Here is a 143,959-nt window from a genome sequence, read left to right as displayed (position 1 = left end):
ACCGGAAAAAATACTTTAAAGGGTAACTGCAAAGAAAAAAAAGTGTTTTTTTTAAACAGCCTTAGTCACAAAACAAACCTTCCGCGAAAAAACAAATTTTTTTTAGCAATATTTACGCCACAGGACGCAATTTAGTCGGAGTCACAACCTCTCCACATTTGAAACTCCCGCTCTTTCGACGCGCGCGGGTGGCTGGAATACGTCACTCCGTGACGTAGAGCACCCACTACGTGACGTATAATACCAACTTTGTGGCGCGCGATCTAAAACGGACGAAATAGCCGCAAACTAAAATCAGTCCCGCGCAATAAATATTGCTCTAAAAAATTTTGTTTTTGTTAGAAAAATTGTTTTGTGACATGCTTGTCCCAATTAGGCTGTTTAAAAATACACTTTTTTTCTTTGCAGTTACCCTTTAAGTAAAGTACAAGTACATATACTCAGAGAATGTACTTCAAGTAAAGTACAAGTTACCTAAACCTACTTGAAGTAGTACTTTAAGTACAATGTACTTAAAGTACTTCCCAACACTGGTGGGATTGAGCACCTAAAATAACAATTCACAGCACTTCGTGCTGTCCTTCATCGCTCACCTTATCACCCTCTCTGGTGCTTCTCCACGCACCTAAACGCTAGTTTTGCCTTTGAGGGACTCGGTTTGCGCGTAAGTTTTAAAATCCGTGTTTGCTTCGGAGTTATAATTTCTCTTAAAATTTGGAGGGAGTTTTTCGAAATTTATTTTTCGCTGGGGATTCGGGGTTTTTCGGAGTTTATTTTGGTTAGATTCCCAATTCTTTGAAATTCAAAGTTAATTTTGTTTCATAAACTAAAAAAAAAAAAAATTAAAACAAAATAAATAAGGTCTGGGTACCATGACCCGTTGTCCCGAAGAAACCTCGAAGTGCTAAAAAGCAAACCCCCTTTGGTCAGTAGTTCTAAATGTCAAAGGAATTTGAAGTGGAATCTCATCAGGACCGCTGACCTTGTGCTCTTATAAAGTTTAGTTGTATAACTCCGTCTTTTCTGCTGTTCATTTTGTTGCTGTGACCTCAAAATTCGGAGTTTTTTTTTGTTTTTTTTTGGGGATAAATCCGAATTGACAAAAAATTTCCCGGCGAGTGTTTTTCGGATTTTTTCGGCTTTATCCTAAAACACGGAAACTAGCTGCAACACCCAATTAATTGAACTTTTTCATGATTTGGTCAGTACATCTGAAAATCGGCAGCAAACTGATGCAATTTTTATAGATGTCCGTAAATGATTTGATTCTGTTTCACACCAATTGTTATTGCACAAAACAAGTGCTCTAAATATAGACAGTAAATGTACTTCGATGGATGGAAAACTATCTGAGTGAGAGGAAACAGTGCGTTGTCCTGGGGGGTAGGAAATCCAAATTTGTAGATGTAACTTCGGGGGTACCCCAAGGTTCGGTTTTGGAACCACTTTTATTTTTAATCTACATCAATAATTTAGCGTCTTTTATATCTTCTAACATCAGATTATTCACGGGCGATTGCGTAATTTACAGGGCAATAAAGAATGTTAATGACGTGTCGTTTTTGCAGGAGGATCTCAAACAGGTGAGTTCCTGGCGCAAAACCTGGGAACTTGGGTTAAACACAACATAATTTAGCAAAAAGAAACGGAATATTGACTCTGTGTATGCTACTGGGAGAGACTCGTTGCGAAAAGTATCTGAAACTAAATATCTCGGTGATTCTTTCAGAAGACCTATCAATTCATAGATACGACATTGAAAACGGCTGGCAGGCATTTTAGCCTAGTGATCCGCAACCTGCGTAATGCTTCTAAAATCTTTAAAAAATCTGCGTATCGTTCACTAGTTGGACCAGGGCCGTACCCAGAAAAAAATTTCGGGGGGGGGGGGGGGGGGGGGTTTCGAGGACAACGGCGGCCATTTTGTCTTATTTTCGCCTATGAATCATGTGCATCGGTGGCATATAATGGAGAGTTATAGCAAACCGAAGAACCGGTCCCGGTTTGGTACCCGGTAGCCGACCGGTGCCACTGCGCGTGCGCAGAGGTGGAGATTAAAATCGGCTGGCTGCAAGTTCACCGACCAGGGCCGTACCCAGAAAAAAATTTCGGGGGGGGGGGGGGGGGGGGGTCAGAACCCCCTAAAGCGATCATGTCACAGAATTTTTAAAAACACGGCCATACGTTAAAAGAGAGGTACTGACACTAGAAAGGGCACAAACAACGGGCGGCGGAGAAAAGCTCACCGGAGAAAAGCTCACCGGAGAAAAGCTCACCGGAGAAAAGCTCACCGCAAAACCGGCAGATGCGGAGAAAAGCTCACCGATATATATTTTTTTTACTTAGCGTTTTCTGCGTCAAACGTGGTAATTTAACACCAATTCGCATTCGCCACCTCATTAAAAAAAATGTCCTCTTTCTAGTAATATTCTTGAAGGTCATTGGGCATATTTACTAATTCCTCAGAAATTAGTAATCCCCCATTCTGTATATTAATAAAGCCGCAAAAATTATATCAGAACATCGTGCACCGGTAAAAAAGACAACAATTTATTGACAACTGAGGGTGCGCCGTCGGTAGCTCTGTCAAATAAGAAGGTTTGTTCTTTGTGAGCTAATATGAATAGCGGTGTGTGAACCGTTTCAGCTCTAAATATTCTGTAGTGCCTAATAGTTAAGTAGGTATTTGTTGATGCAATCAGTGTCGGCTACGCTGCTTTCTTTCTGTTAATTTCACTAAGAAAACTTTAGTTGCGAGATTAGCTTCGTCCTGTCGTGTTTGTTGTCTTCACCCCGTCCTCGTCGTTTGAGCGGTTTTCATCATGTATAAAGTTTACCAACTCGCCCTATTCAATACCTTACAGAAGACTATTTCTTATATAGGTCACGAGTAACAACGGTGCCAGTGTGCAGCTCTGAAAGTCATGAGTGGCTCACCTTAGAAGGGCATTATCACGCAAATCAACGTGCGGAAACACCAGCACGAACGGCTAGAAAACGTGCAATGTCCGCGGAAGAAAGAAGCCTCGATATACACCTTTTCCGTCTAACCTCGACCCAGCGCGTAACGTGCGTAGCCTCGACTCGGCGACTCGGCGCACAGCGGGAATAGTTCTTCCGGTTCTAACACTTCCGGTATGCGGGAGCAGGCCTAGCCGGCTGGCAAGATGCTGAAGTGGTGCGCGTTAAATGGGTTTTGAAGCCCTTGACAGCAAAGTGAGTTGTAATAACGTGGGTTATACGTCGATGTATCATGTCCGCGCATATTTGGTCATCGGGCTGCCACTGCGCAGTCGTTGGCTGCAGCAGCAATTTCCGAAAACGGAAGATAGCGCGCGACGAATTGTGCACCGAACACAAGAAGCCGCAAAGCGAATGCGGCTGTAACGTATACATTTTGCATCGCTTCCCCGCTGATATCAGCGGGGAAGCTCTGCAATATCAGCACATAAAAAAAAAGCAAATAGGCAGTATAGAAACGGACATCTACAAGTGCAGTAACAGGCCTCGATAAGACAAATGCAGAACGAATTTTGCAGCTTGTGGTGCAAATGTAAGACCCTGGGTGTAATGATTGTTATTGTCTACTCATGTTTTGCTTTTCATTCCGTTCATTCCTACGAGGATGTGCACTATAATTTTGTGTGTTGCTCGGTAGCGACGCCCGTTAAAGTACGTTAATGGAAACAATACAAAAAGAGGGCGCAAAATCGTCGTCGTCCTCCCCCCCCCCCCCCCCCCCTTTCACCCCCCCATCTCCTGAATAGTTCCGAAGCATCTGGGCGTCATACGAAGTAGAGATGTCCCGGTACTAGCGATCGTACCTCGACGGTGCACCATAACAATAAACCGTTCGGCCCCCGTCGCCAACTCCCATTGTGAGTATTTCTACGATTAAACGATGATACTTCTGCCCAGGGTCGCCCTCGCTCGCGCATAGAAACCCTCCGTTAGTCATTCGCAGAAGGCAGTCATTCTTCACAAACAACAACACGCGAAGAGTAAACACTGGTAAACGTCCTCAGGAAAAGTGAACATGCCTCCGATTTCGATTACCGGCGACGCTGGCGACGAACCTCTCGGTGCTGCTGGCGCAACAACGGGCGCCATGAGGGCGAATAAACACGCCAGAACACAAGAGTAATTCACACTTTCAATAACAAACAAATTAAGAACTCACTAAAAGGAAAACAATGAAGATACGATGCACGGGGGTCAATGGGGACAACGCGGGAGCTAGGAACAACGCTGCTCTCCGCATACCAAAATGGGCGCACAACAACCGTACGCCAGACGCCAGACGGCGCGGCTGTCGCTGCAACACGCAAGATGGCGACGACTACGCGGAAAAGGTGTATACTACTGACTGTTTTATCCTGTTTTCATAGGTTAAAAAAAGCTTCAAAGCGGATTTCAGGCGCCGCGTTGTTGCGCATGCACTTTCGGATTTTCGGTGTTTACAGTTTTGATTTTTAGGTTTTAGGGAGACATAAGTTTTCGAACTTTTTCATGTTATTCAAGTTCATAAAATTTTCGGTTAGGCTTTAGTTGCCTAGAGAGTAAGCCGCAGAAAACAGTGGCCCGCCGTTATTAATTTGGGAGCAATACTTAATAGGCTTGGCAAATAATACAAAAAAGGACAAATTCTTTTTGACAAAGCTGACGAACTTTAATGATAATAAATTGATATATGTTACGCATGATCCAACAGCCTCCATATGAAAAGAAAAAAAGTGGGTGAGCTTTTCTCCGCATCCGCCGGTTTTACAGTGAGCTTTTCTCCGGTGAGCTTATCTCCGGTGAGCTTTTCTCCGGTGAGCTTTTCTCCGGGATTCCAAACAACAGTCGAGAAAAAAGAAAAGAAATACGCGTCTGTATAGTAATAGCACCAGCCTGTCGGTCCACCCTGGGCCACCCCGTCGGTCTTTCAAGGTCTTTCCTTCATTTGCTTACACTCACCTTTTTTCTAGCATCACCTTGCGTTGGACCGCAGCGGATTCTACACGTCCTTCAAGCCAATCCAGGGCCTTTCTTCTAGGGCGCCGCCATCTTGAATTGACGTCACTTCCAGTATGGGCGAAAACATTGTTTTGCCTTCGCCACGCCAGTAGAAGAAACTTAGGATATAAGCGTAACCGTCACACATTAGACAGTTTTAGTGGACCGTACGCTATAGCTTTGCGTACGCAAGGAGATTGCGGGTCGTGAGTGCGCATGCGCAGAACGCAATAGAAGGATAGCGTATTGCGTACGCACACAACGCTGGGGATTTTGCGTTGCTGGCTAGCGGGCCTTGCGGGACGCTCTCGAGAGACCTCGGACCCAACAAGAGCGCAAGTGTTAAGATGGCGGTTGCCTCGACTGGCGCAGCAAGGACGATGTGGTGTTTTCGAAGTCCGGTGTTACGTGAAATTGCGTGGTGTTCAGCTCGGCGATTCTTTCTGGGACTTACCGCGGTCGAATCAGATCGCCCTGCAGCTGAAGGAGTGCACAGTGGAAATGTTCGCTGCTCGCAGTATGCGTCAACGCTGCCATCTGCTCAACGCTAAGCCTATTCCCACAGTTCATCACCGACGGACGAACGACTCTAAAAGAAATCGCCGAAGTTCTCGCTATGCACTGGAGATCAGGGTCATGAATTTCATTCTGCGATAGCATTGATAAAAGGTGCCGTTTCCACGGGACGACTGACGGAGGCTCCGTGATCGAATTTGGCTACGCACTCGTACTCGTAGCCCCTGTACCCCGCAGAAAAGCGCGCTTGACGAGGCAGCTGTGGCTTGGTTTAATCTAAAATAAAATGATTGGACACCTTTTCTTTTTCAATATTTCTTTCCAGGAGCATGGTTGCGCTATAAGCACGCGGAGTTCTACGGCTCTAGCAAATTTAACCAAGATCAGGCGCGGTGTTCACTCGAAAACGTAACGCACAACTAAATTCGGTCCGAGCAGGTCATTTTTAGCGTACGCTATACTATTGCGTATTGCGTACGTAAGATCCAGCAACGCTATACTAAAACTGTCTATTATCGTTTTGCCTCCCCCTTTTTTCTTTACTAGTTACAGGTTGAAACGTTTTATTATTTTTTCGTCGCCCATACCGGATACGCCTATTAGGTGGCTGGGGACGAGAGTACACAGAAAAGGACTTCGTTCTCCGCGCGTCACTGCTGCGCCTCTCCGGAAGGTCACGTTACGTTGAATGGCTCGATGACGTCCGCTGCAGTCCTCAGAGGAGCTTTCGCCCTCCGTGGGCGCTGCCATCTTTTGCCCACTGGGCTGTGGACCCCGTTTTGGGCGTGCGCAGTAGCTCTGTTCGCAGGAAATACGAGACGCCGCGCGTGCGTTCGGGCCCCACCGTGATTCGGCAATTTTTTTTTTTCTTGCCTGGGTGATAACCGCCGGTAAGGTCTGTAGAGATTGTTGGAGATTGCTCGTCAACCGCGCTGGCACAAAAACCGTCTGGAAAACGAGCCCGAAGCCCTTTTCACCCCAAAAGGAGCGCGACGCCAAGACGCAGGCATCTGTCGCTTTGCGGCGTCTCGCGTCGATCTTTAGCGTGTTTACCGCTTGGGGTGGGTCGGGGATCTATGAACGATGACGTCACGCTCAGGCCTTATCGTCATGTCGGCAATGTCGGCAGCTAGAAGTCGCGAGAACAAAATTGCGAAATAGTGGAATTTGGCGGCTACTGCGATAAGACACAATTGTAGTTCGTTTCAACTTGAAAGTCCAGACGCAGCCGACGGTACCGGGTAACGGGACCGATGAAACAGCGTCAAAAGCGCAGGTCACGGGACAGTTTTCACAGCAAAGCTGTTTATGGCTAGGGTTCCGTGGATTTTTTCGTGCGTCAACAAAAGCTCGTGTCCCGAATTCGATACAAAATCGCTTCATCCTCTGCAAAAGCTTATACGTCTCATCAGTTGGATATGCATTTTCAGTAGATTAGTTATCAATCGGCATCATTTTCAAGGTCAGTAGACTCTCAGGTAGATAATAAAGGTTTCTCAAAGATTTGCCTCTGCGCGATCCGCGTCGGCCCCGTCTCGACGCCCGCACCGCCCTCTCTTTGTCGCCGTTCCAACCGCTTGCGTGTTTAGTTTTCTTCCGCTCTCCCGGGGAGGCGGTCCCGTCGAGCGTGTCTAGTTTCCTCCGGCTCCTCGGGGCGGGTCTGTCCCGTGTGCTAGACAGCTTCGCTGGTCATCCACTTTCACAGAGTGGAATGGCTGATGATTGTATTGTTTATGATTGGTTCTTGGATGATTGAACAAGTACAGAAACACGGCGAACACCATGATGGTGCCCTTTTGACGCCGTCAGATATATGGACCCCACCTGCTCGTAGCGTCGCCTGCGTCAGGACTTGAGGTGAAACGAAGTGTAGGGTCTGTTGCTCCTGCCGAGATCACTTGATTATCACGTCGTCTGCATGCCTCCGTGCCGTCTCTACAGTTATACCTTGGCGTTTGTGCCGCTAGCGTCAGCCTCCACCGCCCCCTCACCAGCGCGCGCGTTCGTCGAGCTTCACCGCGTTGCACCGGAGTGTTAGGAGCAGCGGCTGACACGGGGAAGCGCCTTGGTTAGGGTGCCTTCATGTGCGCTTCGCATAGGGTGATGCCAACTGCCTGTTTCCTTTTCCCACACCCTCGTCCACCGCCATTTTGTTCCTCATTGTTTCCCCGTGCGCCGGAAAGTGGCCTTTGTGTCCATCGGTCCTCCCATCCGAGGGGGGAAATGCTAATCCTTCCCTCCGTGGGTTCCACAACGCTGCTCCGAACTTGTGAGATAAGGTGCCTGTTTCCGGGAGGGTTATAACTTATAAGCCCACGGATTATCGTCGAGGACGAAAATGGCTGCTGGTTTGTCGGCGAGTGGCATTACAAAGAATGGCATCACCCTAGCAAAGCGCATATAAAGGCTCCCTAGCCTTGGTTAGCGTGAATAAACCAACACACGTCGCCGAAATAGTATCCCAAATATCAGGCCAAAATCAAACTCTTATTGTTTTTTACGAAGTTTTGGAATTTACAATTTTGGTCCTTAGTGAGTTTTTCAAACTTAAAGTCTCCACTCTACTTAACTCTAGATGTCTCCACTTGACTCTAGGTGGGTAATTAAGTAGACTTAATAAGGGCTCCAGATGGCGGAAGCATATTCTAAGTTGTGTCTTGCGTAGGTTTCGTAAGCCCTCTGTACTATTACTGGTCGAACTTCTTTAATATTAATTGTAAATTACCCACTATTTAAAAAAAAGTTTAAAACCTGTCCTGAGAAAGGAAACAAAAACCAACAGAAAATGCGGGTTTATATTTGGGGAAATACGGTAGTCAATTTATTTTTCCGGCAGCAGTCGATCGGGAGAGCAGCGAACGTTGGCTTGACTCTGGTTCGAAAGCCTGTACTTCTGGTTTGAAAGGCAAATGCAGGTTTCCACAATATTTGTGAATGGTTGTTTGTACAGCTTATGACATCAATATGTTCATAAAATTTGGGGGACACATTTTTTTTTATTGATGGATGTGTTTGCGGATATGCTGACATTTGCTGGAATTTTACAATATTCTACGGGCTAAATAAACTACCAAGTATAAAAGGGGGAGTGATGTGATGATCTGAAGTGATGTGTGGCGCTGATTCATTTTTCCATCGTTGTTTTAATGTAAATAAAACTTACTTTTACTCAAGCCTTATTTCGAAAACAGGAGCTCTGTGTTCCTTTTCCACACTATATATTCTAATACAAAAGGTAATAAGTAATATGCTTCAGTATCAGAAAGAAGCCTCCAACCATTATCCAAGATGAACTCATTTAGCGATGTAATCACCTTTTCGTGCTCTAGAGATGTGTTAAACCATGTTGGCATCTGCTCCAAAATCAACAGTGGCTGCTCCAAACCAATATATTGCCGGTTACAAAAGGCCAAAATGCCTCTTCCATCGCTGACATTGCGTCTGTCGTATCTCTAAATAACGTCGGCTCATCTCAGCGTCACGCTATGCAAAAGGTTTGAGGCCACAGTCGGCGCTGGTGAAATAGCCGCGAACATCTTATTCCCAGTAGGCCTACTCTATCCGCCAGCCAGAGAAGAGCAATTTGATAAAATAAGGAGCGAAGAACACCTAATATAGTATACCTTCGCACGAAACGGCGACTTTCTTCTCATGGCTTCGTTCTTACATCGGCGATTGAGTAAGGGTTCGCATTTTTGTTGGCGACGCTGTCCACATCGGCGACGGAGTCGCTTTTCGCGTCTTTCGCCCGTTCACACTCTTGCGACCGAGTAAGACCGAGAGAGACCAGACCGGTTTTTAAGCCTCTTGCGACTTCTTAGGACCAGCTCCGCTGCATCGCATCCGGTCCTAAGAAGTCGCAAAAGGCTTAAAAACCGGTCTGGTCTCTCTCGGTCGAAGTCGGTCGCAAGAGTGTGAACGGGCCTTTACATCGACGATTGAGTTGCTTTTCAGTATTGATGCAAAACTATCGATAGTACTATCGATAGTCAACTATCGGAAAATTATCGTTAATCGACTATCGAAAAACTCTCACTAGCCGACTATTGTAAACCTATCGATAGTACTGTCGACAGTTTACTATCGATAGTTTTGCGACACTAGTAGCTTGCGTCGCTCCCTCTTTACTTTTTTCAAATGGGACACCAACTAGCCCATGCACTTACCATCCCAACTTTGGTTCAGCTTTCAGTGATGACGAAGACGGAAGTTTGGGCGAAGAGGAGGCGGAAGGGAGGCGAGCGGCGGTGCGGAAACTGTGTTTGCTCTAGTAATGCAAAACCATCAATAGCAAAAAAAAAAAAAAAAAGAAAAAAAAAAAATCGATAGTGGAGAAGTTTAGAAAACCGTTTTTGCCTATTCGATACGGTACGATGGGCCGTCCGGTATGAACTGCGCATGCGTGAGTCTGTTGTGCTAGTGCATGCGCAGTTCGTACCGGTAGGCCCGTCGTACCGTATCGGATGTGCAAACACAATTCTCTAAAACTCTCTAGTATTATCGATAGCCGACTATCGTAAAGCAATCGATTTTACTATCGATAGTACTATCGATAGTCTACTATTGGTAGTCCTGCTACACTATCGATAGTTTTAGGAAAACTATCGATAGTATCGATAGTTTTCTTTGTGTCTTTTTTTTTGTGAAAACTGCGTGACGCCCGAACAGGCCGACCAGAGCAGCAGAACCTATAAGCAGACTGTCCTTTCAGCCGTCCCCACTCCTCTGGTCCTTCGTTCGACCGCGAGAGGCCGAGCGCCGAGATGGAGTTGTGAATAGTCACCAGAAAGCTACAAGGGAATTCGAAAGTCGGCCTTTAGAAAAGCCGGGTGCACACTAGCGCTCGAAGGCAAAGGCACAGGGAGGAGATCTGGACACCACCATGGACCCTTTAAAATTACGGTCGATCTAAAATACTGCGAAGTGGCGCGTGCAAAAGACGCCATAAAGGAAGTGAGCGTTATAACAGTTATAGACTTGCCAGCTTGCTGGTGTCTTCTTGCACACGCCACTTTGCAGTATTTTCCAATCGGCTTAAGCTGAGACTGCAGCCAAAGCTACAAGCACGAGATATATAGCTCGCGCTCCTGGCTTTGAGACATGCATTTCTAGCGCGAGTGCTCCTTCTGCGGAAGAAGGCTTCAAAGCAGCGACCTCGAGCTCTCGTGCTTGCCCAAGCATCCAAGGAGAATGCAGGGAATTGTGTTCCACGCGCCGCACGTGCTGGCGTCTGCGGCAGTAACCATTCTAAAGCAAAAGCCTAAAACAAATGGCACCTTGCACGCGCGTTTGTCAGCACTTTATTTTGGTTATTTACTTCGAATCTTTTATACGGGCAAGGTGTGCGCGTGCGGCACGTGGAACACCATTCCCTGCGTTCTCTTTAATGCCTGGGTAATTTAGAAATAGGTTTATTAATGCTTCTCTCTGGCGTAGTTATTCCTGGAGACCCTAAATTTCACCATTACTTGTCTTCAAAACAACATTCAATGTAAAAAAAAAAAAAAATAGAAAAACACGTTGTTCGCCGCTGCCGAACCGTCATTGGTTGGTCGAGTAGTGACGTCATAAAATGCCCAGGCACGATTCTCGACCTTTCCGGAAAATCTCAAAATACCTTGCAACGAGGGGAATGGTGGTATTGTAGTGAGTGCGCAGGCGAGCTGGTGGAAATTAACCATTCTGATGTTAGCCTGAGACTGAGGCAGGAAAAGAGGAAGTTTCTCATTTCTTGGCTGAATCAGTGAAAAGGCAGTGGAGAAGGCTAAACAGTGCTGGTTATCAGGATGAATTCGTAGGGAAACAGTTATCCGTAAAATTCGCAGACAAATGTAGAGCAGAACCAAAGCAGAGGCCAAAACATAGAACTACTGTAATTCCGTACTATCACAAAATTTCTCACAACTTGAAGGCTTGTGCAAAAAAGTTCGATGTTGATCTGGTTTTTAGTTCCGACTATAAATTGAGTAAGCTCACGCCCTTCCACAAGAGTGTAAGGGAATGCACAAAAATGCATCGAGAAAAGTCTATTCCGTGTGATAATGGAGTGGTATACGAAATTCCCCTAGAATGTGGTTTTAAGTATGTGGGTCAAACGTCGAGGTGTATAAATGATAGATTGACTGAACACAAAAGAAATGTAAAAAACAACGCGACTGATTCGGAAATAGCGAAACATGTTCAAGAATGTAATAATTGTATACCACGCTGGTCCGAAACAGAAATAATACACAGGGAAGTAAACGACATCAAAAGGGTTGTAAAGGAAACAATAAGAATGAAATCAATGGGCAACTGCATTAGTCAAGTGTCGTTACAGCTTAGCAGCAGTGCAAAAACCTTCTTGCGGATTTGAGAGTTTTGTTAAGTGGTTGTTGATTGTGAAAGGGTGTAAGTGGTTTCCTCCTTTGTGTCTTTGGTTTGGATCAGTATCTTTTGTTGCCGGGTTGTTTCGGGATTGTGGGCCGGGGAGGAGAGGAGGAGGGTGTGCTATGTACGCGAAGGTCGATCGTCTTCCGGGAGAGAGGAGTTAGGTTGTGTTGGTGAGGGGGCTTTGTAAGATTGTCAAGGTCGTTTGATTATTGTGGTGGAAAGAGATGAGTTCTTTGTTATCTTTTGGCTTTGGAGGTCGCGAAGGTTCTGTGGTGAAGATTGTGGAGTGTATATAAGAGGGTGACCGAATAAACTTGTCTTTAGCTGTGTTAGAGACGTATCCTCGACTGTTCCTTTTTCTTCTACTTTGAAACTTCCTCTTTTCCTGCCTCAGTCTCAGGCTAACATCAGAATGGGAATGGTGGGGCGGTTCCTATGTACAGTACGCTCGTGCCGGCTCGAACGCTTCGTATATCCTGGTAGCGGCACGATTCATTTTTTCTTATCCTCAGGAGCTCAGAACACACGAGAAAATTGTTTCCCTGTTTTACAATCCAAAATCCACTTTAATTCAAGATCCAAAGCCAAAGCTTTCCTATTTTGGCACTCGGAATATTTTTCTTCGAGATGTTCGCGCGCATCACGAGTTCAAGGAGCGAAAAAAGAAGCATGGACCCGCCAAACTCGCCTGTGATTCCCTCGACTTCGCCCACAAGCAAAGCCCAGCTAGGCGCGCCTTGCTGACTCAGAACAGGATGCCCCCGACCTTTTCTTCGAAGTGGACCCTTCCCGCATGAATAGCTGACCTTGTTTTCGGAATAGAGGGCCAGTTTTTCCCCCTCGTTGTTGTTCGCTCTTATTATTTTTAAAGTAGTGAGCGGTGGGGCGGACCGTGGTGCGGGGGAATGTGTTCGGTGCTAGTCGGTCGTGGCTTCGTTGATGGCGGACTCTCCTCTCGTCACTCGCTCGTCGATCGAGTCTACTGTTTGTTTGACATTAAGCTCAAATAAACGCCGTATGGATTACCTCTGCATTGTCTGGTACGTACACTTTATTCCTTGAGTGGCTTCCCTTTATTTATTTTATTAGTAGTAAACGTTACAGGTCGAGCTAGCGGTACCCTGCCTCTTCCGCGGTAGTGCGTTGGCTACGCAATCAAGCTCACGACGTCTCTGTCGGCCTTCGTGGTGGTCATGCACGGCGGCGAAAGCTTTCTATAGTTCACGCGACTATACTAGTGGGTAGAAAAGCTGACATTTCGGTCGATCAGGGGCGGGTTCCGACGTTCTACAGGCAGAGGTTAACAAGGCAGCGAGCTTGGGCTGTGGCACCCGGAATAATCAACAAACTCTTACCCGAACCAATCACCGGTGCGAAGCCTGTTAAAATTACCCAGTCCATTCTTATCGCGGCGGATTCAAGTGACGGACGTGAACATCAAGTTTCTCCGTTGATTTGTCGAAAGCTAAGACTACAGCGCTAGGACTACAGCGCCTTCGACGCCTCACCAGCGACAGGTGCCATCTTGTTTGAAAAGTCACTGACGTCACGTCAGCGTCGCGTTGTGATTGGTTGCCGCTTTGCGGTTAATCAAAGCGGTTGGGAGAAATCGGTCCCGAAGCGGTTGGCAAAAACGCGCTCCAACCGCTCGATCCTAGCCGCTTTGCGGTTGAGAACGCGCGGATCCGCTTCGCGAACGCGGATCCGCTTCCAGTGTGAACGCGCCATTAAACCAACGTGAACTTCGTCTTCTTGAATAATTTCACGTGCCGTACATCTGCAACGTCACAATTCGTAAAAAAAAAAAAAAAAAAGTAATAATAACAACGCTGGTGGCATTAGGTAAATTCGGAAAAGGTCTTGCATCTTTCGCACAACGATCAACAATCCTACCAACTTGCTCAGTATCAATGGACGCGCGACGCTGGCTCTGTGAGCCGAGGAGCACGCGCGAGGAAATTTTCGTGACGTCACGTTTTCCCTTCTCCTTTTACTCTCCTGCTGCTGCGAAGGGGCGTGGTTTCAACGCAACGTTAGAGGCGTCTTTTAAGGCAAAACGATGATACTTTTTGTGATAGTCGTGATGCTTCAAGTGCGATTAAAGATAATCCAGTGTTTTTAATCAAATTCCAAACCGCTTCAGCTTTTCTTGTGAACGTATTATTCGCGACTCCAACTAACTATAGACCTTTTCATTTTAGTAGTTGCCTCACCGGCGGATAGAGGGCGCTGACGCACTCGGCGCCATTAGGTTGCTTCAATTTGATTGGTTTCGGTTTCAACGTGAACGCGGCTAGGTTGCTGTTTTACGCTGTTTTTGATTAATTTTGTGATACGAATATTTTCCTTGTAGCACACAACCAATGAAACAGCGGTATTGAACCACTTTGAGGACTACGAGGTGTATTTTAGCCTTAAATTCGGGCTTTTTTTTTTACCAACTCCTTTGATGTATCTGATTATGGTCGGTTGCAAAACGCCTGACTGATGTACAGGAGAGATTAGCATCATCTACGGGCGTACCCGATGACACCAATTTCCAGAAAAACAAACTAATAAAGAGACTAACACGTGAACGTAAAGAAGCATATCGACAGCTTGATTAGCAATGTGCTGAATCGGCCAGAACAGATGAACTCGCGAGTTTACTACACACTGTTTGGTTTTCGTGGGCACACAACCTTTAAGGAAATTCGCAGACTAAAAACGTATTGTGTAATGAGGCAGATAATTGATATAAACAAGTGGTATCGTCTAGACCTGTTTTTTTTATTATTATTGAGTACTCGAGCATGTTTTGACAGGCCGAGTAGGAACGTTCGTAAATTATCAACCCTGCTAAAGTATTCATAGGCAGCATTTCGCGATATTGGCCCTAGAAAATAAATTATTTTTATATGAACATTTGCTTACTCAAGATATGATATAAGTAACAGGCCCGTCAAATTGAACCTAGCATTTGTCTTCCGTAAAATTTGCCTTATAAAATTAAAGGGCGCAGGAGAAGAAATACCTCGGAAAGTTTGGCTGAATCCTAGCGCTAGGCACCACTTCACGAACCTGCGGGAACAAACATTTATTTGTTTGTACATATTCGCTTCGTAAATTTCGGTGTCGCCAGCCACCAAAAGTAAATCTTTATTCGCCATCGACAATCCTGGACTCAAGTGATTGTTATGCAGACAACTATTTTTTTTTCAGCGTTACATATTGCGGATTTAAGATACTGGCAAAAGTTAAAACAGCATACATAAAAAAAAAAAAACAAAAACGTCGTCATTATAGCGCATGCGCTGAACCCAAACCGCGTTTAAGATTTGCAAATATAAACGACGTTATTTCTTTGTGCACGCTATTCTAAAACTCGCTACTGTTAAGTTGTGTGTGGCAGTTTCTTACGCGGAAAGTCCCAACCTTTGCGTTAAAATAAACAAAGTGGATGGCACTGGTTATCTGAATATAATCAATAAATCGCTTAAATGACTGTCGAAATGGGAGCCAGCATGGTATACAATTTCTTAAACTTCATAAGTAGCCGGCCAATCGAATGTTTACGTAGCAAAAAAGATTGTGAACCTCATACGCATGTAGGTGTGATGTTATGAACAAACAAATCGCCTGATGTTGACGTACCATTACTTCTAGCCTCAGATAAGATGCAAGCTAAACGTTCGTAGTCTATCTCCTCCGCGAGTTTCCTTACATAATCAAAAGAAACTGTTTTCGATATATTATGAATACAAAGAACGATACTTTCAGGAGGAAATACAGATAGTCTCCTTGCGCTGACTATTCTTGACGCCTTCCGATCCTAGATGCGCGATATAAATATACGCGCTTCTTACTGAGAATGCTCCGCCACTATTAGTAAACAAACCTCAGGAGTCGTCGAGTAGACGTATCGGACTACAGTTTCCGAAGTAAGGCGAGCAAGCGCGGTGAAACACGGCGAAAAACAAGAATGCAACGCATCCGCCAAGGCGCGGAGGGGAGAGCGGAGCAGCAAGTTGAAGCAACCTAATGGCTGCCGCGTCACGTGATTCCAAGAGTGCAGCGCCCATGCGGAGGAGGATTAAAAGGTCTATAGGTGGCGCCACACGTTTTCTAAAATGGCGGTTATAGTAAGGGTCGGAGATGCGTGCCGGGGGCTGCTGAGCCTGTCTATTGTGCTGGCTTCACTGAGCGACAGAGATTGTTTCTGGTAATACAAAGAAGCTAGGGGGTTATGACCGCAGGTCACCTCTTTACCCTGAAAACAAGAACGGTGTTTAGCGTAATACTTACTCCAAAAGGCATGTTTTAATTCTGGAGCGAAACCGAAACGAATCTCTATTTTTGATTTAATTTCTCGATATCGGCATTACTATCGAATTCTTTCATAACTCAAGATGTGTCTCACGTCGTAATTATTTAGTTGAAGAAGTTGTTCGCGCAAACTTTATTTTGTGACATACATACTCGATTCAGACACTTCAAAAGATTTTGGAGATTTTAGCTTCCCTTTAAAGACAGTGTTTTTCATACACCTTAGAGGTAACATAGAATATTGTAGTCGATGAAAAAATCCGTGCTGATATTTGTGCGTTCTCGCCACCTTTTCTCGCTCGGATAATTGTCATGTGACTTAATGAACTACGGGCCTTTTAGTGGCCGGTTTCGGGCATTTAGATTATTAATTGCTTTAACATTATTCCCAGCACAAGACTAACAGAATAAATCTAGTTTTTACAATCTGTCCAGAAAACGTATAAATTAATATACGCTATTCTTGCTACAACAACGCAAAGATGGAATCTGAGTCAGGCAGCTGAAGTGTGTGCTTTTAAAGCAACGCGTGACGCATAAAACTTTATATTGCATCCAGTGTTTGACTATTAGCCTATATTGATAACGATGCCAGAGTTTTTCATATGCTTAAAAGAAAACAAAATGACACCCACTGTAAAAACTGTCATGGTTAGTTCGACGTGAGCGCGTTGGTGAAGTTAAATAAAGACAGAAAGAATAAACATAGGGACGGCGTATTTTTGTGATCGTGGCGTTAGTTGGGGGCATAAATTGCAGTGATATGTATTAATAATAATAATATTAAAATTCAGATATGTTAATGCGCAATTTTGCAAGTTCTAATATAATTTGTTGCTTATGGTATAATTTCAAACGCACGAACAGCTATGACAATCAAAATAGTGCTAATTATCATCACTGGGGCTAAATGCAGCACTTTTAATTGCCAAGTTATGAAATAAAGATAGTCTAAAATCAATCAAAACATTCTCGCTAATGTGATAAATCCATGTGAAATTACATTAATTGTGGGTAAAGCATATTTTGCTATCAAAGTGGCGACTTTTGACAATCGGCAAGAGTTACAAAGTCGCCGCCAAAATCCTTCTAAGCCAAATACCCCAAAATAAAAATAATAAAAAAAATAAAAGATATTTTTTTAATTACCAATCTTTAGCCAATTTCACTTTTACGCACCGTCGTTTTGCCAATCTCAGCCTTTCCAGTTCGAAGGAACACCCACCTGGGCTTGCTCGTCATGTCACTGCAGCACGTTGCGTTGACGTTAAAAGCCGGTGAAACAGTTGTGAGTTTTAGTATTGCGTACGAGCGAACGCAAGCGCTGTGTGTTTGCGTTAGTGCGTGCGCGTGCGCGGAGCCCGAAATAGCGGTCTTGTATTGGCGGATGGCGATGAGGCGCCCACACAAAGTGGGGCACGCAACTTTAACGCAAACGCACAGCGCTTTCGTTTGCTTCTATACGCAATACTAAACCTTTCCAGTAAGGTACAGTCCCATACCGGTTGCAGCACTACGTTGGGACAGTGAAGAGCTTGGTTTGTGTTCGGAAATGACATTTCGCGAGCCATGATCGCGAGAAGTTCCGCCGTGTCCGCTGAGCAGGAGAATCGGGGGACACTCGCTAGAGCGCTTCCCGTTTCCGCCGCGGGAGGGCGAGCAACGAGCTGGAGACGCGAATAGACGCTTCACAGCGGCTGTGCATGGGCACCGCCATAACTGACCTTCAGTTTTTGTTTCCTCTTATTACGTTTACCTCACTTCATCATTACCTCAGCAGGGCAGGTTATTGCCATTTTAGATTCTACTGTGTCCTGCTCCCCAGCATTGACTTTGGGGAGGCTCGTCCACGCCCGCTTCAGTGACTCGCCATCTGGTTAAGACAAGACAAGGTCAGCAATGCCGGCTGTTTTTTGGCGCGTGCGCAAAGCGTCGCGGCGAGAAGTTTGTGTATCGCCTCCTGGTGGAATTTTTTCACAACCCAAAGTGAGGATATTTTAACTTGCTCTGCTTGCGCAAGCAAGGTGCAATGCCAAGCTTTTATGCACTATGAAAATTAAAGCATAACCGCGTGGGTAGCACGTGCACTGCCCATATCGAGGAGAACAGAAGCGCCCCTAGCGAGCTTCTCACCGCGAATAGGGGACTTTTCTTGGCATTTCCGAAGAGGTGGACCGCTTGAGCACAGCATGATCCGCGCTCAATGTGTGCGAGCTCACATTGAGTTTTGGCTTTATTTCCAAGAAAAGTCGTCCCCTATAGTATTGACTATATATATATACATAGTGGCACTAAATAAGCTACGCTTCAGAGTAATGACACTTGGCCACATTGTGGTTTAAAATCATGGTTGCGAGTTATCTGAAGCTTTATCTGAAATCACAGGAAACGCTCTTCCGTCGTTCGCAAATGTGTAAACAGTTCGCGGGCAGAGCAAGGCGATATTACACGAGCTTCTTCACCGAATCTAATGCTGAGAAAGTGGCACTTTTGAATCATGCATCGGCAGTTGCGTCTGCTCTGCACAAGCATCATGATGGCGGCGCCCACAACGATATAGGGAAACAGTGTGCGGATACTCTAAGTGTAGCTAGTTGCTCTCTGGTTGCTTTATACTGTATCTACTCCGTTCATCAAGCACGAGAGCACGAACTCTCTGCTTTGAGACGTTCTCCCGCAGACCACGGTGCCGCAGACAGAGCACTCGCGCTAGAAATGCACTTCTCAAAACCGGGAACGCGGGCTAGCTCGCGCTTGTGGCTTTGGCTGCAGGCGAACAGTGTATAGTTCAGACGTTTGCAAGCGGGGAATGTGACCACCGCCATATTCCTGCTCGTGTGAGGAAGCACGTGAAATTGCAAGCCTGCCAAATCCACCTTTGCTGCACGTGCTTTAACGCATGGGGCATTATACTTCGTCTCACCTTAGCATGGACTATTGTTAGCCGCGGAAGCTAAAAGCGCGAGCTATTCGCTTTGAATGAAGCCTCGGTGGCTGCACGAGCGCTTGTGCAGGGAGTGCTCCAGTCAAGGTAGTCAAGGCAACCCGCTCGGGCTTGCACAGCCTTCGCAGTTAGTCCATGCTAAGGTAAGACTACAGTGTACTAGAATACTTGGGTAGTGTTGGGACCGGAGCGGCTCGGCAACGGGAGCTCGTGAGGACGCGTGTATTGACAGTTCGTGGCGGCGCTGTAGTCAAGTTATCCGGCTCGCGCAGCCCGCCTTTTTTTTTCTTTTTTCTCTTTGAGCGGTGCATGTAGCGAAAGCTAGGAGCGCGAGCTCATAGCGTTGGCAGCTGCCCTTGGTGCACGGGAGCTCGTGCCGCCGAGATGTGCCCTAGAGCAAGGAGCTCGCGCTTGTAGCCTTTCCTGCGGTACAACACAAGGTTGTTTCACCTTGTGTGAAAATCGGTATTTCCAAATCTTTTTTTCTTTTTTTTTTTTAATTTTTGCGGTAGGCAAAGGGTTAATGAAATGTTTGATGGGCCATGTTGCAATTGCAGCTTTAAAGGGAGCCATCATTAAAGGCCAACTTAATTTAAAAAGTTCGCGAACAAACAACGAGCTTTGAGCGAAAGTAACAAGGCGTTCGTTTTTGTTATGTTTGTCCGTCCATTTTCGTTTCTTCCTCAAGCTTAATTATCTCTACCAACCCGCTCGTTCTGTCCTGAGATATTCATCGCTAAACTTTTGCCTTTCTTCACTTAATTAAAAAAGCTGCGCGCTGAAAGCGCGAATGAGGTTGTGCTGATATTGATGCGTAGAAGAATGACGCAGGTTGTTTCTGTCCCCTCGTCACTAACTCGACAGCGTTTCTTCGGTGGACTCGCCGGCGCCACAGATCAAGACGACTAAGTTACTATTCTACCTATTATTTTCATAACGCGGTTTCAGAATCAAGCGAAGAAAGGCAAACTTTTACGATTAATTTTGCGAACCTCGTTGCCTTTTCGCGAATTGTCGAAATTGTATTTGCCTTTAATAATGACTTCTTTTAAAACTGCAATTGCACCATGGCCAAATAAGCCGTTCATAAACAAGTTAACTAACAGATCTTGGTTCATTATTAAACATTGCAACGGTTATTATTCACCCATTCATTGTCCACCGAACCCTACAGATATAACGAAAGACGGCATGCACATATCTGCCACATTCTTTTTTTTTTGTAAAATATGTAAAGTTCTGTAAAGAATAAAACAAAAACACCCTGAATGTCTGCGTGAACCAGATACGCCCCCTGTGGAACCATGGGTGTTTCCCTTCGAATACCCAGCTCAGGCGAGACTTACCTGGTTGTCAGAAAGCAGCTGTCGGTTAAATGTATTGTTGTGAGCGTGTAGGTTTTAGATGGTTTACCCTCAAGAGGATAATGCGCTGCATATTGTAACCATGTATGCGCTGCACATTGTAGCCATTATTTCAATGCCGTGCTGTAAACTATTACAACTTTTTCCTTGCCTGATCTACGTGTGCTCATGTTTTCTGCTCGAAATGATGTGAAATAGTTTCTTGTTTTCTTTGAATCTTATAAAGCATTACTTGTTCAGCCCACATTGTCTCAGTTTTTGGACTTAAGTTAAATGTTAAAACGCGTGATAAAAATTGTCACGGTTTTACAATTGTACAAGTTTTCACTTATACAATTGTCAATTGTACAAGCGAACGTCGGGTGATTCTCGGATGGTCGTTGCAGCCACGAAGAAATAGAAGATTCTCACCCCTTTGCGATCGTCGCTTGGGTGGTTCGTCGCATAAATGGACACAAGAATGAGTGACAAGTGAAGCGAGCTGATTAAGGTCAAGAAAAAGAAGACGGACAGAAAAAAAGACAGAGAAGTTAATTTGGGGTATTAAAATTATACTAAAACAATCTCGAACTTTAGTATGTGCTGTTTCGTTCCGTTATAAAATAAGATAGGAAAAAAAAAAAAAAAAACTGCTTCCGAGTTTTAGATATCCCTTTCAAATATCTAATGTTCGGCATTTGCGACCAAGGAAATGGGCATTTCATTTAAAATGCTCACCATCCGACAAACCGAAACCGCTTCTTTAAAGTCGCAATTGTTTTTATGTAAAGGAAGGGTAATGTAGCTTGTACCGTCCAATACATTGAAGCATCATGTTGCTAACGATCGTGCCGCAGCGTAATTGATGCCGCGGTACGACCGCTGGCAGGTCGTAGCTGTATCAGAAATCCTACATGCACTCCACCAAAGCGGCACCAAAGATTCATATTTTCGCGCGTGCAGCCGCGCATGCGCACACCTTCCGGGTAAGGCGCCGGACGCGACACCTGTCGCGATCAATACCACGCGCTTCAGGCGAGCCCCTTCGGTCCCAACACTACCCAAGTATTCTAGTACACTGTAGTAAGACGAAGTACAGCCGGGACGCCATGCTTGCAAACGTGTATAGTTCGCAGTGGCAATCGGGTTTCTTTTTCTCCTTGTCTGCGAGCGTTGCCATGTATCCTGAAACGTTGCCTAAAACTCAGCAGTCCAACAATCAGCACTATTTAGAAACCAGCCCTCTTTTTGGGTCTGGTTTCTGGAGGGAGCGACTCAAACCACGGAGAGACTCAATGGCGGTCACCTCTTGTGCGAACTGGTCGCAAGTGCGCACGCGTTGCGTCGTTGCGTGGCGAGGAAGAAGGCTGGAGGAGACGCTTGCGGTGCTTGCAGACGATCGAAGTTTTTGACTCCGCAGCTTGTACTGCAAATGCGGCCTATAAACCAGATGACTCCGATCGAACAGTTGAAAACACTCTGAAGTCTAGCCACACTGGGCCGCAATAAAGAATTCAGTTTTCTGCGAAGTTACCACGGCCTTTAATACAGGGGGAGAGGCGCGCAGCTACTCTACGGTCGAAGCCACAAGAAATCACAAGTGACGCGCATGCGCGATGAAGCACGCTCGGTTTGTTCTCGGTGTTACCGAATAGCAAACAAAATCTTTGGTTTCATAATGAGCCTCGCGGAACTCCTCGCAAGGCGTAACACCATTCAATGTTCTCGCTGGCTGCAAAGATAAAGTGAAAAGGTAAAAAAAAAAAAAAAAAAAAAAAAAAACGGTCGGAGAGCGGTTTCAAGAAACGACAGAACACGTTCCTTGTAGCCCAAGCGCAGGGAGTACTTGAGCGTGGAAAGAACACGAGATCACGTGAGAGCTGTCCGCGACACATCCGGGAACCCTTTACGTTGGGACACGTCATCATCCGTGAGTTGTTGGAAGAGGTACGCCGCGTGTGAACAAGAGAGAGCTTTAACTGTCGGAACTTAAGGCACTGAGCTTCCCCGTACAGTCCAACACGATGCACTTCATCAAGAGTCCGGGGCAAGTGTCCTATCAACACTTCCTAGGACATATACAAGACGCCGATGGTGAATTTTATGACGTCACAAGGCCATGTGTAGAACCTGATTGGTTAAGCGGCGCAATGTTTCTGACGTCACGAGGTCGAACGTAAAACCTTATAGGCCAAAACATCCCAATTACGCGGCGAATCCAAGCTTCTTCTGGACCTGAATCGTTCACTCTGTCCTGACTCGCATTCGGTCTACCACACGATGTCACGCAATTTTGCGATGGTACCATCTACCCTACAAGACTGTGGTTCAGTAGGCTTGATAAATGGCCACGATGTCTTCGATGCCCCGAAGAAGCGTAATGGTGGATGAAGAATCACGCTTGTCTTGTCCGGCCCGTTCGTTGCTGGGCCGCGTCGCAGTCACTAGCACCGATAGTGAACACCAGACATCCTGACGGAGGACACGCCACACCACTTGAAGTTGAGGTCGTCGGTCGAGGAGGCTCAGAAGACGAAAGGAAGCGACGGTGCTACCTCGGCGACAAGAAGTGACCCGCCAAGGCTTGCGCAGTCCCGTAAGCGCAGGACCCCGGCGTCGCATCAACCATCTGAGACCCCTGACCGAACGGATCCTGACCCGCCTGGACCACGTGAGAGAACACGGGACCCAGCAGGGTCGCGGGGGCCCGTGCGGAACAGTAACCGTCGGCGTCCACGAAGCCTCCCGGAGCGGGGGAACGAAACCGGAAGTCCGCCCCGTAGTTGTGGTTCCGGTACAGGTGATCCACCGCCGTTCCTTGCCGTTCTACGGGGCTGCCCATGAGGCCGCTGGCCGCGTCCAGTTCGTCGCGGCCACCGAAACAGCCCCGGAACCGGTCCTGGTTGAACTGGTCCGCGAACCGGTGCGCGTTCCAGGAACCGGGGGCCGTCGGGTACTGGCCCAAGTGAACGTACGAGTCGACCGTGGTCATGGCGACGGCGTGCGCCGACGTCTGGCCACTTGAGGGGCCTTCCATGCCGCCGCTGTACTTGCACGTGGCTCGACTCGAGGCCGGGTCGTGACCTGCGCCGGTGACCATTGCTGCGTTAGACATTGTTCTGGGACGTCCAAGGTGCACGGCTAATACGCTAGTTGACGAGATATATGCTTAAAGTACCGTTCCCCGATTATTTTCTGGGATTCGCCATTTTGGCGCTTAGTGCAGAACGGGTGTAATAGACTATTTTCGAAAGCGCATCGCACTGATCTCAATGACAATTACTGGATCGCGCTTCCCCACTTGTTCGCTGCAGCGCGAGTGAAGCAACCGGACGGCCATCTTGCTCGTAGGCGATTTGCGATTTTGCTAGCATTTCGCGGCGGTTTTCCAACGCGCTATAAACACGTTTTCTACTCGTTCGTCGTCATTCGCCGAAGAAGTTTTTTAAGACTCTGTGTATCCATTGAGACTTGCCGTTGTAAACACGTGGAAAATTTTACGAAAGCGCAGTGCCGCAGGAAAGAGGCACAACTCGTCGAAAGCAAGTTTCGCGGGTCCCGCGGCGGGGTCAAAGCTTCCTTGGCACGCCGAAGTGCTGTGTCTCAGTGCCGTCGCACCTTTGGATACCGATCCAGAATCGACGCCGTGTGGATGTGTTTTGCGAGTGCAATGTGCGTGAAGCCGTATGTAAAGGCATGCACAATTCGTTGAAAGCAAGTGTCACCGGTCTCGCTGCCTGATCAAAGCTTCCTTGGCACGCTGAAGTGCTGCGCCTCTGTGCCTTCGCACGCTTGGATTCCGATGAAGATTCATTTCGACGCCGTGTGGATGTGTTTTGCGAGTGCAATGGGCGTGAAGCCGTATGTACCTCTAAGCAGCGTTTAACTTTTACTCTGACTGTGTTTGTAACTTGCGGCACTCGCGGTCTAGAAATGAGCTTGATCCAGTGCCCAGCGGCGACGAAAGAGGGGGGGAAGGGGGCGGCATCAGCGGCGCGTTTTTTTGTTTTGTTTACTAGACGCTTCTGGCAAACCAATCAGTAGTACAAAATCTTCATTTATTTTTTGTGGCTTTCTCCTGCTGCACTGCTCTTTCGTAAAAATGTCCACGTGTTCTCAACGGCAAGTCTCAACCCTTACACGGCGTCTGAAAAATCTTCTTCGACGAATGACGACGAACGAGTAGAAAACGTGTTTTCAGCACGCTGCCGCCAGCTTCTGTAACGCTAGCAAAACCGCAATTCCTCTATGAGCAAGATGGCCGTCAGGTGGCTTCACTCACGGGAGCGGGAAGCGCGATCCAGAAATTGTAATTGAGATCAGTGGTCTATCGCCTGTCCGCCATTGCTTGATCACCTACTCTGAGCGTGTACTGGACACGAGGGCAGCGTCAGCCTTTGGCGAGTACTCGGATCCAGTCACGTGCTTTATGCCCAATGGATGGATGTTAATGTCTATACTACACCCTTTGAAGCGGGCGGTTTAGCTTGCGCCAGCTGGCCTAAGTCTAAAAAATGATCGGCAAAAAATGGCCATCATCAATGTTGCTTGATGGACTTTTGAAAATGGTTTATCGGGCGATAGCTACCATTTGAAAATGCGACTTAGTGGCAAGATACCTTCGCACGTAAGCTGCAAGTGCGTGAGGTTGGTCGCTGTCTGTTGTTCCTCTTTATCGATCAAGTGGGACTATCGGTGATTTTTATCGCGCGTTTTTGAACCTACTCTCACGGCGTCTTCTTCACACCGCCAGGCGCCGTGAATATTCAATTCGTTCTAGAGTGCCTTCATACACACGCGCTTTTGCTTGAGTGGTGACATCTCAGCCATTTTGCCGCCCAATCGTTTTTTCTATGCATTTTGAAGTGCGCGCAATGCGGTGTCACTCAGCTCGAGCGCGTAGCTCTGGCTAATGCATAAACGCCATTTTACCGCCCAAGTCACGCACCGAGTGCGCGAGAGCGTCACGCGCTGGCACACTCGGGGCGACAATGGATGTCTTCACCCTGAGACAAACAGACATGTAGGCACCCTAATTCGTTCGAGAAAACTGGCGAGTGAACCTGCCGCCAGAGCTTTCTGTTCTAGCCGCGACGCCTCCAGCACGTGCTCGTTGCGTCTTCGGCCGGGATCTGGCATGCGCGTGCGACAAAGTGTTATTAAAGTGCACAACATTCACTCGAGCTCAAGCTCAAGGGAATGTTGTACAGTTTACACGAAACTAGAAGCTCTTCCTTCAGCGCGAGCTCACTGGCTTCCGCGGTGCTTCGGTTGCGCGTGCCTGCGCGTTCACAATTGTGTTAGCAAGGGCCATAGTTTCCTATATACTGACAACGCTTGGCAGATACCCATGAGAAGCGGCCGCCGAAATGGAAAAGGTGGAAAGGGAGACAACGAATGAGGGGAGAGCCACGTGACTGGTGCCCCGCTGCGGCGATATGCCGAAACACACCTCTTTCGAGCGAACAAGTGTCTTTCAAATCCTCGCCGCTGCAAAAAAAAAAAAAAAAAAAAAAAAATTTTTGAGGAATGACTTTTTGATGCTCTGGTGCTACCAGAACCTCGCGCTCCAAATCTGCGACCGGGCACTCTATGGCTCCGTCGTCGAACTGCAACGCTTTGTGAGTATGGAGGAGGTAATGCAAGGGCAGAAAGCTCGCGCTAAAAGCGGAGCTTCTAGTCTGTGAACGGAGTATACTGCACGTAACACTTTCGACCAAGCAACCTCTTTGTTGCGGTGTAATTTCAAGAATAAAAGCGAGCGTCTTTTTTTTTTTTTTTTCGAACTCTGTTTTGCAAAATATAATGACGTAGTTTGGAGGTCCCAGCGTCCTCCAGTGATGACAATCATTCGGGTAGTGGCTTGTGCCCGAGTGCTTCAAATGGCGACAATAGCTGAACCCCTTACAACGTCTGAAATCCAGCGCGTGTTGTGTGCTTTGCAAACCCCAGCGCGTGGCAATGATAAACATTAACTGGCGGCATATAATCGGCTCCAGATCACGTAGCCGCTTTTCTGGCTGCGATTTGAGGAAAGGATGCTGTAGCCAAGCCTGGCAGTTCGACGACGGAGCCATAGAGTGCCCGGTCGCAGATTTGGAGCGCGAGGATCTGGTAGCATAGAGCGTCAAAGAGCCATTTCTCGGAGAACCCGGACGTCAGCGCACAGCTTTTGCAGCGGCCAGGACCCGAAACACACTTGCTCGCTCGGGAGGAGTGTGTTTCGGCGTCTCGCCACAGCGGGGCGCCAGTCACGTGGCTCTCCTCTCATCCGTTGTCTGCCGCTCTACCTTTTCCATTTCGGCGGCCGCTTCTCGTGGCGATCCGCCAGGCTTTGTCAGTATAGGAGGCTATGACACGACTGTGGCCGCCAGTGAATAGGGGCATACGATTATGGGAGCTGAGTGGGCCGTTGAGGACGGCTCTGGGATACTGACCCCTGTGCTGAGGTGCGCAGTCGACTTGGAGAGCCGAGCCCAGGGCCAGGGGATCGTGCACCACCGAGGACGAGGTGACGAAGCGAGCCTGCTGCGGTGTCGTGGGAGGCGTCGGAGGACTCTGCAGTGACGGCACGCCCTGCACGACACGCCATTGGGCCCTCGTTATGCACTCTGGCATGCGGGGTTAGTCAGCCAACGAGTAACATAAATGTCCAAATGTATTCGTGTGAAAACTGACAGGCTTTGAAAAGCTAGCCTGTGGACAATGTATAGATGGAGAGCGCTTTGTTCGGGCACCAGACTATTGACCACGCAAGCTCAACTCAACCTGCAAAGCAGGGTTGTAAAAGTTACTTCAAAAATGTACCTAAGATACAGTTACAGTTACTCATACGAAAATGTACCTAGGTGCGTATCTAGCTACTCGCTTAAAAATGTACCTAGATACAGGTACAGTTACTTCAAAGGTACTTTTTACTTTCACGTCAAGTATTTTTGTCAAATTTGTCACATTATTATTGGAAGTAAATCCTTTGTATATTGGGATGTACACAAAAACAAGTTTGATAAACGTGCTTTATTGGTGTCAATGTTCTTAGGAAGGCAGAGAATATTTTAACGGCGAGCGCGTTTAGGAGCTCGTGTCACAGAAAATCCGTTGGATGTCGGTGGCGTCGGTGGCGTGACGGAAAATTCCTGAATGGTCGATAGGGTCGTGACGTCACAGCCACATGACTTCGCGCGGGAATTTCAAACAACCCACAACGCTCATGTGAAACGTGACGTACGCGTGGAATGAAGGTGGTTAAAGACATACGAATTAATGGTCGCCGCATGTTTCAAATGATCCCACTTGATAAACTAATTCATTTGCCTTAAATAAAAATTAGAAGAATTTACGCAGGATCGCACCCACGACCCTTCGGTTGCGAGCCAGACAAGCTACCGGCGAGGCAACGGAGGGCTTGGGAATGGCACTGCGATCCTGCCGTCATTAAAGTGCCTCGATGTCTGTTTGTGTCAGGGTAAAGGCATTATCGCATTGAGTGTTGTTAGCGCGTGCTGAGCAACCCATAAATAAACCTTGCGGGGCAAAAAATGGCATCAAACCACTGGCAAAAGCTCCTCGATTGCGCCGGGAGTGTTGTATCATAAGGACTAGGTCGTTGTGTGACTCAAGAGCATGAGAAGCAATTGAGAAGGCCATGCGAACGGGGCCCGATAACCCTATCGCGTTCAACTCATAAAGGCGAAGGTTAATCGTCCTCCCAGATTTTTTTGTTTTTTTTTTCTGCACAAACATTTTCAGTTTTGTAAAGAGCAAAATTTGAGTTCGATTTATTGCGTGGAAACACTACGTGATGTTATATTGCTTTACGACTGTAATTATAATTTATTTTCAGTTATATGTTATATTGTATTTTCTACGATTTTGAAGAAGTGAATATAAAAGTACCTGTAAAAAGTAACTTCACTTAGTTACAAGTTACTGGAAAATGTACCTAAGATACAGATACTGAGAAATGAAAGTACCTAGGTTTGTACCTCAGGTACAAAAAAGTACCTAGATACCGATTTACAGTTATTTGTACCTAGGTACTTTACAACCCTGCTGCAAAGACTACAAGAGCCGTGACGAGGCATCTTTGGAGCCGCTTACTAGACCCTTTTCGAAATGATTATGTGCGGCCGCCATTAGTTGGTCCTGCAATGTTAGCACCCGTTGGACACGAGCGCTCCGTTATATTAGCCCCATAGAGATCATACATACTAACTCTAGAGGAAAAGGTCCGCCATTTTCCCATGCATTCTGGCTGCCGCAAGCGGCGGAGTATGCAGGCAGACCCTCGGGGTCCCACATGGTTACCAACTGCCTTCGATTTCACAAATATATCATCAGAGCAGTGTCATGAACTTCAACAATCCACGAACTTACCGGTGGAAAGATATTCGCGTTCCTTTCGAAGCTTTCTTTTTGCATAGCGCGCAGATGTACGGCCTCGCGTTAAGGCTAAACTAAACCATATACCCGGCTTCGAATATCTGGTTTAGTTTCGTATTTCCGGTCGTGACCGCGCCCGGAAATACGAAACTAAACCAGATACGAAACCGCGCAACTACCAGATTTTCGAGATTTCGACAGAAGGGAAGTTAATGCAGCGTAATGAGTATGCTGCTTTTTATAAACCTTAGAATAGCTCAGAATTTAGTTTGCAACGTTAAATTATCACTGTTTATATTGCTGAGAGTTTTCAGTCTTCGCGATTTCCATTGGGACTGTCGTCCTTCAGCTGGCAACATTGGTTTCTTTCTCTCGTGTTCTGTCGCTCTCTTTCGCGATCTTTCACTCGGGACCCAGGATGTCGGCGCGCGGGATTCGCCACTCCTCCTCACCCACCTTTACCCCCCTGATTAGTCCCGAGAAGTTCGCGTGGCGCCCCCTTACGGCGAACCGGGGTGACGTCACGGCCGAGGAGACAATTTTTCCCCGACTCGGCTCACTGTGGAGGCTGTGACGACGCTATAGCTGACGGCGAGCTCGTTTCTATTTAATTTTTTTGTCATGTTTTTCGTAGGAAGTGTAAATTTTTATTTGAGCCTTTATTGAGGGATGGCCTGTAGCTACAGGCGAAACTTCAACCAACATTTTAAGCATGGTTGACAGGGCAGGCAACGTATGAATCACAGGTGGTATATGAAAATAAAGAAATATGGCCACAATTGCAGGAGCATCACTATAGATTTACATTTTGTACAATAAATGCTGCTGATGGTCTGAATGAATTGGCAGGTTATGTATATTATTTTTTGTATCTCTGTTTTTAAACAAGATCGCCGAAGCAGAAAAGCTGCATGCTGCTCGAGCAACATGTTAAATACAGTCTGGGCCATGAAGAGAGAATTACAAGTAAGACAGCCCAAGTGCAGGGGCAAAGTAAAAAAAAAAAAAAAAAAAAGAAAAAAAGAAACAAGGAACATTTATTATATACATTACTCGCATTTGACCTTTGCTGGATTCGGATAGTATTTCAATGGACTACACGGGTGGTATCTGTGGACTTGTATATATCAACCCTCAAGTAATGTATTGGCGAGGAGATCGAACTATAGGGGCGCTGCGTTCACCAAAACAAGTACCGCCTGCATGGAAAACAACTCCGGCGTTCCAGTGTGCTGCCGTTGGCTGCCGTGTTGTTGCCGCCTTCCCTGCAGGTTTGTTAGAATATAGTACGCTCTTGTTGGCGTACCGCAGTGCTCAGAGCATGGTTTAGAGCCTGGAATCAGTTTTGATCGTTTTCATGCCCCAAAAAAAAAATCAAATCGCAGTGGATAAGTTAGAGTAGGGAAGAAGTTGACTGCGCACGACGTGGTGTGTGGTCGTCTCTTTTCAAGCGATGCCTTCCAAGCAAACGACGCTGATGGACGAGGCATGTACGCGCCTAAATCATGTTTGCATCGACATCCGTTCAAACCGTACATTGTATTTTAAAGGTAGTAGATATTCTGCCGGCAACCGGCACAACAAACCGAGCAACAAAAAAAAATAAATTTATTGCCGGGAGTTGTTTCCATTAGGTAAAAGGAATAGTCAAAACGGGAATTTCTAGCTGTGCGAGTAGCTGAGTAAAAAAGTGTCAGTTTCACGTGCTGTGCGTCCCAGGTTTAAACCAGAGCAGGCGACCTCTTTTTTTTTTTTTTTTTGTGAAACATTTGGCGATTTATATTTATTTCTTTTTTAGAATAATCATTGCCGTCCGAAACTCCTGGCAGTCTTTATTTCCCCGAGTGGTTGTGCCGGCTGCCGGCAAAATATCCTTACCTTATTCCATAACAGTGTACAAGAGGAGGTTCGTGACACGCAACGCCGTTCCGTCGAAGAATCTTCCGAAGGGATCACACGAGCGGGTCGTGAGGCTTCGGAAGCCACCGAGAAGTACTGCTATCATTTGATCACTATTTTATTCCAGGCTATCTTTTACACTGGAACGTAATATGTAGCAGTATCAGTTCGGTATTGTGTTATTTACGCAATTGAGGGAATCATTTTGCGATTCCTATAATTTCGATTGAGCAACGCAAATGTGTGTGTGACTAAGTCCTCGTCGTGCAGAACTCATTGATATTTCCTCGTGAACCGTGCACCTTTGAATAACCGATACATTAAACTGAAAACGACAACTTTTAACGTTTAATGCCTATATGCAGTCTAATTAGCCACGTTTTACATTATAATGTTCACCAGTGTGTTCTGTATTTTGGCATTTCAAGAAAAACAATGTAATGGCTATTTTGGCTGATGTTTTGGGGAAAATTTCTCCGGGGCGACGCTGCGCTCGATTACATGATCACATTTCAGCACGCCCTCGCTTTCAACGAGGCCCTCCTTGCTCTCGCCGGTGTGGCTGATGACCGTTGCAAGGGACGGGGAGACTGAAAAGCAATGGCGTGTTTCGTGAATATGGTTTCTCCAACGTAGGAAGCGCACAAACATCGCCACACCGCGTCAGTCACGCACGACCTGGCGCGCGCAGCCGGAGCGACGTGGCCAATCGCGAGTGCCTACACGTGGGTTAGTTTTTGCTTCCAACGAGAATGCGGCGACATTTAAAGCAAGGTGAGACAAGCAGGGACTATGCTACCCCTACGCAGATGCTTTTGGAGCAGATAAATATTATCCACATACCTTTTACGAACCTCAAGTCCTCGTCCTCCATAGCTGAACGAATACTAGCAGCGGGATTGTTATTCCCGCGGAATAGTTCCGACGGCGGCCGCTAGGCAGCGCCACCGTTCGATCTCCTCCCTAATAACAAACGTAAGCGAAGGTGTCTAGCTCGTTGTTAGCCCCTTAAGCCCTAAAATTTAGATTTTACTTAAATCAAATTGTCCTGAAGCTAAAATACCAAAAGCTTTTCTCACGCAGACTGTCGCCCCTCACAGGTTCCACATTATCTGCGACTAGTGCTGCATCTACCACTGGACAGACGTTCGAATGCTTGCTTTTACTCCTGTTTTCCTCTGATGTTTGAGGGTCCAGCTCTAGGGAGTTTGGAGGCTGAGGAAGCTTTTGGGGACCTGCACCAGTGTCTCTTTTAATTGGAAATGACAACTCCGACTAAACGGTGTATTTTCGGAATACCCAAGGCTGGAATAAAGAATGTCAGGAAAAAGTATAAACATTCCATATTACGGCACTATTGCCGTGCATAGTTTGGCAGTTCAATACATATCATACAGACAACTGGGGGCAATTCGGCCGTTTTTGCTGCTAGCATACAAACTAATTTCCAGTAATTGTGCAGCTTCTAAGAAATATGCCTCCATGCGTGTATAAACTATATAATTAATTCACGAAGAAGCTAAATTTATGTAAAACAACCCTGTTCCACGAGCACTTTCAAGATAATCAGACGCAGGGCCTTTAAAACATCTGCGAACCAGCGTATGCAGAGTGGTAGCGCAGAGTCAGGGTCGCGAGCTAATTTGCCGCCCACCCAAAGGCCCATGATATAAATGCCACTTCAAATGCCTTGAAAGCGGGATGTAATATCGTCTTAAATCATGAACGTGCAAGGAACAGAATTCCAGCGTCTGAAACACTCGCGCCACCGCTTCACCGACCCCTCGCAAGATTGCCTTGTGTCGTGTGGACGGACGGGGAGGTTCATCGGCGGAATTGCCTCCGCCGACAGGTTTCGGGATTTGTAACCCATTTTTAAAGGTAAAAGGGAAAAGCAGGCTTATAAAATGTCCGAAGCACGTCAATATCGGCCTAACTCAACGTCTTGCACACCAGGTAAAGGAAGTCCAGCTCCTCGAAGAGCTTGCGGCTGACAGCGCCAAACCAGGAAACCGGTGCTGGGAAGTGAGCCGATGCGAGATCGCGGAACGGAGTACTCCCCCTGACGTCACGGTACACCTCATGCGGGCGCGGCGACCTCAGCGACGCTTGTGTTCGCTCTCGGGGCTAATAGCATGCGGTGTGTACTGGCATAGAAGCGCGCGTTCCACACGAGTGCTGCGTCAGTGCTCGGCGCCAACTCGGAACCAATCACGGGCTTCACGCCGGAAGCGATGAGACCAACTAATGGCGGCTGTGCATAATCTCTATCCGATCGTCGGCTGCGGTCGGTTGAAGCGCGGCTACTATACAAACGTGTACACCGCGAGCAAGTCGTGCATGAACGCGCCCGCTGGCCGCTAATGGCACGTTTACACTTGCGGATTCGCGGACGGAGGCGCGCCGGCGGAAAGTGGATTTTGGAGCCGGGTGGCGAAGTTGGCTCGCCGCTGCCGGAAAATCTGGATACGAGTCCCGGCTGATCCAGGTTTTCCGCCAGCGACGAGTTGATTTCGCTGCCGGGCTCCAAAATCCACTTTCCACCTACGCGGATCCGTCCGCGAATCTGCAGAGTGGAGGCGCGGCGAACTATGGTAAATACATCTGCGACAAATCCCCCAGCTGTTTGTTCTTCGGTGGCTGGGAAGCAGACAACATCTATAAGCCGCGGGAACTGGAATTTTCGTTCGTTGCTCCGCGTCTGCTTTAATACCTCTGTCAGACGGACACCAAAAAGGATCTTTACGCCAAAGGCCTTTAGGATTTTCAAAGGATCTTTACGTCGTACCGTGCCACACAGCGCAAGTAAATATCGTTTTGACGATGTTTACAGCGATTGAAGTCTCGTAGCTCATTAAAACGTATAATTCACGTTTATGCCAGAAAAAATAATATTTTGGCCATATAAATAATTTTTACGTTTTTTTTTTTTGAGCAAACAAAATAGTAAAAAGGCCAAAATGACGAGTTCAGTCGAGTGATTACAACAAAGTACGCTTTAAACCCAAGCTAAGTTTTACAGCGGAGCTGTCAAGGGCTAGGTTCCCCAGGATCGTGTCCGTGTATGTCGACACAAACCTACCTGGGCAGCTACCGCCATATATAAGCGACGGCGGCAAGCACACAACCAGTCTGCTTGCCACCGTCACTCGTAGATGGCGGCAACCTTTCCAGCTATCACAGAAGAATGGATAGTTGGGCGCGTTGGTGGGTAGGAAACAGCGCGAAAAACAGACGACGACGAAGAAGAAGCACACAATGTATCGAGTTCAGCCCCGCTGGTCTTCCTTCTTCACAAAAGTGGAAAGGCTGAACGATTTTTTTTTTTTGTAATCAGCGGCAACCCTAAGCGTCTCCTGCCAATTGCTCCCGCTCACTCAGTCCCGTTGCTCAGTGCTCCCGCTCACTCAGTCCCGTTGCTCAGTGCTCCCGCTCTTTTCCGTGTTTCTGCTACGCTTTTGCCGTGTTCGGTTCGGCGTCGTGCTCGCGTTTGAGTTTCATCGCATGCGTCGGAGGTCCTCCAGCCGATCCTCCCAAAGTCGTATCAGCACCCAGGTCGCCTCAACGCTCCAATGGAAGCGCGGCGACAAGGGCGCCGCCATCTTGAATTGTCGTCACTTCCAGTATGGGCGACGAAAAAAAAGTAAAACGTTTCAACCTGTAACCAGTCAAAAAATAGAGTGGAGCCAAAACGAGAATGTGTGACGGTTAGGCTTATATCCTAAATGTCTTCTATTGGCGTGGCAACGGCAAAGTTACGTTTTCGCCCATACTGGAAGTGACGACAATTCAAGATGGCGGCGCCCTTGTGGAAAAGGTCTATAGTCGCGGACGCTCCTCCCTCGTTCGACATATCGCACGACGCGAGAGTGAGATACAGAAATATATATGTATAAAAATATATATATATATACACACAGTACAGTTAGCAATACACTATTAAGAGATGATAAAATATAAAGTAGAGAAATAACAGCTAGATAACAATGGTTGTAAGGAAAATCTAGAGGAGGAAAACCGAAGTGCCGAAGCGGACGATGCGAGCAGGCGAGCTGCGGGACGACACGGCCTTTTAAAAAGCTGGGGCCGTGAGTACAGAAAACTACAAATAGAGCGAGGTCTGTACAGAATATACGCAGAACTCTCTTTTTCAATAATAAACATTAAAAAAAAACATTGATTTTAGATATCAGAACGATCTTTTATTTCAATTCTCTTCTCTATTGTAGCCGCTGCTGACGAGAAAACGCTTTTAGCAGCCGTAAAGGAGTTGCGGGAACTGAGGTTCACGAAGCACTGCTTAAATGACATTTACACTAAAGGTCCTTTGGCGTAAAGGTCTTTTTAGGTGCCCGTATGACAGGGGTATTAGTCGACAGACGCAACGTATACCCTTCGAGGTATTCCCTCTCTCTTTCTCAAAGGCTAAAAGGACCGGTGTATTTTCGAAAGCCACCGAAAAGAAAATACAGTCATTGTTAGGACTAGCAAACGACACGCCGGTGTTCGGCGCCCGAGCGCGTGACCCTGAAGCCGCTGCCTTGGTCGCTCTGATTGGACGAATAGAGTGGACAGAGACGAAGGCCGCCAGCCTTTATGGCTACCCACTATCCTTCCCACCAGAGCTCGGCGGTGTGACGTCGCGGCACCGGCTATGCAAGAAATAGACGAACGTACTCGCTGTATAGGATATTTGAGAGTCGCTACACTCCTGGGGTCGCTTATCGGATATCTATAAACTGTTATAGGCGGCGTTCGCGATTCGAATAAACGAATGCTCGCTCTTGCCACCTGTCTGCAAGACAGAATCTCGCGTGACTCGATTCGGTTTAAAACCGGCTAGACCAGTGTCCGCGCCGTTAGCACCGAATACAGCCGGCTTGTTGTCGTCTGACTGCTAAAGTTAGACTAATCTATGGGTAAAAAAAAAAAAAAAAGAATCCTCACCGCGGCGGAAGGGCAGCAGAGGTCTCGCGTACCGTGACTTGCAAACGGCAAGGGTTACCGTCCCAGTGAGACAAACAGCGTGTTAAAGGGAGACACGTAACTGAGATGCATGCAGCACTAGTGACACGTACTTCGTAAGGTATGCAAAATAATTGTCTTTGTTTATTTTTCCCGCCAACCGACAACGCGACTGAACCGCTGTCAAAGAAACGGGCGGGAAAGAAAGCGAAACCGCCTTTCTACGAATTTTCACTGACAGACTTCCGGGGGAGAAAAGGGATGTCTGCGACCGACAAAAAATGGTCCGAGGAAGAGGAGAGTTTTTCCTTCTCCTCTTCTCTGACTGATTGGATTTCCTTCTCACCCCTCTACCACCGGTAGGAACTGTCACGTGCAATTACCTCCTCGGCTTTGATTGGCTCCGAGGGGCCGTAACGTTCATTCATTGCCAAGTCACGGCAAAACGAAGTGCAGCTGGGGTAATCTTGTAGACGTTACTAAATAAGACAGTAATCAATAACAATTACATTTACTCTCGCTTAAAAAAGTATTCAATCGAATTGCTCAATTATTGAAGACGAAAGGTTATTGGCGATTATTTCTGGGATTACTTCAGATGTTCAAAAGGACAGTTTCCTGCTGGTTTGAAAACGGATTTTTTTTTTTACTGCCGATTATTGCATTAGAATCACCGAATTATGAACAACAGGGTGTCTCAAATGGCGGCCAGGTTTTTAAATCGACAGCAAAAATCGGTTTCTCAGCCTATCGCGCTGCGATTTTATGCAGCGTTGCCTACAGGTGGTGCATTGTTTCTATAAAATTTGCAAAGAGCGAACTTACCTGGGGAAAAAGTAAAAAAAGAAAAAAAACAAAAAAAAAAAACGTTCAGCCTTTCCACTTTTGTGAAGAAGGAAGACCAGCGGAGCTGTACTCGATACACTGTGTGCTTCTTCTTCGTCGTCGTCTGTTTTTCGCGCTGTTTCCTACGATGAATTCCCACCAACGCGCCCAACTATCCATTCTATTATAGCTGGAAAGGCTGGCGCCATCTACGAGCGACGGCGTAAACCATACTGTTTGTGTGCTTGCCGCGGTCGCTTATAGATGGCGGTAGCTGTCCAGGTATGTTTTTGTTGACATACACGGACACGATCCTGGGGAACCTAGCCCTTAACAGTTCCGCTGTAAAAAAGGCTTAACTCCTATGGAAACGCAGTGAAGCCTCCAGCCGTCAAACAATAGGGCGTTCTATTGTTTGAAGACCGGTGACTTCGCTGCGTTTCCATAAGAGTTAAGACTTTTTCTTTTTTTTTTTTATCTTTTTCCTCAGGCAAGCTTTCTCTCTGCAAATTGTTTTAGAAAAAAATGCACCTCCTGTGGGCAAAGCTGCACAAAATCGTAGCGCGATAGGCTAAGAAACCGAGTTTTGCGGTCTTTTTAAAGAGCCTGGCCGCCATTTGAGACACCCTGTAGTTATCGTCTTAATCCTCCAATGTTGGTAAACCGTCCGCCTGTCGGAGATTTGGTTTGAGAATTCTTTGGTGGGAAACTTCTTCGAACAGTGGACGCCATTAGAAATGGTAATAATCATATTGCTGTTGTTATTACTTCTTAATAAATGTTTGAAATGATTACAAATATCACTAAAAATTAATCGATTACAAGCAATTTGATCACTTGCAATGGGTGCCGTGCAAGTCTGAGCTAGGGTGAGCAAGCTCTTATCGCGTGAAGTTAGTTTCGCAATTTTGAGTTCCATCTTGGATCGTTTTTCAGCTGCTTCCATCTTTTCTTTAGTAAGTTTTTTTATTTTCTTAAAGGATATACTTATTAGCGAGGCGGTTAACCTCTGCATATCTGATTTCTAACATAAAGACAAGCTGCTCTTTTTAACACGTTAATAAGATGTTCGATATGGGCTGTTCTACGAATTGTTTCTGCGAAAATCTACGCATCACACAAACAAAAAACAGATACGGTACTGGTCACTACTAAGGGGTTCATTTAAAGGCCCGTTCACACTCTTGCAACCGAGTACGACCGAGAGAGACGAGACCTGCTGAAACCTCTTAAAATTTCTTAGGACGGGGGAACACACTGACACTCTGGCGCCATCTACGCGGTGACCCTGGAACTGCATTTCATAAGAGCAAAGGTTTTGCGGGATTTCCGATGTCAAATGTGCGTAATACCTATAAGAAAGGCTCGTTTATAACGTTGAAAAAAGTTTTTCGAGCCAAAAAAGAAAGGATAATGTGCGAGAGAAATAGAAAAAATACCGCACCGCCAAGTTTACACTGCTACCCAATAGATGGCGCCAGTGTGCCCTTTCGTTGTAAGAGGTTCCAAGGCACGCAGTTCTAAAGGCCAATTCACACTCTCAACCGAGTACGACAGAGAGAGACCGCGACTTGTTAAAACCCCTTAACGTTTCTTAGGACGAGAGAACACACTGGCACGATGGCGCCATCTATGCGGTGACCCTGGAACTGCATTTCACTAGAGCGAAAGCTTTGCGGGATTTCCGAGGTCAAATGTTCGTAATACCTATAAGAAAGGCTCGCTTATAACGTGGACAAAAAGTTTTCGAGCCAAGAAAGAAAGGATAATGCGCGAGAGAAATAGAAAATATGCCGGACCGCCAAGTTTACACTGCCACCCAATAGATGGTCGCAAGAGTGTGAACGGGCCTTCAGAGTGTGCATTTAGCGTTCGGAGTAATGATACGTTTAGTTTTATTCACTTCATTTTTTAATAATTAAAAATGAAGAGTTCCGTAGTAGTCTTGCTGGGTATAATCGGTAACAACGAAATAACTTAAGTGACTTCTATTGTGGGACAGTTTGTTTACGTTTTGAATATCGTGTACTTTTCGCTCTCTTTTTCACAGTTGTCTTCCTGTCAAAACTAAGGGAATGAGCTTAGTTTCGAAAACTGCTCTCATCGTTTTACTCCGGTAGGAGTTAAAGACCGACGAGCAGCCAGAAAGGAGGAAACATCTCCCTCAATTTCTACTTTCCATTTGAGAAAGAGAGAAACGTCTCTTCTGTGGAGAGTAGCCCAGAGCTCCAGAAAAGGAGATAAGAGTGCGAGAGAAAAATGGAGAGAAGGAGATTAGGAACTGGTTTTCGTCCTGGCAGAAGGCGATTGATTCTATATGTCAGCCTTTAAGGCAAACGCATGGTCTCCAGGATTCTTGGTGCGCAAAGCTGCACACGGAGCGTAGTTCGTTTTCTCATCGCCGTGTGCGCGAGGATCGAATCTCGCGACCAATAAGCCATATGCAAAAAAAAAGAAAAAAAGAAAAAAAAAAGTCCTGTCAGTTATTATTATCACAACACTGGGAGCCGCTATGTTGGATTGTTTTTGCCATCTTCCACTGTGGACGAGACATATCTCCATTAAACTCAATTTGCATTATACTATAGTCGGTGACAGCTTAAGAGTGAAGTGAAAGCTTTTCCCACCCTTTCCCTTTTAGCAGAGCGGACGCTTGAGAGGAGTAATGCGGATTCTTGGGCGAGTTGGTACTGAAACTTTGAGAACATGATAGCGCTTCAAGAAAGGGACGAGAGTAGGAACGAGACAGAACTGTACAGAAGCTTACTGTGTACTGTTTTTCGAGACCCCAGCAAGCACCTGCAGGACAACAGATGTATCAGGGAATTTTGGGGCATCGTGGACAGGACCACAGAGCTCCTCAGGCAGCAATCATTGCATCGTCTACGTGCCACCTTGCCCAAGCGACGTCCAGTGGCCAAGTGTGACATCAAATCAGTGAGTGGCGTGTGGCTTCCAGAAAATGTAAGACGAGTTCTTGTTCTAGGGCCAAAGTTTGCGGTTGAGCCGAACGTGAACGCTCCGGAACTCTTGGGCCTGGTCCGCCAAGTCTCCAGGTGCGCACCAGACGGCGAAGTTGAACGTTGTATCTCGGAGGGAGTGGACGTGCTATCTAGGAACAACACCAAACCCGCGAGGCCCAGGATTTAAGCGTGTGGTGTCGCTATTGAAAGAGCGCCGATTGTCTATCATTCCCGCCGACAAGGAAGGAGGGTTTGTGGTGTTAACGGAAGCAGAATTCGGGAGTAAGGCCCTTCGGCTATTTCGACAGTTTTCAATCACCGTCAGAAGGTGTCTTTATCTAAGCTAAAGACAGAGGGAAAAAAATTGTGCAAGAGGTTAAAATTATAAATATGTTGTCACAGAGTATTCACAAAACCAAAAGGGAGTGCCTACAGATGATGGTGAGCGCTAAGACGCATAAAGTTGATTGCCCGTTAAGAGTGATAGTTTCGGAGAGAGACACATGGCAGAAATTGAAAGCACTCTTTCTGCAAGATAAGCTGAAAGGCATTTGTAATGACGACCCGTTTCAGGTCAAAAGCTCGGATGAAGTCATATATTTTTTAAAGGCTAACGCGGACAAAGGCTTCCTAGCCTGCTCACTAGACACAAATAATTATACTATTCCCTACCGCACGACAAACTACAGACCTGCGTAGAAGAAAGCATCGATAAACACGGGGTGGTGGCGTTGCAGAATGCGGCAGGAATGGCTGTAGATGACTTTCTCGAATTGCAGTACATTTTATCTAAACTTGACCTTTGTTGACCGGGAACAACGGAGTGTATATTCAGAAGCGAGGAGTAGTTGCCTCGTGTTTAGCTCCAATTTTGAGCGGGATATTTTTAGCCCATCATGACAGAGTTCTCTCGGAACGCCTGAATGACTTTCATGGTAGCAAGGTTTTTAGATTTGTCGCCAATTATTTAGTTTTTCTTAACCACGATGTTTCTCACTTCCCCTCGGCGGTGAACATCCTTTTCACGGTTTTTAGTAACGTCCTAGATCCTCTCAAGCTTACGCACGAAGTACGTGTGGACAACGTCAAACAGTTTTTAGATATCAGGCTCACACTTTCGGAGCAACATGTGTGTTTGGAATACCAACCGAGAGCTAATAAGCCCTTGTTGCCGTTCAATTCACCCCGTTCGAAACTCGTTACGAGAGGAGTTGTAAATTTGCGCTCTGTAAATGCCATCAGAAGGTCGTGTCATCATGCGATGTCTTCTGGTCTAAAGGAACAGTCGGAAAGCTTGGTGACAGCCGATTTTCCGAGGACGCTCCTGGTGTCGGTTGCAGAAAGGGTTTTATAGAGGCTACGAGTAGTAGCGAGTCAATATCAACATATGGCCCAAAAGAAACAAAGAGTGGCGGTGATGCCTTACATGCACAAAACCGCGCACAATCTCAAAAGAGATAGCAAACCGCGTAAATGCTCGCGTGTTTTTTTTCTGCACCGGAAAAACTTGCCAAGTTGTGCAAACGGACGGACCTTTACCGCAAACCACCGGTTGGCTGCGTGAAAAAGCATCGCAGCCCGTTTGTACAATGCGCAGAAGGAGTTGTCTATCAGATCCCGCTGACGTGCGGCAAAAAGTACGTGGGACAGACGGGGAGATGTCTAAATGATGGATTACGCAAACACAACCAAAAAGTGAGCGGACAGCGTTACGGTCATTTCTCAATGCACGGCCATGACTGTGGGTACAAACCTGAATTTAATTTCTGCCCTGTTATTAAAAAACATAGAGATAAGACGGTAAGGGAAATTATAGAGGCAAATCTGATAAAAAAAAAAAAAAAAAAAACTACGGGAATTGATGTATCAGCGTGGCGTCGATCGATTTGGGCGACAAAGAGACCTTGCCAGCATTGGCGTGGCATGGGATTGGTTGAATGGCGCGATGATGCAGAATATTTATACCCCTGATTTTCTGACGATTAAACCAGTTGAGATTAGCGCATTGTGCTGTCTCGTTCCTACCCTAGTCCCTGTCTTGAAGCGCTATCATGTTCTCAAAGCTTGAGAGGAGGCGACTTCTTATCCAGCGTTCACTCTGCTAAAGCGGAAAGATGTAGGAGGATCTTCCACCTCACTCTTAATCTATTTGGTGTTTAGTTTCTGTACAACAAAATAAGAAAGATGACCGCGAGATTGCGGAGAATGGATTGCCAGCAACGCGATAGCAAGACTAGTCACCGAAGGAATGGAATGGGCCATCCAGGTAAATGAACGGCCTTTATTGGATACGCTGTGTAAAGGGTTGGGACTGGATTGGCAGTACGGGATCATATTTTAGGTTTATGACTCCCACTTGACCGCGACCAGTGTTTTTCGGATGAAACTATAGGAGCCTTTCAATATGACGGAAGCTTGATAATTGGTCATAAGTACAGAGGATCGTAATTCTTTTTGCACATGGTCTACATGGACCAGGATGAGTGTAGTAAGTGCCGGAGGGCTGCATGTGCCTTACCTGAGCCGTCCTGGCGTACGGAGGCGTGGATGCCGACGAGCAGGGTCCAGAGCCGCAGTCCTGAAGGACGTGCCGCTGCTCTGAAGATGGACACGGTTCGACAGAAGACGCCGCGCACTCCGGTCGCTGAAGAGGCGGCTGCTGGTGCGGTGGCTGCTGGTGCAGCAGGTGCTGCTCCTGTTGCTGCTGCTGTTGCTGTTGCTGGTGTGACTGGTGTGGCGACAGGTGCGATGGCTGACCCCTGTTCCGGGAAATTCATTCAGTACAAACATGCTTGCATTGACGTCCCATCAGCGGCCATTGTGGTGGCCATGCCGTTGAGCACGTGCAGTGCTCAACGAAATGAAACGGACCAGCGGAGCGCGTGAACTCACGCATATACGCTGTCTAGCGATGCAGAGAAACTAAAATGCGGAGAATTATGGTTACTCTACGCTAGAGTAACTGTATATATTAGCTGTATACTCTAGAGCAACTGTATATGCTCCTCAAGCCATGCAAGCGCGGCTTCTACTGACGTCATATCAGCGGTCATTGTGGTGGCTATACGCGGCGTAGTGCGTACCTTCTCTGCATGGCACATTTCGCTTCACCAAGTTCGCTTTTTTTTTTTTTTCTGAATCAACGAGCACGAATGATTACCACCAGGGGTGCGATGAATTTACGTACTAGTCATGTATTTGCGCTGACAAGAAAGGATGGAGGGAAAGACAAGCAGACGGGAAAGAAATTGCAAGTACGCAAGCGAGCTGTTGGGGAAGTGACACTTTGGAGGCAGGAAAGTAGGGTTAGCTTGAGCCTTTTCTAAAAAAAAAAAAAAAATCCACTCCCAAACTGCGAGTGTAGTGAGAGGATCAAAATGTTTCTCGCGACGTAATATACTGCGCTAATTTTTTTTTTCTCGGTGCACTTTTGTGATGTACCTGCTGCCGGCAGTTACAACTCCTGCCGTTTTTTTCATGGTTCCCGATTTGCCTCAAAATTGGCTCAACTCTCCAATGAACACAGCTAAACTAAAAACCCAAATATTAGGCCCATTAATTGTCTTTTGGAGAATTTATTGGATTTATAATTTTGGTCCTCATTCACTTTTTGTTTTTTCAAAAAGAAAGTCTCTACTGCTGACAGTGACCAGCGGCAGGTAGGGGTTCACTCTTTGGACGTTAGAGTTTTGTTTCCAAGTTGCTACAAAGAGTTTGAATATGTTAAAGGAATGCTTGGGCAGGTGGCTCGAGCACTCGCGCAGCAGAACGAAACAAGTACGCGGTATATTCTGTTTCTGAAACTTCCTGCGCGACCAGCTTGACCCGCAAGCCTGCCTGCCAGTGACGTCATGATACTGAAAAGTGTGTGCATATTTGAATGTAAGTTTTGGCATCGCCCTCTTTTGCCGATTTCGCAATAACATTTGAAAATTCGGAGGATAGAATGACAGAAAGGAAAAAGGATAGGTATTAAGAAAATATAGTTAATATGGGCAGCTAAAAATATCGCCGCAGTACCCCTTTTAAAATACTTTTGGAAGTTTGGTATCCTTTAAAAAAAAAAAAACACTGACACCCCCAATTTTTTTTTTGCCAGGCGATTTTTGTGATGTTAGAAGAAGACCCCACAAATATTTTGCTACAGCGTAACGTGTATCTTAATAAAGTCAATAAACACACCTGCTCAAAACCGAAACCGAAACTGGACTGGGAAGGAAGAAATATAGACGAGAGAGTTGCCGGAAGTCACGTGGCTGTGCAACTACTACCGTTTTTTTTTTCTTTTTGAATCAAAGTATCTGCAGCTTTTTAAGAGTAACAAAAATGAGTAGAATATTTTTTTTTACATTTTTAAAATTGGGCGTGTGTCTTTAATGGCCCACGACTTTGATTATATTCGGTGATTGTGTCTAAATCATAAAAAACTACGTAGCCACGGAGAAGAGTGTGAGCGCGACTCAAACCGGCCAGTTCTCGGTCGGCGGTTTTCGGGCGGAAAGGAAAGAAATTCCGAACCGGAAATTGTGTTCTGGGTGGTTGGGCTCTCTCATACGTCGTGTACAAATAAACTCCTCGGCGAGCATAAGTGCCCTGCCAGTGTCCCTTTAAGGACTTCGTCGAACCACCAACCTGGAGCCTGCGGATACTGCGTGTCCGTGCTGGGTGCCGGTGGCGGTGGCCGACGCTCTGCCGGCCGTCCGGCCCTTGCCGGCGGCCGGGGCTGGCGCCGCGGAAGGCTCGAAGCCCTTGCCGCCTTTCCTCCTCCGGGGCTGGTACTTGTAGTCTGGGTGGTCCTTCTTGTGCTTGCATCGTAGTCGCTCGGCCTCCTCCATGAACGGACGCTTCTCGTCGTCGCCCAGCACCCTGCACACACGTAAACCCAAGCAGAGGTGCATCATCAGTTAGTTCAGTTTCGTTCAGTTTATTGTATCGGAGTGGACTGTAATCTTCATTTCAGACAAGACAGTCTGAGAGGCTAGAGCGAAAGAAGACAAGACTGTCTCCTGGCTTCTACTCCTGGTTACATCAGCCAGCAGAAAAATGGAACGAATGCTGGAGGCTGGAAGACATTTCAGCGAAGTGCATTATGAGCGGAGATTTAGTACCAAGACGAAAATTATGCCTTCAGAGCAAAGAGGTGCAGCGTCAATTGCGTTTATAATATATTTATTTTTCTTTATATACAAAGGTGGGAGTTGGGGCATGTAATGCTCAAACGTCAAGCTGCATGGCTTGCAGCTGGACGAGGCGCTCAACCCCGTGTGGCAGAAAAGCAGCAGAAACGTTTCAGACAACACAAACGGGGGATCGGTGGCCGTGGAGAAAGAAGAAGACGCCGTTTCGAACGGCTGCGTTTTCATGTTCTCCGCCCAAGAAAACACATCGGCCTCTGGCCGAGGTAATCCGTCTACTGCTGCAACTGCTACCGTTACTCCGATGAATGACTACCGAGTGCTGATGCCACGCCTGCCTACAGGTAACCTCGTTCTGAATTCAGTGTTCCTGCATGGAGATCTCGCCGCTCGACCCTACCGAGCTTCGGACTTTCACGACGCTCTGAGTGGCGTCATTGACCGAAAGGACATCATCGCCATGGGACAATACCAAATGTCGCATGTCTGGATGGTTGTGTGTGCGACTTCACTCGCGAAATCCAAGCTCGTCTCCTGCGAAGAGCTGAAAGTGAAAGGCAAAAAATGCCTCGTTGTTGACCCAGAGTCAAAAGAAGTGAAGCTCAGGCTTTTGTGGCTACCCCCCCACATGGAAAACCGCAGAGTCGTTGAAGCACTGGAACCTTTCGGTACCGTGCGCTCTATCGTACGAGAAAAATGGAAATGCGAAGGAATGGAAGGAATGGACACTCTCAACAGAGAGGTGCAGCTGACGCTCCGAGACGACATAAGCGTGAGCAAGATCCCTCACCTACTGACTATCTACGGGTGCCAGAGCTTGCTACTGATCCCCGGTCGGCCTCCCCTGTGCCTGCGATGGAACCGCGTGGGCCACATCCGCCGTCAATGTCAGACTCCGAGGTGCACGAAGTGCCAAAGGTACGGACACAGCCTCGCTGACTGCGTCCTCACCTACGACGACAGGCTGAAGATCGGGACAGTGAACGAGTCAGCCACAGAACACCTGATGGATGCAAGCGAGGTGGTTGAACCAAGTGGGGATATCCCCATGATGACTGAGCCTCCAGACCCTACACTTCAGCCACTCCCGCCAGAACAGCCAGAAGGAAGCCTCCCCTCTCCCGATGCGTGTACAGAACATCCCGCCAGCCCCCCGACCAACCCAAAAAGTACACTGAACATTTCTCAGACACCGGAGCACAGAGAGACTCTCACGGACGACCAACGGAAAACAACCACCACCGAGGTTGAGGATGAAGGTAACTCAACACAAGAAACTGACGATGCAGCCGATCCCATACTCACAATTGAAGCCCTTACAAACGCGAAATTGAATGACGGCCCTTTAACTAGATCAAAACTGTCCGACAGACGACAAGCTGGAACGCGGCACAAGCCGTATTCGAAGCCACTTTCTGGCCCTAAGCTTGTCGAAGACACCCCAGTGAGCGATAACGCTCAACCATAAGCGATTGCATGTCCAGCGCCCCTCAGCTCCGTGTAGCTACCTTAAATGTGAGAGGTCTTAACTCTAAGCGAAAGCAGTGTCAGCTTCTTCAGCTCATGTCCCTACAACAGGTAGACGTGTTAGCAGTACAAGAAACAAAATTATCCGGCGAGGAAGAAACCGAGATCGCTTTGAAACCTTTTCTGAATGATTTCGAAGTATGTGTCACCCACGCAACGGGCACCTCGGCTGGGTGTTTTTTGTTTCTAAAACAAGGAACGGGTCTGACTGCTAAAGCTCTCACCACCGATCGGGAGGGGCGCTTCATCGCGTGCGATCTTACTTATGGCAATGGCGAATGGCGCATAATGTGTGTTTACGCTCCCAACGCTGTGAATGCACGTAATGACTTCTTTTTACTTATAGAACCATACTTTAGCACCGATAGAAAATTACTGCTACTTGGAGATTTCAACTGTGTGTTAAATTTTAATGATCGTTCCCAATTCACGGCCAGATTTGACCCTAGTGCAGCGTTACTACAGTCCCTTGTTAACGAAAACAACTTAGCTGACATTGGAGAACACAAAGGCAGCAGATTTCATTACACACATTTTCAACGCTCCTCTCACGCACGACTGGATCGAATATACATTTCTGGAGAACTCTATGAGGCTATATCAGATTACACAGTGAAACCTGTATTTTTCTCAGACCACTGTCTCGTCTCAGCTATCCTTGGTGAAAAGAAACGGCATTCAGTACGTCCTGAATGGCGCCTATGGAAACTAAACACAACTCTTCTAGATGACGAAATATTTACTGACCGTATCCCAGAAATCCTTTTACGAGTGCAACAGATACCCTCACTACACATATTTTGCAAATGGGACATGTTCAAACAAGACGTTAAAAATTGGGCAATCGAACGCGCCAGCACTATCACATTTGAAAAAAGGCGAGAACTAAAGACTCTCTTTAATATGCTGTCAACGCTTTATGAGCTTGAAAGTAAGAAACCCGGTGAATACACAGAAGAAATAAACATGACTAAAACACAGCTCCAGCGATACGATGCTGAGAAGCATCGAGGCGCAGTGATTCGATCGCGCTCACAAAAATTTCTACTCGGAGAGACGCCCGGACGGAGGTCCTTAGAGGATGAGCGAAAGTATGCTTTAACAAAAGAAATAGTTGAAATTGAACATAAAGATAGTACAAGAATAGATACACCAAATATTTCAGAAGCCTTTGTCGACTATTACACTAGTCTTTTTGGGAAGAGTATTCCAATCGAAGAAAGTACAGATATAGAAGAGCTAGTTCGCCTCGTGCCCTCCTTATCAGACGAGGAAAAACAAATAGTCGATGGTTCTCTGACCTTGCAGGAAATTCAAAGTGTCATAAAAGCTCTTCCTTCAAACAAGACACCTGGACCTGATGGCTTAAGTGCTGAATTCTACAGGAAATTTTCTGATCTGTTGAGTCCATTACTACTTGATGTCCTTAAAGCTTCATATGAGCACCAAACACTACCACCAACCTTTTATCATGGCCACACTGTACTAATTCTCAAAACAGAAGACACATTAGCTTTAAGAAAGGTCGAAGCTTATAGACCCATATCACTTTGTAATGTGGATTATAAAATCTTCGCAAAAGTTTTAAACGAGCGCTTACACATCGTAATACATAATCAAATTGGAGAACATCAAACTTGTGGTATACGAGAACGAAACATTCAAACAAATATTCACGTAGCGAGATCTGTGATTGACTCTGTATCCGATGAGCAAGATCAAGTAGCTATAGTTCAACTTGACTTGTCCAAAGCTTTTGATAGAGTAAGCCATTCATTTTTATTCAAACTACTTTCTCACGCAAACGTAGGGACCATGCTTCTAGAGGGCATTCGGCTCTGTTATAAAAATAGCAGCACGAGGCTAATTGTAAACAACTCTCTTTCCGATTCCATCCATATTAAATCTTCAGTTAGGCAAGGTTGCCCATTATCCCCGCTTCTTTTTGCTTTATACCTTGAGCCTCTATGCATGAGCATTATTACGAATCATAATATCCGTGGCTATACACTTTGCTTCACTGAGGTAAAGTTACTGGCGTATGCTGATGACGTGGCCTTGTTCTGTTCGAATAAGGAAAGTGTGGAAAAAGCCCTTCATGTAACAGAAAAGTATTGCGAACTAACTGGAGCGAGGTTGAATGCCGAAAAATCTAATGGCTTCTGGATAGGGGAGTGGGCAACTATGCCAGGACGTTTTGCTGGGTTGTCGTGGAATTGTTGTCCATTCAAATATCTTGGCGTTCCACTAGATCAAACAAGATCCAATAATCTATACTGGAATTCTGTTGTAACTGAGATCAAACGAAAATCATTTCATGGAGGGCGCGAGATCTTTCCATTTTCGCAAAAGCAGCAGCGTGTAACATTTTTTTAATGTCCAAACTAATGTATGCCTTACAAGTATTACATTGTAGCCGTTCAAAAGTACAAGCTTTCCACAGAATTTTTGTGACCTTCATCTGGAGCTCATCTTGGGAACGGATGAAGCGTGACAACTTATTCCTTTCGTTGGAAACTGGCGGCTTAGGTCTGGCACATTTATTCATTCGACAGCTCGTTTCGCGACTATTTTTCTTTAGGCATTTATCCCATCCTTTTCTGCTTACCGTAGTTCAAAGAAAACTAGCACATCACTTGCCCTTCATGATCATTTCAACAACAAATTCTACCCCAGGCAAACTCGGGGGGTTTTGGAAAGAGATAGTCGATACCTTCATGTTTCTAAAAGTCCGCTTCTCGCTAGAATTCCTTTTTGAGGTATCAAGAAGAAGACTATCACAAGCCCTAATTGAAAGTGTCTTTCCTATTCCCCTATACAGAACACGGTTTAGCGATTGTGAAGGACGCGATGTTTTAAAACGAGTGAAACGAATGTGCGTATCTCCGAGTGCTAAAACATTTTTCTTTAAGTTGCACACATCAACGCTTCCAGTAAAATGGTGGCTCCAAGAGCGTGGTTTTTTCGTACCGTGGTCGGTTGATTGTCGTTTATGCCACCGACCAGAAACCATAGAACATTGCTTTATCTACTGTACAGATGCAGTTTTCTTCTGGGATGTCCTTCAACGAACTTTTAAGAAGGACATAGACTTTACAGACCATAGTATTCGCTTTCTATACGTCCCCACCGAAATAAACATTCCTTATGATTTATTCATGCTGATAGGCCTACACAGCCTCTGGAGATGCCGGATGATTGACAGGAATGCAGACACACCACGAACCACTAAATCCATTTTTCTAGAAGAAATATCTAAAGTAAGAAGTGTTTATGAAGCTCACCAACCGGTGCCTGACTGGTTTCCTCTTTTTGATGCGTGCTTAAGACTTCCAGATTTTTAATATCTGGAAATGTTTGAGACTATTGCGTACCTGAAACGTTGTTTGTTAGTGTTTGTGAAGTGCCATGAGTGAAAATGTGCTCCAGGACTGTGGTTCAGAAAGACAATCACCTTAACTTTTCATCTCATTTCTATCACTGTGTGCATAGTCATCTTTTCACCTTATGCCCTTGTAACCTGAATTTTTAGCGCAATCTTCCATGTATTAAAGAAAAAAAAAAAAGAAAGGATCGGTGGCCGAGTGGGCTAGCGCACACCAGCTCGGAGCACGTGGAGCGAAAGCTCGCGCTGCAGAATCCAGGATACTGGGTTCAATCCCCGCCCCTGCCCGTTTCGATCTGGATGAGCATCGTACCGGCGTGCGGTCGTGTATCACTACTGCGTGGTGCACGTTAAAGATCCCAGGCTAGCGGTTGTACTGCACTGGCTAAATTGCTCATCTACAGCTGGGAGACTCGTCGCCCTTGGAGGCACCAAGTTCTAGGCTGTATAAACATACACACAACCCAATTTTTTTTACAACACAAACAAAAAATGAAAGCCGTTAACAGCTCCCTGTAACGCCGAATTAGAGCACAGCTCTTGAGGAGGAGGAGGGGAAGGTACGGAGGGGAGGCTATGCCCCTCCTCCTCTCCTGCTCGCCTCCCATTTAGGGGAAACTTTTCCGCTCATTTAGCGGGAAAATTTTTCCACTAAATCTCGCGGGGAACCTTTTCCGCTAGATTTAGCGGGGAAATTTTTTCCGCTAGTCATAGCGGGGAAAATTTTCCGCTAAAGTTAGCGGGAAAATTTTTCCGATAAATTTAGCGGGGAAAATTTCCGCTAAATTTAGCGGGGAAATTTTTCCCGCTAGATTTAGCAGGGAAATGTTTTCCGCTACATTTAGCGGGGAATTTTTTTCCGCTAGATTTAGCAGGGAATTTTTTTCCGCTAGATTTATTTGGGAAAATTTTTCGCTAAATTTAGCGGGGGAATTTTTTCCGCTAGATTTAGCGGGGAAATTTTTTTGCTAAATTTAGCAGGTAAATTTTTCAGCTAAATTTAGCGGGTAAATTTTTTCCGCTTAGAATATACTGGGCCAATGAAGCGCGCTTGCAATGAAGCGCGTGAAGACGGTCGACGTAGATACCGCGGGTGGCGCTGGAGTTCTGTGCCCTAGGAGAATTAATGGCACGTGTGCGATGAACGAAGAAGACGACGAGGGTGACGCGGTACGCTTCTCAGAAATGTAGCACCGTAGAACTTCTTTCGCAGCTGTTAAGCCTGCAGCCCAAGTGATAGCGTTGCTGAACGATGTGTCAGTACTAGTACTGGGGGGGAGTCGATATTAATTAAATAATCTCCCTCAAAACACGCGAATATTTCAAGTAAAGGATGGCACACACTCTAGAGGCATTAGTTCAAAGGCAGAACTACAATTTACTATACTTCGTTTCACCTTATGTGGTACTAGAAGCGCGAGCTCATAGCGTTGGCAGCTGCTCTTAATTCAAGAGAGCTTGTGCCGCCGATATGTGCCCCAGAGCAAGGAGCTCGCGCTTGTAGCCTTTCCTGCGGTACATCATAAGGTGAAACAGAGTTTACAGAACAACATTAGCAGTTGTTTCGCACCGCGAAAAGCTCCAGTCAAACCACAGTAGTAAGCGCCGAACAGCGCTGATGATAGGGCTGACAGGGCACAGAACAGCAGCACCATGGTGTCGTCTACGCGCAAAATCTTCACAAAGCGGCCGCCGCTCTTGCCACTACAACCCCCTCTAGAACACCGTAGTATCACTATTGGGGAGGAGATCGAACAGACACGCCTCTAGCGGCATGCTTCAACTGTGTGGCGAACAAACTGAATTTTGTTGTTTGTTTTTGATCCAAAAAATCGAAGAAATCGATTCCAAGGTCGCTCCTCGTGCGTCAAAGGCACTGGTCAAAGCGAAGCGCTCGTGCCAAGACCGCACTAGGCGAGGTTCAAGTTCTCTGTTTTGCTGTGTTAGTAAACACCGGGCTGTGTGGACAACAAGCTCGACAAAGCGCCCCCTTTAGTTCGATCTCCTGCCCAATACTGCGTGGTGCACGTTAAAGACCTCAGGTTAGCGATAGTACAGCACTAGCGAAATTGCTCTACCACAGCTGAGACACCAGACACCCACTGAGGCAGACCAACTCTTGGCAGTATAAACATACAACAATTTGTTGATTTGGCCTTAAGAGCCTAGAAGCTCCGCCTTCAGCGCGAGCTGTCTGCCCCTGCTAACAGAAATGTGAACGCGCAGGAACGTGCAACCATAGCACTGCGGAAGCCAGCAAGCTCGCGCTGAAGGCGGAGCTTCTAGTCACAGCGTAAAGCCTAGTTCGCATGCAGCGGTTTTGGCCCTAGAGCGACGCGATCTCTGCCGTCGCGGCGCTCTGGCCAGCACCAGCAATTCTGCGGCACGAGCGCCGCGACGGCAGAAATCGCGCCGCTTTAGGGCCAAAATTGCTGCATGTGAAACACGCATAAGTCTTATTCGACGTGTTATCCTTGTCCTTTACGCTTTTGGATATTCATTATCTGTAGTAAACTATACTCCGTTTCACCTTATGTTGCACCGCAGAGAAGGCTAGAAGCGCGAGCTCATAAAAAAAATTGGCTTGCTCTTTATGTTTATACAGCCTTGATGGAGATGCGCCTCAACGGGTAATCGGTCTCTTAGCTGTAGATGAGAAATTTAGCCAGTGCGGTACAACCGCTAACCTGGGATTTTTAACGTGCATCACGCAGTAGTGATCACACGAACGCGTGCCGGTACGAAACTCATCAAGATCGAAACGGGCGGGGGCGGCGGGGATCGAACCCAGGAGGTTCCCAGCGCAAGCTTTCGCTCCACGCTCCGAGCTGAGACGCGTTAGCCCACTCGGCCACTTCCTCCCTTGCGAGCTCATAGCGTTGGGAGTTGCTTTTAACGCGCGAGATCTTGTGCCGGTGAGATGTGCCCTAGAGCAGGGAGCTCGCGCTTCTAGCCTTTCCTGCGATACATCATAAGGTGAAATAGAGTATAGCCCAACAGTTAATTTAAAGGGATACTACAACGAAATCTCGGCGCTCATTTTTTGGTCTATGTGTGTTCAAAGGAGCAGCATCACATCGAACATACCAATACACCAACTCATGTTTACAAACAAACCGGAGCGCCCGGAGCGCCCCTAGGACGCCACCGGCGCCGCGCATGCGCGATGGGGGTGTGGGTAAGAAGTTCGCCGTCGCCCATAAACAAACCATTGAAATGCGATGTTGTCAGCGTCGGTGTGAGTCCCCCTGCCCTTTTTCGCGTTCGAATTGGTGGTTCTACGTCTTCCTGGCGATGTCTGACTACTTGAGCGGCGTCAGCGAAATTACCGAGGCTCGTTACACCGCAAAACTTCACGTGAATAATGTGACATGTGGCGATTCATTCCGCATGGACGCCGCAGATTGTACGCTAAAGCCTGATTCGCATGATGAGATTTCGCTCGGAATTTTCAGTCGCGACGCCGCTCGGGCTGCAAAAGCGTGAACCGTAGCTGAGACGGTCGACGACGATACCGAAAATCGCAAGCAGAATCGGACCAACTGAATTAGGCATAACAAGAAGTCGGTGTTGGTCACTGGTAACAATGACCAACATCTCCTTGTATCTACTGTTTACATCGAGCCTGCTTACCAACCTTCAAATTTAAGTCTTTTGAGGCCTGCACTCACTTCTTATCGCAAGTACCGGGCCAACATTTGGTCTACGGACCGGCGTCGTCTAAGAGACCAGACGACAAGCAGAAACGTATGAAAGAGCAGAATTCGAACAATCAGGCGGTCGTTTGAACTTGCAGACGCACTGAACGTAGTCCACAGGTGGTCCGCACAACTTGACAGTTTTCTGGCGTTCATGTTGAAACAAAACAAATAAATCTGATGACCACAAGTATCCGTGAATTCAACCCAAAGTGCTTCCCGGCCAAGCAATCGTTGTCCGACGGCGTCTGCTTTTCCCTTTTCACAGCACATATCCAGATTCTCGGACGAACCGAGCACGTGAAAACTGACCTTCAAACCTTTCTCGACACTTTTGGTACGGCCCCAGTAGCGGCGTTTTGACGAGAAGGCAGGTTTTCGTCTGGTTCCTTTCAAAACAACGCAGGAGTACACGTCTGGCATGGGGACTTCTGCCCACAGCCCCAGACCGGAAGTGCGACCGACGCGCCACCACCGCGCCGTGACGTCACAGAGATGAGTTCGTGTATATCTTGTTAAAAAAGTCACGAAAAGGAATTTTAAAACAAATTAAACGATTAGCAAAGAGCACCTGGTGGATGTCGCTAACGCCTCGCTTGTAATGCCCGTCTAGGAACCTTCACAGCTAGTGACGGAGGTTGTCTCGCCTCCGGCCACGACGAGAGGAGGGGCAGGAGGAAGTCCCCTCTTCCCGAGAATGCCTTTTGTGTGTCGCAGAAGTCGCTATTGTCCCCCTACAAGATTACAGAAGGTTATCCCGTCACTCAAAATTCGTACAAAAGCAGCCGCTTCGGTGGCTGGAACGACTAGGCCATCCTCTCGACGTCAGCCTCGCCGTAGCTTTGCTCGTCCTGAGACGACCTACGTCACGATTGCGTTGGATGTCACGTGGTCTCCGCTGGGCCTTCTCCAAGCGCTTGCCAGAGTGGGCGGCCGTTTATAACGAAAAATACAGCCACCAGGCTCAAAATACAAACGTGCGATTGTCATTTACGGATATTGTGGATCATATTTAACCTATTTTGGAACACGACGGGAATATTTCAAATTTCGTTGAAGTATCCCTTTAATACCATTCTCATTCATTTTCTGCCCTGTGCTAATATGCCAACGTTCATATTCGCTTTCAAAATGCCTGGTGAATTTTTCAGGGCTACAATTGTTGTATATTACCATTATTAGCTAAATATTGAATTATACTATACATATACGGTATATTCATCTGCATTACTCAGGTTATTGGCAACAGTGTTTTCCACGAATAAACCTCGAATTCCTTTTCTTATTTCCACCGTATTTTTGCATCTAAGTGCCTATATAGGCATTTTTCTAATATATATATATATATATATATATATATATATATATATATATATATGTATGTATATATATACGATACTTGTTCATTTTCTCGCCTTGAGCCCCTTAGCCATAAAGTTTGAGATTGAATACCCATACTCTACAGCAAAGGGGTCACCTGTGTCACTCATATAACTCAGCATCATGAGGAACGGTGGATACATTAGTGTATAATTAAGGTTTTAGACCTGGTCGAACACGTTCCTAGGAACGCGGAGTCACCATTGTCAACTGAAGTTTGCGAGGCCTTATGGAGGGAGCTGGCCAATGTGCGCGACCCTTATTGTTTTCTCGATTCGTTCGTTGGTTTGCACCCCAAAATTTTTCTATACAAGAGCTAGAGCCAGGGACGGCGCCAGGATCTTCATAATGGGGGGGCGGTGGGGAGGCGAACCAAATTTGGGGGGGGGGGGGGGGAGGGGGAGGGGCGGTTGCTTTAAGGTGCTGTCGCCCACGGGCTTATGGAAGATAGCTTATGCGGTGTGCTCATTGAAAAGGGAAATGCGGAGACACGAGGAGGAAGACGGGGGGGGGGGGGGGGGGGGGGGGGGAGGGTATTACAGCAGGGACCTCTGCCCCCTGTGCTCAGACTCACAACCAGGTTTTGCTTCCCTTTCTGAGACAGTCCGGAATTCCCCATGACCTCGACTTTAACTAATGGTGAATTCCACTCGTAGATCTGGAGCGCTTTCCAAAATCCGCGAGGGAGGCAAAATTCCGCCCCGTGGGACCCGCTCCGAATCGACGAGGGGAAGATATACTTGCATTTTTGGAGCGACCTCCCCCACACCCCTTCCCACCCCTTTTCCCTCCGCCGTACAAAATGGCCGCTGCTCGAACTTGACCAGCCCACCGACGCCTCAGCCGGCTGATCTTTCCGACGACCAGTGACGACTGTCACTGCTTAGCTGCAGAAGTAACACGCGACACAGACCGGGCGAAATTCTACGTACGTACCACGGCGCCCATGTCACAAATAACGAAGACGTCCGCGTTCGGCACCGTCACATACCTTTCGGCCGCCTCGAAGCGGCGGGGCACGGACAGCGATTGCCAGCGGTGGAGTTCAGATTTGTAGTACGACTTTAATAAACACAGAGGTAACAAACCATCACTTGCGCGGTCGTTGCCTAACCACTTCTTGCTTTATTTCACGGGAAAACGTCGACGGAATGCAGTGCAAAAATGTAAGCAATCACTGGCTGCAGAATGAATAGGCCTAACCTTGCGTCCGCCTCCGGCTTTTCTGTCGTTCCTTTTCTCGTTCTTCCTCTTGCGATCACAGAGTCAGCGCTTACGATTTGCCACGCTCCACATTCCCGGCTTTTTATCCCTGATCTACGCGAAGTAGAAGCGTTGGAGCCGTCACATTCCAGAGTAAACAACTGACGCACACGAACAGATCCAACTCCACGACCCGACCGGCCCGCCGATCTCTCCAACCTCGCCGCGCATGCGCACCGCCGATTTAGACGGAAATCACGTGGGCCGCTCTGTCAACTTCCGGAGAGATCTGTGAAACCCTGCAGAGCAAGTTCGGCGGAGTTTGGGGCGCTCCGTGGAGCGGGCGCTGCCAGAGATCTACGAGCGGAAGATGACCAACTTGAGCCAGATCTGCGAGCGGAATATGCGCGCTCCAAATGGAGCGCTTTTGGAGCGCTCGAGATCTGCGCGCGGAATTCACCATAAGCTCCCCTTCGTTCACGTCTCCGGTCTCCGCTAAGATAAGCACCACAGAGCAGAATACGGAGAGAAAAGCCAGCAGGCGTCACAAAGGGGAGCTTCTTTTTCTAAAGCGCTTGATAGCTTACTCTAGAGTGCCTTCATGTGCTCCCTAGCTTACTCGCCTGCGGTTAGGGAGACATGAAGGCACCCTACCCGCGGTACGACTTCCAGTAACTGGAAGTTAATAGAAAAAAAAAAAAGAAAAAAAACGCATGAACGGCTCTAAAGTCTAGACACTCGTTACACCGGGTCTTCAAGCCGACGTCGTAGGCAATTATTTGTGTACAAAGCGGCTTCATCTTGGGGTGGCAGAAGAAATTTTAGGGGAGGCGCCCGCCACCCCTCGCATCCCCTTGGCGCCGTCCCTGGCTAGAGCGATCGACTATTTTCGAAGTAGCCTCTAACCACCAATTTCCCCCACTTTATTTGCATGTCGTGAAACATATAATTTGATAATAAGGGAATCCACCGGTATCGAAACTGCCCAAGACGTATCCTAAAATGTACCATATCTGTATTTCATAAGGGGGTTGGGATTCAGACATTGACCATCATCATAGTTCATATTATTATCATAATCATTATGGGCTTTATAAACAACCCTTGCCCAGGACCCGAAATTCCTTGGCCCGGAGTATTTGGAATATTACCGTAGGAAGAAACCGACGTACTGACGTCCGGCACTACATCGACGGCCCCCCCGACGTAACGCTGGTCAAAGTTGCTGGCGCTAGCATGGGGCTTGATCTCGTTGATCATTTGCACGCGTTCTCGCGCAAACAAAACCATATATGAAGCCACACGCTCGCGCCGGTAGTTTTGACAGCGTTCCACGTTAGTACGAAATCGAGTATAGTAACGCTTTCCCCATTCAAGATAGCATTCGAGAGCCATGCATGGCACATACACCACATGAACCATGATCTGATTTTGTAATTTATTATTTTCCCCTAAAGGGGACGGGTCACTCCCGGAAGTAGTGCAATACCGGGCTAACCCTGGCGTCCTAGAAGCAAGCTTCGCAGGAACACCGCTTACAAAAATAAGTTTAATATCTTTGGACCAATTAGGCCCATATCAGATATTAAGCTGATAAGAACAGATACTATCATTGATCTTAGCCAAAAGGCCGAGAAGCGATACTCTTGCATGTAGCAAATTTTACCCCACCTAAGACCAGCTTCCCGCGATAGCGAAGTACCTCATAGCATAATATCCTATTTACCGATTTCTGCACACAAACCAATAACGATATTCTAGACAGAACGTTTGGTACAACCGAGTTAGTACTATCCCTAAGTTACAGTCAATCACAAAACAAAGCCTTAGGCTGTATTCTCCATATTTGTGCGCACCAAAACGTGCAAGATCTTGTGCACGCTGATCCCCTCCCCCCCCTCCCTCCCCTTTCCCCTAAAAAAAAACAAACGAAAAACAAGTTTTTGTAAGCAGTGAGAGAGTGCAGGCGAGCTGGTAATCAATCGACATCTTGTAAACCCTGAGATGGGGAACAATAAAAAAAAAAAAAAAAAAAAAAGAAAAACGGAGGAACACAAGTTTGTCCGTTTTTTTTATCGTTCCCCATCTCAGGGTTTACAAGATGTTGAAGTTTTTGTTCGTGTTTTTTGTAGGGGAGAACTGGGAGGACAAGTGGGAACGGACCGTGCCGGAGCTTAGCCGGAGCACAGCCGATACATCATTGGCTACGTTTACCTGGAAGCGACCGTAGCGGATCGAATTGAGTTAGCACATTTAATTAATTTAACTACTTCGTTTACATGAATTCGAATCGACCGGTGGCGACACCTCACGTCGAGTGATTATTACAGCGCACCCCACGTGACCTGTCCGTTCTTTTCTTGGGGCGGGGGAGATTAGTGGAGCCTATCGGCGACGATGCGGTCTGGACGATAACACAAGGCGGAGGGGAGTGAAAAAGGGGAAGAAGAAGGGAGGGGCCTTCCGCCCCTCCCTTCTTCCCCCCCTTTCACCGATCCTTCAGACACTCGATTCGATTCGCTAGAGTTTCCATGGAGGTCTCGATTCGGTTTGAGAATCTCGAACCAACCCCTTCAAACGGATCGGATCGGACTGCATTCGGTGCGTTTGGCAAGCGAATCGAAGCGTGGAACGATTCGATACGCTGACTGGACTCTATCCGCGACTGTCGTATCCATGGAAGCCACTCACCCGTAAGCTGATCACGCGGTGGGAGCTACTCGCACTCGGCGGACCAATCAACCGCATCGCTTTCGTCACATGACCCCACTCATTCTCGCCGTGGGTATGGACGGGAGCGATATCACTTGGTGATAGATAGACACATGACTGGTCCAACGAGCGCCTGGCTTCCACCGCACCGTCAGCTTAGGGGTGAAGCGACTCTGTTCGCCCCTATGCTGAGAATGCGGCTACGTGGTTCATGGACCTGTCATATTTCGCCACGTGACCACGCTCCCGTTCGTACACAGATAGCGAGGTCAGGTGATAAAAGACACGTAGTACAGTGGCGCCGTGCCGCGACGCAGTCACTCTAATGGACTAGTGCGAGCTGCAAGCTGTACGTTGCGATATTATTGTTGCTTTGTCCCTTATTCATTAATGTCTTTCATTTCTTCATTTTGGGGGGGGGGGGGGGGGGGATGCGTAGCTTTGCAAAGAAATGCTGCTCGTCCGGTGTTTTTGGGGTGGAGGAGATAATTAAGAGAGGCTAACGAGGCCTCCGTGGCCTCGGCCATGAAGTGCTGTTTCGCTTCTACGCTCTTATTGGGTCTCATGGGCCGCAGCCCCCGCATTTCGCAAAAGCGGTGTTGGAGCGCACAAACACTTTGCGTACCAGTTCGTGGTTGCGCAGTGTTTCGACGGACGCCTCAGGCGAAGTCGAAGTTGGACACTGTTTAGACAGTGTTCAATGTTGCTGCAGCACACACGAGTGATGCACGGACCGACAGAGCGATTTTGTACGTAGAAAGCACTCGACTGAATAAGTTTAGCTCTTTCAGAAACATATAATTGATTACTTGTAATTGATTGCAGAAAAAATGGTAATTGAATTACAGCGAATGTTGCCGCAGAAAATAAAAGTAATTGAAGCCTTAAAAAAGTTACCTAGATTGCAAGTGATTACAAGGAATCAGCTACGTGTAACTCGTTACGTATACAGGTATTCTCCTGACGAATCCCAAAGCATATTCGCGACACCAGACACGATTCCACCGGTTTCGGAAGATGAAGACAGCGAGAGCTGGACGACTCCCTCCCGTCACCGCCGCTCGCGGCCACGCCGTATAGGCCCCTTGCACTGACGTCACATCGCATACTTTTGAACACCAAGTAAAAGGAGGAGAGGTAAGCTGCTTTTGTAAGAATTTTGAGTGACAGGTTATCTTCTATAATCTTCTGGGAGGAGAACAGCGACGTCTGTGCTTATCCGGGAGGCTCCTGATAAGCGGGGAGCTCCTTCTTCCCCTTTTCTCTGGAGGGCATCGAAAATGATGTCATGTGCAAGCCACGTATACGGAAGCGGAAGTCTCTCGCATGTCAAAACAGAAATTTACGGTGTTGATCCGCCCCGAGAACGACACAGCATCTCGAGCACCCCGCGACGCCGCCTGGCAGCAGTCATTGCCCAAGCCGCCCCACAGTGCCCGCACCACTCACCAAACACCCTAACATTGGCCCACATCGATCAACGCAGTAATTCCGCGACTATTGCGTTATGTATCGAAACCGGCCGCGCCCCACGACTGTGCAGTATGTGTCGCATGACCATCGACGGGCACACATTTGAACTCGAGGCACAGCTCCGACCACGGCGCACCTCCCGGGGGGCAGTTCGGGTGGACTCGAGCGACACTGTCGACGACCTGCGGATCACCGCTACTCGTGAATCTGTCCAAATTCTGGACATCAGAGTCTGACGGCTGGGCAAGACCAACTATGCCCTAATTGCATTTGACACCACCTTTCCACCGAAGACAGTGCGGAATCACTTCGAGCCGTGCGCCTTAATTAAGGCCTTACGTGCCTCGCGCGCTGGTCTGCTACCGATATCACAAACACGTGCATTGGGAAAGGCACTGCCTCAACATGGCAGTGTGTGCTTCCTGAGGCAAGGAACACAAGACTGAAGCCTGCCTGAACGAGACGGCGTACTGCAATTTGTGCCGCTCGGAGGACCGCACAACGTAGGATCCGACTCCCGAAAAGGTCAAGCCGGCGCTCGTCGAACTCAAGGCCCCGGCGCACAAGCCACTGTATCCAACGTCACGAGTAAAGCGGAGTTTTTGTCACTACCGCCCACACAAAAGACTGAAGGTGCAGCGCGGCCCCGTTGGACAACCAACCCGAGAATTTCGGAAAGGCCAAGACGTATGGCGATCAGTGACCAAACCGCGAGGTTTACGGTGGCCATCCGAACCGACTCCGTCTCAGCGGAGCAGCCACAATTGAAACGCCCTGCTGCGGCCCCAAAACAGTCACACCTACCAGAGCACATAAGAAAACTGCAAGATGAAATCGATTCGTACCGACCCATATTCTGGTAGCCCTTCAGAAGCGACTTCCCCAAGTCCTTACTGATCATAACTGACACTTCGAGGAAGCACACCAACGACGGTACCGTGAGTTACAAGAACGTCTACGCTCTCGTTCACCGACCTCACACCGACGAGGCCCCTTCCGACCTTTCTATATGGATGACATCCTTACATCACATGACCCCTAAGGCATCGCCGCCGCTGAGCCGACGCCCGGCCTCAAGTCGACTGAGACTGCCACCCCGATCACCAACCATGGCCAGAGGCAGTAAACCCTATGCTCCTGCACACTCTCGCAAGAAAAAAAAAAAAGGATATATTCTTACGCCCCTTCAGTTCGACGTACAGCGTGCTTACGTCGAACCGACGGTATACAAACTTTCACGAGCGACTTGATAGCTCGAGGTACAACTTATTAAAATAGCTAGTGTACGTGTTACTGACCAGAACAAAAGTAATCGGGGTTTTCTTGGCCCTACTGTAAAAACTCAGTGTCTTTGATACGTACTTTAGCCGTTTACTCATATATCACCGTTCTCAAGCCCTTCTTAAAAGTTGGGGCTGTCTGTTCGGCGACAGTCCGCTGTATACGTCGAACTAAAGTTTTGGGGTGTCGTAAATGGGACAAGACGTGTAAGTATATGCCCTTTTTTTTCGAGAGTGCAGTGGAACTGTCGCGGCTTGCGGGGGGCCGCAGCCGGGCTCAACGAGCGCCTCCGGGGACCGCAGTCCGCTGGCGGTCCTGCTGCAGAAGACTAAAGGCGCGTTCCCACCGGCGATGCGATCTAGTCGCGCGATAACTTTCATCGCAAAAGCGACCATCGCGGGCAAAAAGCGACGCGATTTGAGCAGTCGCCTCTCGACCCGACTTTTTTGCGATGCGATCTAGTCGCGGAGTGGCTGAGCCAATCAACGGCGTTCGGAGCGAGAGTTTTCGAGAAACGACTCGCCAACGAAGGCGTTGGACTCGCTCATCGCGCACGCCGGTGTGACCATCTAATTTTTTTGCGATGCGATCTAGTCGCGTCGCACGACTGCTTACATCGCCGGTGGGAATGCGCCTTAAAGGGATACTGAACCGAAATTTTGAACTCACAAAACAAGGCTGGACAGATAGGCGGGACGATGCAAAACCCAAAAACATCACTCATACAGCGATATCTTTAACGGATCGCCATATTTTTAGAAAAGAAGTGCCCGACTGAACCCGGCCGACGAGGCCGACAAGGCAAGGGACGTCACGATTCTTATTCCCTCTCCTCCTCACTACGTCCCGTGTCGAGCTGGTGAACCGAAGCGAGGAGGAGAGAAGCGAGGCCGCTCCCCCTCATTCTCAAATTCTCCCGGAGGACAGTGATGTCAGAGGCCTCGCTTGATCGCGCCCTTCTTTTCGAAAAGTGCAGCCATCCGTTTGAGATATCGATGTACGAGCAATGTTTCGGAGTTCGTAGAGTCCCGTTCAACGCTTCTAGAGCCTTATTTTGCGAAATTCAAATTTCGGTTCAGTATCCCTTGGGCACCGCTGGCGGTCCCTGCAAGGATACCGCGCACACACGACGCACAGCAGTGCACGAACATCTCATTTCGACTTGGCACAGACCGTCGTTGAATGTCAAACGGTCCTGTACGTTCTCAGGACCTTACCGCACTGCCAAATCCCCACCACTGCCCTCGGGACCGAAGTGCAAGAGGTAGTAGCCGGCTGACTGCGCCTCGGACGCCGCAACCTTATCGTAGCGTCCTCGTATACGTACGCACCGGCACTACCAGACAGACAGTCGCCAACGCATGACGCCACTGTGTTCGCTAGAGTCATCAACACCGAACACGTGGCTTCCGGGTATCCGTGGTCGCGAGGCCGCGGAAGATATCTACTCGAGGAGGCCGATGAGATGGAACTCCAGCTGGCCAACTACCTCGGCATACCAACTCGTCAAGCCGAGAACCAAGGACAGCGCGACACCATGGGCGACGGCCGACGACGTGGCTCGGTAGTCTAGCGAACGTACAGCGTGGAGTAAGGAGTACCATCCAATCTGGATTCATCTCCACCGTGGCCAGCAGGAGCGGAAGAAACGAGCGCACTATACCGACTGAAAACGCTTCAGGGTCCTCCTGGGTTAGCCTGCAGGCACCGACGGGGCGCCCACCCCGCTGGTCGACCGCGTTTGGTGGCGGCGGACGGCTAAACGAGAGGTTTTGTGGTGGAAGGCGACTCCCCAACGCCGGACCGTCACATGGTCAACCTGTCCGAGAAACTCCAGGGGCGGTTTGCTCATCTTGCGGCCGCGGCTGCGGCTGCGGCTAAGAGGGATTTTTATGTCACGTGACCAGCTCCATGGAGACAAGGAAGTACCTAGCGTCCCTGCCGAATGGCGGAGAAATCCGTGTCACTTCAAGCAGAAAAGCCTAATTTCGCTCGCAGAAATTGACTGCATGGACTTTCAGCTGGAGTCCAATTGACTGTCCCTTTATACTGTAGGAGCGGCAGGTAAATTTACGGCCAGGGAGGGTAAATATAATCCAAAATAAAGAAAAAATCACGCGAGATAAAAGCGGTGGCAGTATATTTATATACCTCCGCCAGCGCCGGTGGCTCGCGCCCTTTACTGTGGTCGAGGGGTTAGAGCGCCGGTACTTGTCGCGGCGTGAAAGTCCCGGGTTGAAATCGCGCTAAGAACTTCTCTTTTACTTTTTTAATTTTTTTTATTTTGCGCATGTCTAACTTTTTATCTGTGATCTTTTTTACGTATCATCCACTTGCGCGCTAATACAATCGTTTCATTATGTTCACTAAAAGGAAACCAAGATAACAACATCGGTATGACTTTCACACGAACGGAGCCGAAACAAGCCTCCTTTCCCCAGCAACTACAGTTTTATGTGTTTTTAAATATACAACGCTCTTGCTATGACTCTTTTGAATAACAGGAGGCGCCTATTTAGTACTAATAAAGACTGCAGCTGTGACAACTTAAGAAAAAAAAAACTTCCGCAAAATAAGCAAACAGAAAAAAAAAGAAGGCTAGCAGCTGTAGATGCATTGATTGAGCGAAATCCTACAGGCAAGGCAGCAAGTCAAACATCTGGGAAAGGAGAAAGTCATGAAACCGAAATAAAAAAAGATCATACCTTTACTTGCATAAAATGTGATAAAAGGTGTATGTTTACTATTTACATTTTGCCGTGGCAATCGTTTTGTAAAATTAACACATTACTCGATGATTTTTAGTTAGAATAGCAGACGATCACAAACGAATGCAAAAATGAATCAGGCGTCGACATCGCTAACTATCTCTCTAACACAAACACCTAAAATGGCTTTGGATCAACAAATGGAATTAATTAGACCAGTTGGAAAATGGAACCAACAAATTCTAGAGAAATCCAGCAGCACAGTTACCTGGCGAACGAAGAGACGGGCAAGGGACGATATTGTCAACTTTCCGCGGAGTGCACGGCAGATGCAGGAGGCGTAGCGGAAGTTGGTAAAGAAAGCCAGAGACATGTATGCGCGCTTCCGAGGTCATGAACAACGAACTGGTGAGTCAGAAGACTCAGAACTACCCATCCAATGATATTATAGGGCTCATAAGGCCTTGTCTGCATTCTTAGTGGGAGGGCAGTCAAATACAAGGGGAAAAAATGACTGAGTGTCTGGCGCGATTTGAACCCGAGACTTTCACGCCGCGACGACAAGTACCGGCGCTCTAACCCCTCGCGCGAGCTACCGGCGGTGGCGGAGGTATATAAATATGCTGCCATCGCTTTTATCTCGCGTGGTTTTCGCTTTATTTTGGCTCATGTTTACCCTCCCTGGCCGTAACTTTACCTGCCGCTCCTACAGTATAAAGGGGCGGTCAATTGGACTCCAGTTGAAAGTCCCTGCAGTCAGTTTCTGCGAGCGAAATTAGGCTTTTGTACTTGAAGCGATAGGGATTTCACCGCCATTCGGCAGGGACGCTAGGTACTTCCTTGTCCCCATGGAGCTAGTCACGTGACATAAAAATCCCTCTTGGCCGCAGCCGCAGCCGCGGCCGCAAGATGAGCAAACCGGCCCAGGACAAACTTGGAAACAGCGCGAAAAAGACAAGGGACAAGAACGAGGAGGGAACGAACACAGCGCTGACTGGCAACTGAAGTTTATTCTTGCGAGGAACAGAAAGGAAAACATAAAAGATGCAAGATATATCAAACATAATCCACCCCCTTGAGGCACGCCCGAGCACTTGAACAAATCTGCCGAATTTCTTAATGAAAGGCACTTCGTCATCCGCCAAAGCCGCAGACGGGGCACTAAGACACGTGTCCGCTCCGTAGGTAGAAATAAAAAACGCCTAATCAATTTCTCTAGTCACTTTGTTGAGGTGACGAGCCACAATCTTAATCTCCGTGAAAACCGGAGAACACGAACACCTATCGCGGTGAACTGCAAGGTGTCCCGACGTTGATGACCGAAGGGAAAGGGAGTACTCCCTGGCCCTAACATTGACACACCTCCCCGTCTGACCTATGTAACAATCAGCACGAAATGAAACCCGAACGCCGGAACGCGTGGCCGCTGATACAGCCTGCTCCACCTGGAGGGCCCCTGAGAACTAATGGAAATGCCCCGGGGTTCGAGAGTGCGGGGCCTACTAAGATGAGCTCGACCATCGCGCGGCGCGTCTGGGAGTTCCGCGCTTCGCCGGTGGCGCGCTGTAAGCGCCGTCACATTCGATACAAAAAGCACTGTCACTCGCTTTGTGTATCGGATCCCCAGCGATATCTCTTCAGCGCTGTCGTTCATTAGACAGTTTTAGTGGACCGTACGCTATAGCTTTGCGTACGCAAAGAGATTGCGGGTCGTGAGTGCGCATGCGCAGAACGCAATAGAAGGACTAGCGTATTGCGTACGCACGCAACGCTGGGGATTTTGCGTTGCTGGCTAGCGAGTCTTGCGGGATGCTCTCGAGAGATGTCGGACCCAACGAGAGCGCCAGTTTCAAGATGGGAGTTGCCTCGAATGGCGCAGCAAGGGCGACGTGGTGTTTTCGAAGTTCTGTGTTACGTGAAATCGCGTGGTGTTCAGTTCGGCGATTCTTTCTGGGACCTACCGCGGTCGAATCAGATCGCCCTGCAGCTGGAGGAGTGCACAGTGGAAATGTTCACCGCTCGCAGTGTGTGTCGACGCTGCGATCTGCTCAACGCTAGCCTATTCCCACAGTTCATCGCCGACGGACGAACGACTCTAAAAGAAATGGCCGAAGTTCTCGCTATGCGCTGGACATCAGGGTCATGAATTTCATTCCGCGTTAGCATTGATCAAATGTGCCGTTTCCACGGGACGAGTGACGGAGGCTCCGTGATCGAAATTGGCTACGCACTCGTAGCCTCTGTACCCCGCAGAAAAGCGCGCTTGACGAGGCAGCTGTGGCTTGGTTTAATCTGAAATAAAATGATTGGACACTTTTTCTTTTTCAGCATTTCTTTCCAGGAGCATGGTTGCGCTATAAGCACGCGGAATTCTACGGCTCTAGCAAATTTAACCGATCACGCGCGGTGCTCACTCGAAAACGTAACGCACAACTAAATTCGGTCCGAGCAGATCATTTTTAGCGTACGCTATACTATTGCGTATTGCGTACGCAAGAGCCAGCAACGCTAGACTAAAACTGTCTATTATCACTTTGCGTATCGCAAGGGCGAAATTAAAGTTAAAACATTTCGTGCACAGAAGACCCGTAGTGCTCGATGACGTGTCACCGAAAATAACGTGCCACGCGCGGTTTCTGAGAAATAGTGAAACTTCATGAACGCGAAATAAATTTTGTTTATTCGCACACCCATATTCTTTATGAAAAAAAAAAAAAAATGCTGCAACAGACCGACGCGGATGCCTCGGTTTTATGAGCAATGCGCATTTTTTCGTGCGAGGTTATCAGTCGATTCTTAAAAAAAATCGAGAAATTGCTCGCTGTGGCTCTCTTCGGTAACCACCGATATGCCAGGCGTATCAATTCCGGAGCAGAATAAATTCATTACCCTGTCTTAGCAGGGCCTATCGCAAACAGTTATAGCCAGCTTAAGCGGCCGCCCGGTGTGGACCGGGCGACAGTGCGGCGACACAAAAGCACCCCGAGTGACGGCGGTTACAGCGCGCCACCGGCGAAACGCGAAAGTCCCAGACGCCCAGCGCGAGGGTTGACGATATCTTAGTAGGTCCCGCACCCTTGCACCCAGGTGCATTTTCATTAGTTCTCAGGGGCCCTCCAGGTGGAGCAGCCTGTATCGATGGCCACGCGTTCCGGCGCTCGGGTTTCATTCCGTGCTGACTGTACATCCTGCAGCCACACGACAAAGGGATCAGATACACGACACCCGTCGCGCACGTAACATACCGGGTTCGGTGGCTAACCACACACCGAGGCCCAGATGACCCAACGCGATTAACTGCGGCGCGACGCAGTTAATCGCGTTGGGTCATTAAGACTTTCTTCTCTGGAGGGCGTGGAAGATTTAAATGAACTATGGAACCAATTTAAAAGTGAAGTTTTCTACTGTCTGGATATATTTGTTCCGAAGGGGGTTAAGCGCGTGACAATACAAAACCCGTGGGCGACCCGAGAAACCATTCAACTCAAACGTAAGATAGCCTGCAACCGCAAGAAAAAAAAGAAAAAAAGAAAAAAGAAACTCGTGATACTACACTTATCCAAGAACTATCGCGTACCTTAAAATATAAACTAAAAGATGCGAAGGAGAAGTATTTTTCATAATCCATGCTTGAATTTATGAGGACATCAGCACAAACATTCTCGCGCCGTCATGGGTGGGTGTGGAATATGTCACCGATAATGACCGTATCACAACTGATCCCGCCAGAATGGCAAACGTGTTTAATACTTTTTTTTTCAATCTGTTTTTCTAGATAGTGACAACAGAGATGAAAATGTTGACGACATAAGAGGCGCACGGCTCCCGGCTATGCCAGATCTGATTATATCCGAGCAGGCTATTCTTGCTTTACTACTAGAGATCGCCACAAAAAAATCGCCGGGACCAGACAAAATTCTTACTGCATTCTTAAAGCGTTACGCAGAGTGGGAGTACAAGTATCTACTCGTTATTTTCAGTGCAAGTTCAGAGCGGCATCAAGTACCTTCGGACTGGCTGACAGCGAGAGTCGTACCAGTGCACAAATCTGGAGATAAGCATTCGGTTGAAAATTACAGACCAATATCGCTGACGTGTGCTTGTTGTAAGATACTTGAGCATATTGTATCTATAGAGCTTGTAGGTTTCTTGAGGATTCAAACATATTTTTTTTTTAACCAATATGGGTTTTGAAAGTCGCTGTCGACTCTAACGCAGCTTGCTGAAGCTGTACATGACTTTGCCAAAGCTGTTAATAATAAAGGGCAAATTGATGCGATATGTTTAGACCTATCGAAAGCCTTTGATCGGGTACCTCATTTTGAACTTGTTCACAAATTACAAAACCTGGGGGTAAATGAAAGCATTGTTTTGTGGATTAAAGCCTGCCTCACAAATCGAATACAGTTTGTGCAAGTAAACAAAAAGTATTCAGCTATTGTAAGTGTACCCTCCGGTGTTCCCCAGGCGTCTGTATTGGGGCCCTATTATTTTTGTGTTATAGAAACGACATTACGGAAAAGGTAGCGCCTAATATTCGGTTGTTCACAGATGACTGCTTGTTGTATGCGAATGTCTCATGTCACCATGATCAGGTACAGTTAAACTACTCTTTACAGCAAGTACAAAAATGGTGTAAGCAATGTAAAATGAAAATTAATTGTGACAAGACAGTCTTTTCTGTGACAACTACCAAAAAGAAAAACGTTCTTCCATTTGTGTACGAATTTGAGAACCGTCCTCTGACTCAAGTCCCTCAATTTAAGTATCCGGGCGTTACAATATCTTCTGATCTAAACTGGAACGCACACATGGACATCTGCTCCGCAGCCAAAAAAAGAAGCTCTGGTTTCTTAAGCGCAACCCTGAGTACGTTCCACCTGAAACAAAATTAACTGCATACAAAACGTTAATACGACCAACTTTAGAATACGCTTCTGTTATCTGGGATCCTTTTAGAAGTTACCAAATGAGCAAACTAGAAAGGGTGCAAAGAATGTCTGCTAGGCTTGTACTGTCGAAGTATCGAAGAACAGAATCAGTAAATGAAATGCTTAAACAGCTAAGTTTTCCACTCTTTTCTGATCGCCGGAAAATAGCTCGTTTAAAATTCCTACTCTTTGACAAATCAAATGTTTAACCTTAATACAAGTAACAATATAACACCCCGTGTATCTAGGCCTCTAAAAAGTACTCATTTATGTCAAATTAATTTAAAGAAGCCAAATAATGATACGTATAAGTATTCTCTCCTTCCAAGAACTATACCAGAGTGGAACAACCTCCCCGAAGAAATAGTATTAAAACCCTAGATTCTTTAGAAACATGCATATCTAAATTGTATAGCCAGTATTAACGAACCTTTCCCTCTGGCAGTGCATAATTTCGATTATGTGTTTTTGATAATTGAATGGATTGGGGCTTCCGGGACTCAGTTTATTATCTGCTCATGTGTTCTTGTCCTTTTTTTTATTTGCCTTTGTTCGATGTTGTTTTGCGCGCTCAGCAGCATACGCTCTTGTAAATTTTAGCAGTGAGAAGATATTATACTTCAAAATGTTGGTTTTGTTGTGTATTCAGCGTGACTTACCAAAATAGTGTACTCTTGTCTTTCGTGAGTTGTAGTCTTCAAAAATGTGCCTTCATATGTATTGCGTATTGGTCTAATTTGTGTACTGTTGCACTCCTGTAACAGCCCCAACGGGCTAACAGTATGAATAAATAAAAAAAAAATAAAAAAAATAAATAAAAAGACCCCGAGGAGGAACGTCAGAGCCGCCTTCAGCAAAGACTGCAGGCTCCCTCTCCACGGTACCCAACTGCGACGACTTGCACCCCCGGGCCTACCACAAGGCGGACAAGCGTTCCTCAACCTGGGAGCGTAGGGGCATACGCGTGCACGGACGTCGTTGTCGCTCGATGGCGCAGCCGTGACCGCCAACCGACCCAAGATATCAGCCCGCATGGCGAAGGCACCACAGAGGACGCCCTACCAGCTCGGTACTTCGCCAGGCGTGAAGCGGTCCCAACACCCCTCCTCCTCGTCTGGGAGTGCTTATAGGACTCGAAGAGATCCGCCGCTAACACCGTGATGGATCCGGCCGCGCGGGCGACAGAGAGAAACGCTGGGCGCAGTGTGGAGCTTCGTAGCCGAGGCAGCGCCATAGCGGGCCATTATTGATGAATCCATTTTCCCTGACCTATCTCCCACTAGCTCCTGCGGCCTCGAGCTTTCCTTTCAATAAATATTTTTGAAGTGAACTGAAATACAAGTGCTGTGACAGCGTTCGGCTCCAACTCCTGTTCAATTGGCGCTTCGCTGATCAAAAACATGTACCAGCGGAACGCGGACACAGCGCTCGATTGGTCAAGCGTCGCGCCAGCGCGAGTTCTCAACTTATTCGCTGGGGGCGCGACGATCGGACATAATTTTCAATAAAAATGCTATCACAAAATGGAAACCCTTACAAAAAAATTGAGCGAGGGAGTATCCAATTTGTATACAGAATTTAGGATTCAGTGAATCGATAACTTCTTGAACCTGTATCCAACTTTTTATCGCGTTTCTTGAGCTAATTGGCCGACCACTGGGTTTCGAAAAGCTGTACACTAAAGTGTCTAAAATTCAGATGGAATGCCTGTAGACTTTCTATCCAATGTTAAGACGTTTTAGTGTGTACCTTTTGTATTGAAACTGACGTGCCAATTAACTAAAGAAAGTCGTTAAAAATGGAGATACATTGTGGATAGCAAATATTGCTAGAATGTCTGTAGATCTTCTATTCAAAGTTCAGACACCTCAGTCTACAGCTTTTTGATCCCGAGTGGTCGGCCAATTAGCTCAAGAAACGCGATAAAAAGGTGGATACATTGTGAATAGAAAAGGTTTGCTAGAACTCCTGTAGACTTTTATTCTGGAAATTTCAGACATTTAATCCTATATAGTTTGTATCCAAAGCGGCTGGCCCAGGCTGATGTCGTCCTCCGTGTCCATTGCAGCCATCTTTAGGTTGTACTCCAGAAGCATGTCATCTGGGAGAGCACAACGCAAAACCGGGTAGAGCAGTGCACAGAAAGAGTCCTCGCTCACCACCAACTCCTTGAGTCCTCGCGAGCATGTAGGTTGTCATACTAACGTCTGAGGCCTTTAGGGTTCCGTGACGACGACACATGAGGAATATCCGTTAGGCCCTCTATGTCGACTTGGATGAGTGCTTCCTGGCTTCCGAACGTCTTCCGCAGGAGGTCCACGGCGTCGGAGTACCGCTGTGTGGTGGGCTGTTAAGCCGGCAATGGCTGCTCCACTCAGCGCTGATCGCAGGTACTTGAACCTTTCCGCCGGCGATAGGTCCGAGTTCAGATGGGTGGCGTTCTCGAAGCGTTCCCCCAAAGGCCTGCCATTTCTTCCGTTCACCGATGAATTTCAGAAGTTCAAATTTTGGGAGTTTGATTCTCGACTTCGCTGCAGCGTTGCCGATCTGTTAGCGATCTGTTAGTGCTTCCAATCAGGTTACTCTCGTTGGCTGGATTGTCGCGTTCCGCACTGCATCTTAGCTGGCTTTTCATCTTCGTCATGTAGTGTCACGACCTTGTCCGCATATTCGAGGACGTGGGTGAATTCGAGGTCTCCGTCTTACTCCGAAATGAGTGGTTCGATGGTGGCGTCGGCGATGCTACGTTCACCCTGCTCCAGGATCAGTCGTTCGATGAGTAGCTTTAGGTCCTCGCTGTTGGGTTGCGCAGACTGCAGCAACGCCTCAAAGTCGTTTTCTAGCCGTGTCACGTACTTGTGACCGAACCGCCTTGCGCTTTTTCTTGTGAACTTCCATGCTGTCGTTCTAGTAGAAGAAAGAATCACTCACTTTTCTTTCGGCGTTCCAAGTGTTCACAGCGCTGTAATCTCGGGTTTCCAGCATCAGTTTTTCTGTTACAGCTGTTTTCTCTTGCTGGCAAATGAGGCGCTACTTGAGTACAACAACAACAACACTTTTTTTTAACTCCGCTGCGAACAGCTTTCGTTCAATAGTCGAAATGTCGTGCGCAGAGACTCGCTTGCGTTTGCGTTCTGGCCGTCGTCTCATTAGGGAGTTTTCGTAGATCGTTTTCGCCGTCCCGCAAGGCCCTCCGCAATCCGCTACGATAGCGGGAACTCCACAGTCAAGGCTATCGGCGCGCAGGCGCAGTAGCAACTTCTTCGTTGCGGAACGTTTAGCGGAGGGGGCAACGCGGTCTACGAAAACTTCCTATTGTCCTTCTTTTCGTCGCTTCCCTCTTCGAAAGAGATGAGGACCCCAACCGCCAGAGGCAACGGGGAAAGATGCGCCCATTTGTTCCTCCAAACCGGTTCCAACCCGGGACGGTCACGCACGGCGCCGTAGAAGTCACCGTATGAAAGGACGCTCTTGTCTCCACGAGGAAGTTCGTCCCGAATCTGAGATTCTTCTAGTAAACGTTACAACACAGTGTTTTTTGTTGTTGATTTTTTTTAGCTGCGCGAAGTTTTTAAATAACCCCCTTTATTTAAAAACTTCGCGCAGCTAAAAAAATCAACAACAAGAAAAGTAATATGAATGCGGTTTTCGATGCGTGTTTATATGGCTTGACGGACACCAGGTGGGAATATAACCATTTCTATTATCGGACGAATCAACTAAACTTCGGTAAAAACTTCGGTTTTTAATTACTATAATTAGGATATATGCTTTTATTACAAACTTTGAGGCGGTCGTATGCCAAGACTTTCATTTTGTGTAATTCGAATAACCAGCGTGTGTTCCGCGATATTGCTCTCCGAATTTTGCACTTTTAGCCTACTAATGTAGCGAAGGTTTACAGGAGGTGAGTAGAAAAAAAAAAAGTCAGATTAAGTAGAAAATTCGGGGGCAGATATTTCGGAACACGGAAACGACAACAATTTTAAAATATATATATAAAAAAAGAAAATAATCTATAGTGGCCAAAAGAATAGAATGATTGCACTTCCATAACAGCGTCCACCCTGGTCTTGTCCAAAGCAGGCTTTCCGGCCCCATCGTTTGGACGTTGCTCTTTACACAGTAGAGTGGTTCTATATGGTCTCAATGTAAGCTTCGATCTTGTTCATTTGGCTAAAAAGAACATAGTTCCGCCAATTGTGTATTTATAATTTCTTTGTTCGTAGAAAGTGAAAAGAAGCTCACTTGTTTATACATTAAAGATATGTCAAGTTATTTAGCTTTATAGACCACTGATGTCAAAAAAAAAGTTTATAAGAATGAGGAATAAAACATTAATCTAAATTTGACACATAAGGGAACAACTGCAGTGTATAGGCTTTTGTCTCAACAAAGGCTATACAAAGTCTCAACACTACCATTAATAGAAAGTATATAAAAAGTGGGTTATAAAAATTAATCCAATCTCAATACATATTTTAACAACTGGAGTGTATAGGCTTTTGTATCAACAATGGCTATACAAACTCTGAAGACTGCCATTGATAAAAAGTATATAAATAGCGGGCGATAAAAATCAATTCAATTTTGATACACATTGTAACAACTGCAGTGTACAGACTTTTACCTCAACAAAGTCTGAACAATACCATTGATAAAAAGTATATGCAAAGCGGGCGGTAATAATGAATCCAATTTCGATAAAAAGTTTAACCACTGCAGTGTATAGACCCGTGTCTGAAAAAGGTGTACACACAATGTATACAAATACGTTGTTAGAAAGTGCGTAGGGAAGAAAGTCGCAAGGATCGTTAAGAAGTCGCAAAGATTTCAATGCGGAGGGCAAGTTCGTCTGCTTCTTGCGCAGGGGGTAGCGGTGACGTCAGAACGCCGAGCCCTGATTGGCTGATCGCGACCCCCTATCTGAGCGTCGTCTGCTCCTTTGCAACGTCGTCTGCTCGCAACGTCGTCTGCGTCTGTCTTACCTTTCCTGCGACTTTCGGAAGTGCAGAGGCCAGATTCACGAAACGATCTTACGCCAAAAATGGGCGTAAGACGAAACTTAAGAACAAATTCGTATTCACGAAACGAAATTTTCGTAAGTTTTGCGCAGGTTACGACGAAATCCTACGACAGCTCCGAGACTGTCTTACGCACTTCTTACGATCAAATCAGCATGGCCGACAGCGTCGGGGTCGCGACGACCCACGGACGTTTATTTTTCTACGTGCGCTTCTCATGCGTACCGACTGGAAGCAGCAAGAAAAAAGTAAAAAAGTACTTGAAACAGACCACGACGAACAAGAACTCTGGATCCAGAAACACCCGGGAAAAGCTTTAACGGCCACGATTCCACCGAACACGATCAAGCTAGGGAGCCTTCATGTGCGCTTTGCTAGGGTGATGCCACCCTTTGTAATACCACTCGCCGACAAACCAGCAGCCATTTTGTTCCTCGGCGATAATCCGTGGGGCTTATAACCCTTCCGGAAACAAGCACCTTATCTCAGAAGTTCGGAGCAGCGTTGTGGAACCCACGGAGGGAGGATTAGCATTTTCCCCCTCGGATGGGATTACCGATGGACACAAAGGCCACTTTCCGGCGCACGGGGAAACAATGAGAGAAACAAAATGGTGGTGGAAGAGGGTGTGGGAAAGGGAAACAGGCAGTTGGCATCACTCTATGCGAAGCGCACATGAAGGCACTCTAGACCAAGCGAGTACGGCAGTTAGGCCTATCAGGCACTCCGCGACTCGGCGACCGTCTGCCCACGACCGGCTGGCGTGCTGAATGGAATATGCCCGCGCGACCCTTGCGAACCCTTCCCGTATTATACTGTGATCGCTAACCTCAATTTTAGATTAAGAGGTCAATTTCTTCCTTTTGTTATCTCCTTGTTTCCCGAGGCAACGGTGACTCTCGCCGGTGAAAAAGTGGTGAATCTCCGACACACGCAGGAAAGGTAAAGCAGCCATCGCTTTGACTAGCAGACGTAAAGCAGACGACGTTAACTGCGCCAACCCGCCGACGCCGTTAAAGAATGAGGGGTGTCGCCAAACACAAAAGGAGGGAAAAAGTATTTACTTGCGGGCACTAACACGCTTACTCTCGGTTCTTAGCAAACAAACGTCGGCGCCTCGGGACACCTCGCCAGTGAGTCCTTTGACTTCTCTCCTTGATGCGCGTCTGCTATTTGTTAGACAAAAACAACGTACCGCTCGAGTTATTTCGTCTGCCCTCTCTGAAAGGCGAAGTCGAGCTCGCTCGTAAAGACCTGCACTTCCGAAAGTCGCAGGAAAGGTAAGACAGACGCAGACGACGTTGCGAGCAGACGACGTTGCAAAGGAGCAGACGACGCTCAGATAGGGGGTCGCGATCAGCCAATCAGGGCTCGGCGTTCTGATGTCACCGCTACTTTCTTCCTCATGCGCAGAAGACGAAAATGAGCCCACTTGCGAAGCGGATAGACTGGGCAACTTTTTTGTTGTAAGGGAAAGCAAAGAAACCCGCATATATAAGCTGCTGCAATAGACCATTTCAAAAGCCCATCAAGCAACACTGGCGGTCGCCATTGCCGGGGTAGGAACCGTGTGATTGGATTGGATCTGGGTCCTGGCCGATGGATGACGCAGCTCTTATATGCCCAATACATGCCGTGAGTGCGTTCCCAAACAATGGCCAACTCGCTCACTTGGCACAACACCTACAAAATAGCGCACCCCTTTGAAAAGAGTCTATTTAGCTCCTGCAGTCTGTCTAAAAGATTCAGCGATTCTCAGAGCTTAAGATAAGACACTTCGAAAGGCCACTCTATCTGGTTAATAAACTCTAAGCGATTTGCTCTTTCTGTACAGACAGTATACTACACGTCGAGAGGCGTCGCGTCGACGTGGCCGCCCCAGCCAAACACGCTTGCACAGAGGGCCTGGTGTAATCTCCGCGGGCGGCTATTTTGCGCCAGCAGCGCGAACGCCTCTCGGAGTCGGCAGTTCTCTCAGGCCCGGAACAAAGGGCCCCCTTGTCCTCGGCGACGAGGGATATCCATCCCCTCGAACGTCTCGGCCGACGCAGCGCTTGCCTCCTCCCTGCGCTCGCTTCGGTACACAACGTGCAGCGGCCGAAAATCTCCCGCGGGTCAACGAATCGGCGTCGAATATCGCTATAGTTTCGGCACCGCCGTTCTACACCCTTTTCACCAACTCAGGGGACCCGGGTGGTGACCCCCAGGGCCTGCCAGCACCAGCTAAATTTCTCGCTAACAGCGGATGAATGGATGGATGGTAACGGGCGGCACCGGACGCCCATTGTTGCCTGACTAACTTCTCAACATCGCCACAGAAACGCCTAACCTAGGTGGAATTCGGCAATTCTGTATAGGGGCCTTACTTGGGCCTAATAATCTTCTGCTCCACGGGGTTAGCTAGTGTCAAAGCAATTTTTCCTGGCTTTCCTATGCGGAGAGCAAGTCGTCTGCTTCTTGAGCAGGATTTGCGGTGACGTCAGAACGACGCCGAGCTCTGATTGGCTCCGATTGAGGGGACAGTGGGTACACCTCAATGCAAGATGACTTAAGGTCTACCCACTATTTATTGTCAATCAGCCAATAAGAGTTTGGTGTTCTGATATCATAGCAACCCCTGCGCAAAAAAGCAGACGAACTTGCGCTCCGTATGAGTTTTGCTCTGGTTCGCCACATAACTGCCAAAGAGTCTGAAGCAGACGTGTACGGAACACATCCCAAACAGTCAAATTACTTGAAAATCTAAATGTTTTTGGAGTAATTTTTGTAATCATTTCGATACATTTTTAAGGAAGTAATGAGCAATCTTATTGCTTTTGGAAGTACGAAAATTACTTGTAACAATTGGTTTTCTTAATTCCCCTCCCCTTTTAAATGGCACCTCTTGTTCCTACAAGTTTCAAAAATCGTCGAATCGAGTCTCCGACAGAGGATGGTGTATAAAAAATAGTTAGAGTAGGAGGATACGAGGTTTATCGTAAATCCTAATCCTATAACGGACAGTTTGAAAAACCTCCGCCTAAAAACGGTAAAAAAAAAAAAAAAAAATCTGTCGCATTGAAAATTTGAAGCAGTCGGAAAAGTAACGCTTACTTTCTTGAAGTAACGACCAATTAATTTACCTTCCTTCTCAAGTAATCAGGTAATCTAAATATAGAGTTTTTAAGCGAGAGTAATTGTAATTTAATCGATTACATTTTTTTTCGAGTAACTTGTACAAAACTGATTGACACTCCATTCCTCAATTCTCTTTCTGCTTTTGCGGGCGCTTTCTTGTGTTTGGTGCAGGGCGGGCGCAATTGGCGATCGTCAAGACTCGGAAATGCGACTTCCCGAGTTTTAGACACAACGTCAGGTATAGCTCAGACGATGTCGTCTTGCTCTATATCGTAGACTGTTCTTACATTTATGGACGACGCAAAGCCGTTTCTTGCCGTTTCAGACAAAGCTAAGGACAACTGGCAACAATGATTTTAAGCATCAAGGTGGTGAAGTGTCGTAACTTTTATGCGTAGGTTATTTAGTGGCTCCAGTTCGAGCATAAGTCGATCTTCCGCTACGTGATTGCGATCCCAACCCTATACCCCGACCCAGGTTCACTCACGTGCTCAGGGCCGGAATAAAAAAAAAATTTGGGGGCCTGTGCTGAGGCTGTTTACGAGGCCCCTAACGATGATGATAATACTGATACGATGGTGGAGGTAGTGGTAACGACAATGACGGCAATATGTATATTTCACCACCTCATGAAACACAAATATCGCTCAGTCAATGACTCCATCTTGGAAGGTTTTCGCGTCGGTGAATTCGATGATTAAGAAATTCGGGTTTCATTGGGTGGAAATGAAGCGGATGCTATCGTGGATTGGAGGCTGTGTTTTTTACGTAGTCAATCACTCCCTAAGAGGTACAGAACGAAAAGCAGTGAACGATTGGGGAAAACGTTCCTTGTAGCGCACTTTGAGCGGCTCCATGTCGGGTGTCGTAGACTTCCGTTTAAAAGATGGAATGATGACTCCGCTTACCTATGAACTAGCTTCCTCCTCAAGTGATTCCATCGAGTAGTTGGAAACTCTGTAATGCGGGCTCTCTAGAGAAGGCAGGCTGGCGCCATTTATGAGGTGGCCATGGAGCTGCATTTCATTAGAGTGAATGTTTTGCAGTATTTGCAAGGTAAAAAGTACGTGTCCCTCTATGAGGTCGTTTATAACGCTGTCAATAGTTATTTGAGTCTATGGTTAAAGAACGATGCGCGAAAAGAAAAATTAAATATAGGCAAATCGCAAGTGATCCACGGCAACCCGAAAAACACGAGTCCCGGTAACCTGCAGACACTTCATCTGGGACTGCATGGCCACAATAAAACAGCGACAAGACGCTATCTCCAAACTCACACCAGGTTCGCGGCCCTCCCTATACGGTAAGAAGGCTGGGTTACCCCCGCGCATAACTATAACAGAGAAAGCAAATTATGGACTCACTTCTTGACTACGTCAGGTCAGCAAACTTGACGCAAAACAACTAAGCTCAGCCCTCCGGCCCATCCAACCTCTTAGTCAAGCTATTTTGGTATTTCTTTCCTCTGAATATACGAATTTTACTATTACTCACAGACCACAAGACTCTGCAACCTACTGGGTTGCAACCAAACGCAGGTGTGTGCAGGAGCGGATTTAGGGGAGGGGAGCCCAAAATCAACTTTTTTTAATAAAAAAATGTATAGACACCACACAAAACTCTAGTTTTTGGTGACAGCAAATATTGGGTAAAAAAAATAGACCTGGTCAACGTTTCGGTTGGAACGTCCAATCTAAGTATCCCCCCCCTGCTAACCGAATGCTTACCGCCCCCAAGCCTGACCAGTAAATCCGCCCCTGTGTGAATCAACCAGCCTTCAGCCTTCACCGGTGAGGAAGGAATTTCGATGCCGCTGTGGCTTCGGCATCGATTTGTATTAAAATGAATGTCGATGGGGCAGTAAACAGTTCTATTAGATCGTATAGATAAGTGTTTCCGCTTAGATCTTCCCCTCGTAGTCTAAAAAAAGACCGTTCACACGAAAGCGTTGCTGCGCGCAATTTGTGTTTTTGATTTTTGGTTAGAACCACGTTAGGAGGCACAGCGCTTGCCTAGGAACTAGGTCACGTTGTTTTGCTGCCTAAATGCTAGTAAAGGTAGACTTTTCCGGGATTAGCCTCTGGCGTATGCAAAAGAATAGCACCGTAACTGCGTGGCCCACTGCTCTTCTTTTTTTGGTTCGAATACGTTTGGTGATTTTCTTTTATCGGCGTGCAAATCGGAGGAATCGTTCCATTCGTTGACGAGGGGTGAACATTAAATATGCCATGAAGCCATATTGAGCTCGAGTTTTCGCAAAAACGTATCAAAAAAAAAAAAAAAAATTGGGTTGTGTGTGTGTTTATACAGCCTAGAACTTGGTCTGCCTCACAGGGGCGACGAGTCTTATTCCTACGGTCTGTATAACTCGAGAGCGCGCGATAGGAGAGCGTGCAACCAGTTGAGATTGCGTCACGGGAGCGCATGTCCGCGCCTTGGAAAGTTTCGAGGACTGTATACTCGCGACTATACAGCTACCGGATGGGCCCCTATTCAATACAGAAGGTAGCATTCAAGAGGTCGCGTTCTGCCTGCTCAATGCTATCGTTGGGACAATTTTGTACGTGTTTTTTTTTAGAAACTTCTATGAAAAATTTTATGAATATAATGATATCTTTCATATTCAAAATAAAATCTCGTCTTATGTTTCTACGAGCCAAAATTTGTTCTAGGGTGTTTGCTGCTGATTTCAAAGCCGTCAACGACTTAAAAATGCATCGAAAGTGTAACTCAAGGTAGGGCGTCACAGGATTTTGATCCCTATTGCAAACAAATAGACCAGTTTGGCTATTAATAGCCCAATCGACTAAGCCTGTCACCACACGGGCAAAGGGAAACATGGCACCGCCATGTTTCCCCATTTCCCTAACAAACAAGTCACGAGATTTAAAGATCCCTCTCCTAGGTACTGCGGCTAACTTTAGCCGCGGTTAGCGCTTCGAGCAAACGGGCCCTGGCTTGTAACGCAGTTTCGTGGATGCCACCCCAGCATCAAGTGCACTAGCCGAGAGAGACCTCTCATTAGCAGGCCTAGTAATGCAAGAGAGGCGACCCAGATATGAATCAGTCCATCACTGACGATATTGCTTCTACGCAGCTCCCTCGACGGGAAAAACGTAATTTGTGTGCATGTTTTCTTTTTTTCTTTTTTTTTTCTCGACAGTTGGCAAGTTGTATAATGGTCCGGAGCGCGTAGTTTCGGATTAACGTTTAGAACTTACATCGAAAGTTGTTGTCATTATTGAATATTTCGACATTTTGCAAATGGTGTATACTCGCGTCATACCACGCACAATATGCGAGCACTTCGCTACCGTGAGTGACCTATTTTCCCCTTCCACTTTTTTATTGTTTGATTTAAATTAAATGACATAATGTAATCAGTCTGTTTCTGTTAACTCTTATGCTTAGGAAATACGCCTTTATTTTAAATAAACGCTGCGAGGCAAAAAAAAAAATACACAGAGAAATAACATTGTATTTTTTGTGAACGCATCTTGATGGTAGAGTGTCGAGGACTCGCAACACAAACTCATAATTGCGATAATTTTCCCGGCAACGCGAAGTGTCTCTGGAAGAATGACCGCTTATGATATAAATACGATAAAACACAATACAATAAAAGTGCTTTCAATATATTGTGACCAAAGAGTTCTTTGTATTTTTTGTTTTGTACAAAGATAACTCAGATAACCATTCAGATGCTTTTTTTTTTAATTTACGCTTGATCATGACGCAAAATGAATCCGCGGATTGCGAGTCGGATGCGGTTCCGAAATTTGTGGATGCGGTTCGGATTGCTGATAGAAAGTCCGCGGGTGCGGATTTTATGCGAATGCTGAAACTGTTATCCGCGCGGGGCCCTATAGTCATAACTCATTCTACGGGCTCTAAGCATTCTAAAAAAGCAAGCATTACATTCATGCGTGGGCGATCTTTCTACTTCAATCGATATCAAAGACCGTTTACTTCGGCGCCCTCTGGTGTCGGCGATAGTACCAAGGTAATCGAACTTTGATACCAATTGTGGTAGAAAAATCGGCCACGCATGAATGTAATGCGTGTTTTTTTAGGATGCGTATAGTCCATAACTTGAGTTATGACCATAAATAAACTGTGGCAGCAAGTGGTTCAGCGCCCTTTTGAGACTATACACCCTCTCCGCAAGAACGCAGATATCTTGAATGGCGTCACTTCTTGGATGCGTTATAACACCGTTTTGATCTCCCCACGCCGCTGAAAGGAGTTCACCAAAAATTCGGTACTGCCACGCGTTCTATATTTTCTCGCATATTCCAGGTTGACATGTTTTATTATTTTTTCGTCCCGCATACCATGTGACTTAGAACAAAAGGAAACAAAGACCGTCTATAGTGGTGGGCGTTCTGCTGATAAACATATATTCCTCAAGCTTAAGCTTGTACTGGGTGAAGAAGAGACCTGAAGCCCTGACTGAAGAACGAAGATGACCATGAATTTGTTTGTCTGTTAATGAGCGCCTATCCCACTCTCTCCCGCTCTTACCGCAACGCCGGCTGTCACTCCGAGGCTTCTGCAGTTGATCCCTTCTTCGAAGTGTACGAATGTTCAAACGAATTAAATAGCAAAGCGATCATTTCACTTCTATTCGCGAGTGCGGGTCGGTTGTTTTAGAACTCTTTCGGCTACACGTATGGTGATGTACGTTAAGGAGTTGAGGCGATTGCAGATTAAGTGGCGAGAGACCCTACAATGTAACAGTATATAGACCTAGTGCCCTAAGAGAAACCGGTTTGCCGTTGTACGCAACACACGTTTGGGTAATTTGATTAGACCGGGACGAAGGGGGAGGGGAAGTAGCACGTTTGACAAGATGGAAGTTGACGTCTTAGAAGGTGCAGAAAACACATTGCAGTAAGAACCGGCTAAGTGGTGATGCCTGATTGTGGTCATTCAATTGACGGCGACATTTTTTCTTCACGAGCGCATCTCTTACTTGTATTCGGATATCTAATGGCGCTTCCAGTCTCCAATGCCCGTTTCGATCTGGATGAGGATTGCACCGCCGTGCGGTCGTGTACACCATTGCGTGATGCACGTGAAGAACCCAGTGGCACAGCACTGGCTAAATGTCTCATCTACAACGGAGACAGCAGACACCTGTTAGGCCTAAGTCGGGGTCACACTGCTCACACAAAAGACAGTCTGTATAGTCACCGCAATATTCGTGGTTTGAATGCCACATGCCAAGTTTTCTCCTTTAAGTCATTACCACGCGGCATTCGAAGCACGGATCTGGTGGTGACTCGCGTTCAATTGTGCTTGCAAACTACCTTTTGTATGATGTATAGACGCTTTACACACGCGCCAGATTTAGCCGCCATTGCCGACCTTCTTTTGCCTTACCGAGATGCCGAGACACTGAAGCGGGTGTTGACGGTCCTCCACAAAGGCCTATGCTTGAGAGAAGGACACAGCAGCACTTAAAAAGGCAACAACCTGTCTTGCTGTGGCAATGGTGAAGTGAAGCGAACGGAATAAGAGAAAACAAAAATTGAAGGTCGGTTATGGCGGCGCCCATGCACAGCTGCCTGAATGCGTCTTTAAGTAGTGTGACCCTGGCTTTAGGCTTACACTTTCACTGTTCATTCATAACCTCCGAGATTCCCTCCGAGATTCTTCATCTGGGAGGAGATGCACTGTTTAAACATCATACACAACATAATTTCTTTACGCCACCAGTCGAAAGGACAGGCTATGGTATGGCGGGTGGCGTCCTCAAACGCCCGAAGCAGACCTACGTATATACTGGTTAAGGCTGTCAATGCTGTTGTCCAAATTCCGCCATTGCCCACCCTTACAAAAATATTTACCCAATTTTTACATAATTTCTATAGAAAATTGTGTATGGAGGTTATAGATATTCTAAGGAAATTGTATCCACGTTTACATGCAGCGTTTATAGCTTTTTAGCCGCTTTTTTTCTGTCGACTTTCTATAGACCTTAGTGTTTAAAGATTGAATATAAATTACAACGTTTCTATTCCATTTCTAACAACAATAAATCAGTTTATGGCAAAAAAATATTCTGAATACTAATTTTAGGATTGCCACGACACATTTATGAAAAGATTGCACTCGCCACTTGCCGCGTGCACGTACGCAGATATCACAAACACACACGCCGCGGAGCACTCAGAACACTAGTAATTCAGTAGTGTTGAATGCTCCACCACTATATATGTACCCTACCCTTGAAAGGCAATCACTTGAACGAAAAACATCCCAGAAGATAAAAGTACAATATACTGCCCTTTTAAGTTGGGTGATTTAATTTTTTCCATACTTGAAATAAACTACATTTTTTTTAAAGGGGCCTTTTTGAAATTAACCTTTTACTGAATACATCGTTTTCCCTGGTGTTGTATTCGTCTAGGAAGTTATGACAAACAAATTTTATATTTAGAGCTACGCCATTCTTTCTAAGTACTTGATTATTAGTACACAGAAAGTCTACTGCTAATTTGGGCATGCTTTTTTTACCTGGGTTAAATTTAAGTCTAGGATATAAATCTTTAAAAGACAAATATAACTTGAAAAAAGAAATATTTGAAGATGATCATATACGCTCCTAGTATTTGTATCTTGTATTTATATACTTTTCTCCAAAGTGTAATTATATTTGTAATAAATACATTTTTGCCAAGGTATTTTACATTTGTACGCCCATCCCTTGAGTACGCTTTACTAAAGAAGTACTAAATTCCGTTACTCGTTGCTTGTCCAAGTACGCCAACCACGGGTTACGAAATCTCGATAGAAAAGGCAGTCTGCAGGGACTGTCTGATTCGTGTTTCTTCCTTGTATCATGGTCATGTCAGATTGGGCATACAAATACCGACTGAAGACATGATCGAAGCATTCTCATGTACCAAGCCAGGATGCTTCCAACAGGATTTGACGTGTGTCCGCACATATTTGTGTCACCGCGTCTCCAGTGAACATCTTGTCTTTTGTATATGATGCGCGAGCACTCGCGACGTCTATCCCCGGCGCACGCCATGGATGGACTCACCTCCACAGCTTGCCGAGCGTCTTGCTGAGCTCCGCGTTGTGCAGGTGAGGATACTGATCGGCCAACTTGCGGCGCGCCGCCTGCGCCCAGACCATGAAGGCATTCATTGGTCTCTTGACGTGCAGACGTTTCTTCTCGGAGCCACCCTGGCGCGTGGTCTTGGCAACCAGCGACCAGTCGTAACTCTGGAGCACCTTGCTCACGGCTGCCTGGATGCCCGGATTGTTCTCCAGAGGGTCCGTGCCGGAGTCCGAACCGTCCCCGGAGCAACTGTCGTCGTCGAAGACCGGGCCTGGTTCCACCGCGGACTGCTGTCGGTTGCGGCGACTCCCGCTCGGTTCCATGGTGACCAGTTCGATCACCTTCTTCGGGAAGAAGCTGTCGTCGGGGAATCCTCCCCGTCGCGGTGTCGACGGCATGCTGGCCAACTAACCCTAACTTTCGTTCGCCTATCCTTGTAAGAACATTACAGTGCGGGCAACGTTGCAGTGGACACGTTATCGAGGCTCGCTTAGTCCGCGGCGAGCGGACTAGACGGCCACCATTTTCTGGTGCGTCGCTGCCAGAAGCGATCACGACGGGATGACGTGTCACTCGTGTTTCTCCGGTCCCGGTGGTAGGCGTAATCCAGGAGGGCGCGTTGCGGAGGTCCTATTCAATAGCACTCGCGCGCCACAGATGAAGGAACCACCACAAGCGATGACTTGTCGCTAATCCGGGTACACGTGTCGGAGCCCCCACTTTGCACACACTAACATCCCGTAATCCAGCCGTTCACACTCGTTTCTTCCGGTAATTCACCAAACGTCCAGGTGATGCCACCACTTGTCTCTTCCAGCCACTCACCAAATTTCCAGTGAACGTCACCACTTGTATGCACCAGCTGTCCACGAAACGTCCAGTGGACGTCACCAAGTGGATTTCACAATTTGTCGCTACCGGCCGTTCACTAAACGTCCAGGGGACGTCACCGCTTGCCTTTTCCAAGAGGAACGCACAGTCCAGGGGACGTCACTCACCATTCGTCTCTGCCAAGACATTCACTGAATGTCCAGTGGACGTCACCACTTGTGTCTTCTAGCCGTCCACCAAATGCCAAGGGGACGCCGCCACTTGTCTCTTCCAGGAGAAAGGCGCAGTTCAGGGGATGTCACACACTACAAGTCTCTTCCAGCATTTCATCAAATGTCCAGCGAACGTCACCACTTCTCCGTTCGAGGAAGAGGACGCTTCCAGAAGGCGGCGCCGTCCAGGACAGGCCCCTGACGGTTTTCTCCGAAGACGGGCGCCAAGCCTCGTGGGAGCACTCAGCAGCGCGGCGAGTCCTTGAGGAACCTGAACGTCGGTCGCGTGCCGGCGGCGGCTTGCCGCTGCTGTCTGGTCGGATTAGCTGGCCGATCGGGAAGCGCGGCAAACGAGAGAGTGCGGGGCTCTGTCTCGTCCTCCCTCCACCGCCGGTTATTCTCGTCGTGGAGGCGGGACCCGCTCGAGGAGGGCCGCTCCATTCGCTCCGTGTGGGAGGGAGGCAGGGGAGGAGTCTTGGCATCTGGTGTCGCACCACTTGGACACACGAGACATGCGCGTGAACAGACTCCTCCTGCCAGACATCCACCCTTTTTTTTTGGATGGTGGGAAGAAACGTTTCAGCAGCTGACAACCTTTTTTTTATTAGTTGATGTTTTGTTTTTTTATTGCAGTAAACCTCAGCATCACTTCGAAGAAAAGCAGGAGTGATGTGCGTAAAGTCATTTGTTTTTAGAACGGCTAAAGCGTATTTATTCTCGAGATAAGATTAGCTGCAATGCTCGGTCTGACCTTTCGCTAGGCCTGCAGTCTCGTCAAGCTTGATTATTTCTCGCTTCGCCCCCCAGGATAGGAAAACTGGGACCCAAACTTCTCGTCCTAACTTAAGCCGAACCCAAAACTTCTTAAAAAAAAAAAAAAAAAGAGAGGGCACATCATGGAAGCTTGGCTGACTGTCCACACTCGCATTTTTTCGCGATAGTACTTTCTTTTTGGTCAACACACAGCTGGACAGGACTTATGTTTTACATCGTGCTGTGAACTTTCCATACCGGTGACCTCTTGGTGCGTTCTAGCCTCATATGATGATTCGCCCTTAACCCCCAAACAATTAATGATTCCAGGCCGGCGCCTGGTTGAGAGATGAAGGTAGACCGGCCCTTCTCTGCAGCCATTATTTTTACGGGGAACAGGAGTGGAGGGAGTAATAAGTATTCATCTTCATTTTACGCTTTGATCTGAACCAACAGGTCGTGATACACCCTTCCACCTTTCCGTATTTTGTATTATCTCTCTGTCACTCACTTATCTTCATATTGCTCATATGAAACCACGAGAGCCAAATTGGAAGGCTTAATGTAAGAAATGGCTCGTTCAATTGAGTAGCCTGCTGCAGGTTATATGAATCTGTTGTAAAACAAATTTTTCTAGCTGTACTTCCGAACTGACATCAGGGACGTTCATTTGTGTGCAACGGTATGACGCCTCTAAATGCCGTGTAAGTCAACATACGTATAGCACCTAAAAAAATCTTAACATAAAAAAAAAAAAAATCTCGAAGAGTGACTTATCGCTCGGGCATAACTCACATTTGATTTAAATAACGGGTGGGGAGACTTTTTCCTGAAGCAATAGGTAAGATGTGTGCCCCTTTTTCACGATGCAGACTGCATGTGCGGCTATGTTGTACCCGTTACGCAAAACAAGTAACGAAGTAGCGTTGAGCGCCATTCACACACTTGCAACCCAATAGGACCGAAAGAGACAAGATCGGGTTTAAGCCTCTTGCAATGACGTAGGACTTGCTTCGCAGCAGCGCGCATCCAGTCCTACGTCGTCGCAAGAGGTTCAAAAACTAGTCTCCTCTTTCTCGGTTCTTGCCAGTCGCAAATGTGTGAACGGGGCTTTACTCGTCTGTGAAGGACTAAAGCGTTGCCTAATTTTGTTATCTTCCGGCAAACGTAAAGAAATAGCCCTGCATTTTTTCCTTTCAGAACTAAGGAACGTTCTTCTTGCACTAATCTCTATTTTGGTAAAGTAATACATTTTATTCGAAAGAAGCATATTAAGAGCACGGGCACACCAGAGCCAAAGATAGGCTTGTGCGGCGTCGCCCGGCATGCATCGCCCGGCGGCAGTGTTCACAGGGACGTAAACTTCATTCGAACAAATGAAGTGACGCAGATTAGAGTTCTTCGAGAGTAAGAATGGCAGCTCGTTATTGGCTTCGCGGATTCAGCCAAACGTAACATTAGGCAGTTGATTAAAATTATGAGAATGTAATTAAATCTTGATGATTTACCGTAATGCGTGCGCACTCCTTGCACGACATAACGAGGAATGTGCAGGCACATTGTTACCGTTTTTATTTTATAGTCGTCCTGCAAAGAGCATTTCACTAAAAAAAGTTTATCAACTGTATTAATGAACAAGTCTTCAGCAAGAAAGTCGTAAACGTAGCAAAATGTTTGAACAGCACTTGAAGAAGGGAAGTCTCTTCCCGAAACGGCGTGTATTAAAGCCTCTACTGCTGTTCAAACATTTTTCTACGTTTAAAAAAAGTTTGCTCGAATAAAATGGTAAAAGAAGGTAAACCGGCAAATCTTCATAAACTATTTGACTTTCTCCAGCTCAGCCCGTAAGGGACACCTCGACATATGTGTTAAGAATACTATTAAAGTAGTGTTTTTTCATGTAGTAGAAGTACAGTTTACAACACGTTCCATATCTATAAAACATTGTAACCCAAGGCATGAGCACGTAACTTAAAAAAATAAAATATATACGTTTGGAGCTTTACAAAATGCGTTAAACATTTCGAAGTTTTTTTTTTCTTTTTTTTTTTACAAACATACGTTACTTGCGAGTGTCATGATAAATTGCTATCAATGTACATTCCAAGAATGGGCGTTGTACGCGTAGCAGTATTATTTACCCGAGAAAACACGCCGGTGCCATTTCCATCTGATTGTTTTAAACAGCAGAGACTCGGCAGTCCATCTTGTTCGCCCTGGCGTATCCATACTCGCTAGTGGCGACGTGCGCGGCCAAAAGGCGTAACTGCGGTCGGCATTTCACGGTTGTTCAAACGCTCGTCATGGCGTATTTCGTGAGGTTAATAGTGCTCTCATCGGGGGAATCAAGAGTATACAGTCAGACCCAATACGGACGGTATTAGATTAAGAACGCAATGGCTCTATGGACTTCCACTGTGAAGTTTCTTTACAGAACGAACTTTAAACAACATCCGTTTGGATGATGTTTTTCCTCCCTCTGAACGACATGGGAACATGTTTTTCCCACTTCTGCACACAAACTCCATCTGAATAATACGTTGTTTTTCTTACTTCTGAACAAAGGCAAACAACACTGCTTGTCCTTTAATCCGTGTCCTGTCGTCACGGGAAGGAACATTAAAATTGCGCCACCTAAATATATCGTCGCTATTGCGCCTAGACTTAGGAGTATCTCCGACTGCTGTTCATGGGCTCCGTTCGCAACACGAAGTGTGTGGAGGCGAACGCGTCGGCCATCTGCTATGCGGGCGCAATTTCGTCTGCTTCTTTTGCGGCGGTTGTCGTGACGTCATAACGACGCCGTGCTCTGATTGGTTCCCATGGAAGGATAGCGGGTAGACCTCAAAGCAAGCTGCCTTGAGGTCTACCTACTGTCCTTCAATCAGAGCCAATTAGAGCTCGGCGTTCTGACGTCACCGAAGAAGCAGACGAACTTACGTTCCGCATACAGCAGTCAGCCGATGTAAGCATTGTTGAGGTCGGGAGGTTACTTCGCAGCTGTTATTCGAAAGAAAAAAAAAAGTTTAAACCACGTGTAAGCGGTCGTGGTTGCCCTCAAACACGCGAGCGAAATTCTACGAAAGAAGCAGGACCGCAAAAATGCAGCACAGTTCGCATGCACATAAAATCTGATCGGCGGGACGACTCGACATCACGTCACGTGGCGTCACGTGAGATCGGGACGTGGCACTGCGACGTCATGTGCTGCGGCAAGGCCTGACGTACGTTATATGGGCACGTGACTACTTAACCACGTGACCCGCAGTGCTCTTAGCGATACCCACTGCGGGACCACGTGACCTATAGAATGGCATATCGCGCTACATTTAGCGGAGCTTCAGCCCGCGAAAATTTCGATGATGACTTCACGTTACGGCGGCGGCGACGAATCACAAATCCCCCCAAAAATAGATTGCGACTGAAAAATACAACGGGTCCCTGCATTTTTTTTTTTTTTTTTGCCACAAAATAACTACGGTGTACTGAACGCTGATTCTCCGGCAAAAGGCACTAGCGGTCCGAGCTGCATGCCAAAGGTTCACAAGTAACCGTTATTTTGTTGAATTGTTTTTTTTTTTTTTGGAACTTAAGGTTTGTTTCTGGTAACAGGTGCTATTCGTCTTCGTATTCGAGGGCTCAGGCGACCGCCACGTCTCCATCTAAAATTAAAAAAAAAAAAAAAAAGTCATTCGTGATTTCTGAATAAGATAGCGGTTAGTTCTGATATTTTGGCATCTGGTTCGGGCTACTAGAGCAATGTTTGAGCGAAGAACGAGCGGTGGACGATACGTAGCGTATATTTGCGGAGAAAAAAAATGAATCCCGTAGTTTGAGATGTTAAGCCTGATTGAGGCAGTCGCGCGGGTCGCGCTTAGGGCGGCTGACACCACACCGGTGACAAATATAGACCTTTCACAAAAGTCCCTGTAAGCAGCGCGCCAAGTCCTCGTCTTCGCCCCTTCTTTCCCTCGTGTTAGTTGATTATAGGTGCTTATCTTCGGTAACGAGGTAACGACTTTCATCCAAGGAAGAGCGTTCCTTGGAAGGACCTCACTGCGCTAAAACGTAGATATATCCCTGCGTCGACAACCAGCTAGCAGATCAAACTTAATACACACCTTTTTTTTTTTGTCATTTTTATTAAGTTTTTTCTATGCTCACAAAGCCTGGCAGTTCGACGATGGAGCCATAGAGTGCCCGGTCGTAGATTTGGAGCGCGAGGATCTGGTAGTACAGAGCTTCAAAGAGCGATTTCTCGAGGAACTTGGACGTCAGCGCGCAGCTTTTGCGGCGGCGAGGACCGGAAATACACTTCTTCGCTCGGGAGAAGTGTGTTTCGGCGTCTCTTCGCAGCAGGGCACCACTCACGTGGGTGTCCTCTCATCCGTTGTTTGCCGCTCCACCTTTCCCGTTTCGGCGACTGCTTCTCGTGGCCATCTGCCAGGCTTTGTCACTATAAAGGAGGTTTTGTCTCTATGTTTGAAGGCACGCGCATAACAGAGACTTATACCCGCCGTACGACGTTAATCGCCGGCTGATTCCTCTAATCCCCGTTTTGCATGACGTAGGAATTCAGTGCGTTCCCGTCTAAACACGGGAAGGCTGCTTCTGCAAAACGACACGTTCACACCAACGAGAAGGTGACGTTTTTCTTTTTGAGCCTGAGTAAACGAGCATAACGTATACTTGGTCGCTTCTTTCAGTAATCGAGCTTCAGCGTGCCTTTTCTTTTAGGCGGTACAGGTATATGATCCGCGTGCGGATAGCGACGGCTCGCCCGCAACGTCTCCCTCACGAGAGGAAGGGAGTCACTTTGAGCAACGAGCCTGGAAAGTGCGGGCGCGGGTACTCCGAGTGAAGCGAGCTTCTTGGCCCCGGGGCTCCTCCGTTGTTGTGACAGCGGTGCTCGGACAAAAGGGGCCGCGCCTCGCAGTTTGTTTGGAAGTCTCGGGGGGCGGCGGGGACGTTTTACGGCCGCCGGCGTTGCGGACACGTGCGCGCGCGCGCGCTCCAGGGCACGAGCCGCACGTGCAAGCGCTTGGCGGGGCACCGACGGCGACCCGCCGCCGCCGCGCCGAGCGTAGCTCATCCTCGCCGGTTTATGGAAGTTTACGAGACAAACCCCGCCGGATTCAAAACAATCACGCCGAGTGAGCGACGTTTTTTTGGTCCGTTTTTTTTTTCTTTTTGCTTTTCCGGCGATAGTTATTATTGGCGATGTTTCGTGGTGTGTGCGTATTTCGAATATACGCGTCGATCGTTGCCCGCTATATTTGGCGGGAGAATTTCTACTCTAAATTTAGCGGGGGAATCACGGTGTCGTTATGTTGTGACGCGATAAGGTCGCGTGACGTCAAAATTGCCTCGCTACATATAGTGGCTCTGCTGAGAGTACGCGGGAGAATCACGGCGTCATTTCGCTGCGACGCATGCAACCACGAACACATGCATTGGAGGTGCAAGTCACCGGGAAAATTTCTTTTACGTGATTGGTTTAGCGATAATAGGACACGTACAGGAACATGACGAACACCGTGGCTTTCCACTTTGAAACTGTTTGATTGGGGCGGAGAAAAGCTCACCGGAGAAAAGCTCACCGGAGAAAAGCTCACCGGAGATAAGCTCACCGGAGAAAAGCTCACCGCAAAACCGGCAGGTGCGGAGAAAAGCTCACCGGCTTTTGAGCTGATGCGGAAAAAAGCTCACAGATTTTTTTTTTTTTTAACTTTAGCGGATTTTGCGTCAAACGTGGCAATTTAACACAATTAGCGTTCGTCACTTCATTAAACATATATCCTCTTTTTTGTAAAATTCTTGAAGTTCGTTGGGTATATTCACTTATTCCTAAAACAAATCGTAATCACCCATTCTCTATTTAAATGAAGCCACAAGTATAAAATCAGAACATCGTACACCGGTAAAAAAGACAGCAATTTATTGACAGCTTACAGTGCGCCGTTGGTAGCTTTGTCAGATAAAGAGGTTTGTTCTTTGCGAGCTAATATGAAGAGCTGTGTGGTGAACCGTTTCAGCTCCGAATATTGTGTACCGCCCAATAGATAGGTAGCTGTTTGTTGATGTAATCAGTGTCCGCTAGGCTGTTTTCTTTCTGTTAATTACACTAGCAAAACTTCAGTTGCGAGAACAGCTTCGTCCTGACGTGTTTGTTGTCTCCACTCCGTCGTCGTCGTTTGAGCGGTTTTTATCATGTATAACGTTTACCAATTCGCCCTATTCGCTATCCTACAGAAGGACTACTTCTTATATAGCTCAAGGGTAACAACGGTGCCAGTGTGCGGTCCTGAAGGTCATGGGTGGCTCACCGTAGAAGGGGTGCTATCACACAAGGGCAACATGTGGATCGCCAGCACGAGGGGCTAGAAAACGTGCATGTCCGTGGAAGAAAGAAGCCTCGATATCCTACTGACTGTTTTATCCTGTTTTCAAAAGTTAACAAAAGCTTCAATGAGAATTTCAGGCACCGCGTTGTTGCGCATGCACTTTCGGATGTTCGGCATGTACAGTATTGATTTTTAGTTTTTAGGCAGATATTATTAAGTTTTCAACTTTTTCCTGCTCTTCAAGTTCATAAACTTTTCAGTTCGTCCGTTGGCGATAAACTGCGCGAAGAGGCTTGGCGCGTTCAGCAGATCACAGCGTTCACGCACATTGCGAGCGGTGAACATTGTCACTACCGCACTCGTTCTGCTGCACGGCGATCTGGCTCGACTGTTGTATAGGTCCCGGAAAGAATTGTCGAGCTGAACACCACGTAATTTCACATACCAGTGAACTTCGTGAGCACCACGACGCCAATGTTTCACCAATCGAAGTACCCGCCATCTTGAAACGGGTGCTCTCGCTGGGCCCGAGATCAGCCGAGATCTCACAAGAGCTTCCCGCAAAGCCCACTAGCCCGCAGCGCAAAATCCCCAGGGTTGCATGCGTACGTAATACGCTAGTCCTTCTATTCCGTTCTGCGCATGCGCACTCCCGGCCCGCAATTTCTTTGCGCACGTAAAACTAGCGTACGGTTCAATAAAACTAGTGAGTTTTAGTGATGCGTATACGAGCGAACGCAAGCCCTGTGCGTTTGCCTTAGTGTTGCCTGTTCCACACTGCGCGCTTCGCAGTGTGGAGAACGTAACGCTAGCGCAAACGTACAACACTTACGTTGGCTCGTATACGCAATCCAAGACCACAGTTCGGAACCCGAACTGTATCTTGGATTGGCGCATTTCGACTTCGCGCATGCGCAGCGTGGAGAACGTAACGCTAGCGCAAACGTACAACACTTACGTTGGCTCGTATACGCAATACTAAAACTCATTACTGTCTACATTAGCGTACTGTTTAGCGTACGTTCCTGAAACAATAGCGGATTTGGATAATTGGCGTAACAGCTGCAAGATGGCGCACTGCTTTGAAGGGGGATAAAGTTGCTAGATAGGCTTCCCGTAGGGGAGCTTATCTACGGGAGCATACGGGAGCTTATGGAGGAGCCTACGGGAGCTGCGGGGGAGCCGGAGCTTACGGAGGATCCTACGGAAGCTTACGGGGGAGCCTATGGGAGCCTACCGGGAGCCTGCGGGAACTTACGGGGGGAGCCTACGGGGCCTACCGGGAGCCTACGGGAGCTTGCGGGGGAGCCTACGGGAGCCTACGGGAGCTTACTGTGGAGCCTATGGGAAGCCTACGGGGAGCCTACGGGAGCTTACTGTGGAGCCTATGGGAAGCCTACGGGGAGCCTACGGGAGCTTACGGGGGAGCCTACGGGAGCCTACCGGGAGCCTACGGGAGCTTACGGGGGAGCCTACGGGAGCCTACCGGGAGCCTACGGGAGCTTACTGTGGAGCCTATGGGAAGCCTACGGAGAGCCTACGGGAGCTTACCGGGGTGCCTAGGGGAACCTACGGGAAGCCTACGGGGAGCCTCCGGGAGCGTATATACAGGAGCTCCAAAAGGGGTCTATTCTATCATCATATATGCAGGCAACACCACGTCTTTTGTAGAATGCATGACCAGTGTGACACCGGCTTCGTAGCTCATTTACTGGTTCTTACCAACATTAGACGCGTCCATCGTCCAGAAAAACGGTTCTCTAAAAGTGCCCGATTGAGGAACCTGCCGCGGCGTGACTTCCGCGTCTGCCCACGTGGAGATCCGCGCAAAAGCCGCTCGCGGTGCCCCCTCCGCGTGGTCACGACGGTTAGCTGCGCCGAGGGTGTCGATGTTGGCCACCCTGCGCGAATCGCCCACCTCAAACCGACTCGGCGAAGGGACAAACAGGGAGTCCCTTTGATGCTCTATCCGATCAACAGCTCGCATTGTGCGCCGCGCACCGCGCGGAGTCGCTGAACTTGTCGGTGCGCTATCCACGCTGCTCTGGGTGCACCCCGTTCACACGTGAGCTGGAAGTGCGGTTTGAGCTACGCGCTCGCCGTGCCAATCAACGGCCTCCCTTTCATCGCCTGCAGAACCCGCTCTCTTTTGCTAAGCGTGCGTATCGGAGCGGGATCGCGGTCACGTGGTTGATTAGGAAGGTATGACTGGTGCAGCGAGCCGTAGCATCCACTGCACTGTTGGCTCAGGCGTGAACGGAGTTTGGGACGGTTCGAATGACCCCTTCGTAATCGGAGTCGCCGCAGCCTGGCGCTCGGGACGCGCTGAACAGCCGACTCGACGTTGAACGCATTTCCATGGCGTTCGCCTGTGTCTCGTGCGTGCTTATTTTGAAGTCATAACCGTGCGTAAAAACTCCGTCGAATTTTTTTTTTTTTTTCGGCAGTGAAACCGAAATGCGTGCTGTATACGAACTCTGGTTGGGTCATGGCCTCCGAGATGCACGGCGCGCTCCACGTTTCGACATATCGCGGTACAAGTAACAATGTTACTTGTAATGCGTACTCGATAGAATGGCCAATCAATAAGGGTAATGTACAGTGCCCCCCCCCCCCCCCCCCCTAAAAAAAAAGGTATTATAATGTTGTTGTTTTTTCTTACAGAAAAATTAAACTACGCATCGCCGAACGCACGGTATTTGCCTAAATGTAGGGTTAGCAGTTCGGACCGAATGTAAGAGTGGCGGAGCTATCTGAAACGTTCAATAGAAAGATATTTTTGTTTCCCGGCAGCTTGCGACATTCTGCTTTGTGTATTCGTGGGCGTCGTCGGACGCCAGTTTGCTAGTCAAAATTTACGAATAGTCCTAATAACGTTCGAATAAGGTAACGGTTGTTTCGTAAAATTTTGCGTTGATCCGGTGCTCTAGAGGTACGTTTCGGCGGAAACTGATCGTTGGGCGATGCGTAGTTTATTTCTGCGATTAAAAATAAACGCTACAATCTTTTGTCGGGGACATTCTGTATTTTTATCAGGTTACAAAGTATCGCTTATGAATTTCATTACGTCCTATATGTGTGATAGTGTTAATAATATAACATTGACGTTTTTGCCTGACAAGGAATAAGCCCTTCTCGTGTCAAGACTCTAAAGATTAGACAACCCATTTGATTTTGAATTGTATGATCATAATAAGGTCAAATTAGGACGGTTTTACCCTATACGCAAAGATGAATATAATATAACATATGTGCCGGACAATGTGACCACATAAACAGTGTCTTGGTGTAAATACTATATGTATTATGCTACTAAAATTGGCTCATGATGTAAAGAAAACAAGAAATAAGTGTGGTTGGAGCCAGAATGCAGACGTTACGAAGGATCCATATCATACAGGAGTGATTAAAAACTTATTCACACTTCGGTTATCTGACATGTTTTGTTGCCTGCACTGTCTTATCAGCACTTTTCGTACAAGGTTGCTGTCTCCCCAGTCACTGCTGTGCAGGCTTGGATGTGTTGTCTGTTCAGTTATGACTAAGGTGAAAGATGCGTAATTTGTACAAGTGCAGGAGACATTATTTTTCTGATCTGAAGGGCCTGTCTGGTGCAGATGTCTATAAAAATATTTGTGCACGGTATCATAAAAACGTTTTGTCTTAAAGAAATGTGTTTGAATAGATACAGAAGATCTATGAAGGATGCACAAGTGTCAGCCAAAAAGAAGCTGATGCCCATCCGTGTCGACGACTGATGATGAAGGTGAGCATGCTCGTGAACTCATTTTGTCGGCTAGGCTGGTGACAGTTTATGATGTGACATATCATTTCCAAATCACTCAACGCTTTGCCTATGCAATATTCTATGACAGGCTGGGGTTCGGGAAAGTTTAGATCAAAATAAAATTACAGCCAGAGTGAATACTTTTTATCACCTTCAATTTAAATTTCTGTTTTTTCTTATTCTCTTCATTGTATATAGTTGACACATTTCTTGCTCCCACCAGAGAGCAAGGACTCTATAGTTGTGCTTTACCGTTTCTAGAGTGTGTTTTCTTTCTGTGAGCCACGTTCTTGTTTTAGGCCAGTTCTTTTTTTCGAATATGTAACCTCCCTATTCATAGCTGCACCTGCCACAGTGAGAGAAAACCGCAGTGTAGGCCTGTTAGGTGCCTTTACAGGATGCACATGCTTGAACCGGTCTTTTAGCCTCTTTCTGGGAGGTGCTGAGGCACTTCTGTATGGCATTGAGGGGCCTTCAGAAGGCACGGAAATGCTGAGGACTATCATGGTATCTTCATCGCCCCCAGATCATAGTCAGTCATTTGTCTTGGACAGTGCTACTAGCACAGAGTTTTATATTTGGCGACCTAACTTGCCTCCAGACAGCACTGAAATGCTGTAAACTACTATGGGATAGTCTTCGTCCTCCGATTGTAGTCAATCATTGGTCTTAGACTGCGCTATTACAATAGAGTTTTCTATTTTGTGATCCAACTTGCCTCCAGAGGGCTCTCAAGTGCTGAGAACTATACGCGATGGTCGTCGGCCTCAGATTGCAGTCAATCATTGGTCATGGACGGTGATATTATAACACAATTTTCTATATTGTAACCCAACTTGCCTCCAGATGCCTCTGAAGTGCTGAGAACTACCATTGGATGGTTGTCGTCCTCAGATTGTATAGATTGATCGTTGGAATAAAAACCGTGGTCGCTAAAATTATTAAAAATCATTTGCACATGAAAATGTTGTAATCCTGACATGTTGCAAACAGACATGCTTAAGGAAGTAGGTCCCGTAAAATTCACTGAGAAGACAGACATAAAGGCATTGCCATTCTTATTCCAGATGCAACACTGGACATAGGCTGATTCAAGTTCCACTAAGTGAAATCTCACTGTGCTTAGATGTTCCTGATATGTAGTGCAGCTGAAAACAGACTTATGCACTTATTTTTATGAATGTGGGTTCCGCTTGGTTTCAGTGGCTTAGCCTGAATCGCCCTTTTCCATAATGGGACTATACTGTATTTCTATGAGCCGCATTTTCTGCAAGGCTGGCTGCTCACGGTAAAGTAAAGCAAACAAAGCTTATAAACACAACTAACCAAGGCTGTGAAAAAATAAAAGAATGAAGTTATTCAACAATATCTGATGCAGACAAGACCGTATTGAAGAAAGGGTTGTGGAGTTGTTGTTAGTTTATATTTCAATGTGTCGGTTAACTATGACTTTGAACAAGCGATGTGTTGTAAGCAAGACCTTGAGAAGTATTATCAAGAAAATAGCGTGATAGGTAGAATTTCAGTTGTGTAGTTCATAAAACTCACTTCAAGGATATGCGAGAGGACAAACCACCAAGGGAATCTTAGAGTCATATTTGTTGATATAAGCATTTGTAAATTTTAGGAACTATAAAATAACAGAACGTTCTCCTCGGATATTGTCATGTGCACTAGACAGGTATATATGTATATATATATATATATATATATATATATAGTTCAACAAATGTGTTTTTATGAATCGTTAACTTGAGTGACTTGGTGATTCACACAGAAAAGCAAACATTGAGGAAGACAAATATGCAGATAAATAGTAACAGGATGCTTTGCACAAAGGGAGATATTTGATGTATAAAGGCAACAAGTACTTTATTCCGGCTAGTTCAATTCACCTTTTGTGGAGATATGCAAGTTTATACTCCAAGAGCTTCACTGGCCGAGACAACAGGGTCCGGTGAGTTTAAATGTGCCTTAAGACTACGCAAGCTCAAAAGTTTTCCCCAGTGTGGATGTTTTAGCTTACTTCCTATACCCCAAAAGCCAAGCTTCACCTCCCACCCTAGTTATTATAGTTATTAGGATAAAACACACAGGTGAATACAGATTGCCTTAGTTCATGAGGATAATTTGCAATAAATTCAGTCAAGATCATAAAGAGGTTACACGAAAAACTGTAATTCGTGTGTATTCTTTAGCTTATACACTAAAGGAACGACTTGGGTTTGAGTTATCAGGTTGGAGATCCCAAGGCTGTTGAAACTGCTTACCGTGGTTTCCGCTTTTAAAACATTGGCGTACTGGAGCATATATAAAGTAGACAAGTAACCTGTGCCTGCGGAGGAACAGATAGAATAAAAATGGCCTTAGGTTGCACAGCTACCTTCGAACACCACAGTGCGAAACCCACGTACGTTTGGGGCTGCAGAAGATGCCCAACGATGGCACAGAGCAATTCCATCACCATGCTGAGAGTAACGATCGCTCGACGCTTTCCATTTGACGTTTTCCGAGGTACCTTTGCAGCTGCCGTGGTCATCTCGTCACTGTTTGGAACTTCATCGGTCTCAGGCATGATTCTTGATTTTCGTATTCATCTTACCTGCCTCCTTTTTCTCGATGATGTTTTGTCAGTCTTCAGCAATATAGCGAGCTGAGCGTCTTCGCGTTCGATAAAATTTGCCCCCCCCCTCCCCCGCCCCCAATTACATAGATAAAGGTACTTCGCGTTTATTTAGAGCTTGAACTCCTGTTTCTGAAAGGTCAGAGCAAAAATGATTGAGAAACACAGCGAAAGTAGCCGCCGGCGCCGACTACCACCGCAAAAAGTTTCGCTTGCATCACGTGATTCTTGTCCGCTAATCGTATTCGCTTCTCTGGGCGTTGCCTTGCTCCCTCTGTCTATTGTACAGGGAGGGGCATATCTGTAAACTTGAGTTATCGTTGATGCAACCGGAATTTAAGCCCGTGCTTAGCCGAGCTAGGTTTAGGACGAAAAGCCGACTTAGGAAAGAGCTGCATTGAGTTAAGGTAAGCGACGTTGGTGCAACCAACACTTAGTCTTTTAAATTAATCCTACACTGAATACGTTGTTTTTCCTGGTGTTGTAGGGGGATTACGCCTATGAAGTTACGACAAATCAATGTTATCGCTAGAGCTGTAACCCTTGGGGACTCCAATACAACTAATGCTTGCAGTTATATGAACCGAAGAATTCTGGAAACTTTCTATTTTAATCCAGTCACTGAAGATGAAGTGGTGTCAGTGTTTCGTAACGTAAACGTTAGTCACTGTTGCGACGCCGATGGTATACAGATACGCCCAGTGCTGTATGTTTTGGACATTATTGGCCGTTACCTGGCGTACATTTTTAATCTCTGTTTAGAAACGGCCATATTCCCCCAAAAGATGCAGATAGCCAAGGTGATAGTGCTTTACAGACCTGTGTCACTTCTCCCAGTATTTTCGAAAGGCTTAGAAAAGATTATACATAATCGTTTTATTGTGTTTTTGGAAAAGCATAACGTCATTACAGAATCTCAGTTCGGATTTAGAAAGAAACGCTCCACGGAACTAGCTTTGCTTGACCAAAAAGATTTTATACTGCGCAACTTTGAAGATAAGAATATAGTACTGGGCATATTCATCGATTTTACAAAAGCGTTTGACTACATTAACCATGAGTTGCTCATTCAAAAATTAGAGTTTTATGGTATTAGGGGACATGCAGCGCTTCTCATTAAGTCGTATTTAGAAAAACGGCGTCAGTATGTTAGTGTTCAAGGTCACTTTTTTGATATCAAGCCAATTAAGTCTGGGGTACCACAAGGAAGCATACTTGGGCCATTGCTCTTTAATATATATATTAATGACATCGTTAACATTGCGCAGCAAGTGAAGTTTATCATTTACGCGGATGACACCAGCCTCTTTTTTTCAGGTAAGAATTATAATGAAATTTCGCACGTAGCTAATGACACCATACAAGCTCTAGGCACATGGGCTAAATCAAATAATCTCATAATTAATAAGAAGAAAACTAAGGCCACCTTATTTTGCCCCAAAAATAAGAACCCTGAACTTACGAGTGATATTTTTCTAGACTCTTCGCCTATCGAAGTGGTAAGCACGTTTAAGACTTTGGGGGTGTTTTTCTCTAGGCACATGTCTTGGACTGAACACGTTGACTATATTATTTCTAAGCTCTCTCGTATCACTGGTATGCTGCATAGACATCGTCATGATCTTCCAAAAGGAGTTAAGTTGCTTTTGTACAACTCATTGTTTTTATCTCATCTGAATTATTGCCATTTAGTTTGGGGGACGACGACAAAAAGCAATCTGCAGAAAATATTCCTATTGCAGAAAAGAGTGTTAAGAATTGTGTGTAACGTGCCTTATGATTCTCACACTGACCAACTTTTCAGAGAGCTGCGTGTAGTGAAGATATTTGATCACTATGCTTTCAGACTTAGCATAAAGTATAAACAGGAATGTCGCGAGTTAAACAGTTTTTTATTGTCATTATCATCACTTCGAAAAAAAGCTGCAACATATTCCACCCGTCACTCGGATGTTTGGGCAGTAGAAACGTCACGAACAGATTATGGCCTCCAAATGATTAAAATAACCTTGCCAACATTACTGAACACTCTTATGGGCTCTAATTTTGATGTCGAATCTTCCAATATGTGTGCGCTTAAGGATTATTTTCTTTCTAATTAAACAATCCTTACTGCTGTTAATTAGCTAGCAGATTTTTGCTTTTGTTTTTGTTTCGTTAATTTTTTGTTAAGTATTTTGTATTATATAAATTCTTGTGTATGACTTCCCCAGTGCTGTGTACTTGTGGGGGGCTGAGGACCAGTCAAGCTGCTTGCACAGCTTTTTTCCTCAGCTCCCACCATACTTGTATGGTAAATAAAGTCATTATTATTTTTTCTAAGCACTCGAATCTTAGTATATATTGTCACGGGTGGTGACCAATAAACAAGAAATAAACAGGAATAAATAAACGTTTAATGTGGCGAACTTGTGCCAAAAATAAAAGGGTACAAAAGATAATAAGAGAGCGTCACGGGCGTCGAAGTCGGCGTAACCGCAGGATCGAGCGCTGGGGCGAGACTGACTGCAGATCGCCACGCGGAGCCCCTTATGTACACGTGGGGGCTTCTGGAATAATCGGCGTGGAAGGTTCGGCGTGTAGAACATTCCGACCTCGAACAAGCAACACGGTCCTCGAATTTACCGGAACATTACTTTACAGAGTCAAAAAAATGTGCCTCCGCGGCCAGGAATCGAACCCTGGCTTCCAGCTTGAAAAGCAAGCGCGATAACCGTTACGCCACGCGCGCGCTGCCTACTTGGCCAGCTGCGCGCGCGGCAATATAAACTCCACTTTTTATTTGGGCATGTTTTTCTTACCTCGGTTAAACTTAAATTTAACGCCATGGTCACTTTGCTCATGAATAATACAAAAGACCGTCTGCCAACTCGATTCATCACCATATCCGTGGTTCGAACGCCGCGTGCCAGGCGTTTCCTTAAACTCTTCGCCATGCGGCATTCGAAGCACGGATCTCGCGGTGACTCGCATTCGAATCTGTTTACAGACTGCCTTCGGTATGATGTATAAGCAGTGTGACTCCGGCTTAAGATGTCGGTCTTTGAGGTCTAAACATATTCAAAAAAGTATTTGACGACGATGAAGTACACTCTTTGTATTTGTATATTGTATTTAAATTATTTTTCACGAAGTGTAGTTGTATTTGTCATTAAATACATTTTTCTTTAAGTATTTCATTTTTGTGTTTAAATACATTTTTGGAAGTATTTTGCCCACCCCTCTAGCCATCCTAAGGTTGGTGGCCCAAGTGATTGGTCCTGGGGTCCCGCAAGACGACTACCTTCGCTCTGTGCCCCGGCGCATCGGCCCTCAATTCGCACGGACCCAACGGCTGGAAACTCTTGTCTCCTCTGGTGTGTGAGACTTTAAAACCCCTGCCTGACGCCATCACCAACCTACCTCTCACAAGCAGAGGCGAGGTGACACGGCTCGACAAGGCCTCCAAATCAACACCCACGATTGTCTCGCGTGCCTCATCTTAAAACTTCACCCACCTCACCTTTCACCCTCTTCATCACCCTATCGTCATCAACATCACACACGCATCAAGTCAACAAGCTTTACATCGCCGTTACCAGCTGTGGTCTAGCCGGCTACACAGGCACATGTGCACAAGCGGAAACGCCCTCTATGTAGACTGCACTTAAAAGTACAAATAAATATCAACCAATCTATCTATCTACGTTTTTTATTTCGTATTTAGCCGAAGATATTTTTAGGGGTGCCCGCACAGAAACACTGGGGTGCCCGTACACAAACGCCCCTCCCCCCGAGGAGGTGGGTAGGAAAGTCACTAGTTGGAATGTTTTTCACTTTACACAACACATTTCCAAAAAAGACGCGCATTGACCGCCGCCACGTTGCTGACGGTGACGCAACTATCGCGACTCTCGCGACCCCTAGTAGCTAGAAATGGTGGCAGTCGTCGCTGTCGTCTCAACTCCTTACTGCCGAACTTTTCCTGGACTGTGAAGCTGGGGTGCGACCTGCAGCAGGACAGGCGTCTGACGCGTCCACCACCGCTGCTGTAACACGTAGCACTTATATGCCACCAGGAGGAAGTCAAGCGAGCACTTTTCGAAGTCGCGATAAATACGGCAGTCCCGTTCCGGGCACCCTGGACTGGTCTGTACACGGCCCATCTCCGCCAGCTGACAGGAGCAGCGATGTTCTTCTGTTTCGTGCGTGTTGTCCCGGGACGTCCCGGCCCCTGTCAGCTTCCCTGCCCCCTCGGGGAAGCCCAGGGTCCCCCTCCCTCCGTGTGCAGGCATGCGCGCGTCCTGGCCACGACGCCTCCATGTCGCACAATGGCGGCCCTTTGTCCCTAATGACTATTTAGGGCGCGTCATTAACCCAGAGCTACGGGGTGCGGGGACAGAATCGCTTTCCCCGCGCGGCGCGGCTCCTTTGGCACTGCGAATTAAACAGCGAGCCGCGGCTGGGGTTTTTCTGCATTTTTTTTCTTTCTCTTTATCTCCCCCCCCCCCCCCACACACACACACTCACACAAACACACACACAAACGTTCACATAACATAACACATAGCTCACATAACGCGCCCCTTTAAATTTCGGTTCAAACACCAGAGGACATTTGGATACTTGAAAGACTGGGAGAGAGCGAGAGAAAGAGAACGATGGTGGAAGGGAGAGGGAGAGAGAGAGAAAGAGAGAGATGAAAATTTATGCCAGATGTGAGTGGGAGACACTGCTTTTTCAGTTCGATCGCCATCAAAACTTGTGTTTATTTAAAATCATATTTCTACGCTCCGGGACTCTGTTAGCGGGAACAAGTCACCGCCGATGTTTTCCGGCTTTTGGCTAAATACTTAATTTATTTACAAAACACACACACACACACACACTCACACACACACACACACACACACAAAAAGTTGCAGCTCCGAAGCTTCGACATTATAGCAGGTTGAGCCCATATATATATATATATATATATATATAAACGCTCAAGAGCCAAAACAAAATAACACTATAATATAGAGCAGGGGCTGTCAATAAAAGAAATACCTAAATGTTGAGCATAAATGACATCAAAACTAAAGACCCCATCACGAAGGACTGTCATCAAAACTGCAAAACACAAGCAAATTGTTGTGTGTATGTTTATACAGCCGGAAGTTAGTCTGATGTCTCAGCTGTAGATGAGCAATTTAGCCAGTGCGGTACATCCGCTAGCGTGGGGTCTTTGACACGCATTACGCAGCAGTGATACACGACCGCACGCCGGTACGATGCTCATCCAGCTCGAGACGGGCAGGGGTGGCGATGGAACCCAGGATCCCTGGTTCCTGCAGCGCGAGCTTTCGCTCCACGTACTCCGAGCTGCAGCTGGTGTGGGCTAGCCCACTCAATCCTTCACTACTAAACGCTCCAAACCAAATTCGACGTTTGTGTTTACACAGCCATAGCCTCCTCTATACTCCCAAAGCCTGGCAGTTCTACGACGGAGCCATATATAGTGCCCGGTCGCAGATTTGGAGCGCGAGGATCTGGGCACAGAGCATCAAAAAGCCATTTCTCGGGGAACCTGGACGTCAGCAGATAGCCTCTTACAGCGGCGAGGATCCGAAACACACTTGCTCGCTCGGGAGAAGTGTGTTTCGGCGTCTCCCAGCAGCGGGGCGCCAGTCAGGGGTGGGGATTTAGCCAAGGATCTCTGTTTTGGAGAGTGAACTTTCGCTCTGTACGTGCTCCGAGCTTGCGTGCGCTAGCCCTCTCGGCCACCACTCGGCCATCACACGGCCACCATTCGGTCTCAGTTGCGGTACTAACCTAATGCTGCTGTCACACTGCCTATACGTCATACGAGAGCCACGGTGTTCGCTGTAGACACTAGAAAGTTTTAGGGAACCGTTTTTGCACGTCCGATACGGTTCCATGGAGCCTCTGGTACGAACTGCGCATGCGCTGCCACAGAAGACTCGTATATGCACAGTTCGTAGGAAACGGTTCCTTAAAACTCCCTACTGCCTGCAGACTGTCTTTCGCACGATGTCCAAGTGGGGTGACCGCAGCTGAAGTCCTAAATATTGACCCCCGCCAGAACCCTTTGAAAGAAACATGCTGAAGAGCGCCGAAGTCGTGTTTGCGCTCACGGCATCGCGCAGTGTGCGATCATCATTCTTTCTTATTCTGCAGGTCTAGGCCGGCAGGGCGGATAGAGGAGAAAGGCATTTCTGGCCTGCAGCCAGTCCTTTCCACCCATTACAGTGCAGCAACTGTACATTAAAACCAAAGTAGTAAGTACTAATCACGCAATAATCATGAAAAAAATAAATAGAAACACTAGACATAAAAATATACTTAATTGGAAACGTTAAAAATACATAATTTATTACTTGTTGAAAACAAGATGAATGAATAGTACATGCAAGATGACTCGAACCAGTAAATTGAGAGAAGTTAGAGGATAACTGTTACAATAAATTGTGCCTCGATAGAACGAGGGGCCGTCGAAGGGTTCCGGGCCTAGTTTTGTAGCGTGAGAGGAGAAGATAAAACGGTGACGCGCTCGGCGTGTGATACTTATGCCAAAGGGCATTGTTCTGTGAACATCTGGAGCTGCGCTGCAGGAGTTTTTGTGACCACATGCACGAGCACCTCAGCGATTTTAGTACGGACTGCAAAGAAGAGCGAAAAGCGAGCGTCAATAGACGCTCGCTCTTCGCAATAGACGCTCGCAAACTCAATCTGGCCACTTTGATTACTATCATCATCTCAGTAATGACGTCTGCGCCGTACTACCGGCGGCCTTCTAGAGGCGGCTGAAAATGCTCACTCCTAAGCGGAAGATGCGAGGCCTATATATTCGAGGGGTTAGTACAACGTGACGCAGGAATCGAACACGAAAGTTTCGTATAAGCGTTCATTCACTCTCTCTAAAAAAAAAAAAAAGAAAAGTGTGTTCCTTCACCCTTTGCCCCATATATTACACTCCCAAAACTTCAGTTCGACGTACAGCGTATTGACGTCTATCTGACGGTACTATAACTTTCACGGGAGGCTTAATAGCCGTGTGATACAGCTTATTAAAACAGCTAATGTAGTACGTGTCCCTGAGTACAAAAAGAAAAAAAAAATAATCGGGGTTTTTGAGGCCCTACTGCAAAACCTCAGTGTTTTCTTTATATGGTCTTTGATACGTACTTTAGCTATTTAAAAAATTATATCGCGCCGTTATCAAGCCCCTCGTAAAATTTGGGGACGTCTGTTCGACTATAGGGCGCTGTACGTCGAATTGAAGTTTTGGGGCGCATTATATGGGAAAGGGTGTAATGTGACATCCTTTTTTTAGAGTGTAACTCACATTTGGTCAATCTGAGGATCATCAGTTCATACTGATGATGCCACTCGGATAGGTGGCTAAACGACTGTGTGGTTGTTATATTTCTTTGTTGTTGTTGTGTTAAGCCAGTGTAAACTTATTGCATTATGACTACCCCTGGCTTTTGGAACATATCTGCAATCTGAGGGTGGCACACAATCGGCTCTGAAGTCCTTCGGTGTGGAGTTTCATCGAGGAGTCTGCGTCTCTAAGTGCTTCGTGCGGACCGGTTGTATCTTTGTCACCATCGAAACTGACAGTGATCGAGAAAAAAAAGTTCCAAAGTGTAGAAGACCTTGTAGCCGCGGGCTAGTTGGTGAACGTTATGAAGCACGGTGTAAGGCGCAAAAAGTTTTTCTGCACTTTTGAAATATAGCTGTGAATGGCGCCTGTTTGTGCGTCTTCTTCTTTGTGTCCGCTTTTTTTTGCACCTATACACTGTGCTTTACAACTGCACAGTGAGCACTTCCTCGGCCGTCGTTGACTCGCGAAAGTGACGGTGCCCGATAACATGCAAGTTCATCATAACCGCCGTTAGTATGGCAAAAACTAAACGGCTATACGAGTCGCCAGATGGCACGGAATTTCGGAAATGGTCCATTCTGCGTCCAACTCGGCGAATCTGGAACTGAGATCTTTGAAACGGCTCCGGCAGGCTTATCTGGCCCAAAAGCACCGTGAGGGGTTTTTGAGTGTCTTTCGGCACTTCAGGATTGGCGGAACGTCGGTGGAAGAAGAACAGAGGTCGGGGAAGGTCGCCTTTGCTCAGAGGTTTAGGAAGGGACGGCCACTGGGTCACAGAGCTGTGACCCAGTACTCCTGCCTAATCGTTCGCTGGCGTGTGCACTGTGGCCAAAGACAACTTAAGAAGCACGGGGCGGCCATGGCAAGGGCCGAGCATCTCATTATCGCTCCGTAGCCAATCAGATTGCGGCATTGACCAAAAAAGAAAGCAAAACAGGAAATATGGACACAGGAAGCCACACCCTGCTGCACTTAAGCTTTCGCGGACTATGCCAAGAGCAAGTCCGTCCGCTTCTTGCGCAGGAGTTGCGGTGACGTGAGAAAGACGCCGATCTCTAATTGGCTATGATTGGAGGATAATGGGCAGACCTCAAGCAACCTAGTGTTGAGATCCACCCACTATCCTTTCGATCAGAGCCAATCAGAGCTCGGCGTCGTTCTGACGTCACCGCGACTTCTGCGCAAGAAGCGGACGACTTGCTCTCCGCATAGTTACAAAACTTTACGCAGCGTCAAGCGTGGCGCCGTGTAGTGTTTTTGCACCCGAGCCACGATGGGGTCTGAAACGGGAGGGCTACTCCTGCAATACCACACATATACTTCGTATCACTTTACGTCCAGACGTAGCCGACGCTACGCGTTGAATTGACCGATCAGCCGGCGTTAAAAAAGCACCAATATGGCGTTCGTCATGTTTATGTATACCTGTTCCACCATCGCTGAGCCAATCACAAAGAAAAAAAAGCCCAGTGACCCGCGCTTTTGATGCTGCTTGATTAGTCTAGCTCGTACGTCGGCTGCGTGTTGACCTAAGCTGAAACAAAGAACAGGAGGCAATCGCCTGCGCCTTTCATCACCACGAACGCCATAGCAATGCGGGGCGCAAGTTCGTCTGCTCCTTTTGCAGGGGTTGCGGTGACGTCAAAACGCCGTGCTCCGATCGGGCCTGATTGAAGGATAGTGGGTGGACCTCGAGGCAAGCTGCCTCGAGGACTACTCACCAACCTTCAATCGGGGCCAATCGGAGCTCTGCGTTATGAGGTCCACCACAACCCCCTCCAAAAGAAGCAGACAAAATTGCGCTCCGAATATACTTCGTTTAAGCTCATGTGTAGACTCAACAAGTAGCATCAAAAGCGCAATCAAGTAGAGTCAAAAGCGCAAATCACTGGGTCTTTTTTGTTTGTGGTTGGTTCGGCAATGATAAAAACGCACGACGAACACTATGATGGTGTGTTTTTAACGCAATATGATTGATCCCAATAGCTCGTGGCGTCGGCTGCGTCTGGCAGCCAGGCTTGCAGCAGCTTGCAGCGTCTCGCGATGACGAGTACCGCAGGCGGCGACGCCGAGACGGACGCGGGTCTGCCGCTTTGCGTTGGCTCACGTCGAGTTTCAGTGGGTTCGCCGCTAGGGGCGGGTCGAGGATCTATCAACGATGACGTCATCCGCAGGAACCGTTTCCTCTAGGTGGTATCGGCACAACGCGCTCTGTCACGCCGCAACGCGACTATGCGAACCAGCTTTTAGAGTTGGCCAACCGGACCCAGTGACCTTTTTAAGCGTCTCCCGAGCACCGAGAAGGACCGCTCGAGTAAACTTTCAGCACTTAAATTGCTGAAGCGAAATCGCAACATCTTTGTCTGCTTTTTTTTTTTTTTTTTAATGTGACATCATTTTTATTTTGAAGAGGTTATCCAACCGTTGCATCCATGGCGGATAAGTTAAAATAACCCAGGTAAGCAACAACGTAAATTTCTCGTTTGTGTTTCTGACGTAACCGCTACAGCGCTCACCTGCTGCGACTCGTGTTCGACCAATGAAGCACCGATTGACCACGATTAATGATCATTCAAAGGCCTTTTCCTCTACAGGAGGTATGGGCTCCAGTGGGGGGTGCCTCTGGAGAGTGTCGCCTCGGCGTGACGTCACACCGGGGCTGCGAGAGGGGTCATTAGGGGCCCGAGTGGAGTTGCGGGGCGACCCCTGACCCCCCTCGGCGGCGGTCATCCGATAGCCCTGAGCGGACGGGGCCGCCGCCGCCCTCCGGCGTCTCCGCGGCAAAGAAGGGCCCGACCGAGCCGCTTGGGTGACGTCGCCACGGCTTTGTCGGCGGCGTCCCCCGGGTTCACCGAACAGGGACCACGATGGCGTTCCGGTGGACGCCTGAGCACTCGGAACCATCTTCTTTCTTTTATTTTCTCCCACACTGGTAAGAATTTACCCGGTGGGTCGTTCCGATGAATTCGAAACGCGATATTCATCAATGGTCCACAATCAACATTAGAGGGTTTTAGTAGACCGCACGCAGATTGCAAAGCCCAGAGCGGACGCGTGCTCAATTCAAGCTTCGAAGTGATCGCGTGAGCTCCCGCGAGCCACGCAGAGGTCTCTAGCGAACGCTCTACTAAAAGTCTCTATCAGGGACTTTTTGTGAACCGTTTACGCTATAGGTCCTAAGTAAGAGCTCGAAAGCTTCAGCCACACTGCACTTATTATCTCACAGAAGACGCGGTCTTTGCTACAGACACGATGACATAATGTTGTCTTCATACATATGTATGCTTCGAACATGTTTGCAGACTTTTCCTTTTAAGACTAATGAGACATAACCATGATACGAGAAAGAAACACGAATCAGACAGCACATGCAGACTGTCTTTTGTAGGGAGTATTAACAGTGTGACCCTGACTTTACTACCGAAACACCTCGGCACTAATCGGCGCATATATAAATGCCCCGTCAGAGGCACTATAAGACGCGTTCGCTCACTTCTTTGTGCTGCGACTTTGTAAACACTGCACAAGAAGTATGCACGTCACGGGGTTCTGTAAGCGAAACGAGCGTAAGAAAAAAAATAGTGAGGGGCGAGGGGGTAAGAGGGAACGCGTAATTCTGTTGCCTGGAGGACGTCACAGGTTGTGCGTTGCGCACGGGCGTTGGGTCAGAAATAGGCTGGGCGCGATGCATTAATCGGTGTCGTGCTCCGCCCGGAATAGCCGCCTGCGCCGACTCTCCGCTTTTTGGGGACGAGCAGCCATTGGCTCCTTTGAGCGCCATTATATCCTCCGCGGCATCTGCCCCCGCGTGTCATAAAGCATCCGCGGGGCTGTCGCAACGCAGCTTCCTTGTGGGAGGGCCAAGAACAATTTTGTCGGGCACGTCCTCCAAAATACCGTCACAAAAAAAGAAGAAAAAAAAAAAGAAAGAAAACAATCCTGTAGCGGTTTAGGCTTGAGCGGTTTTGAAAATTCTCTCCTGAATTCCCGCAAGGAATTAACTGAATGAGTGAACCTATCTATCCCTTGATCGCTATTGCGGTGAGTGTCGTTATTAGGGAGTTTTATAGCCCCTTCCCCAACTGAAGTTTCGGGTGCATTATATGGGACAAGGGGGCGTAAGAATATACCCTTTCTTTTTGAGTGTGCGGACACTGATTCTGCGCTGAGTTAGCGCGCTGCATTGTTTGTGTTTAGTGCGATGCGGCGTCGCCATCATAGAAAAAGGAGACCCATAGAACGTCCCCAAACGTGTCGAAAACCGCGCCGCGAGCGAAGCCTAGTCGAAACTCCCGTCTAACCGCCTTCCCGAAAACGTGCCCCCTTATCCACAAATCAGATCGCCGATTGACTCAACAGTCGGTATATATACCAATCCATCAGCGCTCTCTCTCCGCACAGGCCGGCGCTATTGTGAGGCCGACAAGAAGGGAATCCCTGTCGCCTCCGCCCGGAGCTGCCGACTCGTCACAGGGCCGTCTCCTTGTGCGCCCCGCTTTCAAAAGGACCCCGCTGTGTCCGTCGCGGCATCCAACATCGGCCGCCTTGTTGTCTTGTCCTCACGCGCCAAGAGAGAGAGATAGCGTTTTGCCACGCGCCACGGCGCGTTGCCACCTGAGAAGCCCCCTGAGATGCTCCGACGCCTCCACCAGAATCGCCAGGGATTGTGGTTGGGATGACGCCTCGATGCACTGAGACCGGGCTTCTTGGGCCGGCCGGGTGGGTGGGGCTCCTGGTACGAAGCGCGTAACACGCTGACAGTCGTCGTCGTCGTCGTCATCCTCAAGGCGAGGCGCTTGTTGTGGCTAGGGGCTCGCCCGCGATCTCAACAAACGGACTCCAGTATAGTCGAGGAGAGGGGCCAATCTTTGAAACGAGGCACCCTTTTTTCACCGTTAATCGTCGTGTTTGTAAACGTAGTGATCGCTCTAATATGCGGGTCGTCGTAGCGTGTGGCGGTCTTCGTGGTTCTTGCGAGCGCCGTGTGGCTTCTGAACTCGCTTTCTTAAGGCAGTCACTTAATCTTCTTAAACGTTGTTTTCGGAAGCAGTCAGTATGGAAAGGCCGCTCTTTGTAGGGCTCACTTCATAAAGAGGCAATTTTAGCAGAGCCTTACCGCTGTGCGGCCATGGCATGCGGCTCCTAGCGCGTACTGGAATTAAGAGCATACTTCGGAGTGATAGCGCGAGTTTGCGGTAGCAATACCACTCCGTGCAACGCTACGCAAAGACTGCCTTTAATTGCTTTGATAAAACGTTTCTTAGCAACTTTACCCAAGAGTAATGTTTATTATCGAAAGAATGCTAATCCTGCCAGTCGTTCCATGAAGTCACTGCAAGTGCGGGGACGCTACAGAGAAATGATTGACCTAGATACATATTGAATTTGTGTGTGAATCGCGGTCCTCGCTTCTCAAACAGTGCTCACTGACATGATAAGTGTATGGCAACCAATGTGATCATTTTAAAACTCTGTACATAGACATACGTTTAATATAAAGTTCGAAAAAAGAAAAGAAACGGCGGCCGAGTGGGTTAGCGCACACCAGCTCAGAGCACGTGTAGCAAAAGCTCGCGCTGCAGAGCCGAAGATTTTGGATTCAATCCCCACCCCTGCCAGTTTCGATGTGAATGAGCATCGTACCGGCGTGCGGTCGTGTATCCCTACTGCGTGGTGCACGTTAAGGCCGGTTCAGACACTTGCGTTTGAGTGCGTTTGAGTGCGTTGCGTCGAGAACCGAAAGCAAGTCACCGGCACATCTGTGCTTCGTATGAAGCGTGGACTCCAATTCGAGGAATCATCTTGGCACGCGATATAGGCAGCAGGGATGTCCTGGTTTTTCGCTGCCGCAACGCAGTCAAACGCAGTCAAACGCAACTGTCTGAACCAGGCTTTAAACAGCCCAGGCTAGCGGTTGTACTGCACCGGCTAAATTGCTCATCTACAGCATGTACCAGACGCCCATTGGGGCCAAACACAATTCACTGCAAGTGAGATTCCGGGCGGCTTTTCGCGCTCCCGACTGAACAAAATGTTGAAAGAATTAGTAACATATTTCACAACAATTTATGATTAAGCATTGGAATGATTTCACGCATGGTGGAGAGACTGAACGAGAAATTTTATGCTTGGGAGAAGAGCGTGTTGGTTTAAGTCATGGATGAAGAAAGAATAAAACAATTAAAACAGGGACAACACAACCACATGGTTGTGTTGTCCCTGTTTTAATTGTTTTATTCTTTTTTCATCCATGAGAACTTTTACGCGGCCATTTATATATGCACCAGAATGGTGGTAAAAGCTCTCAGTCAGGGAGTAGAAACATGCCCAGAAGCGCACTTGCAGTGGAACCTGATTTGCTGAAAAATATCATCGCATGTGACGGGACGTAGATTTTGCCGTACAATCTGGAGACAGAGACAATCGATGCACTAGAACTCTCCCACGTTACCAAAAATAAAAATGACAAGACAAGAGCTGCCGGGCGGCTCTGCTGAAAATCCTGCTGACACATGCATGATGACCTGGGGGACTGTTTCCGACAGACACTATGGCCTTAGTTGCCGCTGTGCCATTAAACTGTTTCCGACAGAAACTTCGTATGCAACTGTGTATTGACAGGGAAGAAACGCACGTTAAAAGAATAACAGTTAAGTTGTAAGATTACATTAATAAACGACACTTTTGTCACTCGTCTCGTTACTCGCATCTCCTTTGGGAACAAGCAAGGGCCGCCCATTGCTATGTAATCACCCTCCGCCCCCCACCCCCTCCCCTCCCAGTTTTTTGTCAAGCGGATGTTGGCACGAAAGCCAACTGATTACCCGTTATCATAATCTCTTACAAAAATCTTCGCGATCAGTTAGTGAAAATCAACGAGCCTTGGAGTTTCAGCGCCCTGCGGCCGTCGTAGCCGGCTGCGGCCCAAGCAACATCCAACGGCAAGAGCGAAAAAAAAAAGTTTTCTCATCCAGGCACCCGTGTACAGGAGCAGGAGCCCCAGACTAACCCCAGCAGCTGAAGAACACCCAGGACGTGTAACAAGGCGACTCGGTCTTGTTCGCGAGACGGCTGTTTCCTCCGGTTGAAGACCCGGCGACAACTGCGTCCTCTTCACCAGGAGCCCTTCCGCAGCCTGCTCGCAGCTACAAGCACACAAGCACTCGTTTTATTTTTACAGTCGAACCAAGGTGCTGCGAGCCGTTCGCGCACCCCCTCCAGAACCGCGCTCCGCCGCGCGGCTTGTTCAGCGGCGCTCCTTGAGCAGCGAGTCGTCCAAGAGTTCCAGGAATATCGTGGCAAGAGATCCGCGGGATCTCCCGGAGGCCGAAGAATGCCCGGCCGTTGTTGGTCGCCGGGCGTGCCAGTGTAGATCAGCCGCCCGTGGCTGTGACACTGATGAATGAACCTCTGGATTCCGACGCTGCGCGGACGCCCTCCTCCCTCCGGGACCCCGGGCTCGACAAGAAGGCGGCCTTGTCCAGGACAGGACCCCGGCCCGGTCGCCATCCCGGCTTGGCGTTCCCTCGCCTCACGGCGGAGGCCGCTTCGGAATTTGCGTTTTTCACGACGGTCTCACGAACCCTGCCGCGCACTATAGCGTACTAATATAAAAGGGAAATAATAAGAGGCAAACGACCATCCTTAATTCTTAAGATTCCGCGATGCACCGGGAGAAAATTCTCATCCTTCGCGTCAAGAGGAGACTATGGCGAGGAACTGGGAGCATCCGGATGCAGCACCAAGCATCCCGCAGAATCCGACGGGATGGCGCGCAGGCGAATGATAAGATCCAAGCAGAATTTTACTAATTACGTGATAACTAATGGTTCTTCGCCAGTAACGACAAATGCAAAGGCAACTTCAAAGAGAGCACTGACCGGTATCTGTTTCCGACACGGCAGCGACACCTCCGGTTACTTTGTTTTAAGGTGATAGATTCAAGTAGAGTCCCTTGATAGTTCTTTTACAAGTAGCGACAACAGACACAAACGGCAAAGCCCAATCCGCTGGAAGAAAATGGTGGAATTCAGTTCAAAGCTTTGCTGTGCGCCGCCATTCGCTTCCTAAAACCTGCACCGTCACGCAGTTAGCGCTTCAAAGAATGTCGCTACTTGTGGGAAGCTCCTATATAGGGACATTAGCTTCAAGGAGCTCCTGTCGCAGGAAAGACGGCGTCATCGGCGTGGGACGGGAAAACCCCAATTGGTCGCTAGGGTCATGACGTCACAGCCACATGACTTCGCACGGGAATTTCAAACAACACGCTCACGTGAAACGTGACGTCACGCGCGTAATGAAAGTGATTAAAAACATGACGTGATCTGATTTAAAGATTGCCGCATGTCTCAAAGGATTTCCCATTATAAAGTAATTTATTTGCCTAAAAAAAAAAAAAGAACTTTAGGTTGAGGAGGGATTCGATTCCACCACCTTCGGTTGCGAGCCAGAAACGCTACTCACTAAGCCTCAAAGACACTTTTTATTCTTTTGGAAAAATTTATTTACATTTTATGTTTTACACGATGATTTGCGTTACATTATGTACAAGCAATTATTTTGGGTGATATAACGAAGTTGAATACAAGGAGCATTTAACAAAGTTCATGCAAATCAGCACTCATCGCAAAGACTTCACGAATAAGTATCACTTAAAGTTTTATTTGGCTTGATCTTTATTGAACGCATGGCATTTTAGCCTATATAATACCAGGCGAACGACTAAGGTATTTACTATTAATTTCCATTCATCACTTTCATTACAGATGGCCGATATGCCTTAACCTACCTGAATTGCACTATTTTAAAAATTAACCCAGGATGACTTTACAGCACCTGCTTCCGTGTCTTTTCTGCGCGTTTTTACAGTGTACAAAGGCCTAGTGCTACTAAAATGTCTTGAACGGTGTTGAGGTAGTCAGCGAAATGCAAGTAGCAAAAGTTTGCCTCTTCCCTTTTGAACTCCTTCCTGAGTGTTTTTTTGATGACATCCCAGAAGACCACAGTGTCAACACAAATAACGAAGGCATGAATGAACGTTTGGGTTACGTGGCAAAGTCAACAATTAGTGCTTTCTTATGTACCCATGACTCGAGAGTCGAGCCACCTTTTAGCGGGTATGGTACGAGAATGAAATCTGTACAATAATGTTTTACATTTGTGCGGTATCGGCATTGTCTTAACTCGCTCTAACACGCAAGTTACGCAGTTCAGAGGAGGGGCAAACGATACACGCGAAACATTGGATCTGGGACCAATAAAATCAGCAATTGAGTAATTAGCTTCTTTTTAGTGCCCGAAGCCAAAGAGGCATTTTCGAATCTTGCTCATAGAAGTTCTAATGTGACTGCGATTTCTTTATAAAATCCTTGGAATTTCGTTATACCACTTGTAGTTGTTGCATCATACCCATTGCACCATAAACTCTTTTTATGGCAAACGCCACCAGAGAACTTCCATTTTATAAAAAAAAATAATTGAACAAAGTTTACCTTGACACCGCTAGCTGTTTGAAAGACCAATTCTCCAGGTGAACGTCAAAAGAACGAAGGAGTGCGAGGTCTGTTAATATGTTTCGAGTATTCTTGTAAATCAACTTTTCTCATCCAAGATGTAATACTGTAGTGCCGAAGGTTCTCGTCAAATCTCAAACTTTATTGTCCGTGTAGCATTTATGCTTTTCTAGCACTGGTGACATAAGCAAGCTCAACAGGCTTGCAAAGACGATGCGACCGGAAGTCGCTCGGGAGGCAAGCGGTAGTTCATGTTTGTAAACAGCAAAAGAGTATATTCTGAATTATTGACAAAAGAAAAGTAAATGCACTGTACCAAAACTTTTTTATATATGAAAGGATAGTGACGGTCACTCCCCAAGTCGCAAGCTACCGTCACCGCGGCAGCCTGCGCAACAGTAATCTTTACCGTCAAACGTATCCGGTGAACGCTACGTGCTCCGCATTGTTATCAGGAGCGCCTTATCTTCAGTTATGTGGTTTGGGTGCATGTTTTGTGCTTTTTCTTTATTGAAACTAATGCTGTGTTGAATGTTAAATGCGTGATACGCCGTTTTCGCTTCAGTCGCTGAAAGTTTTTGTTGTATTTTTTTCATCAGAACGACGACACGATGAAATTCTAGAAATTGGACCTCTGAGTCATATACAGCTTCGCTGTAAAAGAATTGTTTGCACCACTCTAAAAGGGCTCGCTGTTCTTGTGTAAAAAAAGTTCCATCTGGCAATCAGCTGTCTCAAGAATAAATGACCTAGGCCAGGTCCTTCGTCGGGCATTCGTCGGAACAGGTTTTATCTTCTCATTGGTTCGTATGGTGACCTCCAGGTGAATGTCGCCATTATTCTCTTAAATACGTTAAAGTTTAGCCTTGAGCAATGTATAACATGCAAAAAATACATTAAATTAAGAGTTGTGTTTTTTTTTTTGTGGACCATTGAATGTCGACACATTTAGCTGGAACCGATCCCCCACTTTCCATACTATAAACAGCTACTTTTATCATTCTTTACCATTGCTCCTGACATGGCACAAAATCTTCAGAATGCAGAGGATTGCATTTTCTATGCTTGGCTTGTTAGAACACACCCGACCGAGCGTTGGAGTTTTATGGATCTTGTGCGATTTCCGTTTACTAGCAGTTTCGTTGATATATCAATATAACAGAGCTTGATTCCGCATTCGACGTTTTTTTAACCCTCGTAGGTGCTTGAGAATATCAAAAAGAAAGGAGTGTTGAACTCTGTCGAATGCCTTGGCAAGATCGAGCTGTAGAATGGCCGCTGGTACATACACTCGTTGTCAAATCTCTATTATAGACCGGACGATGTGGATGTTGGTTTGTATGTTATTCCTTCCTTTGATGGAACACGCCTAGTGGTCACCAACTAATATTGATATCATGCTCTGTAAGCAATCAGCAAGCGCCCGTCCAAATATTTTGCAGTCACGATTAAGTAATTTTTTAGGTCGATAACCGTCCATTCGTTGGAGCTTGTCCGGAGCTTCTCCGAAGCTTTAGATCTGGAAACTAGCACTGTGTACTTTCAGGAACGATGGAGGTAAACATTTGTTTCTCTGTTATTCTTTAAAAAAAGTATTTAGAAGTATTGACGCAAGTTTCTTGCTCAATTTTTTTTTTTTTTTTTGTAAAAGCTGGTTTGTAAGCCGTCCGGTCCCGGAGCTTTTTCTGTTCTTCATTTATCTTATCTGTAGTTCGACTTCAGTCAGGGCATGGGTGTGTCTATAGTGTTTCTGTCATTCTGTTTAAGCTTTGGCAAACCGACTAAAGAGATTCCTGCATTTGGGTTGTTACAGACAGCGGACTTGGAGCAAATATTTAATCAAAATGAGAAACGAAGGCATCTTTTATTTCCTTGTCATCGTTCAGTAAGTGACCGTTTTTGCTTAACTATTGTAATTTGTTTCTCCTTTGTATATTCTCGATCCGCGTTGAGGTATCTTTTTGTCGGTTGTTCTCCCTCTATCCTTTCCAGGATGCGCGTCCTTACAGCGGCGCCTTCATAGTGCGTTTTATTGTGTTTCTCAATTTGTACTCCTAGATTTCTTTCATTTCTTCTTTATACTTTCCAGACCCTTGGTAATCTAACGATACAGGTAGAGAATGTCATTATTCAGATGCTTTTTTTGTATCTTTTTATAATATGCGACAATCGATGACATTTATATTGACATTTTTCCTATGTTTAGTTTAAAGGTTTCTCATTTCTGACACCATCCTTCCTTAGTAGACTCAAGTACGTCTAGCGCTGATTCTACACCTTGTGTAAATCGTCATTTTTAAGGAGCCTTCCTTCCATTTTCCAAAGTGACCAAGACTGTGGTTTTCTATTCCCCCCCCCCCCCCCCCCCCCCCCCCCCCCCCCCCCCGGCGTGTTTTTATACCTACACGAGCTTGAGCCATGCAGTGATCAGAAAAAAACGGCAGAGATCACGCTGTAGTTATTCAGCGCGGTACTAACTGACGCAGATATGTATATCTGATCTAACCGTGCATGAGACGATCCTTGATAGTGTGTGAAACAGAGCGCGTGATTTGTGGCGGAGTTTATCAAGTCAGTCTCGAATCAGTGATCTTAAAACTGCCGCATTTGGATCTACGATATTTGTTGATGCAACCGCTTGTTTATTTAAAACACAAATAATGTCGCCAAGCAGAATGACTTTAAATCTTGTGTTGGCGTGAATTCCGGTTTGACAATGATAGCGCAACCAACCTCTGCTGCGCTGTCATCGCGCGACGCAGCAGAGGCTGGTTGCACTATTTCTCCACGGGGCGCGGTGCTGCTGCGGCTGAGATGCGCTCCGATAGCAAACCGAAACTTAGAAACCCGCCGATTTTGTGCGGTTTTTCAGAAAGCCGTAAAATGCTTCGCGTGCCTTCTATCGTTCTGCAATTTGTTGATTTAGTGTTTTTCGATGATGCTGAGCAATTTTCTAATTTAAACCATGCCCTTGAACACAATATTAAAAAAGTTAATTACGCAAAAATAATTAACAACTTAATTATCCCGGACTTTAATAATTTTCCTATATGGGCCCCTGGCCCAGGACCAAAATGCCATAAGCCTTTTTTCGTTGCGATGAGTAGTTTTCGCAGGAGCGATTTGGCCTGCGTTCTCTGAAACACCCTCTTGGCAAACGACACAGAGGACAATCCCAGTGAGGCCATCAGCGCGTCAGAGGGAGCCACACGACTGTACCCTATTGGACAGACTGTGCGCATGCGTAGTCAAAGCCACGGGAAAGAGAAAGAAGAAAGATGATTTCGAACAGATTTTGTTGGGCAGCCTATTTTTCTAGGTGGAGACAGCGACGTCTGGGGACACACAAAAGAAGGACCGGGTAAGGGAAAATTTCATCCTTCTCCTCTTCTCTATAGCTGCTTCGGTTACGCTGTAAGAGCTGCGCGTGTTTCGCCTTCATCGCTCTGATTGGCTGGAAGGGGCCGTAACTTTCGCTCTTTGCCAAGTTACGGTGAGGCGGAGTGTATTAGCCCCGAGAGCGAACACAAGCGTCGCTGCGGTCGCCGCGCCCTGATTGGGTGAGGTGTACCGTGACGTCAGGCCGAGTACCCCGCTCCGCGATCTCGCATCGGGTCGCTTCCCAGCACCAGTTTCCTGGTTTGGCGTTGTGTGCCGCAAGCTCTTCGAGGAGCCGGACTTCGTTTACCCGGTGTACAAGACGTTGAGTTAGGCCGATATTAACGTGCTTCCGTACATTTTATAAGCCTGCTTGTCCCTTTTACCTTTAAAATTGGGTTACAAATCCCGAAAACTATCGGCGGAGGCACTTACGCCGATGAACCTCCCCGTCCGTCCACACGACGCAAGGCAATCTTGAGAGGGGTCGGTGAAGCGGTGACGCAAGTGTTTCAGACTCTGGAATTCTGTTCCTTGCATGTTCATAATTTAGGACGATATTACATCCCGCTTTCAAGGCATCTGAAGCGCCCTTTATATCATGGGCCTTTCGGTGATCGGCAAATTAGCTCGCGACCCCCGACTCTGCGCTGCCACTCTGCATGCGCTGGTTTGCAGATGTTTTAAAGGCCCTGCGTCTGATGATCTTTGAACTGCTCATGAAACAGGGTTGTCTTACATAAATGTAGCTTCTTCCTGAATTAATTATATAGTTTATACGCGTATGCAGGCATATTTCTTAGAGGATTCACAATTACTGAAAATTAGTTTGTATGGTAGCAGCAAAAACGGCCGAATTTCCCCAGTTGCCTCTATGATATGCAGTAAACTGCCCAAAATATGCACAGCAATAGTGCCGTAATTTGGAATGTTTATACTTTTTCCTGACATTCTTTATTCCAGCCTTTGGTATTCGGAAAATACACTGTTAAGTCTGAATTGTCATTTCCATTTAAGATCGAGTCACTGCCGCAGGTCCCCAAAAGCTTCCTCAGCCTCCAAACTCCCTGCAACTGGACTCTCTGACAACAGATAAAAACAGGAGTAAAAGCAAGCATTCGAACGTCTGTCCAGTGATAGATGCAGCACTGGTAGCAGAAAATTTGGAACCTGTGAAGGGCGACAGTCTGCGTGAGAAAAGCTTCTGGTACTTTAGCTTCAGGACAATTCGATTTAAGTAAAATCTAAATTTTAGGGCTTAATGGACTAATAACGAGCTAGACACCTTAACTTACGTTTGTTATATATTACTTGAGGATTGATATAAACAAGTCCACAGATACCACCCGTGTAGTCCATTGAAATACTATCCGAATCCAGCAAAGGTCAAGTGCGAGCAATGTATATAATAAATGTTCCTTGTTTTTTTTTTTTTTTTACTTTGCCCCTGCACTTGGGCTGTCTTACTTGTGATTCCTTCCCCATGGCCGAGACTGTATTTAGCACGTTGCTCGAGCAGCATGCAGCTTTTCTGCTTCGGCGATCTTGTTTAAAGACAGAGATACAAAAAAAAAATAGTATACATAACCTGCCAATTCATTCGGACCATCAGCAGCGTTTATTGTGCGAGATGTAAATCTGTAGTGATGCCCCTGCAATTGTGGCCATATTTCTTTATTTTCACATACCAGCTGTGGGTCATGCGTTGCCTGGCCTGTCAGCCATGCTTAAAATGTTCGTTGAACTTTCGCCTGTAGCTACAGGCCATACCTCAATAAAGGCGTATATAAAAATTTACACTTCCTACGAAAAGCACGCCAAAAAAAAATTAAATAGAAACGAGCGCGCCGACAGCTAGCGTCGTCACAGCGTCCACAGGGCGAGCGGGGCGAGTCGGGGAAAAATTCTCTCCTCGCCATGACGTCACCCCGGTTCGCCGTAAGGGGGCGCCAGGCGAACTTCTCGGGGCTAATAGAGCGACGCAAACAAGTGAACTTTTGCCTGATGTGGGCTCTACGTCTGCGCAGAGATCAGATTCGCGTGAACCATCTGCACATGCGCTGTGCTGACAATAGCACCACCGCAGCCGCGTGACGTCATGACCGCGTGCTGAAGTATAGATGTCGCCTGCTTACGAATGCAGAGTGACGACATCTGTACACATGCATCTGCGAATATGTATGCCTATAGTATGTTCGAGCCACCTGTCACATGTTAGGTGGTGTGTAAAGCACTGGTTCATTGGCTGGAAGCCCGGGGGAAGTTTTTTTTTTATAGGTGTGTGTTTTTTACTGGCAGAACAGTGAAAGACAAAGAGGGGTATAGGGCGACAATCCCCGACCTCCCTTTGTATTGCAGCGACGTTCTGCCATTCTTGAAGGGTGAGCGCCATACAAAATACCTCGCACTACGCATGTCGTTTTTGCCATAAGCCTGCTGACTTACAAAGGTTTCTGTTCCCGATTTGCCGAGCTTGGCGCAGCGTCGGATGCTTGCTGCTCTTCTCTCCGGTTGCCGTCCATGCTGAAATCGCCGACGTGCTTTTACTCCTGGTCACAAAAACTAGCAGCTCCGAATTTTCGCAGATTGACGCCCTTCGATATGAGACCGTTTAAAGGTCCCTGACTTCGACAGCCGCACGCGCATCATCGTGCTACCATTTTTTTTGCGCTGTACATTTGTTTTATTAAAACTTTGGATTGAGCCAGTTGGCTCATTGTAATCTAGACGGCTAAAAAGCGCCAAAAACCACTCAATAATTAATTAATTAACAAAATATATTAAAAGAGAAAATAGCAAGACTGAGAGGGAAATAGTTGAAGCGTATTTTATAAAGTACTCAGGGGACAACTGCGTCAGCACGCCTTCAATTTTTCTAAATACCAAAGAAGTTTCTTTTCTAGATGGTATTGTGTAGTAACGTTGTCACTGATACGAATGTTTAAATAATTGTCATCGTTTGTGTTTATGGGTTGCTTTTATCAGATGTGGTTGGCGTGATGGAAGTGTTCACGCATGTGTGCTGGGTGGTTTGCTTTGATGAAATCAGTTGAAAGTTACCACTAGTCCGTGTTGTATGTGTCTCCTCTTCGTGCGTGTTTTTTTTTTCTTTGCGCTTTTTAGTCTTTTAGATTACTAGTTTAGTTTTAGAACGTTTTAATTGCACATCGTATACAATTATACAGTTTGTTACTGGTTCAGGGGAAGCTTTTTCCACCTCTTTTTACTTTAAAGGTACCATGAAATGACCATTTTCCTTCTGCCAGATAACTTTTACAATAAACCTTCAACGTTCACTGAATGCCGAACAGGCATCCGTTTTCGTCCCGGTTTGGTAACTTCTACACCAAAAATTAATGGAATGTCGACTTTTTCTTTCTCTCCAACTGACTGAAAAACAAGCTGCGGCGTAATTTTGACGGTCGTGACGTACTCTGGAACAGGAACCGGAGGTTTTTTCGGCAGTAGGAGAATGGGAGCGTTAGCGGCGGCGAGTTGGGGGTGCGCCGGTAGGTTTTACTGCGCTGATGGCACCGACGTATTTTCTGAATCGGCGCCTTTCATCGCCGCGATAGCCATAGACACATCGCAGCTGAGCGAAATTTAATGATATATGTTGCGCTACAGCGACAGCATGGGACTATAGTCCCATACACCGGCATGCCCGTTGGGAAGTGCGGCGAGTCTTCCGGTGAAGACTCCAGAAGTCAACCTAACTGTTATTGTTGCTAAAAGGCGGCCCGGGTCAGTCGTTTGCAAAGCGACGTAGATGGAAACAAATTGCCGCGGCGTTTTTCGCGGCCTCGGAGATGCAGGAGCGAGCCGACGTTCAAAAAGATACGTTTGAACTACGAGAGTGTCAGCAAGAGCCACGTAAGTACCTGTTCACACTCGGAGCGGACGCGCGCGTTTGATGGAAGTGTCGTATTCGCGCTGTTGGTAGGCGCTTCGGGACCGATCTTTTACGATTGCAACTCGATACTGACGTGACACTCGGCAAAGGAAGGTTGGACCGGCATTGCACGTAGCTCCCACGAACTGTTATAGCTCGACAGTGACATGCAGTCGTGTCAGAATAAAAATGGCATTCTAATAACAGAGTGTACATACATGTGTTACGAAGTTAATCCATACGGCGTTTATTTGAGCTCTATATCACACAAAACAAGATAGAATCGACGAGAGTCCCTTTTCGACGACAGTGTTCGTCCACACTGCCTCGGAAAACAAGGGGAAGATATTGACCTCACCTCTTAATCTAAAATTGAGGTTAGCGATCAAACTATAATACGGGAAGGGTCCACAAGGGTCGCGCGGGAATATTCCATTTAGCACGCCAGCCGCTCGTGGGCAGACGGTCTTAGCCAAGTACCGTTGAAGCAAAGCTGCGCCGAGTCGGAGTGCCTGCTAGGCCTATCTGCCGAGCTCGCTTGGTCGGCGTGGGTAGATTCGTCGCCGTTGTAGCTTTTCTCGGGTGTTTGTGGATCCAGCGTTATTGTTCGTGGTGGTCTGTTTCAAGTACTTTTTTTTTTCTGCTTAAAGTCGGGACGCGCGAGAAGAACACGTAGAAAAATAAACGTTCGTTGGTCGTCGCGGCCAAGTAATTGAACCACTAAACGACGCTGTCTGCCCTACTGTAGTTGCTTCGTTTACCACACGATAGATGGCGCTTGGCTCTCAGCATTATCAAATTTGGCAATTTTCGTCACATCGCTAATTATGCTACAAATTGTGGATCTGAATATTATTTAACAAAATTTTTAGGAAACATTCGCTGGCTATTTATTGTTTATGATCGCGGTGCTGGTGAGGCTGACGTTCTGCGGTTCCGCGGATGTATCGCAGTGAAAAGGCAGAGAGCTTTCGAAGGAAAGAAGGCGGAAAAGAGTCCCGTTTTCTTTCAAAAGTTCTATAGCGAAGAACTTTTTGGCTCCCTATTTTTAAGTTTTTGTGTTTCTTTTCACACCTTTCAGGACTTCCGGTGGATGAAATTCAATTTCAGAATCGTTTCATGGTCCCTTTAACAAAGTGAACGCTGGAGAGGAGGTCGCATCCTTTCCAGCGCTCGTTCTGCTAAAGTGGCAAGACGTGGGAGGAGCTTCCCCTGAACTCTTAAGCGCCGTTGTCATATATATGTGACCGACGTCGCATATATATGAGAACGACGTCTTAAGACCTGCTCCGCTGCAGCGCATCCGGTCCTAAGACGTCGCAAGATGCTAAAGGTCCCTTCACACTCCTGCAAGCGAGTACGACCGAGAAAGACTAGACCGGTTTTTAGCCTCTTACGACGCCTTAGAACCAGCTCCGCAGAGGCGCATCCGGTCCTAAGACGTCGCAAGATGCTAAAGGTCCCTTCACACTCCTGCAAGCGAGTACGACCGAGAAAGACTAGACCGGTTTTTAGCCTCTTACGACGCCTTAGAACCAGCTCCGCAGAGGCGCATCCGGTCCTAAGACGTCGCAAGATGCTAAAGGTCCCTTCACACTCCTGCAAGCGAGTACGACCGAGAAAGACTAGACCGGTTTTTAGCCTCTTACGACGCCTTAGAACCAGCTCCGCTGCAGCTCATCCGGTCCTAAGACGTCGCAAGATGCTAAAGGTCCCTTCACACTCCTGCAAGCGAGTACGACCGAGAAAGACTAGACCGGTTTTTAGCCTCTTACGACGCCTTAGAACCAGCTCCGCAGAGGCGCATCCGGTCCTAAGACGTCGCAAGATGCTAAAGGTCCCTTCACACTCCTGCAAGCGAGTACGACCGAGAAAGACTAGACCGGTTTTTAGCCTCTTACGACGCCTTAGAACCAGCTCCGCAGAGGCGCATCCGGTCCTAAGACGTCGCAAGATGCTAAAGGTCCCTTCACACTCCTGCAAGCGAGTACGACCGAGAAAGACTAGACCGGTTTTTAGCCTCTTACGACGCCTTAGAACCAGCTCCGCTGCAGCTCATCCGGTCCTAAGACGTCGCAAGATGCTAAAGGTCCCTTCACACTCCTGCAAGCGAGTACGACCGAGAAAGACTAGACCGGTTTTTAGCCTCTTACGACGCTTTAGAACCAGCTCCGCAGAGGCGCATCCGGTCCTAAGACGTCGCAAGATGCTAAAGGTCCCTTCACACTCCTGCAAGCGAGTACGACCGAGAAAGACTAGACCGGTTTTTAGCCTCTTACGACGCCTTAGAACCAGCTCCGCAGAGGCGCATCCGGTCCTAAGACGTCGCAAGATGCTAAAGGCCCCTTCACACTCCTGCAAGCGAGTACGACCGAGAAAGACTAGACCGGTTTTTAGCCTCTTACGACGCCTTAGAACCAGCTCCGCAGAGGCGCATCCGGTCCTAAGACGTCGCAAGATGCTAAAGGTCCCTTCACACTCCTGCAAGCGAGTACGACCGAGAAAGACTAGACCGGTTTTTAGCCTCTTACGACGCCTTAGAACCAGCTCCGCTGCAGCTCATCCGGTCCTAAGACGTCGCAAGATGCTAAAGGTCCCTTCACACTCCTGCAAGCGAGTACGACCGAGAAAGACTAGACCGGTTTTTAGCCTCTTACGACGCCTTAGAACCAGCTCCGCAGAGGCGCATCCGGTCCTAAGACGTCGCAAGATGCTAAAGGTCCCTTCACACTCCTGCAAGCGAGTACGACCGAGAAAGACTAGACCGGTTTTTAGCCTCTTACGACGCCTTAGAACCAGCTCCGCAGAGGCGCATCCGGTCCTAAGACGTCGCAAGATGCTAAAGGTCCCTTCACACTCCTGCAAGCGAGTACGTCCGAGAAAGACTAGACCGGTTTTTAGCCTCTTACGACGCCTTAGAACCAGCTCCGCTGCAGCTCATCCGGTCCTAAGACGTCGCAAGATGCTAAAGGTCCCTTCACACTCCTGCAAGCGAGTACGACCGAGAAAGACTAGACCGGTTTTTAGCCTCTTACGACGCCTTAGAACCAGCTCCGCAGAGGCGCATCCGGTCCTAAGACGTCGCAAGATGCTAAAGGTCCCTTCACACTCCTGCAAGCGAGTACGACCGAGAAAGACTAGACCGGTTTTTAGCCTCTTACGACGCCTTAGAACCAGCTCCGCAGAGGCGCATCCGGTCCTAAGACGTCGCAAGATGCTAAAGGTCCCTTCACACTCCTGCAAGCGAATACGACCGAGAAAGACTAGACCGGTTTTTAGCCTCTTACGACGCCTTAGAATTAGCTCCGCAGAGGCGCATCCGGTCCTAAGACGTCGCAAGATGCTAAAGGTCCCTTCACACTCCTGCAAGCGAGTACGACCGAGAAAGACTAGACCGGTTTTTAGCCTCTTACGACGCCTTAGAACCAGCTCCGCAGAGGCGCATCCGGTCCTAAGACGTCGCAAAAGGCTTAAAAACCGGTCTGGTTTCTTTCGGTCTTACTCGGTCGCATTATATGTGAAAAAATTGTAAGGGTGCAGGCGAGCTGGTGGAAGTTAACCATAGTTTTGTTTAACCCGAGACTGGGGTATTTCGGAAAAGGGACGAGAAGAAAAGAGGCCACAAGGAGGCGACGTCTCAAACACAGCTGAGGATTTTGTTCCATCGTATGCACTTTTATACACACCACGTCCACACACCACCAACCAAGTCGACCAATGACAACATGACACCCGGAATACACTAAGCCAAACATAGGCCCAAAACATTACAAAAGAAAAATCTTTCAGCCAGACAAAAGGACAAGATAAGCCTCCGACTACACAAAGTCAACAAAGAACCGTTAAAAGTTTTTTTCAAACCCGCAAACACACGGAACCAAAGGGAAAGAGGGCATACAAGACCTAATTACACAAAGCCAAGCAACAAACCATTAAACTAGCCGGTACTTAATCACCGTAAAGCAAAAAAAAAAAAAAAAATCGGCAACCGGTCATTTTAACCCGCACTACACATTGAAGGAAAGCAGAAGAGGGTAACCATGAACCAAAATACACAAAGGGGAGAATGCAAAAGTTCCAGCCTCAACTACACACTTGAAAGAAGTAACAAGGAATACCAGAACAAACAATATGTCCTGCACCTGTACTGCATCTTTGTAGGCAGCGCATAAAGTGCTGGATAGCTAAAAAAAAAAAAAAAAAAGCAAAAAAACAAAGGGGGGTTTAAGTTTTGAGGAATTTTCTTGAGCTTTCTCCTAGATGCATTGATGGCTGGCTAATACAATTTCCCATCGACTTAATTCGGACTGTTTCCTTCACTACCCTTTTTATCTCATTTTCCTCTCGATGTATTACCTCCGTTTCCGACCAAAACACCTTACAATTGTTGCACTCAGACACGTGCATGGCGATCTCCGAGTTCGGTGCCCCGTTTTTTACATTTCTTTTATGCTCGGTCAGTCTGTCGTTCACGCACCGCGAAGTTTGCCCCACATATCTAAAACCACATGCTAAGGGTATCTCATAGACTACACCTCCTTTGCAAGCCACTGACCGGTCCTGATGTTGCCTTCTGCATTCCTTTGGAGGTGCAAAGAACGGAGTCATTCTGTTTAATTTGTAATCAGATGAAAACACTACGTCAACTCCAAATCTGTGAGCACTCGCTTTAAGGTTATGCGAAACACTGTGGTAGTACGGGACTACGGCAACCTTTTTACTTCTTTCTCTCGTTGTTCCATTTCTCTCGCCGAAACTTGGGGAGAGCTGCCTCGTGATGAAAACTTTATCATAAACCGCATCCTCTAACCTCACCCACTGCCTTTTGAGGGCTTGGCCTACATAATGAAGACATGACTTCTTTAGAGCGTTTCCGATTACTGATTTGAAGCTGCCATTCAAAGAAGAAGCTGCCATTCAAAGACTGTGAAGGCTGGGGTGGTCAAATCAATAATCGGAAACGCTCTAAAGAAGTCATGTCTTCATTATGTAGGCCAAGCCCTCAAAAGGCAGTGGGTGAGGTTAGAGGATGCGGTTTATGATAAAGTTTTCATCACGAGGCAGCTCTCCCCAAGTTTCGGCGAGAGAAATGGAACAACGAGAGAAAGAAGTAAAAAGGTTGCCGTAGTCCCGTACTACCACAGTGTTTCGCATAACCTTAAAGCGAGTGCTTACAGATTTGGAGTTGACGTAGTGTTTTCATCTGATTACAAATTAAACAGGATGACTCCGTTCTTTGCACCTCCAAAGGAATGCAGAAGGCAACATCAGGACCGGTCAGTGGCTTGCAAAGGAGGTGTAGTCTATGAGATACCCTTAGCATGTGGTTTTAGATATGTGGGGCAAACTTCGCGGTGCGTGAACGACAGACTGACCGAGCATAAAAGAAATGTAAAAAACGGGGCACCGAACTCGGAGATCGCCATGCACGTGTCTGAGTGCAACAATTGTAAGGTGTTTTGGTCGGAAACGGAGGTAATACATCGAGAGGAAAAATGAGATAAAAAGGGTAGTGAAGGAAACAGTCCGAATTAAGTCGATGGGAAATTGTATTAGCCAGCCATCAATGCATCTAGGAGAAAGCTCAAGAAAATTCCTCAAAACTTAAACCCCCCTTTGTTTTTTTGCTTTTTTTTTTTTTTTTTAGCTATCCAGCATTTTATGCGCTGCCTACAAAGATGCAGTACAGGTGCAGGACATATTGTTTGTTCTGGTATTCCTTGTTACTTCTTTCAAGTGTGTAGTTGAGGCTGGAACTTTTGCATTCTCCCCTTTGTGTATTTTGGTTCATGGTTACCCTCTTCTGCTTTCCTTCAATGTGTAGTGCGGGTTAGAATGACCGGTTGCCGATTTTTTTTTTTTTTGCTTTACGGTGATTAAGTACCGGCTAGTTTAATGGTTTGTTGCTTGGCTTTGTGTAATTAGGTCTTGTATGCCCTCTTTCCCTTTGGTTCCGTGTGTTTGCGGGTTTGAAAAAAACTTTTAACGGTTCTTTGTTGACTTTGTGTAGTCGGAGGCTTATCTTGTCCTTTTGTCTGGCTGAAAGATTTTTCTTTTGTAATGTTTTGGGCCTATGTTTGGCTTAGTGTATTCCGGGTGTCATGTTGTCATTGGTCGACTTGGTTGGTGGTGTGTGGACGTGGTGTGTATAAAAGTGCATACGATGGAATAAAATCCTCAGCTGTGTTTGAGACGTCGCCTCCTTGTGGCCTCTTTTCTTCTCGTCCCTTTTCCGAAATACTCCAGTCTCGGGTTAAACAAAACTATGGCATTATATGTGAACGGGCCTTTAAGACCAGTCTGGTCTCGCTCGGTTTTACTCGGTCGCAAGAGTGTCAATGGGCCTTTTACCCGTCACCGACTATAGACTGCAGAGAAGCAAGAAGCCGCGACCGGCCAAGCGCCGGAAGTACTGCCGTTGCCTTCAGACGTCCGCCCTATTAAACTCTCGGTTTTCCCATCTCTCTAGCCCTCCTTTATTCGCGATATTGTGACGAAGCGTTAAACAAACATTGCAATTATCGTATTTTGTGGTGTTGTGTTTTTTCCCTACAAAATGTCCGTCGGCGCATGTAATCAAACAGTACGACTTATATGCGTTTTTCTTTTATAAATGTAAACCTTAACAGTGCAAGATCAAGTCAAAAAGTCAAATTTGGGGGTTTTACGTGCGAAACCAACGACGGGCATCTGGCACGAACCAGCGAAGGACTGAGGATCATCATCATCGTAAACTTTATTAATTGATAAAGTGAAAGGACCTTGCGGTCTCTGGTCGGTGCCCTTAGTCCAGGGCTCCGTTGGCCGCCCAGATTCGGCGGGCTCGCTCAACCAGTCGCTGCTGGTCATCGAGCTCTGTGCCGGAAAGGGCCGCCTCCCAGGAGGAAAAGGTGGGGGAAGGAATGGGGGTGATACCCTCACCGAGGGGGTGACGGCATTCCCAGATGGAGTGGTACAGGTTAGGGTGATCGCTGCCACATCCCGGACAGGTGCCTGGGTACCGGTTGGGGAACCAGAGATGTCGCTGGTGGAGGTTAGGGAACGTAAACGTTTGAAGTTGTCGCCAGTCCGCTGCCTCTGCCCGGGATAGCGCACGATGCGGAGGGGGCAGGACCCGGCGGGTTGTTCGGTAGTATTCTGTTACCAGGTGGTAGGTGTTAAGGTGTGCGTCGGTTGGAGTGCGGAGGGACTGGGAGTCCGCGGGTGTGTTTGGCTCTGGGTCCCGCTGTATCCTGATCCCATCCGACAAAGCCCGGTTTGTCGCTACCGCTCGGGCTAGTGCGTGAGCACTTTCGTTGCCGGATAAGCCCAGATGTGCAGGGGTCCAGATGATCCGGATGACCGGTATTTGTAACCATTCGGTTCTTATGGCGTTGATGAGATGTGCTGTCCGTGGGTAGAGGGTGTTGCCCGCAAACGCTCTGCACGCTGCTTGCGAGTCGGTGACGATAATTATCTTATGCTTGGGGTCGGTGGTGTCTCTGCGTGGGATTGCGTGTGAGATGGCCAGCGCTATGGCCATCTCCTCCGCCTCCTGGATTGATGTGATGTTTGAGATGGAGCCCGTGCTGTAGCAGGTGCCGTCTCTGTCTGTCACTGCGATGGTTGCTGCTCCGGCTCTTTCCCTGTGGAGAGCAGCATCTGTGTACCATGTTTGTGGGTCTGGGCCGTAGACTTTCTCTAAGGCCCGGATCCTGGCCTCTCTCCGCCCTGTGTGGAGGTCTGGGTGCATGTTTTTAGGGATAGGTGCCGCCTGTACGCGGTTCAGGATATCCGGTTTCAGGCGCACTGGGGCGGCTGGTTCTTCCTGCGTGAGATTGGTGTAGCCAAGTCTGCGCAGCGTTGCTCGGCCGGTTCGGGTGGCGCTGAGGCGTGTGAGCTGTCCTGTTTTTTGCGCTTCGACTAGCTCTTCCACCGTGTTGTGGACCCCCAGCATCAGGAGTCGCTTCGTTGACGTACTTATTGGTAGACCAAGGGCTGTCTTGATCGCCTTGCGGAGCGAGGTGTTTAGCCACTCCATTTCGGTGACTGTGAAGTTGTGAAAGGGCACATGATATGTGAACCGGCTCACAATGAGGGCTTGATAGATTCGCAGCGTATCCTGTTCACTGAGCCCCCCTTTCCGATTTGACACCCGTCGGATGAGGTGGGCTATTTGGTCGGCTTGTCTGCGCAGGAGCTCCACGGTGTGTCGTGCTCCGCCGTGGTTTTGGAGGTACATGCCAAGGATTCGTAGGCGCTCTACCCGGGGTATAGGTGTATTTCCTAGCGTAAGGTCGATGGTCGGCGCGTGTTTGTTCAGTACTGAGCGTTTTCGGATCACCAGGAGCTCGGATTTTTCACTTGCGCAGGTTAGCCCTGCCGCTCCAGCGTAGTCTTGGGTGACGTTGACTGCTTCTTGCAGTCTGTCCTGGATTTCTCCCTCCGACCCTGTGGTGGTCCACACCGTGATATCGTCGGCGTAGAGGGCGTGTCGCAAGTGCGGGATTTTGTTGAGTTTGTGCGGGAGGCCTGCCATTGCCACGTTGAACAGCAAGGGCGATACAACTGATCCCTGAGGTGTCCCTCGTCCTGTTAGACGAATGGGGTCCGAGCGGATGTCACCAATCCCCAGGGTGGCGGTTCGATCCATAAGAAAGGATCGCACATAGTTGTATGCCCTTGTACCGCAGTGGGTCTCGGTGAGGTTGCGTAGAATAGCATCGTGCGAGACATTATCGAAAGCCCCCTTGAGGTCGATGGCTAGCACCACCCTCGCCTGGGCTTGGCTTTGAAAGTCCAGGACCTCTTCCTTTAGTTGGAGGAGGACATCTTGTGTGGAGAGGCGTGGTCGGAATCCATACATGGTGTCCGCAAAGTACTCTTGTTCCTCGAGATATGGTTGTAGTCGTGACAAGACGACGTGCTCCATGAGCTTCCCCACACAAGACGTAAGCGAAATGGGTCGTAGGTTTTGAAGTCCTAGTGGCTTGCCAGGCTTAGGGATAAGTGTAATGTCCGCGTGTTTCCATTCCTCCGGGATTCTTCCTGTCCTCCAGACCTCGTTGAAATATCGGGTGAGCGCCGTAATGGAAGCGTCGTCGAGGTTGTGCAGCATTTTGTATGTGACTCCGTCTTTCCCCGGGGTTGTGGTGCGCGTAAGCTTGGTGAGGACAGCTTGTATCTCCGATTCGGTGAAATCCGCGTCTAGCTGGCTCGGCTCTTCCGTGTAGGAGTACTCTGCATAGTCGGGGCGTGGGCCGGCTGCGAGGTATCGGGATTCTAGTTCCTTCACGATGGAGGGTTCGTCCCGCTGCAGTCCGTGCAGAAGTTTGGTCACGGCCTTGGATGTCTCGGTCTTGGAGCGCGATGGGTCCAGCAAGGATCGGAGCATTGCCCAAGTCTTAGCGGTCCCAAGCGTACCACGCAGCCCGTGGCATAGTTGGTTCCAATTGCTTTCCGCCAAGGTGGTTGCGTAGTCTTCCGCCTTTTGGTTGAGCTCGGCGATGCGCAGTCGCAGCTTGCGGTTGAATCTCTGCGTCTTCCACCGCTTGGTGAGTCCTCGCCGGGCGTCCCACATGTGGAGGAGATGGGGGTCTATCGCTGGGGTGTCGATGGTAGTATTGACTTTCTTGGTTGCTCGATCAATGTCTTCATGGAGCCGTTGGGTCCACTCCTGGATGGAGGTAATGTCTCCGCTCTCGGTGCTCCCTCGCTGTTGTCTGAACTGGTCCCAGTTCGTGAGTCGAGCGGGTCGAAGCTTTCGTGTTCTACGGCCTCCATCGCACACCTCGGTCTCCAGGATGTAGTGGTCGCTTCCCAGCGTTTCGTCCAGGTTGGACCAGCTACACGAGGTCTGCGTGCGGACTAGGGTTAAGTCTGGGCACGTGTCGCGACTAACGCTGTTGCCCATTCTTGTGGGGTGTTCCGGTTCTGTCATGATGGTAAGGTGATTGTTGGCGATAGCTTGTGCTAACCTGCGTCCCTTGGGGTTCTCCTTCACATATCCCCAGGTCGGGTGGGCCGCATTGAAGTCGCCCACGATCACTAGGGAGTTTGTTCGGGGCTGAACAACTTGGATCGCATCGTGGAAGAGGGCTCTGAAGTCATCGGCCTTCTGGCTTGGGGAGCTATAGACGTTGAGCACGAAGAGGCTGGGGAGCGTCTTTTTCTTGGGTAGGATTTCGAGTAATGTGTGGGGTATATGTCTATGCTGCTTGAAGGAATGGTTTATGACGGAGATGTGTTTTGCGACGAGGGTTGCCGCTCTGTACAGTGTAGCCTCCGGGCCGCTATCCATTTGCATGAACATTGTATATCCAGAGAGGCTCGGAGGACAGTTTGGCTCTTGTAGTGCGATAATATCCGGTGCAAAGTCTCTTGTGCCGATGTAATGCATGAGAGCGCCGCGCTTGCGCCTGTACCCTCTACAATTCCATTGCCAGATTGTTGTTGTGTGTTTCTCGGACGGGGTTAGGGTTGGTGATGAATGGGCTGTCGGTTTCTGGCTTGCCATATTAGATCTGAGGTGTGCCAGGGGGCTCCTGGGTCGTGGGGTTGGGCAGGATTTTCGCGTTGACCGTTGTTGGTGTGGGTGCGGTGTTGCTTGTGATGGCGACCACGGACTCGTTGGGAATGGGGACCGTGATTCTGGATTGCGCGACTTGGCGCAACTGAGCTGTGAGTTCCGCCACCTGCTTCATCAAGGGCTGGATGAGGGGTTGTATGATCTGCTGGAAGCGAGACTCTTGTTGTGAGATGATTTCTTCCGCAAAGCTACGCATCTGAGCTTGTACGTCATTGTGGATGACCTTGGCCAGCTCACAGACTCGCCTGTCAAGCTCACCCATCATCTCTGCTTGGAGCGCCTTCAACTTGGCGTTGGATTCTTCTCTGAGCTTTTCTAGGGTTTGGTCTGACGTCGCTTGTGCCTTTAGGGGGGTAAGCTCGCATTCTGATGTGGGGCTGGGTTCAGGGGGTGTGGAGGGTGGCGGTGTGAGGGAAGGTGTGGGTTTAAAGGGGTGCGGCTCCGTCAACCTTACTTTACTCGCGGGCTCGCTGGGATCGGAGAGCTCAGCTGCCGGGACGGCGGGTGGTTGACCTGGTGATTCAGGGGGATTTCGGTTCCGCTTCTTAGGGTTCGGCGCCGGTCCTTGTTCCATCGCAGCTGCTTCCGCAGGTGTGGGATCCGTGATGGACGCGGATTCCTCGCGCACCATTGGGTTGTGGCTCGGCCGTGGTCTGGGTTGCGGGTGCTCTACCTTGGTTGACGCCGCAGATGGCTTTTGACGCGGTCCTAACAGTCCCGTCAGAGGCCTGCGTTGTACTGGAGTTTGGCGGTTTAGCTGGCGACGAACGTGAGCCTTGTTGAGAGGCCCCCGCTGTCTTGCCGGACACTTTGGGTCGGTGGCTGGATGCGACCCACCGCAGTTGACACATTTTTCGTTGCAGTCGTGCTCTTGGTCCGCTGTTCCGGGTTTGCCGCAACTGCAGCATTTGTTCTCCTCGGGATGTGGGCAAACATCCACGCGGTGTCCCAGGCCCAAGCAGGCGGTGCATATCTGTTCTCGGGGTCGGTGTGGTAGGCACCGGTATTCGGCGCCCCTGAAGTACACGTAGTAGGGAACCTTCAGTCCCTCAAAGTTGATAATGGCCGTGTTTGTTTGGCCCATCATCCGTGCGCATAGGACCTTGACTCCCTGCGCTCGTATTCTCGTAGAAAGAATCTCGGACGTCGGTCTCGAATCCAAACCCATGATCACTCCCCGGCATGAATTATCTGGCAAAGCGATGTAAGCAAGGATTTCGTATTGGCGGCCGTTGATTGTGATAGCGGGAAGCTCTTGCACTCTGACCGCTACCTCGGGCTCAGGGGTGCTGACCACGACGAGATTCTGGTCGCGGCGTATTCGGATCTTGACCGTGTCGATCTCCGCTGCAGTGAGCTGGGCTGCGTCTATGAAGGCCATAGCGACTTGTTCGGCGCTCCATACTGTGAAATTGAGGCCGTCCCTAGGTCGTACAATGACCTTGTGGTCATTCACGGGTAGCGGCGGCAGCCGGTGTGTTGGATGGGTCTTGCCGGCTCGTCCGGGCCTCCCAGTCGGTTTCGGGGGTTGGGATTGTTGTGCCACAGCCTGGGCGGCGGCCGCGGCACGTTCCGCGATACGTTTCTGCTTCTTTACCCGTCGGTTGACTACGTCGGTCCATGTGTAGTCACCTGAGCTTTGCGGGGCCGAGTCATGTTCCATGGGTTGGGCGACGCATGTCGTCTTAGAAGGGGTTTGGGACCCGGAATTTTCTTCTGGGTCGGTGCTGCATTCGTCCGAAGACGATAGAGAGGTCATTTCGGGCGGCGCAGGGTCCGTCAAGGGCAGGACGGGACCTGAAGTTGCTGACCCTAGGCGTGGTCAGGCTGAGCGGCCCGCCGCATAGACTTGGGCAATCCTATCTTCGGTTAGGCCTAGCGGGTGCGTCCCGGTTCGGATTTTCAAAGGGCCGAAAATGAAATTCCGAGAGGACCTACTTGCTCATATGTAGATGTTCCGTGGTCCTGACGACAAGAGCAATCATTTGTTGTTGATTGTGAATCTCGGGTGACGAAATGAACGAACTAAGTAGCGCTGAATCGGAGGAGCGAATAACATACGTGGCGCTCACTTAGACGTCTTCTTCTTTTTTTTTCCGACTGAGGATTAATTTGGACCACCTGGGGATCTTTTGACGTGCAACCGAAAGCTCGGTTACACGGCGCCTTCTCGACAATAAGCCTCCGTCAGATTGCGGGCACCTCGGCCGGGATTCGAACCCGCCACATGGGGATACGTAGGCCGGCGCTCTCGCCTCGGAGTCACCGAGGCGGCTAACCGCGCAAGATGAAGGCCGTATTGACGTTTACGGTTAACGAGGAACAGCACAGCACCCGCCGATGGCCCGCTATTTCTGGCGGTCCGAAGACGTTCCGAAGCCGGCGGCGACTATAGAAAGAAGTGCGACTCATTATTTACCGAAATAACCCGCTGTTCTGAAACATTATAACGGGAACAGCCTAGTGTTAATAAAAAACAATGTTTATGAAGCATGAACATGTAACAAAGATTAAAGGCTGTTAATTAGACACAAAACTAAGTAAACGAATTGAAAACCAAATCACTTTATGACAGAAGCGATCCCACGTCAATATTTGTATTGACGGACTAAGGCAATACGCATACCACTCGATGATTGAACGAGGGGAAAAAGAGTAGAATATTTCTTGTAGTTCTGGGACAAAAATATTTCTTTCATCGAATGATCTACTGGACTTGACACATATTTTGGTAATTCAAAATAACCAATTTTGTTCATTTCAAATTAAATATACGTGTTGCTTCCCGAGTAGGCCTGTCTATAGGGGGAGGATAACGTGTACAACCGAGCGATTTATAGGCAGTCTTGTACACGTCACAATAAAAAAGAACAATTACATTTGGCTAAAACGTATTCAATTTAGATCACTTGATTAGCTGAGACCTAAAGTAATTGAGTGTTGCTTGAAAAAGTGACCGTTCCTTTTCCGATTCCTTCACGTTTTCAGCACCCAGATTGCTCTGCCGGGTGGTGCTTCTCCTGGTTCTTTGCGTGTTCTATCTTCGCTGAACCAATCATTATCAGAAAAAGGCAGAGTGGCTTGCGCTTTTGGCGTTGCTTGATTGGTCCCGTTAGCTCGTATAGACCGGCAGGCGGCTCTGACGTCACGCCTCTGCGGTGGCGCTGCTGTCGGCATAGCGCATGCGCAGTTGCTTTGCCTCACGCGAATCTGGTTTCTGCGCATGCGCAGTGCCCACACCTGCTGTGGGCAAACGCGGGCTTTTTTGTAAACAGCGTGTCGGTCTATAGCATCGGTTGCGTCTGCACTTAGGCTGAAACGAAGTATATCCGCCGAGTCATTAATTATTGCACTCATTCCACATACCTTCGAAATTTTGCCCGTTTTTTCCCCACGAAAAAAGTCTCGCTTTAGAAAAACCCCAACAACGCCCACGTCCTTTGTCCCAGTGCCCCCTTCCCCCCCCCCCCCCAAAAAAAAAAAAAACAAAAAACAAAAAAAAAAAACCGCTGTCGCCAAAAAAACAAAACAAAAAAAAAAACGCCGTTACCGTCAACTTATAAATAAAAAGTAACGCCAAAGTAACGTGCATTAACTTTTATGGGTAACGGTAATCGTAACGTCTTCCTTTTATTTTGAGGTAACGTAGGTCAATGACGTGTTCGCTTATTTTGTAAGTAACAAGTAAGATATACCGTAACTTTTTTTTTTTTTTTTTGGTAACGTCTACAACACTAATTGAAGGTCATTATATCTATTCCCGATTATTTGGGGGGTCATATCTGTCCGGCCCTGATATCGGATGTCATCCTCAAATTACACACGCGCGTACGCACGCACGCGTGCATAATTACTAGACAGTAGAGAGCTGTAGTAGATTGTATGAAAAAACTTTGCTTACGCAAGGAAATTGAAGGTCCCTAGTGAAAATCTTCTATGCAAAAAACACTTTCTACAAATAAGATCACATAAGAGCATAGAAGAACCTTATAAGAACACTATAAGATTATATAAGAAGTTATAATAAACTTCTTATCAAAGTCTTACAACTGATAAGAAGTTTTTACAACTCATTCTATAACTTATTTTGTTCTTATATGTTCTTATAGGGCACTTGTGTGCTCTTATATGATCTTATTTGATCATACGCGTTTATTGAACATATACATTTCTTATACGTATAAGAATTGTTACTAGGGGTGCGCATGCGCAGAATGCAATAGAAGGGCTAGCGCATCGGACAAAATACTGGAAAAAAGTATTTAAAGGGCCACTCCGCTCAATTCCGAAAAATTTAGGATTACATGTGATTCCATTTCACAAAGCACTACTAAACAACTCTACGTCTTCGGATTCACGAAATGTGGAATTATTATTTGTGTAATCCTAATTTAAACATCAGCTGATACCGAAACCGAAACTTAGGTTGCGTCAGGCAACACTGGTCTCGTGTGGTCAGAGTCATGCCACGTCACGTCGAACCACGTGGTCTTGTGACGTTAGGCAGGGGGCGAGGGACAAGACACGCGACGCGGGCAGCTCGCTTCGCGTGGCGTGGACGCTGATGGCCCGGGGGAGGGGGAAGGGGAGAGGACGAAAGAGGAGAAGCGGAGCAGAGAAGCATAACAGACCGATAAGCGCGCAGGGCAGCGCAAACTAGCGCATCCGCGTTACGGTGATCACGTGAACGCCCGGTCAGCCAACACCGGGAGGAGAAACTCATGACGTCATCGTTCAATTTCGCTCTGAGAAGTAAAAACAAACAAAACGTGAGAATGACGTGGTCATGCCTCTGACGTAGCGGCTCAACGTTGGCCGCTCCAGCTCCGTCGCATCGACTGCGCTGTCGATTGCGCCTGACGTCGCACGCTCGAGTTGGCAGATTTCGGCGACTTGGCTCACTTGAAGGTTTGCTGGCCTGTTCATTAAAAATATATACGGAATGGGATCGTAATATTTGACATGGGGTCTTCCTATGTGACACTGAAGAGGGCTACATAGTTTTCTATATATCAAAAATGAAGCGGAGTTGCCCTTTAAGTTAAATCACCAAATACCTGCTTCATAAACTATTTTAAATACTGCTCAAGTTACTTTCAATGTAAAGTATGTTGAGTAGAGTAAAAACACTTAGAAATGAAATTCAACTACTTTTGAAGATACTTCCGCATTGCGTAATTTGTATCGACATCAGTGGCAACAACAACTATACAGTTGCGCAAATCTGGTTTACCAGAACGGTTTATTAGCACGCAACAGCACAAAACGAAAAGCAACAGCAAAAATTGTAGGGCTATTCTAGGATATCACTGAAACATGTTACAAAACATTTCTGAGACAAAAAAGAAAATAAGAGAGGTAGTTTCAGCTATAGTGGCATCGCTGAATATCACATCCTGCGGCGCACCTTAGACGCATCGCTTAACTACAATCCATATTCCTTATAGGGGGAGTTCACTACAAACAAATTTGGGATACGGATATGAGTGCCTCGATAACAAAGAAAACCCACATAATAGCCACGACAGTGGTCGCACCTTCTTCAAGTAGGTTGTGTTCAGGAAGGCACTCAACAATGGGGGACGATTTGTTGGCATTTCGAGAGGTTGTAGCGCCAAAGCGCGAGGTAATAAAGGGATTTTCAGGACGATGCCCCGAGTACCGGATGTCACACATATAATGGTTAAACATGCTTGAAGCTTCTATATAAACGAGAGTGGTGTTGGCGTTGCTTGATTGAACAATTCGAACAACTGCTTACCATCCCGCTGCTAACGGCCTTGTGGAAAGATTTCATCGTACCCTAAAGGCCTCACTATAAGAGCACACAACGACCCGAACAACTGGAGCACACTTCTTCCCATCGTGCTTCTAGGCCTCCGTACAACACTCAAGCCAGACTTGGGATGCACTGCCGCAGACCTAGTCTACGGGCAGTCACTTCGCCTCCCTGGAGAAATGTTCGTGACGTCTCCTCATTCTACCGTGCCCGATCCTTCCAGCTATGCCACCCAGCTTCGAGAAGTTATGCGAAACTTGCGTGCCACACCAACAAGGCAGCACGACCGTCATCCGACGTACAGTCGGGAGCAAAAGTTTGCGGGGCACCGGAGCGCGTGCCGAAATGCATCGCCGCGCCGTCCGACGGCGCGCCGCCGCGTTAAGAAGACGCGCTTTGCGTATGCGCGTCTTTCGTGCTCGCAATCATGTCTCTTTCGCACGTTTCTTTTCGACGCACTCCTGATAAGAGGAGTCGGCGCCAGGGGCGCGAGTTAGCGCATCGCTGGTTGTCATGCTGTGCGTCTGCTTCAGCCGCCTCAGCCACCGCGCTTCGTCACGGAGGTCGCGTAGGGGGGAGGGGGGGGGGGGAGGTAACCAGGCGCTTTGTCACCCAGCGCGGCTACAGAGGCAGCTGAGGCAGCGAAACGGCAACTTGCGCCCCTGGCGCCGACTCCGGTTATCAGGAGTGAGTCGGACAGAAACGAGCGAAAGAGACATGACTGCCAGCACGAAGGGCGCGCATGCGCCAAGCGCGGCTTTTTAATGCGGCGGAGCGCCGTTGCACGGCGTGACGATTAATTTCGGCACGCGCTCCCGCGCCCCGTAAACTTTTGCTCCCGACTGTACGTATGCGACGAGTTAACCTCGGCCACACACGTTTTCTTGCGTCGAGATGCAGTCCGGAAGCCTCTGCAACAACCTTACGATGGCCCTTTCAAGGTCCTCGCAAGGCGCGACAAGTATTTCGTTCTGGATTTGAACGGGCGGCATGATACCATCTGCGTCGACCGCCTGAAGCCTGCTCACATTGAACTATCGTCCGCATCCAGCCTACACCCTCTACATTGGCCGCCTTCATGCCAGCCGACGGCACCATCCTTACAAGCCACCGAGCATCAGCATCATCGCTCCGTCTCTTGGGCACAACATCGCCCTAGCAACTCCTCTAGGGGGGGAGCCCTTGTAGCGCCAAAGCGCGAGACTTAGAGCGGTGGCGCCAAAGCGCGAGACTTACAGCGGTGGCGCCAAAGCGCGAGACTTAGAGCAGTGACTCACGCAACGTCAGCAGCTAATGACGTATCAAGCGCGCGGCACGAGCAGCACCGACGGCACCGAGCTCCGGGGTTCGAAGAGAACGGCACGAGCCTGGCAGCGTTCGACGATGTAGCAGGGCGGACTCAGCGGAGCCCCTTTTTATGTTCTTTTCAGTTTTTGTGTGGTGATAAAGATACGTTTGTTGATTTGCATCGACAGACGTCTTTCCTGACCCCCACAAGGTCATCCTACTCGTAGTTTGTTTCCTATCCTGTTCTCTGCTTATCAATGTTCGTTCACAGACAGTTTTCGCGAGAGCAATGCCTGCCGGACTAATGACAAAAAGAAAAGAAACAAAACATAACTCGACGTATTGCCGTAGCAAGGTCAGATATACAACAAGCAAAAAAAAAAAAAAAGGAAAGTGTATTTTTGTGGTCAATTATTATCTTTTGCTGTATGACATTTCTTGACATTGAAGTCTGGATTGTTGTCATGGGTCGTTTCCCGTTCTGTGTTGCGCCTGATTGTGGCAGTCTTTACTTTCTTACAGACCTTTGTACACGTTACCCAAAAAAGTAACTAAATACCGTTACTCGGTAATCGCTCAAAAAGTAACTAAATACGTTACACGCTACCGATTTTCGAAAGGAACGCGTGAGTTACCTCAAAAGTAGCGAGTTACTTTTATCGTTACTTTGACGACCGAATACGGAACTGTTTTTGTTTCATGGTTATTGTTTTCTTTTTAGTAGTCGTTGCACTTAAGCGGTTGCTGCCTCGCAATGTTTTCATCGGTTGTGTTTTCCCGCTCCCTTAAAAATCCATCTCCGGCGACGCTGAAGAGTCGTTCTACCGACGCTCTCGAAGGAACATCAGTGTTGTGCTTCAGGAAGAGCTGGTGAATCTTCGAGAACTGCGCCTTCATTAAGGACAGCGGGTAATGGGTTATGTGCCTTCCCGCGTTAGCAACCTCCGGGTTTATATTCGGCTTGTACCCGGTTCTAGAAGGTTCACCCAACCAACCTTATTCTGTCCGCTGGGTGAAGGACATGCCCAGCTATAGAGTTCAGTACAGCAACGTTTATCTCTGAACACGTCAGTCAAACTGTTCGACTGACGTGTTCAGCGATATACGTTGCTGTACTGTCATACTGTTGAGTTCTTTTTCGTGTTGCCCAGCTACCGTTCTCGCAATAGACGCATAGTCAGATTAGAATAAAAACGAGGCCATTTAACCGGTGTTGTAAACGTTACTCCTCAAAAGTAACGATATACCATTACTCGTTACCTTGTCCCAAAAGCAACTAAGTACGTAACTGGTTCCTTTTCTAAAAATGTAACTAAATGCGTTACTCGTTACCGAAAATAGTAACTAGGTAGAAGTAAATCGTTACTTGAAACGGCGTTGCGTACATATCTGCTTTCGTAAAACCTCCCCTTTTGTTTGATAATTATTGGGGGAAACTCCAGGAAACAAAAGGCAACAAAAAAAACCTTAATTTTTTTTTCAGATTTTTTATTTTTATATTATTCATTTACACAACAATTGTTTCGAATTATAGCCACTATGTCTAGTATCGGGTGCAATCATAAACTACGTGTCACCATGCAGCACGAAGCAAACGTTGCATCAAATACAAATATCTTGCGTACGAGATGACATGGTTAGGTCATTAACCCTGAATGTTATAAAGCAACTTTTTTAATAAAGGCAAAAAGTTAGATTTCTGCTTAATATCCGTGGGTATATCATTCCAAATTACTGCACCGTTGAATTCAACAAGTCTTCGACCATAAAAATTCTTACATGGTGGTAAATTAAATTGATTATGAACAGCAGCCCTCGTTTTTCCCGATGGCCATTTAAACACGAATAAAGGCTGTGGTTCATTAGCTCGTGTAATGTTAAATATCATTTGAGCTATTTTTAATTTATATACTAAGCTTATGGGTGGCACGTGTAATGACTGAAATAAGGGTCGGCTAGCTTCAGTTTTGATAGACATAGTGATTGTTCTTAGTGCACGTTTCTGTAGACAACTAATTGACTCTAGTTACGTAGGATATGTATTTCCCCATGACTTTAAGGAATATTTTAGCTGACTGTGTACGAATGCGAAGTAAAGAATGTGTAGAATACTTATGCCAAAATATTCGCGCGCCTTTAGTGAAGTATAACACCATAAGCAGCCTTCAAACAAATATTTTTAATTTGACTTTTCCAGTGCATATCGGAATCCACAATAACACCCAAATATTTGTACCAAGAAACATGTAATTTTGTATTGTCCAGGTATATAACCAATCCATCGTAGTTTTTTTTTTTCCTATACACCAACTCATGTTTAAAAACAAACTGGAGCGCCTTTAGCGGACGCCACCGGCGCCGCGCATGCGCGATGGGGGTGTGGGCAAGAAGCTCGCCGTCGCCCATAAACAAACCATTGAAATGTGATGTTGTCGGCGTCGGTGTGAGTCCCCCTGCCCTTTATCGTGTTCGAAATGTTGATTCTACGTCTTCCTGGCGATGTCTGACTACTTGAGTGGTGTCAGCGAAATTACCGAGGCTCGTTACACCATAAAACTTCGCGTGAATAATGCGACATGTGGCAATTCATTCCGCGTGGACGCCGCAGTATGTACGCTAAAGCCTGATTCGCATGATACGATTTCGCTCGCAATTTTCAATCGCGACGCCGCTCGGGCTGCAAAAGCGTGAACCGTAGCTGAGATGCTCGACGTCGATACTGAAAATCGCAAGCAGAATCGGACCAAGTGAATTAGGGATAACAAGTTGGTGATGGTCACTGATAACAATGATTAACATCTCCTCGTATCTACCGGGTGATTCAAGGAGACGGCAGGCTCTTTAAATCGACCGGAAAATTCGGTTTCCTAACCTATCGTGCTACAACTTTGTGCAGCGTTGCCCACAGATGGTGCATTTTTTTTTTTGTAAAATTTGCAAAGAGCAAGCTTACCTGAGGAAAAAGAAAAGAAAGAAAAAGGCTTAGCTCCTATGGAAACGCAGCGACGCCACCGGTCTTCAAACAACACGGCGCCGTTTGGCACGGGACACAAGAGATGGCGCAACGAACGCCGCCAACGAACGAGCATACGGCGCCGAGAGCCAGCGACTTTCGACTCAAAAGCGGAGCGCGTTCCGCGGGCAGCGACAGTCGCAGAAACAAAAACAGGCGCGGTAACAACAAGGAACTGCAGTTCCTTGTCTGCTAAATACGCCGGCTCTCGGCGTCGTCTGCTCGTTCGTTGGCGGCAGTTGGCGTCGCGACCGCTTGCGCCATCTCTTGTCTCCCGTGCGAAACGGCGCCGTTTTGTTTGAAGACCGGTGGCGTCGCTGCGTTTCCATAGGCGCTAAGCCTTTTTTTTTTTTTCTTTACTTTTTCCTCAGGTAAGTACGCTCTTTGCAAATTTGACAAAAAAAAAAAAAAAAAAGCACTATCTGTGAGCAACGCTGCACAAAGTCGT

General features: G+C 47.4%; 3 protein-coding genes and 1 non-coding gene across 4 annotated transcripts; 1 reads left to right on the top strand and 3 right to left on the bottom strand.

Annotated features, from left to right (window-relative positions):
• Positions 1 to 22,830: 22,830 nt before the first annotated feature.
• Positions 22,831 to 23,557, bottom strand: LOC121833026. The gene has a single exon (XM_042286089.1). It carries the CDS (start codon positions 23,513 to 23,515, stop codon positions 23,030 to 23,032), a length of 486 nt encoding a protein of 161 aa, XP_042142023.1. The 5' UTR covers positions 23,516 to 23,557; the 3' UTR covers positions 22,831 to 23,029.
• Positions 23,558 to 25,048: 1,491 nt separating this feature from the next.
• On the bottom strand, positions 25,049 to 85,598 carry LOC8032395 (transcription factor SOX-10). Its single transcript, XM_042294768.1, has 5 exons — positions 84,141 to 85,598; positions 44,145 to 44,378; positions 42,031 to 42,271; positions 26,868 to 27,054; positions 25,049 to 25,110 (listed from the first exon to the last, which is right to left on the bottom strand). Exons 1-5 carry the CDS (start codon positions 84,557 to 84,559, stop codon positions 25,049 to 25,051), a joined length of 1,143 nt encoding a protein of 380 aa, XP_042150702.1. The 5' UTR covers positions 84,560 to 85,598.
• LOC120836857 lies at positions 48,547 to 49,595 on the top strand. Its single transcript, XM_040205942.3, has one exon. The coding sequence runs from the start codon at positions 48,550 to 48,552 to the stop codon at positions 49,516 to 49,518; it is 969 nt and encodes a 322-aa protein (XP_040061876.2). The 5' UTR covers positions 48,547 to 48,549; the 3' UTR covers positions 49,519 to 49,595.
• Positions 57,296 to 57,482, bottom strand: LOC115311834. Its single transcript, XR_003917108.2, has one exon. It is a non-coding gene; the product is annotated as a U2 spliceosomal RNA (small nuclear RNA).
• Positions 85,599 to 143,959: the final 58,361 nt, after the last annotated feature.

Source organism: Ixodes scapularis, unplaced genomic scaffold (genome assembly GCF_016920785.2).
Source record: "Ixodes scapularis isolate PalLabHiFi unplaced genomic scaffold, ASM1692078v2 PGA_scaffold6__148_contigs__length_123643588, whole genome shotgun sequence".
NCBI lineage: Eukaryota > Metazoa > Arthropoda > Arachnida > Ixodida > Ixodidae > Ixodes > Ixodes scapularis.
The sequence above is the reverse complement of the archived record's forward strand: the minus strand, read 5'-3'. Positions and strand labels throughout refer to the sequence as shown.

Bases quoted from the DNA above. Each gene is read 5' to 3' on its own strand.
- LOC121833026 (XM_042286089.1), bottom strand. From the start codon at position 23,515: ATGGAAGGCCCCTCAAGTGGCCAGACGTCGGCGCACGCCGTCGCCATG.
- LOC8032395 (XM_042294768.1), bottom strand. From the start codon at position 84,559: ATGCCGTCGACACCGCGACGGGGAGGATTCCCCGACGACAGCTTCTTC. The intron at 44,379-84,140 runs GTGAGTCCATCC...ACGTGTGTGCAG, and splicing joins ACGCTCGGCAAGCTGTGGAG to GGTGCTGGGCGACGACGAGA. The intron at 27,055-42,030 runs GTAAGGCACATG...CGTGTCGTGCAG, and splicing joins CGTACGCCAGGACGGCTCAG to GGCGTGCCGTCACTGCAGAG.
- LOC120836857 (XM_040205942.3), top strand. From the start codon at position 48,550: ATGTCCAAACTAATGTATGCCTTACAAGTATTACATTGTAGCCGTTCA.